General features: G+C 37.9%; 1 protein-coding gene across 1 annotated transcript; it reads left to right on the top strand.

Annotated features, from left to right (window-relative positions):
• The first annotated feature begins 51,556 nt into the window (after positions 1-51,556).
• On the top strand, positions 51,557-142,887 carry LOC149776044 (calpain-7-like). The gene is made up of 21 exons (XM_089942175.1): positions 51,557-51,694; positions 56,654-56,801; positions 57,869-57,977; positions 62,035-62,087; positions 65,039-65,155; positions 68,022-68,089; positions 70,007-70,240; positions 73,446-73,532; positions 79,945-80,071; positions 83,773-83,858; positions 86,979-87,072; positions 89,369-89,515; positions 91,892-92,134; positions 93,411-93,555; positions 95,819-95,918; positions 98,463-98,595; positions 99,763-99,838; positions 108,181-108,392; positions 117,083-117,222; positions 128,988-129,080; positions 132,795-142,887. Exons 2-21 carry the CDS (start codon positions 56,670-56,672, stop codon positions 132,937-132,939), a joined length of 2,541 nt encoding a protein of 846 aa, XP_089798301.1. The 5' UTR covers positions 51,557-51,694; positions 56,654-56,669; the 3' UTR covers positions 132,940-142,887.
• Positions 142,888-144,179: the final 1,292 nt, after the last annotated feature.

Raw genomic sequence — 144,179 nt, 5'->3', positions numbered from 1 at the left:
CAACAATTATTGTGAAGTTAGATAAAGAAATACTTATCCCAGAACAAGCTTTGAATGCGATACGAGGACTAGGACTGAATATCGCATCAGGATGGAGCATTCGAGCCCAAGCAAGAAGAACGACATTCCTGCTAATTTGGGAGGAAAGTACAAGTTACAATAACTGGAGAAGTGGCCCACTGAGACGACCATCTAACATCCCACAAAGAAGACAAACAAGAGATTCTCATAATCGATCTACGCACAGAACAGACATCATTAGAACCCCTACTAGAGCTACTACAACATCAAGTGAGAAACCAAATACAAAGGGAAAGCATAATGGAGGCCCACCTTAACCTGTCAACTACAACAAATACTAACCTAGTGAGCACTACTCAATCAGCGGAACATCAAAGCGACAAGGAGGTCAACAACAAAACTGTAGAGGCAACCAAAGGGGTAGAGGCAATAGAGGCTGTTCGGATACAAGGAAAAATAACGAAGAAAATAGAAGAGTCACAGGAAAACAAAAAGGAAGAAACAATGAAAATACCAATAGTAATCTCGGCAGACCCACCAATTAGAAAGATCGTTCCTCCTACATTAACATCGAAGATATCAACATCAACATCGACACCATCAACAGAAGTTAACAAAATCATCATTATGGCACGAAGAAACCTACAAGAAAAAAATAACACCGCCTTTGCGACACCAGCACCACTATTGAAAAACCTATAACTATAACAACATCAGTCACAACCGTGGCTCCAAAAGAAATGACTACACCACAAATCCAACCTGAAACAACAATAACAAGTCAGACATTGCATTGTCGGAAGTCACTTCTAAAAATACCAGGAGAAGTGAGCAAAGGAAAAACACCCTGAAGGATTACCTAATCCAGACATACCAGAACATGTGCAACCAAGCAAACAACAACAACAACAAGCACCAAAATGAAAAACTCGACTCACAGTTAAACAAAGCGCAGAAGTGGTCAACTATATATTTGACCAAGCTGAAAAAATAGGAATCGGTTTTATGATGACTGGCCAAATTGTGGCTCTAAATTACATAAAGGATTTAAGAAGAGTGATGGATATTTAAGAAAAGACAAAGTGCCAAGGGAAATTTAAACTACCACGTGACAACCAATTCCTGCGTGCGGCGCTCAATCTACACAAAATCGAAGACGAATTCCACCTGACTCCAATGCCACTTGTGTTCCTTATATCCAATGAGCTGATCAAAATACATAACATAGAAATAACCAAGTTCTACATCCACCGGAATACGAAAACATGGCCCTCGGAGACATCATCTGCCTGATTATAATTGAAACAGATGTCAGATGGAAATTCATGCCACCCAAACGTCTAAAGGAGATACTGTTTGCTGACGAGGATTAACCTCAGCCCTTTCTAGGGCTACCAAATAAATTGCCTCTGATGAAGAGATTTCAATTTGGTTTGAAATCCCGACTTGATAATACTACTGCAAACCTAATTTGATCCTTTGGCCAACGTTCAAAATTAAAACCATATTTCCTAACTGGGCATTCAAACATTGACAAGAGTCTCTCAGACCTATTTCTCTGATTTAATTTTTTAATGCACACTATATGCTTTTGGAATTAATTAAGACAGGAAAATTTGAAACTTAAATCCGAGACTCTACGTTTGTGGCTAACACAGAACTGGTGAAAGGGAATACCCAATATATAATTAACTGAGTTGAATTTGGCAATATTAACTTTGGCGTTTCAGGTACGTTCCGGTCCTCCCTTCCGATTTCATTCCCCCTCCCTGCTCGGACAATAAAAGACGAGAGTGTGGGCCGATTCCCACTCGTCTATAAATCAGGTGCCCCGATGAGCGTGTATGCACGGAACCAGCATGACCTCATAAGATCAGTGCCCAATCCTGCGAGACGTCTTATCCTTCAGTAACACAGACACACAGACATTTATTTACCTTGAGTGCGTGTTTGGTCCAATCCCACTCGAGATAGCCTTTCATACAGATCGAAAGGGACATGTTGTCAAACAGCACTCTATGAGTGCATTAATAAGTTGGGGAAAGTGGCACCATTCCTTCCCCTCGAAAAAATCAGTCAACCCCAAATGGGGCATAAACCAGTCGTGCATACCCGTATGGGCGAATACGACTATAATTAAAACGACCGACCGATCGTTCACGCCATTCAACATTGAATAAATGAAGATGGCAATGGATTTGTTTAACAACTTAAGAGACAGCTGGTACTGGATAGTTGATGCCGCCTATGTGGCGGAAAGGCTTGAACATGAATAGAGGTATCCAGTTATCAAAGACATTGTGACAAGTCACGTGACCAGTATGAAAGTAGCCAGGGATCTGGTACAAAGCATGATAGAGGAGAAAGTAGAAAAGTTAAGGGTTTTATTCAACCAAAATATGTGAGTGGAAACCTTAAATGAGGCACTTGATAATGTGATGAAAGTTAGGTGTTTTTAGAAGACATTGAATTTGACAGAGTGGTCTTTTGTAAAGTGGGGGCTAGACCAACTAAAGAAAGCTGAAGAAATTATGAGAAAGGTAATGAAAGAGGAGGTGAAGAAGATTAAAGATAACAGGGCAAAGGAGAGAAAGGAAAAAGACAACAGAAAGAAAAGAGAGGAGTTTGAAAAAATAAATGAAAACTGGATGAAGGTACAAGAGAAATTTAGATCTATGGGACATACTGACTGGATGCCAGAAAAGGAAAAGATGAAACAGAAAGGATATATTGAGAAAGTGAGGAAATGGTGGAAGAACTGGAGAAAATAGAAGAAGAACCCAAAGGCCCTTTTCACGGCCACTCATATGCCTCAAAAAGATTTGCTTTCTTGCCTAAAGTTTTTTTAGTTGTATAATTGTTTGTGTGATAGATTAATGTTCATCTATCTATGTCTGTATGTTGCATGTTGTATGTGTTATATATATCTATGTCCCGCCAAGCGTTCTGTTTTTCTCCCCGCTCTTTGGTCCGATTGAGGTACGCCACCTTGCTGCATTGTTACCAGTCTCCAGTACTGTGACGTCACCTTGCCTGTACCATTCCTATTTTCTCACCCATGCGACAGAGAAATCTGCTTGTTTTGCTAACCTTACTTTTCCTGTCTCAATCTAGTCATCTCAGACCGATCGTCTCAGTCAAGGTGTCCACGTGCTCAGAACTACTTTTAAAAAAGAAACCCTTCTTGTTTTCTGCTGTGCCTGACGTAGTTGTACTAAAATCAAACAACAACAACAGCAACAAATATATAACAAAAATATAGTAACTTAAGTTAAATCCATGTTAGTAGTTAATGGGGATCTTATAGGGTCTATGGGATTTATCATTACAAACACCCTTGGGAACATATAGGGTCTATGTAAATTTAACATGGAGAAAAATCGTGGGAACATATAGGGTCTATGGGAATTAACATGGCCAAAAACCCTGGGACAATATAGGGTCTATGTAAATTTAACATGGAGAAAAATCGTGGGAACATATAGGGTCTATGGGAATTAACATGGCCAAAAACCCTGGGACAATATAGGGTCTATGTAAATTTAACATGGACATAAACCCTTGGGACTGTATAGGGTCTATGTAAAATTGAAACAGGGAGGGTCTCTATTTTTTTTTTAAAAAAAAAATAAAATAAAAAAAGGGGTAGGCAATTCAAAGACTATCTCTTTTCGAGAAATATGGCTGGCCCTGAAAAGGGCCTTTGGTTTATGTTAATATGCCCTTAACATAAAGGGCATTTGCGACATCTTCTTGTCCTCAAACTTCGTCTTACAGCAGGGCCATACATCAGAGTCCTCTTGAGGCAACCTTGTCTCTCTATATAGACTCTTCTTATCCACAGGCTGCTGCTGGTCCTGTGGACAACGGTCCACTTGGATCGGACATACATGAGCATGTCCGTCCTGAACATCATTGTTGACACAAGGGTTGAAGATTCAACGTCGGTCCACATGTTGAGGCTCCGAGAATAGGTGAATCAATGCACTGAACTGCGCTTATTTATAGGGACAGGTAGGATTGAAACGGATTGAGTTCATTCACCAATCCGAACACGCGTTACAAAATTCAGTCAGCTGCATCCAATCCGAAGAGAGCAGTCTGTGACGTCACGTAGTCAATATAGATCTGCTAGCGCTTGTGTGAAGTCAATCTATGCGACAGTCATTCAACATGACGGAAACTCAGAAAACGATCCAATGGGGTGCACCAGCAGCGGAGACCGCCCAAGGGAACCCGGACTTACTTTCAGAAGAGGTGAATTGGGATTTTGTGGATTTTCTCTCCTCGCAAGAATTTGTTCCGGAACCTTCGTTACCTTCTTCATTACCGCAAGTGGAGAATTTTAGACAGAGACAGAAAGAAGAATTGGAGAAATTTATGCAACGACAAAAAGAAGCGGAACAGGCTTTTCTCCTACAGCAACAGCAACAAGAAGAAGAGGTAAGAAAAAAACAACAGCAAGAAGAAGTAGCAGCAAAGAAACAAGAGGGTGAGAATCAAACGGTCACGGTACTGTTGGATATTTTAGCGGAGTTAAGAAGTCTGAAACAAATGTATCAGACTTCTTTATCACGACCGAAGAGAATACGACCTTCCCGAGCTAAACACGTCAACCCTGTGACTAAGCCCACCGTACCACCCTTAGTGATTTCAACCCAATCATTATCATCATCATCAACATTACGCAGTCCAGAAGTAGGCCTTGGCCGTGGCAAAGGCATAAGGCAGTTAAAGTTGATTGCTTAAACTCACCCCTACATCGTAAAGAAAAAAGGCCCTTTTCAGGGCCACCCACATATCTCGAAAAGAAATACAATTTCAATTTGCCAATAACTCAAAAAAAAAATAAACCCCACCCATTTTTACCCTTATAGTACGTGCCTGTGTATGAGTGCGTGAGTGTAGCTTCTTATTTTAAAATCAAAACTCAAAGACTCTTACCTTATATCATTCATTTATTCTTTTCTCCATTTTTTACAATCCAATTCACAATTCACAACACAACACTTTAATAAAAAGTTCATTGATTTCTTCTTTTCTCCTTGTTTAGTCTCTCTGTTTTTTTAATTTCTTCACCGTCACACTCTTTTCCTCTTCTTCCTCCTCGCTTTCTTCCCTTCTTTTTTTCGTCTCCTGTTTCTTTTTCTTCACCTGTCTGCTTTCTTCCTCTGAAGAATCCCTCTCTTCTTCTGAAGAATCCTTCTTTTCTTCTGACTCCTCTTGTTTCTTTTTTGGGCAATCTGGAGACCAATGTCCTTTTTCTTTACAATAATAACAGGTATCTTTACTTTTGTCTTTTTTAGCTCCTGTTTTTTGACGGTCTGGACACTCTGAAGACCAATGCCCTTTCTTCTGACAGATATAGCAAGTATCTTGACTTTTATCTCGAAAGGAAGGAGAGTAGTCCGTAGGATGGTCTGAAGAGAATTTTCTAATGACCCCTCGCAAAGCTCTGACGAAACGTTCCATCTGGTTAGTCTCTTCCATCGTTGTGCTCGGCTTGAGAGTGAAATGAATAGTGAAAGGACAAGACACACACCCTTTTATATACGCTGGTCTGCTATGACTATAAAGTAGTTCATGGTGTTTGAACTTGAGTCATTTGACTTTTTGCTTTCAAGATGAAACGATCCCATTCATTCGAGAAGAAAGAAGAAGAAAGTAAGAGGCAGAAACGTGATCTATCGCCTCGTACCAGGGCTGAAATATTGACACAAATTCATGCCAGTGATTTTGAAGAGGACATGAGTGAACCAGAATCCGAACCCTCTAAACCAAGTCCACCACCCTTTGTCAACCCTGAAAAGTACTATTCCATTCGAGAGACGGAAAAGCGCTCCTCTAGAAAATTTAGAACCACGGCTTACAAATACACGGTGAAGTTTAAAGATTTCAACTCCGAAGTACCGTTAGAGAAAGCAGAAGGGTTCATCACCGGAGTGTGGGATTCTCTGCTCACTGCACTCAAGCGACAATGTCAACCCAAAGAAGACGATCGCTTGAGACTTTCCATACAACACGACGGTTTGAAATCCCCTGTTTGGATCGAGTTTAGCACCCCTGCAGAATTGACCGCTTCCAAAGTCATGGACAAGATTCAACACGTGCAACAATCTAATGACCAGTTTGACATCACCGATGGAAAAGCCACATTGGACATGACCCACGTCTCTCCTCCTCAAGGGACCGGACGCAAAAAGATGTTATTGGTGAACGACCTTCGCAGCATTAAGCGTAGCCTTGTCCAAATTTACAATCCTCATGACCAGATGTGTTTAGCCCGTGCCATCGTGGTGGGACGAACCTATGTCAACAAGAACGACACGGCAGAATGGAAAAGAGACTGGGAGAACATTCGACAATCGGACCGAGCCAAACAACGAAGTGAAGCAGAACTCCTGTTACGACAAGCTGGCATGTCCAAAGACACACCCTGTGGAATTCCTGAGATGCAAAAATTGCAAGATGCCCTAGCTCCACGATACACTTTGAAAGTGCACCCTCAAGAAGTGCGCGGGTCTCTGTTGTTTCGAGGGCAAGATTTTAAGGACGGAAAATACATTCACGTTTATCATCACGATGACCATTTCGATACCATTACCAGTATCACCGGATTCCTGGGATACGGTTATTACTGTGAGAAATGTGACCATGGTTATAATAATCGAGAGCAACACAAGCATTGTGGATCGAAATGCTCAGGATGTTTGGCCTCTTCACCCTGTCTGAGCGAAGAACCAGTGCTTTGTTCAACTTGTCTGCGCACGTTTGTCAGCCCTACCTGTTACCAACAACATCTGAAAACGCAAGGTTCACAGAAAAAATGTGCTTGTCAACTCCTGAGATTGTGCCCTACGTGTGAACAAGTCATACGTACCAATAGTACCAAGGCACACGTATGTCGAGGAAAGAAAAAATGTCACATTTGTCACCACATCGTGGACTTGGAACACCAATGCTACGTGCAAAAATACCAACCCCCACCAGAGAAAGAGGATGGTCACAAGAAGAAAGGCAATTTCATCTTTTTCGATTTTGAATGCATGCAAGAGACTGGCATTCACATTCCTAATTTCTGCGTGGCTCATCGAGCGTGCGAGAAGTGCATTCAAGAACCTATCTTCAGTCATTGCCCTCACTGCAGCAAGATTCCTGGAGGGCGTGAAAAAATCTTTCGGGGGCCAAACACGTTAGCCGATTTTGCCCAATGGGTCTTAGACCCCATCGACAAGACGTGGAGCCAAGAGGACATCGGACTTTACGGAGATTGTCATCGTCATGCCACGGTGATGGCTCACAATTTCTCCGGATACGATGGACAGTTTCTTCTCAGATACTATACGGAACATGGCACCGAACGTCCTAAAGTGACTTTGAACGGAGCCAAAATCATTTTCATGCAAGTGGGACAAGTACAGTTTAAAGATTCGATGAGCTATTTGGCCATGCCTTTGAGTCGAATGCCTAAAACGTTTGGAATGACAGAAATGGCTAAAGGGTACTTTCCACACTTTTTCAATACGGAAGCCAATCAACACGCCGTTCTACCCCATTTACCTGAGGCTCACTATTACGACCCCGACAACATGCGTACCGAACAACGAGAAGCTTTCTACGCTTGGTACCAGGCTCATGCCTCTGACCCCTTCGACTTTCAGGAAGAAATGCTAAAGTATTGTCGTTCCGACGTGGACATTTTACGGCGTTGCTGTGGAAAATTTCGAGAACTGTTCATGGAACACGGAGGGGTCGATCCTTTGAAAGAAGCTTGCACCATTGCCAAAGCGTGTTCCTTAGTGTATCGACAACGATTCATGCCTGAAAACACCGTGGCTGTCATCAGTCCTCAAACGACCCACTATGTCAAGCGTCAATACTCGGTCAAAGCCCTACGTTGGTTACATTACTTGTGCGACAAGGAAGACAAGTGGATTCAGCATGCCCGCAACGGAGGGGGCGAAAAGACCATCGGAACGTATTCGGTCGATGGCTGGGACTTAGAAAACCCCAAGATCGTGTACGAGTTTAACGGTTGCTTATTTCACGGATGTCCCGTTTGTTATCCTGACCGTGGCACTAAAAATCAGTTTTTGCAACGAACCATGGAAGACTTGTACCAGGACACTTGTCAGCGTCGCCTAAAGTTAGAACAGCAAGGATACCAAGTGGTGGAAATGTGGGAACACGAGTACGATCACCGTATGAAAACCGATCCCGAGTTTAAACGCCTCGTGGAAAGTTACCAGTTCATGGACCCGCTGAACCCGAGGGATAGTTTGTACGGAGGAAGGACCAATGCCACCTGTTTGCTGTACCAAGCCGACGAAGAGAACGGAGAAGAAATCAAATACTTGGACGTGTGTTCGCTGTATCCCTACGTGTGCAAATATTGTCGCTTTCCTGTAGGGCACCCGCAATTGTTCACGGAACACATCGACCTGGTCAACATTCGACAATACGAAGGCTTGATCAAGTGTAAAGTTTTGCCTCCCACGAACCTATACCATCCCGTCTTACCTCACCATTGTCAAGGCAAACTGATGTTTCCTTTGTGCCGTACTTGTGCCGAAACGTGCAACCAAGACCAGCCTTGTCATCACAGCCAGGAAGAACGGGCCTTGACGGGAACCTGGGTCAGCGTAGAATTGTTCAAAGCTATGGACATGGGATACCAACTGTTAGAAGTGTACGAAATTTGCCACTTTCCCAAGACACAACAATACCACAAGGGTGACCCTACTCAGAAAAGCATTTTCGCAGACTACGTGGATGCCTTTTTGAAACTGAAGCAAGAAGCCAGCGGCTATCCTTCCTGGTGTCACACTCCCGAAGACCAAATACAATTCAAAGAGAAATACTACGAACAAGAAGGCATCACTTTAGACCACATCGAGAAAAACGAAGGCAGGCGATCGTTTGCCAAAGTGATGTTAAATTGCTTGTGGGGTAAAATGGCACAACGCCCGTGTTTACCCAAGACGGAATATTTGACAGAACCTTCCCGCTACTTTCAGATGATTCACGACAAAACCAAATTCATGAAACACGTGGACGTCGTTCGCGAGGATTTGATCTTAGTCAATTACGAAGAAGATCTGGACTTTGTACAAGACGACCCCTTTGGAAATGTCATCATTGCGGCTTACGTGACAGCCCATGCTCGCTTAAAATTGTACGAAGCTTTAGAACTGTTAGAAGAACGCGTCCTGTACTTTGACACGGACAGTTGCATTTACATCCATCACCCGATTCAACATCACCCTGACATCGAAGGAGACCGTTTAGGAGCCTGGACAGACGAGCATCCCGACGACAAGATTCTAAGTTTCGTCAGTGGCGGTCCCAAAAATTACGGCTACGAATACCGGGACAAACAAGGAGAAGTGCACACGACGTGCAAAGTGAAAGGACTGACTCTGAATCATCGTACCAGTCGTGTGGTCAACTTTGGGGTATTGAAAGAAGCCTTACAATCGGAAGAGGATGGAAACTTTAAAGTGACCACTTACCAACCGAACAAGATTGTACGTTTACCCACTCACCACATCGTCAGTCGACCTTTGGAAAAAGTTTATCAAATCGTGTACCAGAAGCGAGTTCGACTTCCCAATCATTTCACCCTACCGTACGGTCACGTCGGTATTGGTCTGTATATAAAAAGGAACCCTAGGCAAGATCGATAGTTCATTGTGACTACCAAGACCGAGCAAACAAGATGAATACTTTGAAAGAGACATCGTTCCAGTTTGGGGATTGTAAAAAAGTTGTATCTTCCTCTAGTGTGACTAATATTGGATGGATAAGACCCAGGCATTGCGACGGAAAATGTCCGGAAGGAAACTGCGATTGTCCATGTGGTTACCATTGTAATTGCGTCACGGAGTTTGCAGACGAGTGCGATTGTGAGCCTTGCGATGGATACGATGCTGTACGTTGTGACCTGAGCGATGCCGTAAAGCATCATGGGAACTTTAGTGCCCCTACCCCTATCATGGAAAGTGATGCTGTGCGTGTCAAACCTGTCGGATGCGAAAGTGATGCCGCTCGTCCTCTTGGACATTTTACTGGGTTTCGTTTTAAAGGGGAATGTTCACCTTCACGTCTACCCCCCTACGGATGTCATCCAGCCTTGAGCAAACTCCTACCCATGTCACTCAACCCTCATCGAAACGAACCTGTGAAAAACGAATATTCGTTTCCTGTGCGTTTGTCGGAATACTGCGACTTTGAAAATCGTCTTCAATCGTTCAAAGGAAAATGGCCAAAGTATCTGGGAGGACCGACCCCCGAAGAATTAGCCAGAGCCGGATTTTTCTACTTGGGCGAAGGAGATAAAGTCAGGTGCTTCAGTTGCGATGTGACACTTCACCACTGGGAACCGCAAGATTCGGCCTACGTAGAACATGCTCGATGGTCACCGAATTGTCATTACTTACCCTTAGTGGGACCGAGACATTGAAGTAACTTCTTACCATAATAATCTGTTCATGGATACTTTACAAGAGAACATTCGTGCTTTGCCTGTGGAGTTGAGAGAACGCATTTACCGAGAGCTGGTCAAAATACAAGTGAAACGTAAAGAACAATTGCATCCGTTACGTCACCGGTGTTTGAACCACTGGTACCTGAAGGCTATACAAGGATTGATTCAATTGAAAGTGTTCCATCGGACAGACATTGATCAACGATCCTCTAGTTTTAAAAAGGATTGGTTTGGTATGGACGATTCTACCTACATCATTGTAAACGTACTGCATCGAATTCCAGAGGAAGAGTTAACGAATTACCAACATCTTGAACACAATGTCAACTTAGTGAAAGAGGAAACTTCTGAACGAATTGTAATGTGTAGATTAGTGACTCAACGATTTAAATTTGACACTGAAGTGAAACCATGTTTGTGCAAAGAGTACATTTCTTGTGTCAGACCAAAGAGGATTTAGTATGACCTATTCATGGATACTTTGCTAGAGAACATTCGTGCTTTGCCTGTGGAGTTGAGAGAACGCATTTACCGAGAGCTGGTGAAAATACAAGTCAAACGTAAAGAACAATTGCATCCGTTACGTCACCAGATCTTTAACCACTGGTACCTGAATGGTATAAGAGAACTGATTCGTCAGAAATTGTTTCAGTGGTCAGACCTTGTTCAACACTTTGAGTTAGTGAATGATCGAAATGTTCATTATTTTGGTTACTTCGAGATTCACCTACAGCAATACATTGAGGAAGACAAGTTAAAGGATTATCAACATATTTTACGTGGAATCTACTTAGAGGAAGAGGAAACTTCTAAACGAACTCTGAAGTTTCGGTTACAGTATGCAAGATTTAGATTCCCTACTGGAGAACGAAGATCTCTGGCTAGAAAGTACGTGTATTGTTTCCGAAACAAAGAGACTATAAAAACAGGCTGCCATGCCACGACTTATGTCACATGTCATCCAACAGATTCCGTGGAAGGAACTCAATGACCATATTCAAACCGTGGATCATTACCATCGATTATTACAAGAACTGTATCCATTCAATTTGGGACGACAAGTGGTGTGTGTCTTAGTGACTTGTTTTTTGGGATTTCGTTTACCAGCCGATTCTTTGTGGACTCTTTACGATCAGTACTTACCACCTCCATGGCCTTAAATGGTCACGAAAAACTCCTTTTGCTCAAAGCCTTGCGTTTTCATCTGGATACTTCTCGACCTCTACGGGAAAAAAAGATTCGTCAACTTTTAGCTACCCAAGACGTGTATGACGATGTGTGTGTAGCTTGTGACTTACACCCTCATTGGACAGATGTTCGTGACTGGAAAAAGGGGGGTTTTGAGGCTTGGACCCAAGAAGTGGCCCAGTATGCACAAGAGTTGTTCAAGGAAAAAAGTTACTTTTCAACCTGTGTTAGTGACGGTGCCAGAAGAACCCGTCACCGAGAACAACCACTCGCTTCAGGACAGGACTGTCATGGACATTCCTGAAAGGTCATTCCGGGAGGACACTTGTGTGACAATACCTCATGTAGAGACTGTAAGAACATTACACACTGTCCCTAGGACATCTTGGTTACCCAAAACATGTTGTACAGACACTTGTTTATATTCCACTTTGATCGCTTTGCTGTGTTTTATATTCCTGTACATCACTATTTGGGTTGTATGTATTTTTGTCTTTCGTGTTCATATTTGAAGCATTCAATAAACGTGTTCTGAAAAAGTATATAAACTCTTGTCTTGTTTGTTTTTCGTGTCACAAGTGACATTCCTCACACCATGGCTACCTCTGCTGTCTCTGCTCCCTTTTCCTCTACTGTCAAAGTCATCGACGAACACTTAGATCGTGCCAGTTGGGAGGCTTTGTATCTTCGCCATCCCTTTAACATGCTCATTGCTGGACCTAGCGGTTCAGGCAAAACCGAATTCGTCAAACGTTTGATCGAACATAAACATCATTTGATCGATCGGCCCCCTCAACGGATCGTGTGGTGTTACAAAGAGTGGCAATCGGCGTACAGCCTCTTGCGAGAAAGTCAAGGCGATTCCATCGTGTTTGTGGAAGGCATTCCTAAAGAAGACGACGGCATCGTCTCTGACTCCCGTCAAACCCATTTGGTCATTTTCGACGACATGTTAGGAGAAGACGAAGAAGAAATTAAATTGTGGTTCACGCGCAAAGGGCATCACCGTAATGCCAGTGTCATTTACATCACCCAAAATTTGTTTCAACAAAGTAAAGCCCATCGCACCATCAGTCTCAATGCGCATTACGTGGTCTTGTTTAAAAGCCCTCGAGATAAATCGCAAGTGCAAGTCTTAGCCAAACAGTTAGGAACGCCTTGGCTGACTCAGGCGTACGACGATGCCACTCAAACGCCACACGCCTATTTACTCGTCGATTTGAAACCTACGACCCCCGAGGATTTGCGATTTCGTACCCACTTGTTTCACCACTGGTGCCAAGACGGAGGACCTGTCCTGTACACGTCTCCGTCCTCGACTTCATTTCACTCCCCATCAAAAAATCTATAAAAACCTCAGACCCTTTTTCGTCTGTCTCACACAGTGTGAACATGACGTCCCTTCAGTCGCATCTTCCCGTCAAATTGATTCGTGCCTTGTATGGCATCAGTCGAGAAAAAGATCCACAAACACGAGCCCGTGTCTTAGAAGCTAGTCTCAAAGAAGTCTTACGATGGTTCACGGTGACGGCACGTCAATTACTCCAAGGAATCATTCAGATTCCTCATCAAACCCAACGCTTTTTCGATCGAAACAAAGTCGCTTTGGTCCAACTGGCCGATCCCCGCATCGACACTCAAACCAAAAAACAAATCATTTTGAAACCTGGAGGGAGCGGTACTCTAGGAGGGGTCATCATTCGCTCACTCTTAAGATGGGATCCTAATGCCCCCAAAGTTATCCCCAAGACAAAAGTCCAACGAAGCCCCAAGAAGAAAAAGAAAAAGACCAGGTCCCCAAGAAGAATAACTTCTCCAGTGGCAGGACCCTCCTCTTACCAGACACCACCACCCCGGAAAAAGAAAAGAAGCCCCCAGAAAAAGAAACAGAGAAAAAGTCCTCAAAAAAAGAAAAGTCCACAGAAGAAAACTAGTCGCAAGAGAGGCACTGCGGCCAGGACGCAGCCTTACACTCGCAAACCACGACCTGCCACAGCGTCTCCGACAGCCTCACGTTTGTCCACTTCTCCGTTGATGTCACCAGGAACTGAAGAGTACTTGGAGACGTTGATTACACCAAGAACTTCTCCGTTGATGACCCCCAAAAGAACTTCCCCAGTGGCAGGACCTTCCAATTTAGCGGCAGTGGCTGCTGCTCACAAAGTACCTTCTCCCAAAATCAAAGTTCAAGAAAGATCGGGCATGTTACAAAGTTTACTGGATTTGTCCAAGCAAGAACTGGCTCGATTTAGTCCGTTACGTACCCCTGCACGACGTGTCATGCCTGTCCTCAAACTGATAAAACGTAAAGACAATCAGTGGCGACGCGTTCCAGTATAAAAAAGACCTGTGACCGAGTACGGTATCAGTGTTTTTAGGTGCTCCTAAAGACTCAAAGATGTCACCCTCCAGAAAACCCCAAGGAAAGAAAAGGAAAGGACTACCACCACGTTTAGCCAAACATGGGGACCTGTTATCTGTCCTGTCCAAAGCTTCTCCACCCCTACGAAAAAAACTCATTCAAACGGCCTCCAAAGAGGTCATCGATACCGTGTGCGAATGTTGTTTGAACGTTTTGAAAGGCACGATCCCTTTGTCCAAACACCAGAAACAATGCTTAGGCAAACATCGTCACGTTCTTCGCCAAATGGTTCAAAAGAAAATTCCCATTCGTCAAAAAAAGAAGATGTTGGTCCAACGTGGAGACATTTTACCTCTCTTGTTAGGCCCCATACTGAAAGGAGTCTTGGGAACCATGTTGGGAGGACTGATGGGAGCAAGATAAAAAGGCCTTCGAAAGTCCCAAGATCTCAGAATCGACCCCTGACAACCCCATGGAAGGACGAAAACTAGCTTTAGTGCCTTACAAACGATGGATGGAATACCATCGGTGGCAAGAACAACGCACCCCGCATTTACCTCCCAATCCCAATTTGAGCGAGATGTCCCAGTTACAACACGAATTGCAGTCCTTGATGGATCGCCAAGATTTTTCCGAAACAGAAAAATCGCAAAAGTACGGTCAACTTTTGCAACGACTGCAACTCTTTCACCAGAAAGCTTTAGACGAAACAGCTTTACCCACTCTAAAAGATTTTAAGACCTTGATGAAAAGTCCAGCACCATCATCATCATTACCATCACCACTACCATCCCCAAGGGTCACTAGAGATGCTACCCCACAAAGACCTGAGGAAGAAGAGATGCGCGAAGTGTTTCAAACACCGTCATCAGCTCCCATTTCGAGTAAGATTGCAGCATCCTTGTTGACCCCGTCCCCTACACCCCAACGAGAAGAAATGAAAGCTTGGGTTAAAAAGATGATGTCCACGCCTCCTTCGACAGAAGTGAAAAAGAAAGAAGGGAAACCAGAAGCGAAAAAAGAAAAGAAGACCAAAGCCATTCCATTGCCACCACCACCACCACCACTACCTTCGACTTCTACTCCCGTAGCCCATCGGACACGTAAATCGGTTTCCAAACCACCCTTTCGACCCACCCAAAGTAGCATCACCGAAGAGTGGGTGACTTATTAACACGCCAACACAAAATAAAAAATGGAAAAAGTCTTAGCCAGCATTTCCTACGATTCCTCACATCCTGCAGGTTACGCAGGAGTTCAAAAATTGTATCGTGCTGCCAAAACTCGACTGAAAAGTCTCCGTTTACCTCAAGTGCAACGATGGTTACAAGAACAAGCTACCTACACTTTGCACAAACCCATTCGACGCAAGTTTGCCAGAAGTCGCACCCAAGTGGAAGGCATCGATCATCAATGGCAAGCCGATTTAGCCGATGTCTCTCATTTGGCCAGCTACAATCGTGGCTACAAATATCTGTTTTGTGTCATCGACGTCTTTTCCAAATTTGCCTGGGTCGTGCCCTTGACTTCCAAATCCAGCAGCGAGTTAGTGCGAGCCCTGCAACGAGTGTTGAAACAAAGTGGCCGTCACCCTCTTCGATGGCAAACGGACAAAGGCACCGAATTTCTGAACCAAGCTTTCCAAAAAGAATTAAAGAAACGTGACATTCATTTTTTTACCACCGAGAATCCCGAAACCAAAGCCAGCATCGTGGAACGTTTTCAACGCACTTTGAAAGAACGCATGTGGAAATATTTTACGCATCACCACACTCTGAAGTACATCGACATCTTACCGCACCTGGTGCAAGCGTACAACCAATCTTACCATCGAAGCATCGGACGTGCCCCGCAAGACGTGACTCCCGACAACGAAGTGCTGGTGTTTGAGCGCCTGTTCGGTACGTCCCCGACGAGGGCTGTCCCCAAGAAAAGTGGAGAGTTGGTCGTAGGAGATTGGGTGCGCATTGGCAAAACCAAACGCACTTTCGACAAAGGTTACTTACCTAACTGGACGACCGAACTGTTTCGCGTCACTGGACGAGTGCATGGCCGTCATCCTGCCGTCTATAAATTGGAAGACATGAACGGAGAAGTACTCAAAGGAACGTTTTATTTGCCCGAGTTACAACGTGTCACCAAAAAAGAAGACGACGTGTACGACATCGAAAGCATTCTCGAACGCAGAACCCGTAAAGTGGGCAAACGACGTGTCAAAGAAGTCAAAGTATGTTGGAAAGGATATCCACCCAGTTTCGATTCTTGGATCGACGCTTCGCAAGTCATCGACTATAAAAAGAAGAAGTGACCATCATGCCCTTTCACACAGCAGACGCAGCTACGTCGACCACTCCTTCTTCCCCTAGTTCTTCTGTGCAAGATTTACAAAAACAACCCTTGTGGGTGTGGTGTGGAGAACGTGTGCCTAAAACGCAAATCGTCTTTTTCTGCCAAATCTTCGTGGTGTATTGTGTCATCGGGGCAGCCATTGCCAATTTGAGTTTGCAACAAGGAGACAAACAATTGTGGACCATTTTATTGAGCAGTTGCATCGGTTACCTGCTTCCCAATCCCTCCCTGAAATTCTCCTCGAACGGAAACGTTGTGTCCAGTGCCAGTGTCAGTCACCACTCCAACAACCACAACCAGAACCCCATTTTGGGCGGAGACACGCCTCTGACATCCAGTAATATCCCCTCGGACAGCCACAGAACTCTGGAATTATGAGTCACGAAAACCAATTTTACTTAACCTTACCCAGTGACAGTTCCATGGAGGTGTTTCCCAACAACACGTTGTGCTGTTACACGGCCAAATTACCTCAAGCCATCCCCTTAGATCACGAAGCCCATTGGGAAGTGGCTTTAGTGGAAATGATTCACCCTACACAAATCAAAAACATCACTGAAACGCAAAACACTTTTGAGGTCGAAATCCTAAACCAACAATTACAAGACACCATGAATGAAATCAGCGGGTTTTCAGGGATCACAACAACATCCACCATCAATTCGAACTTCAAAATCTACACCTTGAAATTTCCGGCAGGGTTTTATTTTAGTGGCCAACATTTGGTGGACACCATTGCGGAGAGGTTCGAGTTAGTCTTTGGCAAAGCCCTGAACAGAATCAAAAAAAGTGTCACCCTGGAGTACCATAAAGTGGCTCGTCGCTTACTGATGAAATTTCAGGACACCCAAACGTTGTCCATCAGTTTTAATCGTGACTTGTTTGATATTTTAGGTGGAGACACAAACATGACTCCAAATTTTAAACCGAAGATCAACAGCAATACGGAATTTTACAAGTTCTTTCGATTCCCTGTAGAACTGAACCAAGGACTGAATTTGATGTTCGTGTACTCCGATGTGGTGGAGTATAACGTGGTGGGACACACCTCCGTGCCATTACTGCGTGTCATTCCTTTCAAAGTGGATAGTACCACGATCAATGACCAGGAAGGTGGAAACACTTACCACGTCCACCGGGAATTTGTCCATCCTCACTATTTGCCTGTCAGCAAGTCGTATTTGGACACGGTCAACATTGCTATAAAAGGAGATTTGGGACAAAATATTCCATTCACCAAAGGAAAAGTCACGGTGAAACTCCATTTTCGAAAACGGTTCTCTCACGACTCGTAAGTAAGTCATGTATCCAGTGTACCGAGGGGTGGCTCGACAGCGAGGACACGGTTTAGGAGATATGTTAAAATCGGCCTTTCGTTCGGTGGCCCCAGTGTTGAAACCGATGGTGACACGCGGATTGCACGCCTTGAAAGATGCGGCACTGACACAAGGCAAAGAATTTCTCCAAAATGTCATCATCGACAAACAAAACCCTAAAGAAGCCTTCATGAGGGCAGGCAAAAATGTCTTGCTGCAAACGGGTAAAGACATTTTGGGCCGACGAGACACACCTATAAATGCCCTGCACGCTACCGAATCAGCCATTCAACAAGGACAAGGCAGAAAGAGACGACAAAGAAGAAAACACCCTTTCACCAGACTTCAAGCGAGAAAGGCCAAGAAAAGAAGAACCGTTCGAGACTTAGACGTTTTCGATTATTGAAACACAGAAAAAAATGATGCACCGAGAGTCTTGCGCTTGTTCCAAGACGGAACTGGATCTGTTTGCCATGCCCCCCACCATGATGACCATGCAAGAATCCCAATGGGTGGAATTTCACCCCGTCTCCTCGCTGACCGATTCTGCTCCCATCGAGTTTGAAATCAAAGGACAGCCCGAAGATTACATCGATCTGAATAGCAGTTACTTGTACTTGAAAGTCCAAGTTCTAGATAAGGATAATGGTGCAGTAGAAGACACTGAGAATATAGCTCCCGTCAACAATTTCATGCATTCCTTGTTCAGCTCAGTGGACTTGTACTTGAACAACAAACTGGTCAGCAGCAGCATGGATACTTACCCTTAACGTGCCTACCTGGAAAATCTCTTGACGTACGGAATAGATGCCAAGGATACGCATCTCAATGCTTGTGTGCTGTGGGAACCTGACGAAGCGAAGGAGTTTAACACATTTAAAAAAGACAATGACGGTTTTGAGGAAAGACGAAAGAAAATCCTAGGTGGAAAGAGTTTAGAACTGATGGATCGTTTGCATTTGGACATGTGGTTGCAAGAGAAATATTTGCTGAACGGGGTCAATGTCCGCTTGAGACTGAATCGCAGCAGTACCGCTTTCCATTTGTTGGCTGATAATGATGCTACTACTGGTGGCATTCCTAAAAGCAAAATCCTAGAAGCCAAACTCTACGTACGACGCGTAGAAGTGCTACCCAAAGTAGGTAACGACATCAGTCAAACGTTGAGCAGAACGACCGCCAAGTATCCCATACGACGCGTGGAAGTGAAAACGTTCACCATTCCCCGTAACAATCAATCCATAATCGAAGATCATCTGTTCCAAGGACAGTTGCCCAAACGTTTGATCCTTGGTATGGTCTCGAATTCAGCCTTCAACGGAGCCTACCACGAAAATCCTTTCAACTTTAAACACTTTGACGTGACCAAGATCGAAGTCAGTCGCGATGGCAAGACCTTGTGTACCCGACCTTTCGAGCCTAAATTTGACCCCGAGAAGAATTACTTGAGATCGTACTTGTCCCTGTACGAAGCCACTGGACAGTTAGGAACCAACACCAGTCACGGCATTACGTACGACGATTATGCAGGAGGCTACGCTTTGTGGGCTTTCGATTTCACTCCAGACCAAGGCAGCGACGAGGGACATTTCCACCCTATAAAATCTGGCCAGATTCGTGTGGAACTTCAGTTTGCAAAGTCACTGGACGAGACAGTGAACGTCATCCTGTATGCAGAATTCGATAATACCATAGAAATCAACAGTTTGAGAGAAGTCATTCTAGATTATTAGAAGCCATGGAAGACTGTTATCCCTCTTTACCTAGTGGAGAAACTTTGGACATGAAATGTAAGGAGACTGTGGAAGAAGAAGTGATCATGATGAAGTCAAGATGGCCAGAACAAGAAGCCCATTTAGTCTCCTGTTTTGCCAAACACTTGGTTGACAAAATGACGGAATTGATCAAGAAAAATTGTTATGGATGTCAAAACGATCATCCCAGTCAAATTCAACACGATAAATGCCTGATGTTAAGTCAAGAAGAAAAATTGGACGAGTATCTGGACGAAGCTTGGAGTCTCATCTCGAACAAAGACGTGTTGCACCAGTGGTATAAAGACTTGCGTGAACATTCTTGTCCACCATTAACCACTCAAGAGATCCATCGTATCGAAGTTCTCCTGAATCAGAGTGAGGAAACAGAACGAATAACCGTTTATTCGTCAGACATTTTCAAGCAAAAAGTCAGGATCGAATTGATGACTTATTATTACCTGTGAAGAAAAAACACACACAAATGGATACCTGGGAACTTTATTACCTTTTGAACCACAGTTCGTATACGGCTTCTTGGAATCCTGTCGTCTGTGCTAAAGATGACCTCCCTCATCGCAAACCTAAAGACCATCAAGCTTACGTGATCAACACGGACGACAGTCATCTCCCAGGAACCCACTGGGTAGCCGTCTACTTTCCTCAAGAAGGATGTGTGGAATATTTCGATTCGTACGGATTGCCCCCTTTGGAAGACGATATCATCGACTTTATGAGAAGAAATGCTCAAACCACCCGATTCAATAACGTGAAATTACAAGGCACAGATTCCTTGGTGTGTGGACAGTACTGTGTGTATTTTCTGCATCATCGCAGCCTGGGCTATTCCTTAGAACATTTAGTGACTCATTTCGATCCTCGTTCTTCTGCTAGAAACGATGTGAAAGTAGATCGATGGTTTTGTGACCATTATGCTTATCTTTTGTCTCAAGCTAGGAAACGTAGTGTCCATCAATGGCCTAATGATTTCCAACAGTGGAAATCACAATTTCATTCACAACGTTGTCAGCCCTGTTTAAAGTAGATTGAGAAAAAATGTTTGTGATTTGAAAAAATTGTTTGATGTTATAGTGTTGGATTATTGTTAAAAATGTTAGAGTTGTTGTTTAGTGTTAAGTGATTTTTGAATAAAAAATGTTGTGTTTTGAAAAAATGCTTTTGTCTTTTGTTTAGCTATAAGAATGTTGAATTGATGCTCTTTCATTTCTTACTATCCCTCTCATGACAATCACTGAACGTTGCGAATCGAAAATCGTGTGGGGGATGTTTTCCTTCACGTCCGCGCTTTCACTATAATAACCGGGGTTGTTTCCAGTCTAGCCATCCATTGTCGACTCATCCTCCTAAGAAGATGTGCTCCAAACTAGCTAAGCTCAACGAAGCCTACGTGAATTTGCATAGGGTCAGACACAGTCTGATACCGAAGCCAGAAGAAATAGAGAATGTGAGAATGTTAAAAATCACTGAAGACCTGATAGAAGAGCTCTTCAGAGAAGAAGTGAACAGGGAAAAAGAAGAATGGACGGAGAAGTACAGACTTCAGAGACAGCAGCAACAGCAGCAACAACAGCAACAGCAGCAACAACCTGAAGCTGACAGAGGCTTTGTCGATTGTCGTATCGACACCAAAGAGTTCTTCTTCTCTTTCCGAAGAAGCAGACCTATCGCCAGAAAGTCTATCCTCAGAGGACATCGCATTCTTAGAAACTAAAAAAGAATGCCATAGCAAACAAAAAAACAGCCCTTTTCAGGGCTACCCCAATACTCTAGAAAAGAAGTAACGATAGATTTGCCAATGTGTGTGTAGGTAGAGTAGTGTGAAAATAAACACTAACTCTTTTTAAAAATGTGAGGGTATGTGTTGGTGTGTTTGTGTTTGTAAGAGCTCAAGTAAGTTGGTGTGGATAGTAGATTAAAATGATATCTTTTCTTAGTGTTTGAGGTGTAAATTTGGAGTTAGATTGAATTGCTTTGCGTATGTGGATAGTCTATTGAAGTGATTTATAAAAAATTTTAAAATAGTGATGGGTAGCATAAAAAGTGAGTGAGTGTTTCTTTTAGGTCCGCGCGTTGTTGTTTTTTTTGGTCATGATCTAGGTAAGATGAATTTTATGTTATTAGGGGGATGTTTTCCTTCACGTCCGCGCTTTCAGTATAAATTGAAACTCGTTCGGCAGTCCAGCTACCCTTGTTGATTGATCAACACCCAAAAAATGAACACGAGACTTGAGAAACTGTTGGAGCTTCATGTGCATCTGGAATATGCCAGGCACATATTAAATGAACTGGCCGCGGAAGCCATTGTCGAGGAGGAAAGGATAAGAGAGGAGGAAAGAAGAAAAAAAGAAGAGGAGGAGAGAAGATATAAAGAAGAAGAAGAAAGAAGATATAAAGAGGAAAGAAGAAACAAAGAAGAGGAGGAGGAAAAGGAGAGAAGAAATTTCAAAATCCCAGAGAGCGAAAATTGGGATTCTGAAGCGACATATCCTGTCTCTGCTCTCTCCCCCCAAAAGGTAAAAAGTAACTGGGGGATAAGATGTGTATGTGGCGCCAGGCCTGGAAGGTGCCACCATTAACCAGGTGTCCATGAAGTTCCAAACAAAACAGCCCTTTTCAGGGCTACCCAATACTCTAGAAAAGAAATAACGATCGATTTGCCAATGTGTGTAGGTAGAGTAGTGTGAAAATAAACACTAACTCTTTATTGATAGTGGGAGTGTATGTGATTGTGTGTTTGTGTTAGTAACTAATAAAGTAAGTTTGTGTGAATAGTAGATTATGGGTTTCTTTATTGTTTCTTAGCGTATGTGGAGAGTATAGTTTGGGTTATATTATATGAAATGAGAAAAGTGGGGATGTTTTCCTTCACGTTCGCGCGTTGTTGGGTCATGATCTAGGTAAGATAGATTTTATGTTTTTTAGGGGGATGTTTTCCATCACGTCCGCGCTTTCACTATAATAACCCACAGTGTTCGTTGTTCAAACCATTCTGCAAAGAATAAAAAGAAGATGGCGTCAAACCAAATCGACAAAATTCAAACCTTGCAAGACGTTTTAGACAACTTAGGAATAATGGAACAGATGCTATTAAGACTGGTTGAAGACCATTATTCCTATAGTCCCCATCGTGTGAAGATGGAAATTAATAACTTAAGGAAAGCAAAGGACAAGATTAGTGGTGTCATGAAAGAGATCAAGGAGGAGAAGGAGGATGAAGAGGAAAGAATAAGAATAAGCAAATGGAACGAAAAGATCGAAAAAGAAGAAGAAAATGAAAAGAGGAAGAAAGAAGAGGAGGAAGAGAAGAAGAAAGAAGAGGAGGAGAAGAAAAAAAAGAAAGAGAAGAAGAGTGTAGGAGATAAAATAAGAACTTGGTGGAGGAAAAGAAGAAATTAGAAGAAGAAGAAGAAAACCCAAAGGCCCTTTTCAGGGCCAGCCATATTTCTCGAAAAGAGATAGTCTTTGAATTGCCTACATCTTTTTTTATTTTATTTTTTTTTTTTTTAAAAAATAGAGACCCTCCCTGTTTCAATTTTACATAGACCCTATACAGTCCCAAGGGTTTATGTCCATGTTAATTTACATAGACCCTATATTGTCCCAGGGTTTTTGGCCATGTTAATTCCCATAGACCCTATATGTTCCCACGATTTTTCTCCATGTTAAATTTACATAGACCCTATATTGTCCCAGGGTTTTTGGCCATGTTAATTCCCATAGACCCTATATGTTCCCACGATTTTTCTCCATGTTAAATTTACATAGACCCTATATGTTCCCAAGGGTGTTTGTAATGATAAATCCCATAGACCCTATAAGATCCCCATTAACTACTCATGTTTGAGAACACACTTTACAAAAACATTTAGAGAGAGACAAAGACTAACGCATATGATGTCGAGCTTTTTGGTATTATGCTGGTTCGTTCCACACAGCATGGTCAATTCTATCCTATATGCAGTCCTAGCTCAGTACAGTTTTAAATCAGCGTCATTAAATGTAACTAAAGCTACCTAACTAATTTTAAATACTTCGTGTGAAACAAAGTATATACTGTTAGCTACATTTAATGACGCTGACCGGAAAATAACTGTGCTACAGATAGGATAAAATTCTCAGTGCTGTGTGAAATGAACAATATAATAGGAAACACTGCTCCATGCACATAGACTATAGACCTATACACTTCATAGCCTCCCAACTCTCATAACTACGGAAAACTTAGTAGCAGCCAGAAAAGTGTTCTATAAAACATGCTTTTTTTCTGATTTTATTAAGCATCTCCATTGTGCCCGGTTGAATCAAAAAGATACCTACAATATTTAATGACAAATAATACACTTACCAGCCAGAAGGAATAATTTATCCGTCAGCACATAATCCCATAAGCAAATTTCACTGTAGCACTTGCCTTATTTCCAGGACAGAAAAATAAATTTTCAAAGAATCCGTGAACTTGAAAGTTTAGCACATGGTTATCCGCTAGAGCCCGTTTTTGGAGGGTCTATTATTATACACAAAGGTAATTTTACAATATAACTTTTCAAAATTGGAACTGATGAAAATAAAACAGTTTCTTGTAAAAATTATTAATTATTTATTGTCAATTTCATATAACATCCATATATTAAATGTGATAATACGTCATTATTATGCGACGTTTTATTGTTTTCATTTTTCTTTGCTCACGCGTATAAACTGTGTACTTCGGACGCAACGGTCACACATTACAGCCCTCTATAACATATTTATATTAATGCGCCGCATGTAAACATTGGACGTGAACACTAGTGCAGAATTCTTTTTACTTTAAAGGAAAATATTGGGTGAGAAAAATAATCTACGTTGAGGTTTGGACCCAGACAAGGAAATCTCAGTCGCGGGTTTATATTATATGTCTCCCCACTCGGGCAAGCATCGTGGGGAGACAAATAATACAAACCCTTGACTGAGATTTCCTTGTCTCGGCCCAAACCCCAACATAGATTATATATGTCCCTATACAACAACCACACTTTCCCTTGTCCCAGTATTCTCCATGTTAAATTTCCTTTGAGGCCATAGTGTCCCACGCCCTTTTTGACTGGGATTTCCATTGAGGCTATAGGATCCCACTATACTACTAACGTATATGGAACGAACTATTTTACACATCAGCATGCTCTCAAATACATCGAAATCTTACTTCAATCAATTGCTCGGACGAGAAAAGAAAGATGTGTTAAACACCTTAGATTTGGTTCGCACTGTGAAAAAAAAACATTTCTGACAAAGGTTATTTATGCAAATGGACGAGATAATAAATCACAGGTCAAGTGCATGGACCTGTTTCCCCACCCACCCGTCTACTAATGGAAAGAAATGAATGGAGAGGTGTTTAAAAGGAATTTTATGTTTGCCCGAGTTACAACCAACGGCCAAGGTAGACGATTACGTGCACGACATCGAAATCATTTGGATCGAAGAACACGTGAAACGGTAAAACATAGTATCAAAACACTTAAAATCCACTGGAAACGATACACACCCAGCTTTAATTATTTGATTGCAACGTCACAAGTCATATACTATAAAAAAAACAAGCAGATGTAGTTAAATACAGCACCCGCTTCTCAGGGTTCATCCCTGCCGTGTACCTAAAAATGAAATAGTCTTTTGCTACTAAATAGCTGTGGTGTATTGCATAACCGGAGCAAATATTGGAAATCGGAGTCTGCAACAAGATATACAACCCTGAAGTACGTAACTCAGCAGTTTTATTAGCTATCTTATTCTCAATCCTTCGTCACAACGCAAGTCACAACTCTTCCAGACGAATCAGTCCTCTGGTACCTTTCGGAAATTACTCTCTTTTGACATAGAGTTATTCCTCAGAGACAAACAAAATATCGAAATATGAATATACAATTTTGTTCAACATTACCTAGTCACAGTTGTATAGTAGACCAACAAATATATATCCGCTCTTTTTGTCCTGACATTAAACATAGTGGAGAACAACCTAGTCGTGCCGTATTTCATAATAAGATTTTCACCCTCCAATCAGTTCTGACTATTGGACGCTTTCTAGTAATCAATAAATTTATTTCAACTGACCTTGGTATGTAGATGGTTAGTAAAATAACTCTTTTTTATGCATGGCATTAAATCCTTCATTTTCTTAGTATTATTCCTTGTCATAACAGAACACCTTTGTATGCATGTATTATTGACCCTTGTTCATTGCTGACGCATGCGTTGAATAAACGTGTATTGCTTCGAGTACCATCCGCATTCTCATCCCCCCAGACAGGATTTTTACGACGCCAAAACCCTGTCTATTATCTTTTCTCCCAGTTTGTTTGCTATTCTGAGTGGAAAAGCTGATCTCACTTCCAACAAAGACACCACCATCAACACCAATAACAACCGCTTTTCACGTGTTTTCGATCTCCTATTGAACAAGGGAATGAATCTGATATTTGCATAGTCTAATATTGTCAATTACTTCGTCGCGGTAAACGAGGCCGTTTCTTTGCCGAGGGCCATTCCTTTCAAACTGAATTCTGCCGTAGCTTCTTAAAGGAGGAGGAAACAAGTATAACAAGAATCGAGACAGTGTGGATGTCATTATGAAAGAAGATCTTGGACAAAATAAAAGAAAAGTCACTGTTAAGCTGTGTTTTCGAAAACGATTCTCCAATGAATTGTAACTGATATATTATGTTCACCGAGGAGCAGCTCGATGATTATATATATATATATATATATATATATATATATATATATATATATATATATATATATATATATATATATATATATATATATATATATATATATATATATATATATATATATATATGGGGTGTGGGGGGGGTGTGGTGTGGCTGTGGGTGTGTTAAACTCGGCTTTCTGTACGATGGCCCTCATCGTAAAACCTAGTCATCTGAGTTCTGCATTTTTGTTTTACAGATACGTCCTTGACACAAGGGAAAGAATTTCTTCAAAACTTGTTCATCGAGCAACTAAGTCGTAGACAAGCCTTCACAAATGCAGGAAATGCATGTGCTGAATCAGACAAAAACGAATTCCTTTGTCAGCAAGGCACCCTAAAAATTCACTTCACACTCCTGGCAAAGGCATTATTTCTTCATCTACGCCACAGAAAGAACATGGCAGAAAGAGAAGTCGAAAACCCAGAAAATGAATAAGAGAAAAGAAAAACAAAAGACCAAAAGAAGTTGACGTTTTTAATTGCTGAAAATGATACACTGAGATATTTGCAAATGTTCCAAGAGAGATATCGAGTTCCTTGACATGCCACCGACAGTGACAATCCAGGTAATAAATGCTACCGTTTTTCCTGTCCAGCGTTTCATACACTCGTTGTACAGAATAGTGGATTTGTACTTTAATAAGAAACTGGTGAGCTGCAGCATGTCCAAGTACCTTTACCGCTCTTACCTAGAAAATCGGGGCCCCGAGTGGCCGAGTAGTCTAAAGCGCTCTTCGTTACGGATCACTGCCATCTCACCTCTGTCTGCGGCGGTTCGAGTCTAAGATTCAGCCAATGTGGGCATGTGAGAAAGCTTGCCAGTAGCTTCTCGTGGGTCGGTGGTTCTTTCCGGGGTTTTCCGGGTTCTTCCTCCACCATTAATACTGGCCGCCATGTATAGCCTATCGTGCTGAAAAATGGCGTTAAACCCCACAACAACAACAACAACCTAGAAAATCTCTTGTATGAAGAAGAAGCCAGAATGTACATATGGATGCATCATGGGTATGAAATCCTAACACTCTTGATGTCTACAACGACGATGATCAGCACAATGTTGGATTAAACGATCGCCAAAAGAAAATCAAACAAGGACATAATTGATAACAAATGTTCATGGTTGCACGATAAGTATTGTTGAATGACGTGGGTATACCTCTGGGACTGAATCGAAGTAATATTGTTTTTCATTTGATGACAACTGCTAACGAGCACAAAACTATATCTGGAGAAGCCAGACTTTAACGTGTCTTGTGGAATCTTAACCTAAAATGGGAAACAACATCAGCCAATCTCTGACTAACTCTACAGTCAAGAATTCTCTGCGTTGAATGGAAGTCAAAACTTTCATAATTTCTTCTGGTCTCAGATCCAAGATCAAAGATTGTGTTTTCCAAAGTCAACTGCCTAAACGTATCGTATATTTATTGGCATCATCAGCAATGCTGTCCTCAAGGAACTATTGCTCAAAATCCTTTTGATTTCCAAGTTTTCAACAGATGCGAGATAGAATTCATCAAAGGCAACATGATTTTGTGTAGTATATCATTTTAACCAAACTCTGAGTTGAAATATTATTGAAATCTTATTTAAATATTTTTGAAGCCTCGTGACAAGTAGGAACCAATATTACCCACAGCATCTCGTACGAGGATATGCAAGAAGATATGTTTTGTAGTGGTTTGATTTCACTCTAGACAAAGAGCGACCACTAATATTACTCACCCTATAAAATCAGGCCGACTCCATGTGCAACTTCAGTTTACACTTTCCCTCGCGAACAATGAATGTGATATTAGTAGTAAGGTGGGGCACTTTACGTACAATGGGAATTAGCATTACAGAGACCCCTGGGTCAGATTACCGACAATGGAAATTTAACATGGCGAAAAATCGTGGGTCAGATTACCGACAAGGGGAATTAACATGGGAATAAATCGTGGGTCATTTTACCGACAAGGGGAATTTAACATGGAACTATAGTGTGGGTCTGTCTAGCGACAAGGGAAATTAACATGGGGGAATAGAGTTTGGGCTTGTCTAGGGACAAGGGGAATTGAACATGGGATTTTTTTTTTTTAAAAATTTTTTTTTTAAATTTAAATTTAAATTTAAATTTAAAAAAGGGGTAGGCAATTGAAAAGTCATTCTCTTTTCGAGAAATATGCGTGGCCCTGAAAAGGCCTTTTTTATTCTTCTTCTTCTTCTTCTGCTTCTAATTTCTTCTTTTTCTCCACCAACTTCTTATTTTCTCACCTACACTCTTTCTCTTCTTTTTTTTCTCCTCCTCTTCTTTCTTCTCTTCCTCTTCTTTCTTCCTCTTCTCATTTTCTTCTTCTTTTTCAATTTTTTCATTCCATTTTCTTATTCTTATCCTTGTCACGGAATGGTGTAAATGTTGTTAATTAAATACATGTACTCGGGTTTCGTTTCTTCTTCTCTGTACAACGATACCCGAGGGTGATTATAATATGGTCTATGTATTTCGAAATCGTGAGTACGATTCGTCCTGTGCCACACGTGCAAGGTGCCTTTGATAAAGAATAACGAAAATTCTAAAGGTATAAATACGTTACTACATGTAAAGGACCTTTACAATACTAATGGTTTTGTCAGCAAGCGGCCTGCTTAAAGGATTCGCACAACTCCAGCTGTAGGGGTAGGTAATGTTTGGGTTTTAAGTGATAACTAGTGTATTACCATATTTGCCTTTGCATGTTTGTTATAGTTTTCTTTACATACCATAATGCGTGCATTTTTTATTCTTGTTGCGACGTAGTGCAGGACTTATATTGGTAATGTAAAGCTACATTTTTTAAAAGAATTGTTTACTATTGTCTTATCAAGCAGGGTTAGGTTTACTATTGAACCTGTTTTGTAATTGCCATTATAATATAATCTTTTTAACTTACCATGTATAACGTCCTTACGTTATGTCTGTATCAAGTTTAGTACACTGTATCGGGTATATTTTCAGCTGAGTTTTGATGGTAGGAATATCCGGGGTGTCCGGTGTTGTCAGAGTGTAGAAACGTCCGTGTGTCCGGAGCGTTTAAGGTGCCGGAGCGTCTAATGTCTAGCGTCCGGAATGTCAAGAGTGACTAAGGTGACCCAGCTGTAGAGCCGTCAAAGGACCAGGGGGTCCAGAGGGTCTAATATTTCAAGTGTCCGGAGGGTCTAATATTTCAAGTGATCATAGTATTCCGAGGGTCCGGAGTCTATATTGGTTGTGGAATTGATTCGGAGGAGCTGTGGAGCGGATATGGTGCACGGGTGACGGAGTGCATCTCCACACATGTATTTTTAGCTGTATGCTAATTTTGGGTTAGTAAGACCCAGTATATTATTCAGGACTGGAAGGATAGATTGTATATCCGTTCTTGTTTAGTGACATAATTTCGCTACCTGAGCGAATACATTTTTTTACTATGTGTAAAGACTTACATCGTTTACTATCTGAGTGAACTATATTCATCTTTCCATTATTGAATCATTTGTGAAATCGTTTATCCTGTGTTTTAGGGTTACTGACCTAAATTTATTTGTACATTTTTTCCATCTTTGAAACTGTGCGTTTTTTGTTAAATAGATCCAATATTTGGATTATAAATACGCACACATCTTCATCATCCACTACTCATATAAATCGCCACATTAAACCACATATGTGTCGTCAAAACGTGTTCTGTTGTTAATCCGAAATATCCCACCCGGTTATCTTGTTACAATCCTTTCCTCTTCATCCTCCTTCTCCTCCTTTATTTCCTTCATCACACCACTTATCATGTCCTTTGCTTTTCTTAAGTTGTTAATCTCCATTTTTACTCTATGCGGACTATAACAATAGTGGTCTTCATTGAGTCGTACTAGCATTTGTTCTATCATGACCAAATTGTCAAGGACGTCTTGCAATGTTTGAAATTTATCCAGGTGGTTCGAAGCCATCTTCTATGTAGAATGGTTTGAACAAAGAATACTGTGGGTTCTTATACTTAAAGCGCGTACGTGAAGGAAAACATCCCCCTAAAACATAAAATTGATCTTACCTAGATCATGACCAAACAACGCGCGGACGTGAAGGAAAACATCCCCCACTTTTCTCATTTCATATAATAAAACCCAAACTATACTCTCCACATACGCTAAGAAACAATAAAGAAACTACTATTCACACAAACTTTACTTGAGCAGTTACAAACACAAACACTCTCACTATTAATAAAGAGTTAGTGTTTATATTCACACTACTCTACCTACAAACATTGGCAAATTGATAGTTATTTCTTTTCTTGAGTATTGTGTAGCCCTGAAAAGGGCTGTTTTTTTGGAACTTCATGGACACCTGGTTAATGGTGGCACCTTCCAGGCCTGGCGCCACATACACATCTTGTTCCCCAGTTACTTTTTACTTTTTATGGGGAGAGAGCACAGGCAGGATATGTGGCTTCAGAATCCCAATTTTCGGTTTCTGGGATTCTGAAATTTCTTCTTCTCTCCTTTTCCTCCTCCTCTTCTTTGTTTCTTCTCTCCTCCTCCTCTTATTTGTATCTTTTCTCCGCCTCTTCTTTGTATCTTCTCTCCTCCACTTCTTTGTTTCTTCTTTCCTCCTCCTCTCTTATCCTTCCCTCTTCCACAATGGCTTCCGCGGCCAGTTCATTTAGTATGCGCCTGGCATATTCCAGATGCACATGAAGTTCCAACAGTTTCGCCAGTCTCGTGTTCATTTTTGGTGTTGATCAATCAACAAGGGTAGCTAGACTGCCGAACGAGTTTCAATTTATAGTGAAAGCGCGGACGTGAAGGAAAACATCCCCTAAAAAACGTAAAATTGATCTTACCTAGATCATGACCAAAAAACAACGCGCGGACCTAAAAGAAACACTCACTCACTTTTTTATGCTACCCATCACTATTTTAAATTTTTTTATAAATCACTTCAATAGACTATTTACATACGCAAAGCAATCCAATCTAACCCCAAATCTTCACCTCAAACACCAAAAAAAACATTATTTTAATCTACTATCCTCACCAACTTACGTGAGCACTTACAAACACACAATCCTATACACAAACACATACCCTCACATTTTTTAAAAAGAGAGTGTTTATTTTCACACTACTCTACCTACACATTGGCAAATTGATGGTTATTTCTTTTCTAGAGTATTGGGTAGCCCTGAAAAGGGCTGGTTTTTTTTTTTTGAACTTCATGGACACCTGGTTAATGGTGGCAACTTCCAGGCCTGGCGCCACATACACATCTTGTTCCCCAGTTGCTTTTTTTTTTTTTTGTTTGCTATGGCAATCTTTTTTTAGTTTCTAAGAATGCGATGTCCTCTGGGGATAGACTTTCTGGCGATAGGTCTGCTTCTTCGGAAAGAGAAGAACTCTTTGGTGTCGATACGACAATCGACAAAGCCTCTGTCAGCTTCAGGTTGCTGCTGCTGCTGCTGTTGTTGTTGCTGCTGCTGCTGTCTCTGAAGTCTGTACTTCTCTGTCCATTCTTCTTTCTCCCTGTTCACTTCTTCTCTGAAGAGCTCTTCTATCAGGTCTTCAGTGACTTTTAGCATTCTCACATTCTCTATTTCCTCTGGCTTCGGTATCAGACTGTGTCTGACCCTATGCAAATTCACGTAGGCTTCGTTTAGCTTAGCTAGTTTGGAGCACATCTTCGTAGGAGGAAGAGTTGACAATGGATGGTTAGACTGGAAACAACCCCGGTTCTTAAAGTCAAAGCGCGGACGTGAAGGAAAACATCCCCCACACGGTTTTCGAGCCGCAACGTTCAGTGAGTGTCATGAGAGGGATAGTAAGAAATTAAAGAGCATCAATCAAACATTCTTATAGCTAAACAAAAGACAAAGGCATTTTTTTCAAAACACAACATTTTTTATTAAAAAATCACTTAACACTAACAAATAACTCTAACATTTTTAACAATAATCCAACAATATAACAATAAACATTTTTTTCAATTCACACTCTACTTTAAACAGGGCTGACAACGTTGTGAATGAAATTGTGATTTCCACTGTTGGAAATCAATAGGCCATTGATGGACACTACGTTTCCTAGCTTGAGAAAAAAGATAAGCATAATGGTCACAAAACCATCTATCTACTTTCACATCATTTCTTGAAGAAGAACGAGGATCAAAATGAGTCACTAAATGTTCTAAGGAATAGCCCAGGCTGCGATGATGCAGAAAATACACACAGTACTGTCCACACACCAAGGAATCTGTGCCTTGTAATTTCACATTATTGAATCGGGTGGTCTGAGCATTTCTTCTCATAAAGTCGATGATATCGTCTTCCAAAGGGGGCAATCCGTACGAATCGAAATATTCCACACATCCTTCTTGAAGAAAGTAAACGGCTACCCAGTGGGTTCCTGGGAGATGACTGTCGTCCGTGTTGATCACGTAAGCTTGATGGTCTTGAGGTTTGCGATGGGGGAATTCATCTTTAGCACAGACGACAGGATTCCAAGAAGCTGTATACGAACTGTGGTTCAAAAGGTAATAAAGTTCCCAGGTATCCATTTGTGTGGTTCTTTTTTCTTCACAGGTAATAATAAGTCGTCAATTCGATCCTGACTTTTTGCTTGAAAATGTCTGACAAATAACCGTTTCTTCGTTTCGTCTCCTCACTCTGATTCAGGAGAGCTTCAATACGATGGATCTCTTGAGTGGTTAATGGTGGACAAGAATGTTCACGCAAGTCTTTATACCACTGATGCAACACGTCTTCATCCGAGATGAGACTCCAAGCCTCCTCTAGATACTCGTCCAATTTTTTTTCTTGACTCAACATCAGGCATTTATCGTGTTGAATTTGACTGGGATGATCGTTTTGACATCCATAGCAATTTTTCTTGATCAATTCCGTCATTTTTTCGACCAAGTGTTTGGCAAAACAGCAGACTAAATGGGCTTCTTGTTCTGGCCATCTCGACTTCATCATGATAACTTCTTCGTCTTTGTCTTGGGATTCTTCTTCCACGGTTTCCTCACATTTCATCTTCAAAGTTTCTCCACTAGGTAAAGAGGAATAACAGTCTTCCATGGTTTCTAGTAATCTAGAATGACTTCTCTCAAGCTGTTGATTTCTATCGTATTATCGAATTCTGCATACAGGATGACGTTCACTGTGTTCCCTGCATCCAGAGGACTAGCAAACTGAATTTCCACACGAATCTGGCCGGATTTTATAGGGTAGAAATGTCCCTCGTCGCTGCCTTGGTCTGGAGTGAAATCGAAAGCCCACAAAGCGTAGCCTCCCTCATAATCGTCGTACGTAATACCGTGACTGGTGTTGGTTCCTAACTGTCCGGTAGCTTCGTACAGGGACAAGTACGATCTCAAGTAATTCTTCGCGGCACCAAAGTTAGGCTCGAAAGGTCGGGTACACAAGGTCTTGCCGTCGCGACTGACTTCAATCTTGGACACATTGTAATGATGAAAGTTGAAAGGATTTTCATGGTCGGTTCCGTTGAAGGCTGAATTCTTGACGATACCAACAATCAAACGTTTGGGTAACTGTCCTTGGAACAGATGATCTTCGATCATGGATCGCTGTCCAGCAGGACTGGTGAACGTTTTCACTTCCACGCGACGTATCGGATACTTGGCGGTCGTTCTGCTCAACGTCTGACTGACGTCGTTTCCCACTTTAGGTAACACTTCTACGCGACGCAGGTAGAGTCTGGCTACTTCGATTTTGGTTTTGTAAGTGGAATTTTCTGCAGCCATCAAATGGAAAGCGGCACTGCTGCGATTCAGTCTCAGGCGGATATCCACCCCGTTCAACAAATACTTTTCTTGTAACCACATGTCCAAATGCAAGTGATCCATCAGTTCTAAACTACGATTATTTTCTTTCGTCGTTCTACAAATCCCGATAAATTTTGAGCATCCCCAGCAACTGTAATTCCGTTGAACCTATTCGCTTAGTCAGGTTTCCATACCACGCAGGCATCCAGATGAGTGTTCTTGGTTTCTTTTCCGTACGTCAAGAGATTTTCCAGGTAGGCTCGATAAGGGTAAGTATCCATGCTGCTGCTAACCAGTTTGTTATTCAAGTACAAGTCCACTTCGCTAAACAAGGAATGCATGAAATTATTGACGGGAGCTACTACATCATCATTGTCTATGGGAAGGTTGTTCGCTTCGGTTACTTTGACTTTCAAGTACAGGTAACTGCTATTCAGATCGATGTAATCTTCGGGTTGTCCTTTGATTTCGAACTCGATGGGAGCGGAATCGGTCAATGAGGAGACGGGATGAAATTCCACCCACTGGGATTCTTGCATCGTCATCATGGTGGGGGGGGGGGGCATGGTAAACATATCCAGTTCCGTCTTGGAACAAGCGCAAGACTCTCGGTGCATCATTTTTTTTTGTCTCTTTCTCAATAATCGAAAACGTCTAAGTCTCGAACGGTTCTTCTTTTCTTGGCCTTTCTAACTTGAAGTCTGGTGAAAGGGTGTTTTCTGCGTCGTCTCTTTCTGCCTTGTCCTTGCTGAATGCCTGACTCGGTAGCGTGCAGGGCATTTATAGGTGTGTCTCGTCGGCCTAAAATGTCTTTACCCGTTTGCAGCAAGACCTTTTTGCCTGCCCTCATGAAGGCTTCTTTAGGGTTTTGTTTGTCGATGATGACATTTTGGAGAAATTCTTTGCCTTGCGTCAGTGCCGCATCTTTCAAGGCGTGCAATCCGCGTGTCAAGAACGGTTTCAACACCGGAGCCACCGAACGAAAGGCGGATTTTAGCATATCTCCTAAACCGTGTCCTCGCTGTCGTGCAACCCCTCGGTACACTGGATACATGACTTACGAGTCGTGAGAGAACCGTTTTCGAAAATGGAGTTTCACCGTGACTTTTCCTTTGGTGAATGAAATATTTTGTCCCAAATCTCCTTTTATAGTAATGTTGACCGTGTCCAAATACGACTTGCTTACCGGCAAATAGTGAGGATGGACAAATTCGCGGTGAACGTGGTAAGTGTTTCCACCTTCCTCGTCAGCGTTCGCGGCAGAATCCACTTTGAAAGGAATGACACGCAGTAACGGTACGGAGGTGTGTCCCACCACGTTGTATTCCACCACATCGGAATACACGAACATCAAATTCAGTCCTTGATTCAGTTCTACTGGGGTACGAAATAACTTGCTAAAAGACTCGTTGTCGGAAATCACTGCTTGCTCACCTTTTTGCTCAACTCTCTTTTTCATCTCCATGTCTCCGCCCAACATGTCAAACAATTCAGGACAAAAAAAGAAAGTCAGGGTTTTACGCCCCTCAGGAAATTTCATCAGGAAGCGACGAGCTGTTTTGTGGTATTCCAGGGTGACATTTTTATTGGCAGTTTCCAAAGCTTTCAGAAACACGCCATTAAACCTGGTGGCTATGGTGCTGACCAAATGTTGACCACTAAAATAATAGCCTGGGGGAATCAACAACTGGTAGGTCCACGTTTTAGTTTTGTCATTATAGGTTTTATTGTCATATTTGACTTTCTTATCCAACTCCTGTTGCAATTGCTTGTCATGAACTTCCACCTTAAAAAAATTTTGATTGGGAAGGACATTGAGGACTTGGGTCGGGTGAATCATTTCTACTAAAGCCACTTCCCAATGGGCTTCGTGATCTAAGGGGATGGCCTGAGGTAATTTGGCCGTGTAACAGCACAACGTGTTGTGGGGAAACACCTCCATGGAACTGTCACTGGGTAAGGTTAAGTAAAATTGGTTTTGGTGACTCATAATTCCAGAGTTCTGTGGCTGTCCGAGGGGTTACTGGACGTCAGAGGCGTGTCTCCGCCCAAAATGGAGTTCTGGTTGTGGTTGTTGTTGGAGTGGTGACTGGCACTGTCACTGGACACAAGGTTCCCGTGGTTCCCGTTGGAAGATAATTTCAGGGAGGAATTGGGAAGCAGGTAACCGATGCAACTGCTCAATAAAATGGTCCACAATTGTTTGTCTCCTTGTTGCAAACTCAAATTGGCAATGGCTGCCCCGATGACACAATACACCACGAAGATTTGGCAGAAAAAGACGATTTGCGTTTCAGGCACACGTTCTCCACACCACACCCACAAGGGGTGTTTTTGTAAATCTTGCACAGAAGAACTGGGTGAAGGAGGAGTGGTCGACGTAGCTGCGTCTGTGTGAAAGGGCATGATGGTTACTTCTTTTTATAGTCGATGACTTGCGAAGCGTCGATCCAAGAATCAAAACTGGGTGGATATCCTTTCCAACGTACTTTGACTTCTTTGACACGTCGTTTGCCCACTTTACGGGTTCTGCGTTCGAAAATGCTTTCGATGTCGTACACGTCGTCTTCTTTTTTGGTGACACGTTGTAACTCGGGTAAATAAAACGTTCCTTTGAGCACTTCTCCGTTCATGTCTTCCAATTTATAGACGGCAGGATGACGGCCATGCACTCGTCCAGTGACGCGAAACAATTCGGTCGTCCAGTTAGGTAAGTAACCTTTGTCGAAAGTGCGTTTGGTTTTACCAATGCGCACCCAATCTCCTACGGCCAACATTCCACTTTTCTTGGGGACAGCCCTCGTCGGGGATGTACCAAACAGGCGCTCAAACACCAAGACTTCGTTCTCGAGAGTCACGTCTTGCGGGGAACGTCCGATGCTTCGATGGTAAGATTGGTTGTACGCTTGCACCAGGTGCGGTAAGATGTCGATGTACTTCAGAGTGTGGTGATGCGTAAAATATTTCCACATGCGTTCTTTCAAAGTGCGTTGAAAACGTTCCACGATGCTGGCTTTGGTTTCGGGATTCTCGGTGGTAAAAAAATGAATGTCACGTTTCTTTAATTCTTTTTGGAAAGCTTGGTTCAGAAATTTGGTGCCTTTGTCCGTTTGCCATCGAAGAGGGTGACGACCGCTTTGTTTCAACACCTGTTGCAGGGCTCGCACTAACTCGCTGCTCGATTTGGAAGTCAAGGGCACGACCCAGGCAAATTTGGAAAAGACGTCGATGACACAAAACATATATTTGTAGCCACGATTGTAGCTGGCCAAATGAGAGACATCGGCTAAATCGGCTTGCCATTGATGATCGATGCCTTCCACTCGGGTGCGACTTCTGGCAAACTTGCGTCGAATGGGTTCGTGTAAAGTGTAGGTAGCTTGTTCTTGTAACCATCGTTGCACATGAGGTAAACGTAGACTTTTCAGTCGCGTTTTGGCAGCACGATACAATTTTTGAACTCCTGCGTAACCTGCAGGATGCGAGGGATCGTAGTAAATGCTGGCTAAGACTTTTTCCATTTTTTTTGTGTGTGTTAATAAGTCACCCACTCTTCGGTGATGCTACTTTGGGTGGGTCGAAAGGGTGGTTTAGAAACGGATTTACGTGTCCGATGGGCTACGGGAGTAGAAGTCGAAAGTAGTGGTGGTGGAGGTGGCAATGGAATGGCTTTGGTCTTCTTTTCTTTTTTCACTTCTGGTTTCCCTTCTTTCTTTTTCACTTCTGTCGAAGGAGTGGACATCATCTTTTTAACCCAAGCTTTCATTTCTTCTCGTTGGGGTGTGGGGGACGGGGTCAACAAGGATGCTGCAATCTTACTCGAAATGGGAGCTGCTGACGGTGTTTGAAACACTTCTCGCATCTCTTCTGCCTCAGGTCTTCGTGGGGTAGCATCTCTGGTGACCCCTGTTGATGGTAGTAGTGGTGGTGGTGGCGGTGGTGGTGGCGGTAGTGATGATGGTGCTGGACTTTTCATCAAGGTCTTAAAATCTTTCAAAGTGGGTAGAGCTGTTTCGTCTAAAGCTTTCTGGTGAAAGAGTTGCAGTCGTTGCAAGAGTTGACCGTACTTTTGCGATTTTTCTGTTTCGGACAAATCTTGGCGATCCATCAAGGACTGCAATTCGTGTTGTAACTGGGACATCTCGCTCAAATGGGGATTGGGAGGTAAATGTGGGGTGCGTTGTTCTTGCCACCGATGGTATTCCAGACATCGTTTGTAAGGCACTAAAGCTAGTTTTCGTCCTTCTATGAGGATGTCAGGGGTCGATTCTGAGATCTTGGGACTTCCGAGGGCCTTTTTATCTTGCTCCCACCAGTCCTCCCAACATGGTTCCCAAGACTCCTTTCAGTATGGGGCCTAACAAGAGGGGTAAAATGCCTCCACGTTGGACCAACATCTTCTTTTTTTGACGAATGGGAATTTTCTTTTGAACCATTTGGCGAAGAACGTGACGATGTTTGCTCAAGCATTGTTTCTGGTGTTTGGACAAAGGGATCGTGCCTTTCAAAACGTTCAAACAACATTCGCACACGGTATCGATGACCTCTTTGGGGGCCGATTGAATGAGTTTTTTTTCGTAGAGGTGGAGAAGCTTTGGACAGGACAGATAACATGTCCCCATGTTTGACTAAACGTGGTGGTAGTCCTTTCCTTTTCTTTCCTTGGGGTTTTCTGGAGGGTGACATCTTTGAGTCTTCAGGAGCACCAAAAAACACTGATACCCCGACTTGGTCACAGGCCTTTTTTATACTGGAACGCGTCGCCACTGATTGTCTTTACGTCGTATTAGTTTGAGGACAGGCATGACACGTCGTGCAGGGGTACGTAACGGACTAAATCGATCCAGTTCTTGCTTGGACAAATCCAGTAAACTTTGTAACATGCCCGATCTTTCTTGAACTTTGATTTTGGGAGAAGGTACTTTGTGAGCAGCAGCCACTGCTACTAAATTAGAGGGTCCTGCCACTGGGGAAGTTCTTTTTGGGGTCATCAACGGAGAAGTTCTTGGTGTGATCAACGTCTCCAAGTACTCTTCAGTTCCTGGTGTCATTAACGGAGAAGTGGATGAACGTGAGGCTGCCGGAGACGCAGTCACCGCAGTGGCCGGTCGTGGTTTGCGAATGTAAGGTTGCATCCTGGCCGAAGAAGAAGTGCCTCTCTTGCGACTAGTTTTCTTCTGTGGACTTTTCTTTTTCTGCGGACTTTTTCTCTGTTTCTTTTTCTGGGGGCTTCTTTTCTTTTTCCGGGGTGGTGTCTGGTCAGAGGAGGGTCCCGCCACTGGAGAAGTTCTTCTTGGGGACCTGGTCTTTTTCTTCTTCTTGGAGCTTAGTTGGACTTTTTTCTTGGGTATAACTTTGGGGGCATTAGGATCCCATCTTAAGAGTGAGCGAATGATGACCCCTCCTAGAGTACCGCTCCCTCCAGGTTTCAAAATGATTTGTTTTTTGGTTTGAGTGTCGATGCGGGGATCGGCCAGTTGGACCAAAGCGACTTTGGTTCGATCGAAAAAGCGTTGGGTTTGATGAGGAATCTGAATGATTCCTTGGAGTATTTGACGTGCCGTCACCGTGAACCATCGTAAGACTTCTTTGAGACTAGCTTCTAAGACACGAGCTCGTATTTGTGGATTTTTTTCTCGACTGATGCCATACAAGGCACGAATCAGTTTGACGGGAAGATGCGACTGAAGGGACGTCATGTTCACACTGTGTGAGACAGACGAAAAAGGGTCTGAGGTTTTTATAGATTTTTTTATGTGGAGTAAAATAAAGTCGAGGACGGAGACGTGTACAGGACAGACCCTCCGTCTTGGCACCAGTGGTGAAACAAGTGGGTACGAAATCGCAAATCCTCGGGGGTCGTAGGTTTCAAATCGACGAGTAAATAGGCGTGTGGCGTTTGAGTGGCATCGTCGTACGCCTGAGTCAGCCAAGGCTTTCCTAACTGTTTGGATAAGACTTGTACTTGCGATTTATCTCGAGGGCTTTTAAACAAGACCACGTAATGCGCATTGAGACTGATGGTGCGATGGGCTTTACTTTGTTGAAACAAATTTTGGGTGATGTAAACGACACTGACATTACGGTGATGCCCTTTGCGCGTGAACCACAGTTTAATTTCTTCTTCGTCTTCTCCTAACATATCGTCGAAAATGACCAAATGGGTTTGACGGGAGTCAGAGACGATTCCGTCGTCTTCTTTAGGAATGCCTTCCACAAACACGATGGAATCGCCTTGACTTTCTCGCAAGAGGCTGTACGCCGATTGACACTCTTTGTAACACCACACGATCCGCTGAGGGGGCCGATGGATCAAATGATGTTTATGTTCGATCAAACGTTTGACGAATTCGGTTTTGCCAGAACCGCTAGGTCCAGCAATGAGCATGTTAAAGGGATGGCGAAGATACAAAGCCTCCCAACTGGCACGATCTAAGTGTTCGTCGATGACTTTGACAGTAGAGGAAGAGGGAGCAGAGACAGCAGAGGTAGCCATAGTGTGAGAAATGTCACTTGTGACACGAAAACAAACAAGACAAGAGTTTATATACTTTTTTCAGAACACGTTTATTGAATGTTTCAAACATGAATACGAAAGACAAAAATACATAAAAGCCAAAGGCTTAAGTACAAGAATAAAAGGCACATGATAACCATTAACGTGGAATAAAAACAAGTGTCTGTACAACATGTTTTGGGTAAAGTTCTGACCAGTTCTATAGGGGGTAAGGTCACACAAGTGTCCTCCCGAAAGGGTCTTTGAGGTCTGTCCACAACAGTCCTGTCCTGGGTGACGGGTTCTACTGGCACCGTCACTAACACAGGTTGAAAAGTAACTTTTTTCCTTGGACAACTCTCGTGCATACTGGGCCACTTCTTGGGTCCAAGCCTCAAAATCCCATTCTTTCCAGGCACGGACATCTGTCCAGTGGGGGTGTAAGTCACAAGCTGCACACACATCGTTATACACGTCTTGGGTAGCTAAAAGTTGACGAATCTTTTTTTCCCGTAGAGGTCGAGAAGTATCCAGATGAAACCGCAAAAGGAGTTTTTCGTGACCATTTAAGGCCATTGAGGTGGTAAGTACTGATCGTAAAGAGTCCACAAAGAATCGGCTGGTAAACGAAATCCCAGAAAACAAGTCACTAAGACACACACCACTTGTCGACCCAAATTGAATGGATACAGTTCTTGTAATAATCGATGGTAATGATCCACGGTTTGAATCTGGTCATTGAGTTCCTTCCACGGAATCTGTTCAATAATATGTGAATAATCCGTGGCATGGCAACTTGATTTTATAGTGTCTTTGTTTCGGAAGCAATAAAGGTAATTTCTAACTAGACATGTTCGTTCTCCAGTAGGGAATTTAAATGTTACATACTGTAACTGAAACGTCAGAGTTTGTCTAGATGTTTCGTCTTTCTCTAAGCAGATTCCATGTAACAAATGTTGGTAATCCTTTAACTCGTCTTCCTCAATACGTTGCAGTAAGTGAATCTCGAAGTAACCAAAATTACGAACGTCTAGTTCATCATCATTCACAAACTGAAAGTGTTCAACAAGGTCTGACCACTGAAAAAATTTCTGACGACTCAGTCCTCTTATACCATTCAGGTACCAATGGTTAAAGATCTGATGACGTAACGGATGCAATTGTTCTTTACGTTTGACTTGTATTTTGACCAGCTCTCGGTAAATCCTTTCTCTCAACTCCTCAGGCAAGCCCAAAATGTTCTCTTGTAAAGTATCCATAAGTATATACACTGTTTTTGGAATCGTTGGGTGGTGGCCAGTAGCCTCGATTAACTTTGTGCCTAATGTAATATCCACTCATAATCAGTCTTCTTGTACTTTGGAACAGAGCATAATTTAAAAACGGTTGAATAACTTTGCGTTTGCGTTTCACTTGTATTTTGATCAGTTCTCGGTAAATGCGTTCTCTCAACTCCACAGGCAAAGCACGAATGTTCTCTAGCAAAGTATCCATGAATAGGTCATACTAAATCCTCTTTGGTCTGACACAAGAAATGTACTCTTTGCACAAACATGGTTTTACTTCAGTGTCAAATTTAAATCGTTTAGTCACTAATCTACACATTACAATTCGTTCAGAAGTTTCCTCTTTCACTAAGTTGACATTGCGTTCAAGATGTTGGTAATTCGTTAACTCTTCCTCTGGAATTCGATGCAGTAAGTTTACAATGATGTAGTAGATAGAATCGTCCATAACAAACCAATCCTTTTTAAAACCAGGGGATCGTTGATCAATGTCTGTCCAATGGAACACTTTCAATTGAATCAGTCCTTGTATAGCCTTCAGGTACCAGTGGTTCAAACACCGGTGACGTAACGGATGCAATTGTTCTTTACGTTTCACTTGTATTTTGACAAGCTCTCGGTAAATGCGTTCTCTCAACTCCACAGGCAAAGCACGAATGTTCTCTTGTAAAGTATCCATGAACAGATTATGGTAAGTTACTTCAATGTCTCGGTCCCACTAAGGGTAAGTAATGACAATTCGGTGACCATCGAGCATGTTCTACGTAGGCTGAATCTTGCGGTTCCCAGTGGTGAAGTGACACACCGCAACTGAAGCACTTGACTTTATTTCCTTCGCCCAAGTAGAAAAATCCGGCTCTGGCTAATTCTTCGGGGGTCGGTCCTCCAAGATACTTAGGCCATTTTCCTTTGAACGATTGAAGACGATTTTCAAAGTCGCAGTATTCCGACAAACGCACAGGGAACGAATATTCGTCTTTCACAGGTTCGTTTCGATGAGGGTTGGGTGACGTGAACAGGAGTTTGCTCAGGGCTGGATGACATCCGTAGGGGGGTAGACGTGAATGTGAACATTCCTCTTTAAAACGAAACCTAGTAAAATGTCCAAGAGGACGAGCGGCATCACTTTCGCATCCCTCAGGTTTGACACGCACAGCATCACTTTCCATGATAGGGGTAGTGAGAACAAAGTTCCCATGATGCTTTACGGCATCGCTAAGGTCACAGCGTACAGCATCGTACCCATCGCAAGGTTCACAATCACATTTAACTTCAGAAGCCTCACACTTGAATTGTGCCTTTCTGAACAACTTGTTTTGTGTTTCTCTGAAAGTATTCATCTTGTTCGCTTGGTCTTGGTAGTCACAATGAACTATCGGTGTTGCCTAGGGTTCCTTTTTATATGCAGACCAATACCGACGTGTCCATACGGTAAGTTGAAATGATTGGGAAGTCGAACTCGCTTCTGGTACACGATTTGATAGACTTTTTCCAAGGGCCGACTGACGATGTGGTGAGTGGGTAAACGTACAATCTTGTTCGGTTGATAGATGGTCATTTTAAAGTGTTCATCCTCTCCCGATTGCAAGGCTTCTTTCAATACCCCAAAGTTGACCACACGACTGGTACAATAATTCAGAGTCAGTCCTTTCACTTTGCACGTCGTGTGCACTTGTCCTTGTTTGTCCCGGTATTCGTAGCCGTAATTTTTGGGACCGCCACTGACGAAACTTAGAATCTTGTCGTCGGGATGCTCGTCTGTCCAGGCTCCTAAACGGTCTCCTTCGATGTCAGGGTGCTGTTGACTCGGGTGATGGATGTAAATGCAACTGTCCGTGTCAAAGTACAGGACGCGTTCTCCTAACAGTTCTAAAGCTTCGTACAATTTTAAGCGAGCATGACCTGTCACGTAAGCCGCAATGATGACATTTCCAAAAGGGTCGTCTTGTACAAAGTCCAGATCTTCTTCGTAATTGACCAAGATCAAATCCTCTCGAACGACGTCCACGTGTTTCATGAATTTGGTTTTGTCGTGAATCATCTGGAAGTAGCGGGAAGGTTCTGTCAAATATTCCGTCTTGGGTAAACACGGTCGTTGTGCCATTTTACCCCACAAGCAATTTAACATCACTTTGGCAAACGATCGCCTGCCTTCGTTTTTCTCGATGTGGTCTAAAGAGATGCCTTCTTGTTCATAGTATTTCTCTTTGAATTGTATTTGATCTTCGGGAGTGTGACACCAGGACGGATAGCCGCTGGCTTCTTGCTTCAGTTTCAAAAAGGCATCCATGTAGTCGGCGAAAATGCCTTTCTGACTGGGGTCACCCTTGTGGTATTGTTGTGTCTTAGGAAAGTGGCAAATTTCGTACACTTCTAACAGTTGGTATCCCATGTCCAGAGCTTTGAACAATTCTACGCTGACCCAGGTTCCCGTCAAGGCACGTTCTTCCTGGCTGTGATGGCAAGGCTGGTCTTGGTTGCACGTTTCGCCACAAGTACGGCACAAGGGAAACATCAGTTTGCCTTGACAATGGTGAGGTAAGACGGGATGGTATAGGTTCGTGGGAGGCAAAACTTTACACTTGATCAAGCCTTCGTATTGTCGAATGTTTTTCAGGTCGATGTGTTCCGTCAGCAATTGCGGGTGCCCTACAGGAAAGCGACAATATTTGCACACGTAGGGATACAGCGAACACACGTCCAAGTATTTGATTTCTTCTCCTTTCTCTTCGTCGGCTTAGTACAGCAAACAGGTGGCATTGGTCCTTCCTCCGTACAAACTATCCCTCGGGTTCAGCGGGTCCATGAACTGGTAACTTTCCACGAGGCGTTTAAACTCGGGATCGGTTTTCATACGGTGATCGTACTCGTGTTCCAACATTTCCACCACTTGGTATCCTTGCTGTTCCAACTTTAGGCGTCGCTGACAAGTGTCCTGGTACAAGTCCTCCATGGTTCGTTGTAAAAACTGATTTTTAGTGCTACGGTCAGGGTAACAGACGGGACATCCGTGAAATAAACTACCGTTAAACTCGTACACGATCTTGGGGTTTTCTAAGTCCCAGCCATCGACCGAATACGTTCCGATGGTCTTTTCGCCCCCTCAGTTGCGGGCATGCTGAATCCACTTGTCTTCCTTGTCGCACAAGTAATGTAACCAACGTAGGGCTTTGACCGAGTATTGACGTTTGACAAAGTGGGTCGTTTGAGGGCTGATGACAGCCACGGTGTTTTCAGGCATGAATCGTTGTCGATACACTAAGGAACACGCTTTGGCAATGGTGCAAGCTTCTTTCAAAGGATCGACCCCTCCGTGTTCCATGAACAGTTCTCGAAATTTTCCACAGCAACGCCGTAAAATGTCCACGTCGGAACGACATTACTTTAGCATTTCTTCCTGAAAGTCGAAAGGGTCCGAGACGTGAGCCTGGTACCAAGCGTAGAAAGCTTCTCGTTGTTCGGTACGCATGTTGTAGGGGTCGTAATAGTGAGCCTCTGGTAAATGGGGTAGAACGGCGTGTTGATTGGCTTCCGTATTGAAAAAGTGTGGAAAGTACCCTTTAGGCATTTCTGTCATTCCAAACGTTTTAAGCATTCGACTCAAAGGCATGGCCAAATAGCTCATCGAATCTTTAAACTGTACTTGTCCCACTTGCATGAAAATGATTTTGGCTCCGTTCAAAGTCACTTTAGGACGCTCGGTGCCTTGTTCCGTATAGTATCTGAGAAGAAACTGTCCATCGTATCCGGAGAAATTGTGAGCAATCACCGTGGCATGACGATGACAATCTCCATAACGTTCGATGTCCTCTTGGCTCCACGTCTTGTCGATGGGGTCTAAGACCCATTGGGCAAAATCGGCTAACGTGTTCGGTCCCCGAAAGATTTTTTCACGCCCTCCGGGAATCTTGCTGCAGTGAGGGCAATGACTGAAAATAGGTTCTTGAATGCACTTCTCGCTCGCTCGATGAGCCACGCAAAAATTAGAAATGTGAATGCCGGTCTCTTGCATGCATTCGAAATCGAAAAAGATGAAATTGCCTTTCTTCTTGTGACCATCCTCTTTCTCTGGTGGGGGTTGGTATTTTTGCACGTAGCATTGGTGTTCCAAGTCCACGATGTGGTGAGAAATGTGACATTTTTTCTTTCCTCGACATACGTGTGCCTTGGCATTATTGGTAAGTAGGCCTTGTCCACAGGTGGGGCACAATCTCAGGAGTTGACAAGCACATTTCTTCTGTGAACCTTGTGTTTTCAAATGTTGTTGGTAACAGGTAGGGCTGACAAACGTGCGCAGACAAGTTGAACAAGGCACTGGTTCTTCGCTCAGACAGGGTGGAGAGGCCAAACATCCTGGGCATTTCATTCCACAATGCTTGTGCTGCTCTCGATTGGTATAACCATAATCACATTTCTCACAATAATAAGCATATCCCAGGAATCCGGTGATGGTGGTAATGGTATCGAAATGGTCATCGTGATAATAAACATGAATGTATTTTCCGTCCTTAAAATCTTGGCCTCGAAACAACAGAGGTCCGCGCATTTCTTGAGGGTGCACTTTCAAGGTGTAGAGTGGAGCTAGGACATCTTGCAATTTTTGCATCTCAGGAATGCCACAGGGTGTGTCTTTGGACAGGTCAGCTTGTTGCAACAGGAGTTCTGCTTCCTTTCGTTGTTGGCTCGATCGGAACGTTGAATAGTGTTCCAGGTTCTTTTCCATTCTACCGTGTCGTTCTTGTTGGCATAGGTTCGTCCCACCACGATGGCACGGGCTAAACACATCTGGTCATGAGTGTTGTTAATTCGGACGAGACTCTTTTTGGTGTTGCGAAGGTCGTCCACCAATAACATCTTTTTGCGTCCAGTCCCTTGAGGAGGAGAGACGTGGGTCATGTCCAGTGTGGCTTTACCATCGGTGATGTCAAACTGATCATTAGATTGTTGTACGTGTTGAATCTTGTCCATGACTTTGGAAGCGGTCAATTCTGCAGGGCTGCTAAACTCGATCCAAACAGGGGATTTCAAACCGTCATGTTGTATGGAAAGTCTCAAGCGATCGTCTTCTTTGGGTTGACATTGTCGCTTGAGTGCAGTGAGCAGAGAATCCCACATCCCAGTGATAAACACTTCTGTTTTCTCTAACGGTACTTCAGCCTTGAAATCTTTAAACTTCACCGTGTATTTGTAAGCCGTGGTTCTAAATTTTCTAGAGGAGCGCTTTTCCGTCTCTCGAATGGAATAGTATTTTTCAGGGTTGACTAAGGGTGGTGAACTTGGTTTAGAGGGTTCGGATTCTGGTTCACTCATGTCCTCTTCAAAATCACTGGCATGAATTTGTGCCAAGACTTCAGCTCTGGTACGAGGCGATAAATCACTTTTCTGCCTCTTACTTTCTTCTTCTTCTTCTTTCTTCTCGAATGAATAGGATCGTTTCATCTTGAGTGAAAAACGTCAAATGACTCAAGTGTAAACACCATAGACTAATTTATAGTCATTGCAGACCAGCGTATATAAAAGGGTGTGTGTCTTGTCCTTTCACTATTCATTTCACTCTCAAGCCGACCACAACGATGGAAGAGACTAACCAAATCGAACGTTTCGTCAGAGCTTTGCGAGGGGTCATTAGAAAATTCTCTTCAGACCAGCCCACGGACTACTCTCCTTCCTTTCGAGATAAAAGTCAAGATACTTGCTATATCTGTCAGAAGAAAGGGCATTGGTCTTCAGAGTGTCCAGACCGTCAAAAAAGAAAAAAAACAGGGACTAAAAAAGACAAAAGTAAAGATACCTGTTATTATTGTCAAGAAAAAGGACATTGGTCTCCAGATTGCCCAAAAAAGAAACAAGAGGAGTCAGAAGAAAAGAGGAATTCTTCAGAAGAAGAGAGGGATTCTTCGGAAGAAGAGAGGGATTCTTCAGAGGAAGAAAGCAGACAGGTGAAGAAAAATAAACAGGAGAAGAAAAGAAGAAGGGAAGAAAGTGAGGAGGAAGAAGAGGAAAAGAGTGTGACGGTGAAGAAATTCAAAAAATAGAGAGACTAAACAAGGAGAAAAAAGAAGTCAATGAACTTTTTATTAAAGTGTTGTGTTGTGAATTGTGAATTGGATTGTAACAATGGATAAAAGAATAAATTAATGATACAAGGTAAGTGTCTTTGAGTTTTGATTTTAAAATAAGAAGCTACACTCACGCACTCATACAAAGACACGTACTATAGGGGGTAAAATGGGTTGGTTTTTTTTTTTTTTTTTTTTTGTTATTGACAAATTGAAGGGCTATTTCTTTTCGAGAAATGTGGGTGGCCCTGAAAAGGGCCTTTTTATTTTGGTGTAAGGGTGAGTTTAAGCAATCAAGTTTAACTGCCTTAAGCCTTTGCCACGGCCAAGGCCTACTTCTGGACTGCGTAACGTTGATGATGATGATTGGGTTGAAATTACTAAGGGTGGTACGGTAGGCTTAGTCACAGGGTTGACGTGTTTAGCTCGGAAAGGTCGTATTCTCTTCGGTCGTAATAAAGAAGTCTGATACATTTGTTTCAGACTTCTTAACTCCGCTAAAATGTCCAACAGTACCGTAACCGTTTGATTTTCACCCTCTTGTTTCTTTGCTGCTACTTCTTCTTGCTGTTGTTGCTGTTGTTTTTTTCTTACCTCTTCTTCTTGCTGCTGTTTCTGTAGGAGAAAAGCTTGTTCCGCTTCCTTTTGTCTTTGTATAAATTTCTCCAATTCTTCTTTCTGTCTCTGTCTAAAATTCTCCACTTGCGGTAATGAAGAAGGTAACGAAGGTTCCGGAACAAATTCTTGCGAGGAGAGAAAATCCACAAAATCCCAATTCACCTCTTCTGAAAGTAAGTCCGGGTTCCCTTGGGCAGTCTCCCCTGTTGGTGCGCCCCAATGGATCGTTTTCTGAATTTCCGTCATGTTGAATCACTGTCGTATAGATTGACTGCACACAAGCGCTAGCGAATCTATATAGACCAACTGACGTCACAGACTGCTCTCTTCGGATTGGATGCGGGCTGACTGAATTTTGTAACGCGTGTTTGGATTGGTGAATGAACTCAATCCGTTTCAATCCTACCTCTACCTATAAATAAGCGCAGTTCACTGCATTGATTCACCTGTTCTCGTCGCTTCAAGATGTGGACCACAGTCGAATCATCCACCCTTGTGTCTTCCATGATGTTTAGAACGGACATGCTCATGTATGTCCGATCCAAGTGGACCGTTGTCCACAGGACAAACACCAGTCTGTGGATACGTAGGATCTACGTAGAAAGACAAGGATGCCTCAAAAGAGTGCTGATTTACGGGCCAACAGTGAGACGCAGCCTAAGGACAAGAAGAAGACCAATGCGGTGCCCTTTATGTTAATGAATACATTAACATAAACCCAAAGGCCCTTTTCAGGGCCACGCATATTTCTCGAAAAGAGAATGACTTTTCAATTGCCTACCCCTTTTTTAAATTTAAATTTAAATTTAAATTTAAAAAAAAAATTAAAAAAAAAAGTCCCATGTTCAATTCCCCTTGTCCCTAGACAAGCCCAAACTCTATTCCCCCATGTTAATTTCCCTTGTCGCTAGACAGACCCACACTATAGTTCCATGTTAAATTCCCCTTGTCGGTAAAACGACCCACGATTTATTCCCATGTTAATTCCCCTTGTCGGTAATCTGACCCACGATTTATTCCCATGTTAATTCCCCTTGTCGGTAATCTGACCCACGATTTTTCGCCATGTTAAATTTCCATTGTCGGTAATCTGACCCAGGGGTCTCTGTAATGCTAATTCCCATTGTACGTAAAGTGCCCCACCTTACTACTGATATTGTATGCAGAATTTGATAATAATTTGGAAATCAGCAGTCTGAGAGAAGTGATCCTAGTCTATTAGAAACAAAAACATGGAACACGAATTCACGACATGACATGAACAGGAAGTAATGTCATGGGTAAATATGATCTTTTCTATGCAGAATTGCAATCACAAAGACTAAACGTAGAAGAAGAAAAACAACACATATTCATGATGTAACGATGGCCTGGGCAAAAACAACACATTTTCCTGTTTGGTTCATTAATTAGCTGAAATAATCACACTCGTGACCAGGGAACAGTGGTATGGTTGTCAAATCGATCATGCTAGTTAAAATCAACACAACAAATATTTGATGCCGAGTCAAGAAGTAAAGTTTGACGAATATCTTGAAGAAGCATTGGCACTCGTCCAGACGGGAAGATCTTGGAAGATTATTATAAAAAGTTATTCTCTACTTCTACTGACTTTTGCAAACAGGGTTATTATGAGAAACAAACTTACGTAGGACATATAAGCTTTTGTGATTTTTGTACGTGTACACTTGCCAGTTCGTGTGTTTACACTTGCCAGTTCGAGTGTTTTATTTTTGTTCATTTGTTTGTTTGTTTTTTCAAGTAAGCTAGCATTACAAGACGATGTACTTGGTTCAGATTCATTTGGATAAAGAAATAGCATTGGAAGGTGTAGGTTGTAACTTACGTGACCTAAACGATCGTGCGTAAGGAAAGGCACGAAAACAAAATCAATGGGGTAACTAGCTACGACGTCCTAAACTCAACTTGATTTGTTGTAGTTGAGGCTACGAACTGTTCCCATATCATGTAATTGAGCGAGAGAGAAAAAATAAATAATCACAAAAGTCAGAAAAACAAATAGTGTAGAAAATCTACTACGTAAGTATATTCATGTTGTGAAAGAAGTCTGGCTTATTTTGAATTTATTAAGCCCTTAGGCGATAAAATAAATTGGCATGTTTACACTAACCTCACCGTGTCCGCCATGACATATAACGCGAGACTCTCACCGTGACCCCATTTCTATGTAAGGCTTGCCAGACCATATTTGGATATTCTAAGTTATGTTATTATTAATCAAGTGGCGAATAATGGCTTCTTGGTGGAATTTCAAAGTTGCCGATAAACCGTTTTTACTTTTAATGCGCAGAATTTCTGACTCAAACTGCGCCATACTTTTACTACGATTTGTTTACGTTTCCAAATAAGGCTTCAATGTCCTTATATGGTACATAAACAAACGAGGCTGAGAACGGAATGAATCATTATTTGAACTAATATGGTGGAGGATCTAAACGAAAATATCGGATAAAAAAGGTAAACGAGATTTTACAACCATTTCTACGATGATTTGAGATACTTCCAGTATCAAATAAGAGGGCTACTCAATTTATTGCATTTTATGCAAGGAATATGTTCAAATTGTTGATATTAGATTAAAAGAGCGCGGGGTGTGAATCACACCCGGATTGCTCCATTGACACGTATATGCTCATGTTAGTACCTCGTCCACGAGGTAGGAGTGGACGTACTGATATTAGTACTATGGGGTTACAATACATGCTGGCAGGTCTACGATGCACGTTTGACGTGATTTGGAATGACCACTTTCAGTGGAGAGCCTCCAAATGTATATCCTTCTCAGATGAATATTAGTCGATGAATGCTACTATCGTAAAACTTACCCTCACTGACATTTGCTATTCAATGAATCTGTAGACATTATAACCCCGGAAAATAGTCCAGCTATACAGGTTTTGTGCACGAAACACCACGACGGCGGCAGCGGAGACAAAAACGTTTATTATTATTATTATTATTATTTACGTTTGACCCCATAACACGTGCGAGAGACCGAGAATTTAGGCCACCTGCTTCGTGTTTGGGTTAATGCATTAGTGACGACCAGATTTGTCAGAGTGACCGGTTTATGTTAGCTTCACGAAAGTTGGGCTTGTGAAATTTGCAGTGGACGAAGGTCCATTAAAATAATTTACATCGTCATCAATTTCGTTGTAATTCTACAAAAGGCTATGTACAAAGGTAACATGGGAAACAATGTACAGTTTATAAGACATTTTAAATAGTAAACACTGTCTAACGACATTAAAATCAGTGTTATGTACTTTCGATGAGGGACAATTTACGATGACAGTTTTTAAGATTTCATTTCCCACACGTGCTTTCACCATGTAAAACTCTGTTGTTTCTTTTACTTACAATTCTTTAAAAATATAAATTAATATATTTTCGGATGACGGACAGTTAAACATTAAGAACTCGTACAAATCACAACATCAATGATGATAACTGCAATGTATCACATTTTATGCCCGTCATTCTTCTTAATACCTGCAGAATGACTTTATGAAATTTTGACACCACATGTGATAGTTTTACTGATATGGAGATTTCTGCATGTGTATTCATGCTGTATGATGACTCTATACTTTCAGTTTTAATATATTAAATTGACTTTCACTTGACTGCGCCATACTATTTCCTGCTGCATTGGAGCATTTCTTAGACCCGCTGAAGTATTTCAATAAAGCCGATACAAAGGTTGTCTGCCCCTGCATCAAGAAAATGTTTAATTCATTGAGTTACGAAATTTTTTATTGTTCAAGTGAGATTTTGGATAATGTTTGTAGACTTCCTTTAAGGTATTTTTTCAGAGTTGGGTTACTAGATACACTGAAATACACCCTAGAACCAAAATACACATACTTTTACCATAATACTTATGAAGATAAATGTATTATGTATATGTTTGAGCAAAGCAAAGTAAAATTGATTTAAGTGATTTTTATAGGCATTATTTACATTTTTCTATTTATTGCTTCATTTTTGTCATGATGTCACTCGGTCATACTTAATTTGACAGCTTCTACCTTGTTTTGTGTGTCAGATAGCATATAATTTTTATGTTAAAAGCAGACAAGTATATGATATTTCCACCAAAAATATACATTACATTCTGGATTCTCACAAACATGATCTTACTTTTATATATTAAGTTCTGACTAATTTGTGATTTATCATACTTATATAGTCAAGTAAAATCAAGTACAACTGAGTGATGTCATTACATGAATTGTGCAAGAAAATGGTAAAAAGTAAATAATTTGTAACAAAATCACTTAAAGTTTGTTTTGATTATTATTATTATTATTATTATTATTATTTTGATTCATTATTTATTATTTTGTTATTATTGTTAAAACGATTTCAGATCATACTATTGTTGTGTACACGAACCTAAAACATGTGTATTTCGGTTTTTGAGAGTATTTCAGTGTTTCTAGCAACCGGAGATACAAACTTAATATCATTCATTGTGTTTCATCCTCGTGGTTCCTGTGCTAACAGGAGATCATTAAAAAAAATTCAGGAGAAAGAAGTAGTTTGTTTCTGACTGAAAATCACTTTAATTTTGACAATATCAATCAATGTCTGGGAAAAACTGCAAAATACAGTTTAAAGTCATTACTGAACTGCCTGTAAGTTAAATGTATTGAGCTGTTACTAGATTTTTCAGAACTCTTAAGACAATTGAAGTATAATTGGTATATAGATTATATTTGTGTAGTAAATCCAGACAATCATGTTGGTCAATAGACTTGTTAGTGTGTCATGTCATGTCTGTGTCAGGTTCTATATAGAAGGTATAAAGACTAATGTAGTGTACATTATGTCAATATGTGAGATAGTTGTCTGCAATGTGTGATCTCTGGAAATTTAAGACTATACTAATAAAGCTCATTTTTTGCAGGTATCTTTAGGCACTTAAAGTTAAAAGAAATGTATCATGATATATCTTTGCTTATTATTTGGTAGTTAGCAACGGGAACAGAGTGTTAAACATTATCATCAGTATTAACCTTTGACCCCAATCCTATCCCCAACTTCCGTTTGAGATGAATTTTGCTATCAGACCTTATTAAATTCATAAAAATCTACCAAATGCTGGGGTAGTTTTTGATGCAGAATTCCATGCACTACAAGTACTTGACGTTGATTGCATTAGTTATACAGTCTATAGTATGATTAGGGGTCCCCAGATGGTCAAGTGATCACTTGCCTTTACTGTCTGCATGGGTTTGAGCCTCTGCTCAACCATTATGGTTATGTGAGAAAAACTTGACAATAAATTCCGACATGAAAGAAAGTGGCTACTGATTTTAAAAAATGAATGTTTTTAAGTCAATTTGATGTTGTTTACATTTGGACAGGGCCATAAGTAATCCTTGAAAATATGAATTTCATCCTGGAAAAGACCTGGAAACATTTGTTTATTAAGTTTGGGAAACCTGCACCCATACTCGGTTGCATTTTTTTAAAATGTCTGGACACAAATAAATAGATGTTACTTGGCACCCATAGTTTGATGTTAACAGCACTATGATCACAGTAAAGAATGCTTGAACTGCTATCTCAACAGCACTATGATCACACTGAAGAATGTTCCGATTGTTTTATTAACAAGTCTGTGATCACACTGAATAATGCTCAGACTGCTGTGATCACAGTAAAGAATGCTGAAACTGCTGTGTTAAGAGCACTATGATGACAATAAAGAATGCTCAAGTTGCTATGGTAACAGCACTATGATCAAGAAAAGAATGCTCAAATTGCTATGTTAACAGCACTGAAGAATGCTCAAGTTGCTATGGTAACAGCACTATGATCAAGTAAAGAATGCTCAAATTGCTATGTTAACAGCACTGAAGAATGCTCAAATTGCTATGGTAACAGCACTACTATGATCACAATAAAGATGCTAAAACTTAGGTTAATGACACTATGATCACACTGTAGAATTCTCAGAATGTTATGTTAACAGCACTTTGATCACACCAAAGAATGTTCAAACTCATATATTAATAGTACAGAGGAATACGTTGATAGACAGAATATGCTGCCAGGGGAATTATAGAATGATATTATGCTTTGTTATATTTTTGTGATCCTTTGTTCAGCTGAGAATAAAATGCCATCTTTATTCTTGAGGCAGTTATTCAAAATGGCCATGCTGTTATAGAAATGTATATCTTGATATTAAAGACACACTTTAAATAAAGGTGTAACAATTCACATATCGGCATTGCAGTATTTTCTGTGACAGTATAGTGCATTTGTGTATGTAAGTATCCTAGTATATATTGCATCATGAACATGACTACCTTCATATATTAGTGGTGATGTATCATAATATACATCAAGCCAAATAAAAATTATATATGGTTCTAGTTATTTAAGAAAATAATTTAGGGTACTTAGGTTGGTACAAACTAACTGTTTGGTTTTTTTTGGCTTGGTCCTGATGGATTTAAATGAAGCATAAGTGCCATTTGCATCCTGAATTTAACTATTTAATTTTTTTTTCTCCAAATTGTTTTCGTTTTTTTCTCCTTTAGTTTGTTAAATTTCAAATAAAAATTGTAGAGTAAGCAATTAAAAGCAGGCTTGGCCAGGTAACAAGAAGCACACATACTTTTTTATATAGCCTTAATAAACAGGAAAAAAGTGTCATTTGCATTATGAATTTAACTATAATCACAGTTACATCTCTTCCAAGCAGTGCTGACAAGGTGGGATTCTCTATCATGATATATATTTTATTTTAACCCCTGTATCACAATATGTATTGTATTGCCTGCTAACTGTATGATACACTATTACAGTATGTGGTATGTATTGTATTGCGTGCTAACTGTATGATACACTATTACAGTATGTGGTATGTATTGTATTGCCTGCTAACTGTATGATACACTATTACAATATGTGGTATGTATTGTATTGCCTGTTAACTGTATGATACACTATTACAGTATGTGGTATGTATTGTATTGCCTGCTAACTGTATGATACACTATTACAGTATGTGGTATGTATTGTATTGCCTGCTAACTGTATGATACACTATTACAGTATGTGGTATGTATTGTATCATCACCAAAGTATCAGGCAAAGTAAGCGACTAAGGTGCAAAAATATGTAAGTTTCGCCTTTTTTATTAGGAAAGCAAAAGTGACCACCCAGCTATTTTTAGATGTACAGTGAGTGACATTAGTTTATGGTTTATGAGATGCTCCCTTGACCCATTAGAGTAGTTGGTGTTTTGACTCCAGGTCAAATTTATTGCAGATTAAGCAGATGTTCATATCAATTACACTGACAAAACAAACTCTGATGTTCATATCAATTACACTGACAAAACAAACTCTTGATGTTCATATCAATTACACTGACAAAACAAACTCTTGATGTTCATATCAATTACACTGACAAAACAAACTCTTGATGTTCATATCAATTACACTGACAAAACAAACTCTTGATGTTCATATCAATTACACCAACAAAAGAAACTCTTGATGTTCATATAAATTATACTGACAAAACAAACTCTTGATGTTCATATCAATTACACTGACAAAACAAACTCTTGATGTTCATATCAATTACACTTACAAAACAAACTCTTACACATTCATAGGCAAATGTTTGAAATGGTTAATCCAGTAAGTGTCCAAAAATCTTTTAATTGGCTCATCAACTTCAGAGAAACAAGATTATTCTAATTGCTTGCTATCCTTTTGTAGGAAAAGCTATGACAAATTCTAAAAGACATTGAATATATCACATTGTGAACTTCCTATGGCTGGCTTTCTAGCATTTGAAAATAATGTGACGTTGAAACTTTCACTTTGGGATTTTGTATCTTATGATAAAATGTACATGTTTCTTTTGAATTTGCAGCGTTTAGTTGATATGAAATTAAAAATACATTGACCTGTATTATCTGCTTGCTTGTAATGTACAATGCTAGAGGTAGAAAACTGTATGTGATTTTTTTTTCTTCCAATGGGTAATGTATCAATACTTCTGGATATTTTGCTTGTCTGTACACAAATTAAAATGCCCCATGTAACTACAAATGGGATGTTTCTAGCACCTGTAGTGAACACTCAAAAATTGTTCATCTTTACCTTTCAGCTGCCCCAAGGAAGCCATGACTGACCTTGGGTACAGTAATCAAGGTGTTGACCCCACTGTTCTTGAGAGAGATGGGGCAACCTTTGCTCATCAGGCTGTACAGTATGACAAGGACGGGCAGTGCAACACGGCTATCTTTTATTACAATGTAAGTTATCTGAAGATTATGTTTTTCCCCTTTTGTACATTTTTAATCACTATGGAACACAGGAAACATAAACAGTTTTAATTAAGTGTTTTGAGTTTTGATTGAGAAACAAATATCTTTTCCTTCTTGAAGCAAATATAAAAAAATTATGAGATGTATCATTTACAATATTACCTTGGCTTACTTATATTTTTGTCAAGCCAGCCATGGCAAAAGCTTGCTGTTAACTTTGATGTCTGTGCGAGTTCATCCATACCCTGTTTTAACCTCCATTTTAAGACCTTTAATTAGATAAATAACAAACCACCTCAACAAAAAGGTGGCTCATGTTTGTTTGTTATTTGCTTTTCGAAGTAAAGCTATAGTCTGTGTCAATACATGGTTTCAAAATTTACTAGATGTGTCTGTCAAGGAGCATGTTTTCTGATCCAAGGGACATCTCGGTCAATGTCACAAAGCCGTGACAGTTGATGCAAGTAGACAATAAATTGCTAAATATTTGTTTTGGTTGTGATCAACATTCCCAAAAAGACAAGGTGAAGCTTTTCAAATCTGTATGTATCCAATAATCATGTTCCATTCAAGATTAATTTTTTTTGAAGAAAACAAAAGTTTTTTATTTCAGCATTTGTTTCCTCTGTATTTATGTCTCCAGTTTGCACTTGTGTTGAATAAGGTAAAACCCCAAACACTTATCACTTACTATCACATGACTTAAAAACATTTTTTCTTCCAAAGACTAGGTGAGAGTCACTCAGTGAAGTAGGGACAGGTTTCAAATCAATGGCCAATAACAGAGTTGAATGAATGGGTAAGGGCAGGGCACCATGCCCTTTTGGACCTGCCTGACCCTATTGATATGAAGACTATAATAATAATAATAATAATAATATGCATCATTCATGAAATTTTGTATGTTGTAAATATGCCATATTTAATTACTGTTTCTTAGAATGACAAGTTAATGGTATAGACGAATGTTCACTCTAAGGCAGACTATAAATCTAGGCTTTGGTACAGTAGGACATTCACCCTATGACAGACTATAAATTGTGGCTCATTTTCAGGAAGCAGCTCAGGCCTTGCTGTCTGCTGCCCTTGCTGGGTCCCAGATGCCAGGCATTATAGAAAAAGCCAATGAGTATCTTCTCAGGGCTGAAGAACTGAATAAATCAGGTGATTTATTTTTGTCATATATGACTTTACAGGTGGTCTCATTCAGTTTTCATATTTCAGTTTGCTATTTTCTGTTTTTCTTTGTCTTTTCAGAAGCAATGGCATTGAAATGTAATAAATGTCAGCAGTACAAGGTCACTGACAATGATCATGAGTGTTGCTTCACCTGTGTGTCTTGTAGACCATGTAACATTCGCCAGTCTTGGTCAGATGGGATGTTGTCTTAGTCCTCAGAAAAAAACCTTTAAGGCAAAAAATAAAAAGATAAAATTGAAGCATGATATGGAAAGTGATTCTCATAAGGACAGACAATTCTGTAGTGGTCACTTGCCTCCTTAAGGTTTCTTCAACATGCCAGGTTCTTGTCTGGTGAGCCTTGTGTAGAAAGGAGTTTCACCCTTCAGATATGGAGAGAATCTCACAAGTATGAAGGCTTTCCACTGTGAAAGCCTACAAGAGAAAGAGGCTGGTATTCAGAGACTGATGCTTAGATAATAACATTGTCCCATAGAATGCCTCAGTCTCCCAGGTGTCTAACTTATTTCTCTGGCTTTTAGAGGAGAAAAAGTTAGATTTAGTTACTGCCAGGGGATATCGCTTGATGATTTCGGACACATTCAGGCATCCTGGTAGAGTGAATGTAAGTAACAACAAGGATCTTTTAGACATGCTTGCCAGCTTTGACCTAAATAAATATAAATAACTCGCCTTGTTTCCTAAATGAAATCTTTCATGGGTTTTGACTTAGCTGAACACAGTTAAGTCTGAACCCTTGGCCAGAGCCTTTTTGAAGCTACCATCTTATGAAAGATACTTTGTGAGAGCACTTGCCTTGTTGTGCATGGTGAGTGAGTTGCATGTCCTTTCAGTGGACCAAAATGATCTCCAGTTCTAATTGGTTAATTCTTTGGTTTTAATAACATGGCTGGGTTTCATAGCTAAGAACCAGTTGCTGTCGGTGGACAGTCAAAAGCAGTCATTCAGGCTTTTTCAATCAACAGGTCAAGAGAGGTAGTTAAGCAAAACCTTTTCCATACTCAGAATCTTCATTTGAAAAGCAAGGAGAAGGGCTACAAGCCCCCAAAACATTAGGAAAGGATGATGTAACCCCTCAAGCCCTGTTCTCATGGCAGAAGTTGGTATTTTGCTCTGTATAGTCTGATCTATACACCTCATGTGAGTTCTACTCATTAGACTAGAGCTAACTTTGCAAGTCTCACATTTGAACACAACACGTTGATCCAAAATATAATAGAAACTGTTACCTTTCATATAAAGTCAACCTTCTGAAATATTTACCTCAGAGATCTAGCGTCACAGAGATGTGAATTGAGCCTGGTGGGTACAATAGCTGTGGCCCAGATGGTCACCAGATCCTTTTGTAGTTAGCGCAGTCTTCTTATAGGCATGTGTTTAGTGTTTCCAATGAAATCGACCAAGATTTTTTGCTTTACCCTTTATCCTTATCTTAGTGTCGTGGTCTTGGGTCATGTGACCATCAGTTTGCTACCATCATATTATGAGAGCAGTTTATACTTCTTGTTGAGAATTCAAACATTATTCCTGCAAAGAAGACTGATGGTCGAGGTTGGATGCTAATTTATTTCTTCATCTTCCTCCTATTGCATGTTCTCCAAACAATAATGTGATCAGGAATGTATTCAAAGAGAAAGCAGATTTATTTGTAGGTAAATTGTATTTCTCAGATGATTAGATTATTAGTAAAAAAATCCCGTACCTCCTGGCAAATGCGAGCATCTTCATTGATGTATCAGCTAGATATAGTGCACTTTGTGGGAAGAAAGGAGAGGTAATAAGTAAGAGTTCTTCCATATGAATAGTTTATAGATTTGAAAGACAATATTTTTCATCTTTTTGGAATTGCTGGAATCAGGCAGTCGTAAAGCTTATATGCTTAATGTAATATGATTGGGTGAGTATTCTGGGAGAAACAATTTTACTAGAAAATTTGTTTTCTTTCTGCATAAGTCTCCCTGCCCTATCTCTGCCCATAGGGATGAATAAAAAGTCTTGCCATTCAGACCAATCCCAATTATAACCCATGGTTAAAGTCCTATTTGAAATGGTGTATGGAGAGTTTTTCTGCATTATAAACAATATATGTGATGATTTATCAGTATTTTCATTTTATATATATGTTGTATATTTTTATGATGACACAGCTGACATCATTATGTTTTATAGGGTAACAGCTGAAGTTTCATGCATCCAGATTTATTGCACAACATTTTTTGCTGTTGTTATAATCACTGTTTTTCATCATGTGATATATAGAATCTTACCACTTGATATATAGACTCCTAACATGTGATATTTTGAATCTTACCATGTGATACAGAGACTCTTACCATGTAATTGTTGTTGTTGTTGCTGGGTTTAACGCCATTTTTCAGCACACGATAGGCTATACATGGTGGCCATTATTAATGGTGGAGGAACAACCTGGGAAAACCCCAGAAAGAACCACCGACCCACGAGAAGCTACTGGCAAGCTTTCTCACATACCCACATTGGTTGAATCTGAGACTTGAACTGGCGCAGACAGAGGTGAGATGTCATTGATCTGTAACGGGGAGCGCCTTAGACCACTCGGCCACTCAGGGCCCCCTTACCATGTAATAGATTCTCAACATGTGATAAATAGAATCATACCATGTGATACAGAGATACAGAGACTCATGCTGTGTAATAGATTCTTAACATGTGATAAATAGAATCTTACCATGTGATACAGAGACTCTTACCATGTGATAAATAGAATCTTACCATGTGATACAGAGACTCGTACCATGTGATACATAGATTCTTAACATGTGATAAATAGAATCTTACCATGTGATACAGAGACTCTTACCATGTGATAAATAGATTCTTAACATGTGATAAATAGAATCTTACCATGTGATCCAGATACTCTTACCATGTAATAGATTCTTAACATGTGATAAAATCTCACCTTGTGTATTCATTTTGTTTAAATTTATGAAACATTATGTAATATAAAGATTTGGCCATTGTCTGCTAAAGTTGTCAAATATTTGAATAATTTCTTAAACTTCCTGAACACTTATGTGAGGTTTTACATATATTTTTCTTTTGTAAACTAGTTTACCAGAAAGAAAAAAAAAAGTCAAATTAGATTATTCAAAACAATACATATACTATGGATGCTGCAGGTCATTACACCATGGAGATCATATTTGACACATGTGTCTGATTTAATTAATTTTCAGGTATGTTGTAAATGCTAAAATATCTTGATTGTGGACTCCAGTATCATGCGGACAGAGAGAGACTGTTTCAGTAAATTATTGGCATGATAATATTTTATCCTTCCTCCATAACTTAATATTGTGAAACTTGTCATTGTTCATATGGTACAATTTACTAAATGTTTGCAGGTCCATCCAAACTCTGTTGAAGAAAAGCCCCATCTGGCAGAACATCTTTTTTATTTACCTGTCCTTAATAAAGTTTTGACACCTCATGTTCAAGAGGATGAATGGATAATTGGTCTTGCACAGTTACTCTGTATTACGAAATGTTGGTGTCATGCTTTCCAGCAGTTCACTAGCATATACAGGAAGATCACTTTATATATTCATTTCATGAAAATTAAACAAACAGATTGGTTATATATGGCAAGGTTTCCATTGATTTTTCACATAATATAAAATGTGACTACATATGTATTTTTATTCCACAGAAAGTGTTATGAATGTTAACTTTTTGGTGGAGGTCCATTTCTGAAATGGTAGGAAAATTGCTGGTATGACACTTCTGATAAAAGATCCTTTATTAGAGGTGGAAATAGTAGGTCAGATGAATTGTCTGTTCTAAATTGTACACCTTCAAATCTTTCTTTCTTAAAAAACAGTTTGTGAATTTCTCAAAATTTAGGGAATGCTTAAGTCTTCTCTTAAACAAAATAGAAATCTCTTTAGAAGACTCAAGATATCTTGCTTTGTTTTAATATTTAAAGTGTGTTGAATGTTATTTTAATCTTTTTAATTAATTTTTATGTTTTTCTTTGCAGTATCCAGTAAACTGCAGTCCACTAATCTTGAACCTCATAAAACAGAACAACAGGTAAATAAAATATACCATGATTCATTTAGTTTTGTAAGTATAAATTTTTGTGGTTTTGCAAGCAGTTATATTTTCTTGGTCAAGGTCACAGTGACTGAAACCAAAAAAATGATTCCTGAAGTTTTTATCATCACTCTTCCTAAACTATTAGGAGGATTGCCATGAAACTTTACACACACACACACATTCATTTCAAGGTCTACTTTGTATCAAAATGAAAATAGCACTGCACAGCTATCCATCTTGAAAATCTTATCACCACTCTTCCTGAATAGATGGTCATATCAACATTGGTCACACCACCAATCATTTCATATGATTTTGTGGATGGTAGGTGCTTAGGATAATAAAAAAAATCCTTGGTCTGAAGGTCAAAGGTCATGGTAAGTTAAATAGGAAAATAATGATTTCTGCACAGAATATCATTGTTTAGTTCAAAACAAAATACATTGACCAAACATTGAGGTGACTGAGACCTGTTGGTCAGTAATCTCCAACAGTAAATTACCAACCATTGATGTGAATGAGACCTGTTGGTCAGTAATCTCCAGCAGTAAATTACCAACCATTGATGTGACTGAGACCTGTTGGTCAGTAATGTCCAGCAGTAAATTACCAACCATTGATGTGACTGAGACCTGTTGGTCAGTAATGTCCAGCAGTAAATTACCAACCATTGATGTGACTGAGACCTGTTGGTCAGTAATGTCCAGCAGTAAATTACCAACCATTGATGTGACTGAGACCTGTTGGTCAGTAATCTCCAGCAGTAAATTACCAACCATTGATGTGACTGAGACCTGTTGGTCAGTAATGTCCAGCAGTAAATTACCAACCATTGATGTGACTGAGACCTGTTGGTCAGTAATGTCCAGCAGTAAATTACCAACCATTGATGTGACTGAGACCTGTTGGTCAGTAATCTCCAGCAGTAAATTACCAACCATTGATGTGACTGAGACCTGTTGGTCGGTAATGTCCAGCAGTAAATTACCAACCATTGATGTGACTGAGACCTGTTGGTCGGTAATCTCCAGCAGTAAATTACCAACCATTGATGTGACTGAGACCTGTTGGTCGGTAATCTCCAGCAGTAAATTACCAATCATTGATGTGACTGAGACCTGTTGGTCGGTAATCTAAACCATTGATGTGACTGAGACCTGTTGGTCAATAATCTCCAGCAGTAAATTACCAACCATTGATGTGACTGAGACCTGTTGGTCGGTAATCTCCGGCAGTAAATTACCAACCATTGATGTGACTGAGACCTGTTGGTCGGTAATCTCCGGCAGTAAATTACCAACCATTGATGTGACTGAGACCTGTTGGTCAGTAATCTCCAGCAGTAAATTACCAACCATTGATGTGACTGAGACCTGTTGGTCAGTAATCTCCAGCAGTAAATTACCAACCATTGATGTGACTGAGACCTGTTGGTCAGTAATCTCCAGCAGTAAATTACCAACCATTGATGTGACTGAGACCTGTTGGTCAGTAATGTCCAGCAGTAAATTACCAACCACTGATGTGACTGAGACCTGTTGGTCAGTAATCTCCAGCAGTAAATTACCAACAATTGATGTGACTGAGACCTGTTGGTCAGTAATCTCCAGCAGTAAATTACCAACCATTGATGTGACTGAGACCTGTTGGTCAGTAATCTCCAGCAGTAAATTACCAACCATTGATGTGACTGAGACCCGTTGGTCAGTAATCTCCAGCAGTAAATTACCAACCATTGATGTGACTGAGACCCGTTGGTCAGTAATCTCCAGCAGTAAATTACCAACCATTGATGTGACTGAGACCCGTTGGTCAGTAATCTCCAGCAGTAAATTACCAACCATTGATGTGACTGAGACCCGTTGGTCAGTAATCTCCAGCAGTAAATTACCAACCATTGATGTGACTGAGACCCGTTGGTCAGTAATCTCCAGCAGTAAATTACCAACCATTGATGTGACTGAGACCTGTTGGTCGGTAATCTCCAGCAGTAAATTACCAACCATTGATGTGACTGAGACCTGTTGGTCAATAATCTCCAGCAGTAAATTACCAACCATTGATGTGACTAAGACCTGTTGGTCAGTAATGTCCAGCAGTAAATTACCAACCGTTGATGTGCAGCCAGTTGCATTCATTTGTACCAGAATGAGAAATTGATCCTGAGATCAAAGAGATCAGTGTGTTGTGATTGTACTGTCAATGCCATTATTGTCTCACATGGTGAGACAGAAGTATCACTGTTCTGGTGGCAACAGTGTCTGCAGCATTACCAGTGATTAAGTCCTGTAGTACACTTTTGAAAGTCATTCATCTTCTACATCAGATGCTTTGGTGTAAAAGTACTTACATAAGATTTGTACCTTGAAACGCTGTCTCACCAGTTTAAGTAGAAAAGTGATCATAACATTGTTCACTGATGACACACTGCATTCTGCTAGAACATTCTATATTATTACCATTTTATCATTCAATTAGAGCAGAACATGGCACAGATGAACATGTAGACAGACTATATGTATTAAAAATGCAAGGGTTATGATTTTGTATATGTAGGCAAAGTTGGAAAGTCTAATATATTATGGTACACACTTAAAGCATAGAGGATGTTTATTTTTCATTAATACTCCATTTATTTCATTGCTTGTTAAAAATATATATGCTATCTTGGCAAAGAAATAGCATCCTTGCTTATACAGTTTTGCTGTAGTTCACAAAATGCTCAATTTTCTTGACGCTTTTCAACTGTTATAGGAACATCTGTTTAAGCTTTGCAAGATGGGTAATCTTGTATTTTCACATGTTACCTATAAGGATATATTTTTAACATGTGAAAACTATAGGAATGACAAAATATGAAAATATATTGCTATGTTTTCTTTATATTTCATGCTTAAGTGTATAATGAAGAATAATTTTTAATATAATCTTTTGTCCCAATAAAGAAAGATTTGGAGAGGGCAAAGTTTCTAATCTCAAATGCATTTGAGGCAGATGAAGGTGGAAATGCCCAGGAAGCAATTGAGCTGTACTCTGAGGCAGTTGAACTCTGGATTAAAATTGTAAGTTGATATTGAGTTTCTTTTGCTTCTTCTTTCTGACAATAAATTGGCAAATGGAAATGTGAGTTTATAAAGTCAAGTTGTTTATTCATTTTTAATTGCACACTGGCCTTGTTACATTAAAATGTGTCCTATGAGTAAATGCTTATGTTACCGCACTTGCCTTCTACTCATTGGTGAGAAAATACAAGTCCAGTGTTTTGTTCAGTATTCAATTTATTGTGCATTATTGGGTTGATAGGTGGAGATTGAGACATTTCTCCTTGCTTTGTACATACACCCTACAAATACAATAAAAAAATACATTTACTACAATAATAAATAATATCGTCATCAGTGCATTATTGTTCTGCATGTTTACATTGATTCTCTTTACAGTACATTCAATACGAATAACTTACAACTCCATATATTTATTAATTATCCATCTAGAGATAGTGGATCAACTAAACCTAAACAAAGTCAGTGTTTAGAGCAAAAGTAGGGAACAGACAGACAGACAGACAGAACGATATGCTAATAATAAAATGCAGATTGATAACCTATTAAAATGTACTAAAATACATCAACATGCATTCCGAAGAAATATGCAGAGTACATATAAAATAAACTGTTACATTAATCATATTATAAATCTGTTTACCTTATCATATGGGACAAAGGCCAATTTACATCTTGCAAGCACAAGAATCATCAGGCACTATAATGCAATGCCATGACCAGCACCCTTCAGAAACTCTAATGGACTGACCACTAATATGCTGTTCATACTATGTTGTTTATACAGACAAGTAGCAAACTAACCAATCAGAAAGCTGTTTACCACTTGTCATACAATAGAACAACCCAGCATGACCAGCAATCAGGGTAGTTGCATTGCTCAGTGAACAAAACTCTTTAACAGGTAATCCTGGTTCAAGGTTACCTAAATGGCTAAATATGTGTAAAATGAGAATAACACAATAATTGCAACTGATGACTGTATTTCACTCAATAATAAACATTAACTACATAAAATAATAAAATACCTATTTCTGCCTAATTAAAACATGAATATAAAATTATAAAACATATGCTCCTGCTACACTTACATAATCAGATCTATTGTATAAAGTTTGTTTTAAAGAGAAAAGTGGTGATATATTATGTTCCACTGGTAATTTATTAAGGTTACACACAATAACATAGCTGCCAACCCTCCCGATTTTGGCTTGAATTTCACAACTTTTTCAGTGAATCACAGATTCATGCCGCAAGCAAAAAAAATTCATGAATTCTGCAATTCTCAATTATCTTGAATCTTTAATAAAACAACCGATTTCCCTTTAAGCACTAGTCGTGATATTGGCAGTTGCCGAAACGGTCCGGTGCTGCTGATTGCGATATTAGTAGAACTACAGCAGATTAGTACAGTTGGCCCGGTAGCAAGTATTTTAGCCTATTTTAATCTATATGTAGAAAAGTAGTTTTACAAATGGTTTTAAGAGCAACTGGGGCCTAACTGGAATTTTGCTTTGCGTATGCATCACCAACACTTGATTTGAATTACAATTCAGCATCACATGTAAGATCTTGAAAATGGCTTTACTACCAAGAAAAAAGAAATGTATTGCTTAAAAAGTGAAGTTTAATTTGGAATATACCAAAAATTGACCATGCATTCTGCCATTGAACATTGATATACGTCATGCTTTTTGCACACAGTGTGCCACAAATTTTAGCATTGAGCATGGTGGCAAAGACAGTGTGAGGAAGAACATCGGTTGCAAAAATCACATAGAAGTTGGGGAAAATTAAAAATTCACAGATTTCAGCTCTGGAATATTTTAAGCCATCGACAGAAGACCTGCAAGCTACCAACGCTGAAGCATTATTTGTGAGTTTTCTTGTTGAACACAATCTATCTTTATCAGCTGAAGACCATGCTAAACATTTGTTCCGACAAATGTTCCTGGACTCGAAGATCGCTTCTAAATTTTACTGTGGAAGAGCCTAAAGTGCTGCAGCTCCTGTGCATTCCTCACAGCAACAGAGAAAGTGAAAGAGTATTTTCTCTAGTGAGGAAAACTAAGACAGACTTTAGGGCCTCCTTAGTTGCAGAAAATTTGTCAGCAATTTTAATCACCAAGATCAACCAGCAGGCAAGAAGTCTGAACTGTTTTGAAAACAAATTTATGACCAAGCAGTTGAGGAAGTTCAAGTCTGCCACAGTATCATGTCTTGATAAATGACCACAAGAACAATTGAAGTTTATGAGTACCATAATAAATAGAAATGCAGATATATTTCTGCATATATGTAGTGTTTTAGTTTTATATTGTGATCTTGATATAGTGTAGTATTGATGGTTGGAGTGGATGGAGTTATTGTCATGGTATTTTTCACTAATTCATGTCCAAATTCACTAATTTTTATCCCTATTTTCACTAATTGCGAGTCTAGAAGGTTGGCAGCTATGCAATAAATGGGCTTTAAAACGTAAAATGTAGGGTTAAAGTTGTGACAATTTTACTTAAATTCTTGCCATATTTATGTTTACCAATGTTTTTTGATAATATCTTTATTTTTGACCTGATAGAAAAGTAGCAGAGTTTATCCAGGACAGCTACTACCAATTTTCAGAAAAGGTTTGATTTTTTTTTAATGGACTGTAAACTTAAGTTCCTATTTAGAGTAGAGCTGTTCCTTGTAAGCATACATGTCCACCAGGGAAGGCAGCTTTATATATTATCTTTATTTTAGGGCTAGATTCCGGAACTTAAAGATGTTAATTCCAAATGGTAATGTGAACAGGTAAATTCTCAGTGAAATGTAATTTATGACAAAAATTTCATTCTTGTTTTACTTTGTAAATTAATTTTTCCAGAAACAGTCTACAAGTGACAAAAGTCTTCAAGACAAAGTCACCAAACTGGCATCTCAGGCTTTAGATAGGTATGTACTCTCAAACACCATCCCACCATACCACCAATTGTTTCATTTCCTTATGTTATTACAGTAGGGATGAGTCAGTGGCTGAAGAAAGCCACAATGAAGACGGCATACAATACACACTGCACAAAAATGCCATTTAAAATAAAACAAATAAAGTGAAAAAGAATACATAATCATGTCATGGAGGAACAGAACCTCCAGATAATCACTATCTATATATATATATAAATAAATGGTACGAGCAAAGGCAAAATAAATAAATTACATAACGAAAGAAAAGATTACAGTATAAAACATATTATAGAGACTTACAATATTGATGAAGAAATGAAAGTGTACATAGAGGAAACATTAAATGCTACTATCACATAATAACTTGAATGAAATGTACACTGGGGTAGCAACAATAATAAAACTAAAGGGAAAAACACAAAATGGGAAACATTCAATGTAAGGGAATATTTTAAGGGTAGATGAACAACCAATAATTAATTCATATCTTAAGGTAAGTAATCAGATTATCTCTACCGTCAATACCTGTCTCCTGATGTCAGGTTTCCATTACTGAAAGAAGTGTTGGCTAAAGTACATGTAACACTTAGATTAATATTATATCATTATCTTTTAAAGCTGACGTTTACAGGAAATGGGCTCAGCATTGTTGTGATAGAGTTTTGGGCTTCACACGTCTGTCGAGTTCTTCTCTTTGATGATTACAGCCGGATTTAATTGTCAAGATCATAACATGGTCAGCATAGGCTAAAAATAGGTTTTGTGGATTAAAACACACAGAGAAATTAACCTTGGACAAAACAGGGTACCAGACAAAGACTGAAAAATCACGTGACAATACATCTATTACTTCCTTTATGAAGAAGGCATTTCATTCACTCTACAAAAGTTTCATCTGCATAATTAAATCACATACAGTTAGCGATATCCAATTAAATCATTACCAAACATTAACATCATCACGTAAACGGAGACATATTACTTTAGAATAAAGTCGGTTGTTCTACTCATTGACATCAGTGGGGTGTAGAGGGGGACTTGTAGAACAATTTTATGTAGAAAAGACTTGAATAAAACGATTTTATGCTGAAAAAACTTGAATAAACAGTGTTGTACCTGATGAGGAGATTATTCAGCAGCAGTGGGGAAATGGAGCAAATGGAAAGAGAAATATGTATGTACAAGATTTAAATGATGTTTTTGAATGGTTTTGCAATGTGCAGGACAACAATACCCCCTCACATGTCATGCTTACATCAAGAATAAAAACTATGAGTGTGTATTCAGTTGAAATTAGTCTATTCTTAAGGCACGAAAAACTTTTTAATAATTGATGTTACTTTTAAACGAAGATATTAAATGAAAAAATTAAATGCTTTGAAGTATGCTTTTTAGAACCTCCCTGGAAGGGTCACCTTTCTTATAAAGCCACTTTCCTGATGCAGAAGGGGTGGCCGTATAAGAGGGGGACCACTGTGTGTGTGTGTGTATATATATATATATATATATATATATATATATATATATATATATAACCTGAGAATAAACAGGTATGGTTTACTGTGAATCCACTATTTTTCTGTTGGGTACCAATTTTACATTAATTTGTTTGTGGTTGAAAGAAACCAGGAATTTAAGTTCCCCCCATATAATGATCTTTCAGTAAAGACAAATTTACATCCTTCCTGATCTACAAATGTATCTACTCTTGATTATGGTAATTATTAATTAATTCCCACAAAAATAAATCAATTTAATGTATTCATTACTTATTGTGCAATAGCAAAAATAAACATTACTCCTACAATAATTTTATCTCACTCACTATGTGGAAAAATCTTACCTACTTTACCTTGACAAAATGCAGCATGCAGAAAACATAGATTTATATTTCCAACATTGCAGAGCTGAAATACTAAAGTCTGCTGTAGATGGCCCCAAACTTCCATCTCCTCCATCTTCACCGAAGAAAAGAGACAGCAAACGTATGCCACCATTGGGATATGGTGCATTTCTTGATGATGAAGAGCAAAAGGGGCCAACAAACAGAGTGTCACGACCACAGCAGCAAAGAGTTTCCACTGGTCCCATCAGTGTAGGCCCAGATGGCTACACAAAAGAGGAGATTGATGTTCTCAGGTAAAAAAAAACCAATCTAACTCATTCCCCTCATATGTAAGACTTTTCCCAGTGTGGAATACCCATACAGGATTTCCATATTCTATCTTGTGTAACTATTATCTTACCTCATCGGATGTAAAAAATGCATTTTGTTTGGAATACTGCCACTCTGTGTCCATGATTAGTCATGTCTATTAGCACAAGTTTGTTATAATTACTTCTGCTAAATGACTGGAAAGGATTGCCATGTAACTTTGCACATACATTCATCCCAAGATATAATTGATCCTTAGTGAATATAATGCCACCTTGAACATCCATTATGACTTGGCATGACAGTCATCTTATAAATCTTGTTATCCTTTCTCTTCTTGAACAGTTGGTCATATGGTATTTTGAAAATGGTCATCTGATATCCAGTATGGCCAGCACACTGGCCATCTTGTATTACACTAGTCAAAGGTGTCGGCAATGGCGTACCATATAGATAAAGATACTGAAAATCTTTTTATTGCTACTCTTCCTGAAGAGATGGTCATATTGACACAAGATTTTCCCTGAAATTTCTTATAATGTATACTTCTGGCCTCAAGTGAAATGGTATTCATCTGACTGCCACAGTGCCCATGATCAAAATCTTGTTATTGTATACTTCTGGCCTCAAGTGAAATGGTATTCATCTGACTGCCACACTGCCCATGATCAAAATCTTGTTATTGTATACTTCTGGCCTCAAGTGAAATGGTATTCATCTGACTGCCACAGTGCCCATGATCAGAATCTTGTTATTGTATACTTCTGGCCTCAAGTGAAATGGTATTCATCTGACTGCCACAGTGCCCATGATCAGAATCTTGTTATTGTATACTTCTGCCCTCAAGTGAAATGGTATTCATCTGACTGCCACAGTGCCCATGATCAGAATCTTGTTATTGTATACTTCTGGCCTCAAGTGAAATGGTATTCATCTGACTGCCACAGTGCCCATGATCAGAATCTTGTTATTGTATACTTCTGGCCTCAAGTGAAATGGTATTCATCTGACTGCCACAGTGCCCATGATCAAAATCTTGTTATTGTTACTCCATCATAGGATATGGTTATATCAGCATTGAAAGACTAATTATGATGTATACTTGATTTAAAATAAAATGGTGCCCTGTCAAAAATCCAGCCTGACTTCCACAGTTGCCATCATGAAAATCGTGTTATCACTACCCCTGAACATATGGTTGTAATATGTTGGATTTGGACTTAATGACTTCTGATAATGTCTAGTTGGGCCTAAACGAAAATGGTGGTGATATGACATTGTAACACCATCTTTAAAATCTAGGTAACACTTCATTCCTGAATTGATGGTTGTTTCGACATAGGGATTTTCACTAAAAGACTTACTATGATGTATAGTTTGTCTAAAAGAAAATGGTACCAATCTGATATCCAATATGGTCACCATGGTTGCCACCTTGAAAATCTTCTGAACAGATGGCTTAATCTAACTGGAGGTTTCTCTAAAAGACTTCTTATGATGTCTGGTTTGGTTTAAATGAAACTTATGTTAGTGTAACAGTGTAACTAATAACATTGCCACCATTGTGGCATTCTTGAAAATTGTTGTATCACTTGTTCTTCTGATGAAATAGACATATTGATATGGGCTTTTCACAAATAGAATACTTATGATGTTAGTTCTTAAATGAAAATGGTGCTTCCAAACTTCCACTATGCTCACCATGGCAATTTTCTTGAAAATCTTGTTATCATGAACATAAGATCATATCAACATGAAGTTTTTTGCTAAGGACTTCTTATGATGTCTAGTTGGTCCTAAACAAAAATGGTACTGATCACACATCCAGTTTGATGGCCATTTGCTGTTCTCAAGCTTTTACTTCAAAGGTATTTCATCCCAAAGGGACTCAGTTTGACCTGTTGGGACCTATATTAGCTTCAAAACAGGCTACCTTCCCAGGTCACTGAGCAGCTAGGTAATGGTGTGGGTTAATCTATTTCTGCTGGATTTGCAGGAGTGAAATGGGTTTTTTTTCTTCTCCAAACTGTGTCTGTGTGTAGATTTTGTGCTAACCCTACCCCATTTCTCACAAAACTTGAAGCTACTTCACACTTGTTGGAGACTGGAGATATGGACAACTCTTGGGTAAGTGTATATAACTTTGACCCCCTCTTGTCCATTCTCTGAATATATTATGCTCAGGTAATGTATTTGAAGAAGAAAGCCATTTTTAGAGTAAAATATATATATATTTCTTTTATGATATTTACTGAATCATAATATGGCACACCTTCCCTGGTTATGATATGAGTACATCCTGCCAATCACATCACTCTACTACCAACTGATGATTGACAGGATTTGGCATTAATCCCTCAATCCAAGGAAAGACTACTCCAGTCCAACTGGTACCTAAGTGCTCAGATGATTTGTTATGACATTTTAGCTTGTGAGGGCTGGATTTGCAAGGTATTGGTTACTCTTTTAATGCATTGTAAAGGGGTAGCATATTTTCTTCCTTATAAGTCAGGTTCAGCTGCAGACAACTTATACCCTGATCTGGCTTTGCATACTATGCTGACAGATCAGAGTCTGTGTTATTTGTTCTACTGAATACTCTTAACATACTGCTAACACCCAGATTTGGATGTATGCAGTTTGCAATTGTGAGTGAGTATGTGTAGTATTTGTTTTCTTTGAACATATTTTTAGTTTTCTATTGCACTAGAATATAAAGTTTAAAAACATTGAAATATGTAGATGTTATTGTTTGCATTCAGATAGCAGTTAGGCTTAAAAGCATTGGAGTAGATTTTTGTTTGTTGAATTTGTCAGGAGTCCAAAAGTTACAGACAACACAATGTATTTGTCTCCTAATATCATATAAATTAAGCTTTCCTATTAACCAGGCATTCAATTTCTCAGATCACCAAGCTAAACAAGAAATGTATTCATGAAACACAGGTTTCCTATCAAAGTGTCCTAAATGCAAACTTTAATTAGACATCTCCAGGGACAGAAAAATTAACAGAGCAGTTCATTATCCACCCTTCACCATGTATGTACCCAGGCAGTACTTTAAAATGAGATCTGAACAATTCCCGTGTTTTCTTCCCATCATGAATGACAGAAAAATTGTTAAAACCTGTTTTCCTGAGAAACTGTAAAAATAAAGTAAGCTTGATTTGTTTCACTGTTCTTTTTCAGGAGAACCTCCATAATTAATGGTCGAGAATATGTGCCTTTCCTTGAAGTCGACAGAAAGGAGAAATTTGCCTTCCCAGTTACTTTCAGGTACGGTTTCAAGCATACAGGATCTGAGTTAAATTCAGATGCCACTTGTCAGATTAAAGACAATATTTTCAAACAGGGCAGTGGGGGTGGGGGGCTGTGCTATACCTGGCTATCAAAACAACCAGACACATTATGGATTAATCATTGATCAGGTGTCAATTCACTGGTCTCTTTGCTACCTCAACAATGGACAACTCAGTTAATCCTTTTTATGTATCAACCCTACCTTTAAGTTGCTCCTGTTAGGATTCTCCAAATCGTTGGAGGTATTATGAGTTTGTAGCATTTGCTGAAGAAAATACAATAGTCCCTCACTATAACACAGCCTATCATATAGTTATGGCCTACATGCATAGATCCCTCAGAATAACATTCCCATTAAGTGGGTGAAAAACTTGGTATTTTTACAAGCGATGAAGCCAGAAGTAAAAATACACAAATTTTTCACCCACACAACGAAATATATCTGTTCATCACTCAGAGCAAGCAAATTTTCTTTTTATTTATGCTCAGGCATATTCTCTAGCAATATGTATAATATATAATGAAGTTGCAGTTTTCTTACTGTATTCCTTGTGATAATGTCAGTGGTTTACTGTCTATATTCTACTGTGTTTGGTGTATATTCCCACAGAAAATATCAGTTGTAGTAACATAATTCTCCTACCTAATTCAAGCACATAAAAAACATGAAGAAAAAAATAAATATGCATTGTGGGATTGGGACCTGGATTGTTTGCATGTGAGATGGCCATGCTTACCACCAAGTGGTCATCTAAAATTAGCTAAAGTTTCTTGGTCATATTGTTGTCAGTGTCTATATATGGGGTAGTGAAAAAATATTACTGGAATTCCACTCCACTGAATTATCAAAATTATTCCTTTTGGAAATTCCAGTATTTCATGGCCTAACAAAGTACTCTATTTGCATATAATACAAGTCTGACTGCAAACTGCACAGTCCCAGATCTGTCATTGTAAAATGTGTGGGCAGATATGGGCCTGTGAAGTTTGTCAGGAGTAATCAGTAGAATAAACAACATAGACCCTAATATGCAGGTGCATTATACAATGACTGATCAGGATCTATGTTGTTTGCAGCTAGGCTCAACTTATAAGTGAGTATATATGGTAAATAACATTACAATTTGTTGCATGAATATCCATGAACTTAAAGTTGAACCCTACCAATCTTGAGACATTAGCTTCACTTCAAGGTTATGGTCAGTTCATAAAATAGATTTTGCCTTTTAATATTTTTCAGAATAATAACTGTATCACTTCACACACAATTTTTATGAAGTTTTGAAGAAAGAACCCAATTAATTTTGTTACATATGCTTCAAAATCAATGTATCAATAGCACTGCTAGTAAAAAATACAATCTGATTTTATTTTATATTTCTGGACCAAACCATACATTTCTTGAACCAATGTCAGCAAGTTTGTACACATGAGAAAGGGAGAGAGAGATATGTTGGTGGACTTAATGTGCCATATGCAGTACTCTTATTTTAATTAGAAATTATATAGATATTGTTCCAAGGCAAGTTTTCTTCTGTGACTGAACTTTGATATTTTTACCCTACAATCACTAGTGTCTTTCTTCTTCCAAATGCAAACCATTTAATTAATGCATACAGACCTTTTTTCCTCTTTCAGACTTGGTGACCATGATCATTGATCTTTTATGCCAGAAATAAATAGGATATTTCCTTACCCCCATTTCCAAGATTTATAAAATGAAAATGGTGCATTGCATTTAGCTGAACTTGTAATCAAGAGTTATGGTCCTACTTTAAATGTAGTCCATCGTCTTCATCACAAAAATAATATATCTGACCATATGAAGCTTGAAGATGAACAAAGAAAATAATACACACTATCATTTGAGTCCTTATACATGCACATCGTGCACTGCAGCTCATTTAAAATTGTCAAAATAAAAAATGAGACAGATCGTGATCTTTATGTATATTATGCACCAGTGTGTGAACAGTTTGCAGTAGTGTGTAAACAGTTTGCAGTAGTGTGTGAATAGTTTGCATTAGTGTGTGAACAGTTTGCACCAGTGTGTGAACAGTTTGTATTAGTGTGTGAACAGTTTGCAGTAGTATGAGCTCATTATACTCATGAAATATTGAAATGTGTATTCTTCATCCATTGGATTGTGGCAATTGACAGGCAGTCACACAGTGGAATAGGGTAGTTAAAAATATCAGTAATGTGTGAGGCTTTATTCAGTTCTCACCTAGGGAAATATTAACATTTGATATGGGAAGTAAATAGAAATCCATGTGATAATCAGCTAAGTTGGGAAAAACTTTAAAATCTTAATGCCAATATATTTACCGTGGTTTGATTTCTGCATTAATAAGATGCACAGTGAGAGCATATCATGCTTTCAAATCTCTGTAATTTGCACAGCATTTTATCAAATACATTTAATACTACTGCTGCTATCTAATCTTTAGAAGCTCTAAGCCCCTTACAATATTAGATAGGACATAAAAAGATATATACAATGACATGATTGCAAAACCAAACACCATAAAATTACAAAACAAACTTGTGCAGCAATGATTAAGGGAATGAACATTATCAAGTTTTTAAGTTTGTTCTTTTAGTCAGAACAGATGAATTTTAAGAGCATTCTTAAATGAAGACAGAGTGTCCTGTTGTCTAAGATATATGGGCAATTTGTTCCACATAGCTGGGCCTTGATAAGCAAGAGAACATTGTTTGTATGACTTTGTTTTAACAGTGAGAATGTGAGTGTCAGAAGAGGAGTGTAAAGTTTCTAGATGCATTGTACACATAGGTGAGGTCAAATAGGTTTATCGGACTGGGACCAGTCAGTGAAATGTAGCATAGTGAATAGATTTTGTGTTTGATTCTGGATCGAGTGGTTAGCCAGTGATGGTTACAGAGAAGAGGGAGTTTTGCTTAGTTTTTAACGCTCTAAGCAGCCATGTTTTGAACTTTTTGAAGTTGCTGTTGTAGATACTGAGATGAACCTGATAGAGGTGAATTGCAGTAGTCCAGTCTCAAAATGACTAATGAACACACAAGTGAAAGAAAATTGCAAATGGACCTTATGCATCTCAGCTCCAGATATGCAGCCTTGCATATGTTCATTCATGTTGGTGGAATGAGAGCATACTGTTGAGAGTGACACCTAGATTTTGTAATGACTAAATTTAATGTTGGCATTGCCGATATTTTTTCAGATAGGAAACTTTGGTATTCATTTCTGCTTAAATGAAAGCTATAAACCAGAACTAGTAAGGTTGTCTGGTCAGTTACAATCTGACCCAAGTGAATGACGTCCAATGGTAAAACCCAATTTTTTAAAAAGTTAATGACAATTAAGTATACACATACAACATTATTTTGTCTATTCTTGTGGCATGGTGATACGAAGTAATTACACAAACATCATTCTTTTGTCCATTCTTGAGGCATGGTGATATGATGTAATTACACATATATAATTCTTTTGTTTATTCTTGTGGTGTGGTGATATGAAGTAATTACACATACATCATTTTTTTGTCTATTCATGTGGCATGGTGATATGAAGTAATTACACATATATCATTCTTTTGTCTATTCTTGTGGCATGGTGATAATAAAGTAATTATCATTCCTAATGAATATCACAGATGGCTGAAGCAAGCTCATTGTTAAAACAAAAGCAATAGTCTGAATGAAAATAATCATACATAACAGTCTTAAATTCCCTGCCATTTTGCCAACCCCCAACCCACCGAACCCCAATCATATGGTTGTGTGTCATACCAATCAGATATCTACTTCCTTCATCAAAACTCACCTGTAGATTGAATAAAGCTAATAATCTCAAGTCACCATGTGTATTTTCTGGCTTAGTATGTAGCAGAAGTTGCCAAGAATCTCAAAACATCCAACACAACTTCACAGATTATGGTCACATCTATTAAAAACCCACCACTGTTCCATGCCACACTTGGGAAATTTCTTGTTGTTGCTATATGCCTATTTTGTCTGCAAGTCCCGGCATTACACTGATATTCAACACCTTAACTAATGTGAACCCAGCCATTATTTTAAAAACATACCAGTCAGTTTTTCTAGAAGCTAACTACAGGCATGCATCACACTCCAATGTGATATATGGATAGAATACTTGATTTCAGCAGACTGCACAGTGAATATACATCAAAACTGAAAAATATAACAATCCACTCATTATTGCAAAGAAACTTGGTTCTTAAACATGTTTCAACCTTATTTCTATCTCATTAATTAACACAAATTAGATAATACATTAACTGTAGTTTCTGCCTACACCTCTGGCAGCTTGTATTCCCTACCAATTTTAAACATGACAAGCATCAGGGATATAAAACATGCACAAAACTTATTCCTTTCATTCACTGACTATTGGAATTCAGTTGAAACATTCTATATTTTTGGACTTTGATGGGACATATAGGATTATTTGGACTTCTGATGGGACATTTAGGATTATTTGGACTTCTGATGGGACATTTAGGATTATTTGGACATCTGATGGGACATTTAGGATCATTTGGAATTTAATTCACAATATTGTTTCATTTGAATTTTCACTTTATATTGTTGGGAAATAAATTGCTTGTTGATTTTACTTAAATTGAAGGTTTTCACTTTTTTCTGTTACATATTTTAAACCTTAGTCATAACAAGTGACTACAAAATGGATTGTCTATAATCCATCCATCAATGTTTTGTAAGAATTTAAGTACATAGAGCCAGATGCAAAAGGATACATTTATATAATCCATCCATCAATGTTTTATAAGAATTTAAGTACATAGAGCCAGATGCAAAAGGATAAATTTGTATAATCCATCCATCAATGTTTTATAAGAATTTAAGTACATAGAGCCAGATGCAAAAGGATACATTTATATAATCCATCCATCGATGTTTTATAAGAATTTAAGTACATAGAGCCAGATGCAAAAGGATAAATTTGTATAATCCATCCATCACTGTTTTATAAGAATTTAAGTACATAGAGCCAGATTGCAAAAGGATAAATTTGTATAATCCATCCATCAATGTTTTATAAGAATTTAAGTACATAGAGCCAGATGCAAAAGGATACATTTATATAATCCATCCATCAATGTTTTATAAGAATTTAAGTACATAGAGCCAGATGCAAAAGGATACATTTATATAATCCATCCATCAATGTTTTATAAGAATTTAAGTACATAGAACCAGATGCAAAAGGATAGATTTGTATAATCCATCCATCAATGTTTTATAAGAATTTAAGTACATGGAGTCAGATGCAAAAGGATAAATTTGTATAATCCATCCATCAATGTTTTATAAGAATTTAAGTACATAGAGCCAGATGCAAAAGGAAAAATTTGTATAATCCATCCATCAATGTTTTATAAGAATTTAAGTACATAGAGCCAGATGCAAAAGGATAAATTTGTATAATCCATCCATCAATGTTTTATAAGAATTTAAGTACATAGAGCCAGATGCAAAAGGATAAATTTGTATAATCCATCCATCAATGTTTTATAAGAATTTAAGTACATAGAGCCAGATGCAAAAGGATACATTTGTATAATCCATCCATCAATGTTTTATAAAAATTTAAGTACATAGAGCCAGATGCAGAAGGATACATTTGTATAATCCATCCATCAATGTTTTATAAGAATTTAAGTACATAGAGCCAGATGCAAAAGGATAAATTTGTATAATCCATCCCTCAATGTTTTATAATAATTTAAGTACATGGAGCCAGATGCAAAAGGATAAATTTGTATAATCCATCCATCAATGTTTTATAAGAATTTAAGTACATAGAGCCAGATGCAAAAGGATACATTTATATAATCCATCCATCAATGTTTTATAAAAATTTAAGTACATAGAGCCAGATGCAAAAGGATACATTTATATAATCCATCCATCAATGTTTTATAAGAATTTAAGTACATAGAGCCAGATGCAAAAGGATACATTTATATAATCCATCCATCACTGTTTTATAAGAATTTAAGTACATAGAGCCAGATGCAAAAGGATAAATTTGTATAATCCATCCCTCAATGTTTTATAAGAATTTAAGTACATAGAGCCAGATGCAAAAGGATACATTTATAGCTACTGCTGTAAGTGATAAAAATTATCCTAAATATAAAGTTTTGATTAATTTGTTTTTGTTTTAAATGCTAAATTGCTTACACACAACTGAAACCAGTTAACTAATTGATTTATCCAAGTGTGCAAATGGTATATATTGAAATTTTATTTGATAAAAGTGTGGAAATAATTCTTAGGAAGTTGATGACACCAAAATATTTTCAATTAGCACAATATTATCCAAAAATGAATGTTTTTTTTTCCTTTCCAGTGACAGGGATGGTAAACTTGCCCTGTCTCCCAAACAAAAAGAGAGATTTGGGAAGTGGGACCGTCCTGAAAGTTTCTGTGATAATCCTCAGATGATCTATGCAATCTCTAGTTTCAGCATCCGACAGGTATAGTTGCGTGATTATCATATAAAGCATATCGATATCTGATATATCTTTTGCCCAAAGCCCAGGGGTTACTGTACATTAAATTCATTGGGCTACAATGGTATCGTAACTATTTCAAGATTGTTTCAAAACACATGTTAAAAGCATTTTCACGAAAGAGAATTCATATAATCTGCAACAAGGAAAGGCAGAAGTCTTCAGGCTGATGTCCTCATTTTTACCTTACATTTCTGTAAGGTTAAGTAAATTTTTGGTATGGCCTTGCTTCTTTCATTCTGTTTATCAAGCATTGCTTTTATCTAGTTTGGAGTCCATGATCTGATTTCAATCACTTTGGAAGATGGGTTTACATTATCAAAATCTTGGACAGTTTTGAAAGTGAGCTGATCTGTTCATTGTAATTAATGAAATGATCGTGCATTTAATTGGCTGAAATTTTCAACACTTTAGCAACTCTATTTTGATCATAATTTTATCAAACTTTTAAATAGGCTTTTATCATCAAGATATATCGTGTGTTTTTTATTATGAACAAGAATAATGCAGATGATTTATGAGTTGACATTGATATGACTGGCTATGCATCTTACCTCATTCTAACCTGATTTTAATCAGACTTTGTAAATAGGCTAAAAATCAGACTTGGTAAATAGGCTAAAAATCAGACTTTGTAAATAGGCTAAAAATCAGACTTGGTAAATAGGCTAAAAATCAGACTTTGTAAATAGGCTAAAAATCAGACTTTGTAAATAGGCTAAAAATCAGACTTGGTAAATAGGCTAAAAATCAGACTTTGTAAATAGGTTAAAAATCAGACTTTGTAAATAGGCTAAAAATCAGACTTGGTAAATAGGTTAAAAATCAGACTTTGTAAATAGGCTAAAAATCAGACTTTGTAAATAGGTTAAAAATCAGACTTTGTAAATAGGCTAAAAATCAGACTTGGTAAATAGGCTAAAAATCAGACTTGGTAAATAGGCTAAAAATCAGACTTTCTAAATAGGCTAACACCATTAAGATGTTGGATGATATTTGTTGTGACTGAGACCTATGCGTGTATTTTTGAGGTGGTCTTGTATCTAATATGGGGATTTTATGTACAGTTCTAAAGACTGAATTTTTGATAGGATTTTCATGAAACTTGGTAAATAGGTCTATGTCATCAACATTTTGTACAAGTTTGATTACAAGTTCAATTCTTGCATAATAATTATGTGACCTTGCATCTGACTGGTTGACCTTGTCGACAATCAAACGTCTTTCAAATTACATTTTGAGTAAGTTTGTTAAATAGTCTTATATTATTATGTTTCATGAGCTTGATTAGGATCAAGATATATGCATATTAATGAGCTTGATTAGGATCAAGATATATGCATATTAATGAGCTTGATTAGGATCAAGATATATGCATATTAATGAGCTTGATTAGGATCAAGATCTATGCATATTAATGAGCTTGATTAGGATCAAGATATATGCATAATAATGAGCTTGATTAGGATCAAGATATATGCATATTAATGAGCTTGATTAGGATCAAGATATATGCATATTAATGAGCTTGATTAGGATCAACATATATGCATATTAATGAGCTTGATTAGGATCAAGATCTGTGTATCTTAATGAGCTTAATTAGGATCAAGATCTATGCATATTAATAAGCTTGATTAGGATCAACATATTTGCATATTAATGAGCTTGATTAGGATCAAGATATATGCATATTAATGAGCTTGATTAAGATCAACATACATGCATATTAATGAGCTTGATTAGGATCAAGATCTGTGTATCTTAATGAGCTTAATTAGGATCAAGATCTATGCATATTAATGAGCTTGATTAGGATCAAGATATATGCATATTAATGAGCTTGATTAGAATCAAGATCTATGCATATTAATGAGGTAATTCTGTATCAGATTGGATTAGCTTGCTGTCATTCTGGAGATCAAAGTCCAATTGGATTTTACTCCAGCTTAAGCTGATATTATCCCAGACATGGACTGGTTCTATAATAAATGAGATTAATGCACATTAATGACATACCCTGTATCTGGTTGACTGAGCTTATTACCTCTCAAGATCTGAAGAGATCATAGATTACTTTGATAATTAGCAAGGGCATATTACTTAAGCCTTTATTTTTTAGAAAGAATTGTTTTCTTTAGGATACAGTGAAAATAGGTTTGTATCAATATAATGTAAAGTTTGGCAGATAAATTACCAAGGATGTACTATTACAATGCTACATAAATCTATTGAACTGGTGACCTGGTGAGTTTTATAAGACAGGTGAGTTTTATAAGACAGGTGAGTGATATTAGTTCCACTTTTAGGTTAGTTTTCCTGACAGTCCTACTATCTGATTTTTGAAATTTGTTTTACACTAATTTGCGTACGTCAAAATTCATAATTTGTTGTGTCTTTTTTAACAGATATTGCTGAAATCATAGTATAAGCTCTATGACCTTACCATTGACCTTTGTATGTCGCTATTCAAATGAATGTTCCATTTACATTTTTGTTTAAAAACTTTAAACAGTTTACATGGAAAGATTTGACTTTTTATTAATGACCTTTATTCCTGCTCTCCTTAATAATATTATACTTCTGTGAAAACTCTGATTAGAAACAATCCAAAAACACAAGTAACACCCAAAAACACATATAACATCCAAAAACACACGTAACATCCAAAAACACGCATAACATCCAAAAACACAAGTAACACCCAAAAACACAAGTAACATCCAGAAACACAAGTAACATCCAAAAACACAACACCCAAAAACACAAGTAACATCCAAAACACAAGTAACACACAAAAACACAAGTAACATCCAAAAACACACATAACATCCATAAACACAAGTAAAAAACACAAGTAACATCCAAAAACACAAGTAACACCCAAAAACACAACATCTAAATATTTTGATCAGTGAACTTCTGTTAACATTCCTTTTTTGACCTTGTGAGGTGACAAGTCAGACATGCTTCATAATACTAATAAAGGTCATCCATGTTACATTGTAAATATTTGTAAAAATTCCTAATGACAACTCATTTGTGGAATCAGGAAAAACAACCAGAACCAAAATCTTCAACCACTGATAACCTAGAATTGAAACAGTAACCTCCTTGTTCTTGACTGTTGATTTATTTTTCGTTGAGCCACTATGGATACAACTTGCCAACTGATGTAGTTGTGCACAAAGTCTCATGATGAATCATTGATGCAAATCCGAAGGTAATGCCTAAAATTGCAGTATGGATTCACAAAAGAAAATAATGACAGATTCCTGTCTTTTTCAACATTTGTCATGAGTAAAAAGATAACATTAAAATCTAAAAGTAAAATTGTTGTAGTGCTTAATTCTTTAAAGCCATCTCTTGCACAAAGTTGAATGTTTCCTTGAATACTTCATTCTAAAAACACCATCTAATGTTTGCTTCTAATGGCTCAACACTAGTATGGGTAAATAAGAAAAAACAGAAAACTTGTGTTTTAAAATTAACTCTAGTATTTATGTTTTAGTATCAAATTATGCATGACCAGTTGATTGAATAATTGTGCTTGAAGTCTAAATTTATGCAAATGAAGGCGTATTCTTTTTCATTTATGCCATAACATTTGGTTTGTTATAAAAGGAATATGTTTTCTAATTTATTCTCTTTTATGTTTTTTTCAGACAGTAGTTTCAGATTGCAGTTTTGTGGCTTCCCTAGCTATCAGTGCTCAATATGAAAGAAGGTTCAATAAGAAGTTAATAACAAGGTATTGCCCCCACCCTCCTGCATGCTAATGCAAGGAGTTTTTTGTTCATTGTAATATAGCCATGATGGCAAATGTATTTATGTGAGACATCTGTAACAGTAATATTTCTATTCATATTTGGAGACTTTTTTGAACATTTTGCTTATTAATTCATTTTAGAATAAAGATTGTAGATTTTTGACAAAAACAGTGCTCAAAGAATTATTGTTTGTAGATGGGCCTGGGCCATTGACTTTATAAAAATTATTCTATTTATTGATTAAGTTTATGTGTTTATATGCCTCTCAAAATAGTATACTTCAGAAATAAATTGTGTGTGGTTATGTTTTCTAAAACATGAGTAAGCCACAGCTTATTATTATTATTTATAAATGATGAGTGCCAGTTATACATAATCAGCAAAATAGGGGAACGGAATTGTTATTATTTTCCATTCATATAATACATGCTTTGCTTTGTACACAGAGTTTATAGCTTTAGATACAAGTAAGCAGATGATCTTTGTAAGATTGAGCGACCTACAGACAGAACCCCAGCAGCGGGCTGAATATTAAAAAAATTTCAGTCTTTCAGATTTCATTGACCTACTCAAGGTTTTGTCAGGCAAATTTGAGAACACATTTATTTGGAAGCCTGGCAGGCAACTCACATATATTACAGGAGGAGGTTTGATCTGCATTTAGAGGGGTCCTGAATTTTGTTCTATTTGATTCTTTGAGTACTGCAAGAAAGCAAAATAAGTGTTGTGATGTGATGTGATTTGGATTTTTAACGTAGCTTTAACAGTTTTTCAGTCATATCGCTACGATGTCTGCAATGTGGCAGTTTATAGTGATGTCTAGCACTGGGGCATCATGCCGCAGACATGTAGCATGGTGTCCCCAGTCACATTATCCTGACACTGTTCCGACCAGTCCTAACACTAACCTCTTAATGCTGAGTGCCAAGCGAGGCAGCTGTTAGTACCGTTTTTTTAAGTCTTTGGTATGACTCGGCCGGGGATCAAACCCATGACCTTCCGCATCCAAGGCGGACGCTCTAATCACTAGGCCACCGGAGCAGTTTAGCAAAATAAGATGTATTGCATACTTGTTTCTTTTGTGAGGATGGAATATTGACAGGGGATAGTAAGTAAAAGTTAGGAAAATTTATGAAAAGTGACTTTAGGAAGTTTTAAAATATAGACCCTTATCAGTAAGGACACTAGCAGGAAAAGTAACTTTAGGAAACTTTAAATAATAGACCCTAAAGGTAACTAGCTGGAAAAGTAACTTAGAAAGTGTTAAACAATAGACACTTACCAGTAAGGTCACTAGCAGGAAAAGTAACTTTAAGAAGCATCAAACAATAGACTCTTACCAGTAAGGTCACTAGCTGGAAAGGTAACTTTAGGAAGCGTTAAACAATAGACTCTTACCAGTAAGGTCACTAGCAGGAAAAGTAACTTTAAGAAGCATCAAACAATAGACTCTTACCAGTAAGGTCACTAGCTGGAAAAGTAACTTTAGGAAGCGTTAAACAATAGACTCTTACCAGTAAGGTCACTAGCTGGAAAAGTAACTTTAAGAAGCATCAAACAATAGACTCTTACCAGTAAGGTCACTAGCTGGAAAAGTAACTTTAGGAAGCGTTAAACAATAGACTCTTACCAGTAAGGTCACTAGCAGGAAAAGTAACTTTAAGAAGCATCAAACAATAGACTCTTACCAGTAAGGTCACTAGCTGGAAAAGTAACTTTAGGAAGCGTTAAACAATAGACTCTTACCAGTAAGGTCACTAGCAGGAAAAGTAACTTTAAGAAGCATCAAACAATAGACTCTTACCAGTAAGGTCACTAGCTGGAAAAGTAACTTTAGGAAGCGTTAAACAATAGACTCTTACCAGTAAGGTCACTAGCAGGAAAAGTAACTTTAAGAAGCATCAAACAATAGACTCTTACCAGTAAGGTCACTAGCTGGAAAAGTAACTTTAGGAAGCATTAAACAATAGACTCTTACCAGTAAGGTCACTAGCAGGAAAAGTAACTTTAAGAAGCATCAAACAATAGACTCTTACCAGTAAGGTCACTAGCTGGAAAAGTAACTTTAGGAAGCGTTAAACAATAGACTCTTACCAGTAAGGTCACTAGCTTGAAAAGTAACTTTAAGAAGCATCAAACAATAGACTCTTACCAGTAAGGTCACTAGCAGGGAAAGTCATTTAGGAAGCCTCAAACAATAGACTCTGACAGTAAGGTCATTAGCTGAATGATCCTGAGATCCATTGATAATAAATTTACCTTTGGAGTGGACAACCTGGCAGCTGGCCTTATATAAGCGTACATAAGAGAGTCAGTCATATTAAGATAATGTGGGACACAGATTGCTCATATAAACCCAAACTGAATGCCTGTTTTCTGTTCTTTTTTTTAATGTATAGTTTCTAATTTATTCTTGAGATTTAAGACACTTGTTTCATGTGTCATGTACATAATTAACAATAATGTCTGTTGGTCATCTTCCACTTGGCTGCTGCTGAAGTCAGTTGAATAGATTCTGTTATCTCTGCATTGCTTTACTTATTTTGTTAAAATATATATTTAGTTTCTATGAAGAACAAAGGTTAGTCCCACAAATACTCTTGAGGAAATGGATTTTGCACCGTAGTCTTCACATTATTGTGATTTTGACAGTTTACTCTAATATATCTACGTGATACAAAAAGATATTTCTTCCTTTATTTGAAGGCAATAAAATTATATATCTGTATTTTAGGTGAGTGACTAACATATTTATTATTAGGAGTATGTCATACACATACGAAAGAAAGGAAACAAAACTCATTTAAATAATATGTCTGAACATTAGAATGCATTTTTTTAAAGCAAATCTTTTCATAAAAGTAAGAAACTTTTACCTCATATGAAATTACATTTGTTAAGTAAGAATTCCTTTATATGTAAGCTTGAAAAGTTTTGTTTTTGTGGCAATCTTCATGCTAAATAATATCAAGAAGAAATGTACTGGTAAGTTTGATATTTATTTATTTTCAATACCAATGTAGATTTTAATCTTCGTGCTACAGTAATTTCCTGTGGAATGCGGTTTGGTCTGTGTTCTTCAAATTTTCTGTTCATTTCAGGATTATCTACCCACAGAATAAGCAGGGAGAACCTGTCTACAATCCTTGTGGAAAATATGTGGTGAAGCTCAATCTCAATGGAGTTCCAAGAAAGGTCTCAACTTTTTCAGTCATGGATTTGGGGCTTAAATTTTCACATTTTTTATTCTTTTTAAGGTCACTATTTGCCTTTGTTTTATCATTGGCCTTAGATAGCTATCACTTTTTCCTGTATTATAGTTGTCCTGTGGTTTATTATCTTTACACTTTGCTTTGAAAAACATATAGACACATACAAAAATTCATTGTTCATTTTTCTCTCACCTTTCATGAATATTGCATTATTATCTGGGGCCCTGAGTGGCCAAGTGGTCTAAAGCGCTCACCATTCTGGATCACTGCCATCTTACCTGTGTCTGTGTGGGTTAGAGTCTCAGGCTTGGCTAACGTGTGTACGTGAGAAAGCTTGCCAGTAGCTTCTACCCAGGGTTTTCCAGGCTTCTTCCTCCTTCATTTATAGCGGCCACCATGTATAGCCTATCCTGTGCTGATTGCAAATAGAATTTTCAATTGACAGAAAATATTCTCATGAAGTAATTGTCACATGCCTATAGTCACAGTTCACATTTGTTGTAGAGAAAATCAAAATACTTAAAAAGTCTAGTACTTTCACTTTTGCTTTCACTTGTCAATCCTCCACTCATCCCTTTCCCTTTCCTCCTTGCATGCATCCTCTGGGATGTAGACTAGGCATAAAAGGTAATAGTCTCATGTATATAGACACAGCTTACATTAATGCAGTACTTACACTTTACAATCCACCGACCGACTGCTCCGGTGGCCTAGTGGTTAGAGCACCCAGCTCAGATGCAGGAGGTTGCAGGTTCCAAAACCCGGACAAGCCATACCAAAGACTTTTAAAAATGGCACAAACAGTTGCCTTGCTAGGTGCTCAGCATTAAGAGGTTAGTGTTATGACTGGTCAGCTTGGTGTCAGGATAACATGACAGAGTGGTACATCATGCTACAGTGCTAGACATCACTATAAACTGACACACTGCAAACATCGTAGCAATATGACTGAAAAAAATTTGAAGCTGCATTAAACATCAAATCACACATACACACAAAAATATACACACAATCCTCCCACCTTGGACTTTTTAACGAGTGCAGTTTTTGTAGAAAATTTGATTTTGTTTTTTATGGATTATGTCCTTTTTGATCTTTATTGTTGTTTGGTATGCCTTATTTTGGAGATGTTAAATTTACTTAGTAGTTTATAACCAGGATTGGGCTAAAGTTCTGTTAAATCCTGTACATATCTGTAATATATTCAACTGTATAACACCATTCATTGGAGTCGTGTAAAAGACATATTAAGATCTTTATACTGACTCTTGAAAAAGGTATGTGTTACAATCTATTAAAAATAGATTATCTGTTAGGCCGTTATAGTTCAGTTGGCAGAGCATTAGACTTCTGGGATTATGGGTTTCATACTCATCCAGGCCAGCTTGGGTCAGCTGCCTTGGTGAATCCTGGGAAAAGTACTTAGCTCCCATTTGCTTTGCATAATATAGCCAATAATATATTAAGAGTGCTGCTTTAAACAAAATACAACTAAAATAAAGTGAAAAACATTTAAGCAGCAATGATAATATATTATTTTAACAATTTAATATGTATTATGATAACTACTTTTGATGTACCATGGCCTATGGTATAGGAAGGAGGTTGATGATTAAGACCTGTTGCTTGAGCACAAGCAAGGATTTGAACCCAATGATCCCTAGTCTTATTCAAGTACTGGATGAAATCATGTATGAATATTGGTCTTACATGAACAAGTAAAGAAGGAATAAATTATTTATGAATTACCTCAGTAATGGAAATTCATGAATAAAAATTATATTCATGTACATTTTTTTTGTTTGCTGACATCTTCTTTAAGAAAGAATATTAATTATCTTAAACCAGCCATACTAATCCTTATAATACAAGAATATGATTTTAGTTTCATTTCCTTTGTTCTGAGTGCAGTGTATTTTATCTTAACATTGACTTGATCATGTAAACTGTAACAGTTATCCCATTTGATTCATATATATATATATATATATATATATATATATATATATATAACTGGAATAGAGATCCTCTGTTCTAAATAAAAACCTTTGCAAATTCAAATTCCTTGGTGCATTTTACTTCAGGTCAGAACAGAGAAACAGTGTAATTAAATAAATAAAAACAAGATAAAAAATTAACATCAGAATGAATACAGAAGAGTATAAAACAATGATTCTTGTAATTTAAACCACAATGTATGAACCTAAGTTAATTGATTCATGTACATGGCTATTGTTCTGTTCCTATTGTTGACTTTTATTTATACAATGCTTTTTCAGGTGATAATCGATGATTATTTGCCCTTGAGTCAAGGCGGAGAACTTTTGTGTTCCTTTTCCAACAACAAGAGTGAATTATGGGTTTCACTTCTTGAGAAGGCATACATGAAGGTTATGGGTGGTTATGACTTCCCAGGCTCAAATTCTGTAAGTTGGAACAATATTTAAAGGCAATAAATATTTTTTTTCATTTGTGTTATCATCTGAAAAATTTAATTTTCTCCCAGGTCTAAAAGAAAAACAATTTAAATTTTACATGATTATATAGGTGTCAGTACATATTAATATATAAATATCTTAAGTGTGAAGACTGATTGCTCAAGACTTGACTATATTTAAGTCGATGCTGTCAACAAGAACATGTTCACTGACAGGGAATGAGCTCTGGTTGAGTTCCACCCGTCAGTAAATATTATAAGTCTGGCATGTGCCCTCTATGCAATCAGCACAATACGACAGTATCTCTCTGATTTTTTTCTATACAAATGGTGCCACTCTCTGATGATGGATTTGATGTTATGAAGCTTGCTTGTGGAGTTTTCATGTAGCCAATTTATTTATTTGAAGTCAGTATATGGAATATTCTGTTCAGAAATGGGCGACTGCATGGAGGCTCAGAATGTTGTGCTAGACTAGATCTAAAAGGAGTAATCTGTACATCTTATTAAGCTTGTAGGTCAGTGACCTATGCTACCAAATAAAAACAATTCACTTTTTCACTTTTGTTCATTTCTTCATACATAATTTAATTTTTTCAGCAGCACTAGATGATACTCACGGTCAACTTATGAAACACTTCGCTGACAGCTTTAAATAGGCTGCTAAATATTTTCAGTAACATTTGGGATATTGATAACTTGTCATAGACTTGGCCATAAGCAATGGTAATATCTGCACTTAAACCAGGAGAGGACCAAACTGAGCCTTCCAGCTATTGTCCTGAATCATTAACAAACAGTCGTTTCATGAAACAGATGATAAATGATAAACTACTCCTGTATCCAGACAAACTACCAGTAGAGACTCAGTGTGGATTTAGACGTCAAAGATGCAAAATAGACCATCCTGTTAAACATGAAGCTGTCTTTTTCAACATGGAGAAAGATTATTACACCACATGGAACCACAGCATAATAAATGACCCATTGAATCTAGGTCAAAAGGGCTGCCTACCTAACTTTTTCTCCAGTTTGAAACTGTCTGCAGGATGTGGGTATACCCCATGGCAACATATTGTCTCTCACCCTGTTCAATAGGAAAATTAACAGCACAGTGAAATCCCATATTCAATGAGCTAACCACTTGTTAAATGTAAACTTTCTGATCTGCTGCAGATCCAAGCATATACATACTATTGAAACTCAGCTTCAGGCTGCTACAGATCAAATCATATAAATACAGCTTCATTTCATCTTTTGGCATTGTCATATATCTCTCAATGCACACAGTTTAAAAAATTGAGAAAAACTTGGAACTTCTGTTGTAACAACCCATTAGACTATCTCAGGCTGATTACCAGATAAAGCTCAGGCTGATTAGCAGATAAAGCTCAGGCTGATTAGCAGATAAAGCTCAGGCTGATTACCAGATAAAGCCTTGGTTTTTAGAGCAGGTATTACAGCTAGGCTCAGAGCTACATTAAAACCTCTCAAAAACAAACATTTCATCATCTTTTTGATTTCCTTTCAATATTGAAAGCCATGCAAAACATTAAATCTGACAACCTGTTGACATACTAGATATTACAGAAACATAATGTTCTTGTACAGTATTGGAAAAGTATTCTGTACTGTGCTGCCTAGTTACATTGGTATAAAGGATAAATGAAAGGGCAGATAAAGCAGTCCAAATTTCCATATACTGACTTCAAATATAATATTAATCAGCATGTTCGTTATACTTGTCAAAATACGTGGAATGAAAATTCCACCAATAAACTTAAGAACATCAAACCCACTATTGGAAAGTGACATGTAATGTATAAGACAAATCAGAGTAGCATCCCTTGTTTAGGACAAATCAGAGTAGCATCCCTTGTTTAAAACAAATTGGAGAGATGATGTGGTATTGTTTTAATCATAAACCTTGATTTTGGAATGTATTTCATACCAGTATTCACCAACAGTTGAACTCATTTTTGTCGAATGTGTGGAGTTTTACCCTGGAAGACAGAAGTATTTTGATGTGAACTGCTTGAAGAAACTCCACAAGAATATACAACCCAAGAAAATAGACTTTTTAAGGGAAAGCACAAATTTTAATCATGTTTTAAGGATTTTGTATGTGTTAACTTTTAACTTGTTTCTTTATACTGTTTTGCAATATTTTAACATCTTTACATTTTTTATTTATTGTATCTAATGTTTATATTTATTTGGAAGAGTTTATCTTGTTAAGTTTTTGTGCAGTACATGTTTACATTTTTCTGACTTTAAATTTAGTTGACACTACATAGCCACATGTGTGCTGAGGTGCCTTCAAACACTGTTACATACATTAATATTTGATTTTTTGGGGTTTCAGAATATAGATCTTCATGCTCTGACTGGATGGATACCAGAAAGAGTCTCCATTATTGAAAAGCAAGGAACTAATGAGTCTGAAACATTTGACAAGGACAAAGAATTTAAAAGAATACTTGACCGCTTTCATCAGGGTCACTGCCTCGTTACCGTAGCAACAGGGAATCTGCCTGAGGTAGAAGCTGATAGAGCAGGTTTAGTGCCGACCCATGCTTATGCAATGCTTGATATTCGAGAGGTCAAGGTAATATAATTGGTTGCTATTGTGATACAACAGTTGTATGTGCTTAGATGATTTAATATGTTTCAGTTGTGCCATCAGACTCAGACAGGTTGACTTTTTGCTACCTGACTGTTTTCTGTCTTGGTGTTAGTAATTGTTAAATATGCCAAAGGCTATCACAGTTTTCAGATGGCAATTAAGTTAATTATGATCAACAGGAATGTAGCAGCTGGTGCAGAATTTGGTCTTTAAGTTGGACCACTGATGTCCACAAGTGTACTTTATTTTCATACCTGTATAAAAGTCAGGGATATATTCCATAACAACTGAACAAGCACAGATGCATAATTTAACAATAAATCAAACTTTTATGAGCTTGAAAAGTAAATTTCAGATAAAATGGGAATTATGAAAGTCAGTTCTAGTTAATAATTTGATAATGACTAAATTTGAATATGAGCAAGTTCCAGAAAGTACAGTCATGATATCCATTATATGATATATCAAATATTCAGACATGTCAGCATTTTTCTTGGCAAATTTTGGCAGCTGCTTAGCAAAGTCTATCAGGAAAAAGAAGGAAAAAAAACATTTGTGTCATAAATTGGCAAACAAGTTCTGACTTTTGTGTAAAATTAGTTATATTGAATGCAAAATGTAGTGAAGAGAAAATCAGTAACCATGGATTTATTAAGCTAAACCTTTTCGTATGTTGGCATTAAGGACTAAATAGATCGATTAATAATTTTGATGAAAGTACTTTACCAATGTAATACCTAATCTTTTTCTTTGTATACACTGCAAATTATATAATGTCTTGAATAATACTGATCTGAAAATTTTGAGTGCTCTAAACAATGTATGTTACATGTTTAATTCATGTATGATAGCGATTAAAAGAATTAATTTTCATGTTGGGTTTATACTATGTTTATATTTTCATGATGGGTTTATACTATGTTCATTTTTGTGATGTATTTATACTATGTTCATATTTTCATAATGTGTTTATATGATGTTCATTTTTTATGATGGGTTAATACTATGCTCATTTTTATGATGGGTTTATACTATGTTCATATTTTCATAATGTGTTTATACTATGGTCATAATTTTGTGATGGGTTTATACTATGTTCATATTTTCATGATGGGTTTATACTATGTTCATATTTATGATGGGTTTAGACTATGTTCATATTTTTATGATGGGTTTATACCATGGTCATATTTTTATCTATGCTGTGTTGAAGTGCTTTCTTGTTACTTTTTCATCATTCTTGTATATTGTTTGTTAGGGGAAGAAGTTATTCATGTTGAAGAACCCTTGGAATCACCTGAGATGGAAGGGTCGGTTTTCAGAGAATGACATGGAAAATTGGACCCCAGAAATGCAGAAGGCCTTGAATTATGACCCCAAAAGTGCTCAGATGGTGGATAATGGTGAGATCATTCAGTCATATCCCAATCAGAGCAATCTCATCTCTTTTATGTGAAGACACGTAAAGCCTCTGATGCATGAAGCAGATTGATTTCTTCTTTCTTGAGAAAACAAAAGAAAAATGAACATTAATTTCTTGTGCAGTCACACTCCTTAAATTCATAAAAATCTTAATTTGGTTTGTTATTACCATCTTAACAAAACAATGATCTCATTTTTAGCAGGGTATAAGTATTTTTATTTCCCCCCACGATATCTATGAATGGGGGCATCTTGCAGTACTCAACTATCCATCCCATAACCCCCTGTGGACTTATGGTGTAGACTAGGCCTAATGAACCCTTCCACACATCGTAATGAAAATGCTCTGCTGCAGTTAGCATGCCAAACTCATGACTGAAAGGGTGTAACTTCAGCCCCTGTCATAGGACCCTATCGTGTCGGCTAACATTTTGTGTTTCTGTGCCATAAAGGTCCCAACCAAACCAAACTAAAACCACCCATCACATCCTGTTGCATCCAGTCATGTTTATTGCAGATTTTATTTCAACTCGACAGATATTTCACTCTCCATTTGAATAAAAAGGGATAATTTTCTGAACAAAGGAGGGATTTAATAAAGAAATACAGGTGAACTTATAAATAGAATGCACAACTTTCATACATTTGAAATACAGGTAGAACTTGAAAATAGAATGCACAGCTTTCACACATTTGAAATGCAGGTGGAATGTGAAATACAATGCACAGCTTCTACACATTTCAAATACAGGTAGATCTTGAAAACATAATGCACAACTTGTACACATTTGAAATGCAGGTATAAATTGAAATTATAATGTACAACTTGTTCATAAATGATTAAATTTTCTATGTCATTTTTTAGAATTTAGCACAACTCCTGCTGTAACACAGCCCAGAATTGGCCCAGGAATAAGTTAAAGTTCCAGATCTCATGCCCTATGGGATAAACATGAGCTAAAACTTTGTCTAGCCCTGCATGCCATATGCACAAATATCAAGTTATATAACAAGTGGACTTAAGATGTGGTTCCTTATTATTACAATCAGTCTTTATTAGAAAATTCCTTACCTCGGCATTTTTCCGACTTGAGATTGTAGAGTTGTTAATTGAATGTGTTGCTACTATATCTGTGTCCAGTATTCATAAAATTCTTCAGGCTGCATACACCAAAACTAAAGATTTGAATGAGTGGCATAATGGAAGCTAATTTATAAGCTAAAGGTTAAAAAAAGTTTGTTTAAATTAAATGTCGGAAGTTACTTTTTTACAGATTGACATCATATTGGATTTGAATCACAGAAGCATTATTTGAGTTTTACTGTATTCCTTAGTTGAGTTTGAATATGTATCTAAGTTGAGTATGAATATATAGCTAAGTTGAGAATGGATGTGTATCTAAATAGAGTTTGAATGTGTATCTAAACAGAGTTTGAATGTGTATCTAAATTGAGTTTGAATGTGTATCTAAGTTGAGTATGGATGCATATCTAAGTTGAGTTTGAATGTGTATCGAAGTTGAGTATGAATGTATATCTAAATTGAGTTTGAATGTATATCTGAGTTGAGTATGAATGTGTGTCTGAGTTGAATTTGAATGTGTATCAAAGTTGAGTTTGAATTTGTATCTAAGTTGAGTTTGAATGTGTATCTAAGTTGAGTATGAACGCGTATCTAAGTTGAGTTTGAATGTGTGTCTACGTTGAGCTTGAATGTGTATCTAAGTTGAGTTTGAATGTGTATTTAAGTTGAGTTTGAATGTGTATCTAAGTTGAGTTTGAATATGTATCTAAGTTGAGTTTGAATGTGTACCTAAGTTGAGTTTGAATGTGTATCTAAATAGAGTTTGAATGTGTATCTAAATAGAGCTTGAATGTGTATCTAAATAGAGTTTGAATGTATATCTAAGTTGAGTATGAATGCGTATCTACGTTGAGCTTGAATGTGTATCTAAGTTGAGTTTGAATGTGTATTTAAGTTGAGTTTGAATGTGTATCTAAGTTGAGTTTGAATATGTATCTAAGTTGAGTTTGAATGTGTACCTAAGTTGAGTTTGAATGTGTATCTAAATAGAGTTTGAATGTATATCTAAGTTGAGTATGAATGCGTATCTAAGTTGAGTTTGAATGTGTATCTAAGTTGAGGCTCTTGATAAATATGGAATCAGGCTTCAGATAGTATTATTAGTTTGTTTGATATGTTTTTCAATACAATACCAGCAGTGCTTCTGTTTCTTTATGCAGGAGTGTTTTGGATAGATTATGAGTCCTTAATCCACTTCTTTGATGTGATTTACATTAACTGGAATCCAGAGCTTTTCAAGTATACTTCATGTATTCATCAGTAAGTAATTTCACCTAGATCTTAATTTGTCTGTCAAATGTTTAAAAAAATAATATTATTCTTTGGTATTATGCCAAGTAATATTCAGTAATATTCAAGCTGGTATATAGTCCATTTTTCTGGACAATATACTACACACAGCCAATAATAATAATAATAATAATAATCAACATCAGTAACAGTAGCACTTAATGATTTTAATCAGGAAATAAAATATTAATTTGTATTGAAAATATAAAGCAGTTGACAGGTAACTATGCAGAAATCCCTGACACATTTACACCATGTTTTGCAAGCAGTTATGTTACAGTTGTTACCTTGGTATCAAAGAGTAATTCTTAATTGAATTTATAAATCAAGCAAGACAGATGATAAATGGGTACTAATTATATATATATCTATTGGCTATGGCCAGGGTTAGTGATGTAACCTCTCACCTTTTATGCAAACCTGCTCTCCAAGATATAAATCTAGAGCTATCAACCTGTGTACATTAACAAACGTGTCAGAAAATGGAGAAATTGAATTAGAATAATAATTGACAAAACATAGCTGATCCATATATGATTACTTCCTTTGAATCACGCCAGCTCTTCAGCAATGTGAAATTCACTAAAACTCAATTTTCAGCCCCATTCCAAACCATTGCAGAATAAACCCCTTTATTGAACAAAACTACTGGAGACATTTCATGTATAGAACAGTGAGAATTACATCCCATTTCATGTATAGAACAGTGAGAATTACATCCCATTTCTTATATAGAACAGTGAGAATTACATCCCATTTCATGTATAGGACAGTGAGAATTACATCCCATTTCATGTATAGAACAGTGAGAATTACATCCCATATACTCATTGAATTCAGAAGAATGTGGACCATGAATGGACTGGTTTCCCACAAAATCATTTACTATAAAATTTCCATCAGTACATACAACATAGCGTGCAGAAAATGGGCAGTTGCTCGTGACATTATTGGCCAGAACTTAATTTCATACCCATTTGTGTTCTAAACTAAAATCATCCACTTGTACATACAACATGATATCATACATTTCTGACACTGTTGTCAATAATGAGGAAGAAAAATGGAAATAAGTATAGGTGTCTGGTCAATCAAACATTAACATATGGCTAATCATAAAAATCTGTTGAGCGCTACCTCACATAGGAACAAGTTATATTTTATTTGATATAATACCTTCACATGTCATGAAAAGATACAAGATCTGATGCAATACACGGATGTCATAATAAAGTACAGTATTTGATAAAATACCTTCACCTGTCATGAAAAAATACAGTATTTGATGTCAAACCTACACATACCAAAAAATGATACAAAATTTGATGTGATACATGGATGTTATAGTAAAAATAAAATATTGGATGTAATACCTGCATGTGTCAAAATAAAAATAGTGTTGAATGTAATACCAGCATATGTCAAAAAATAATACAATATTAGATGTAATACCTGCGTGTAAAAAAAATGATACATTATTGGATGTAATACCTGCATGTAAAAAATGATACATTATTGGATGTAATACCTGCCTGTAAAAAAATGATACATTATTGGATGTAATACCTGCATGTCAAAAACTGATACAATATTGGATGTAATACCTACATGTCAAAAAATAATACATTATTGGATGTAATACCTGCATGTCAAAAAATGATACATTATCGAATGTAATACCTGCATGTCAAAAAATGATACAATATTGGATGTAATATATGCATCTTAATAAGTACAAACAGCTCTCACATAAAATTATCCATTACAAAGTCAAAGTGTCTCAATCTAGGCGTGTCTCAAGAAAGGAAACTGTCTACTAAAATCTGTTTAGAAAATTGGATCCAATTACTCTGCCTGCCTGGTGTCTTTTTACGACATACATTTGTGGTTTAAATCAGTCTAATAAATCGATCTTGCCTATGCTTTATTAAAAATAAAAAGATGAATACCTGCATAACTGTGTCAGGATAAAGTACTAAAAAGGTTGTAAGTAATTGATTTTATGAAACAGCATGAAAATCTTTGATCTTGATGAAAATACATTATTGTCTTTAATTTTGATTGTCCAGAATAAACCCAAGATAAAAATTGCCATATTTCTAGCCAGTGGAAGAAACCACCTAGCACATGAACCATCCATGATAATTGGCAAAAATAAGTGGACATCAGTATCCAAAAATGTGGAAGGCAGCCATGAATATATGTGAATAAGCTGTAAAATATTTAATAAAATTAATTATAACGATATAATCTTTCCATATTTTCTTTCTTTCTCTGTCTATTATCACCTGTTACGTACAGTCTAATAACAACTGTACCTAAATACAAAAGAAGACTCGGTCATTATAATGGCAACTTGATTAAAGAAAGAAATTTTTGAAACCAAGTTGTTCGTTGTACTAAGAGTTTACTGTAATTTCGTTATTTTGCTTGCCACTGGTTTCATAAATTTACATGCACTTAACATTTAAGTAAGATCTGAATTTAAAAATGCATCATTAATAAATCTTGCAGCAGTTGGCATGCAAAAGAGGGACCAAAAAAAGACCGCTACAACATCAGTGATAATCCCCAGTACAGACTAGAGCTTAAATCTAGTCAGCCCTCAGCTGTATGGATCCTTCTAACCAGGCACATTACAGATAAGGTATGACTTTCTTACTCCTGTAGGGTGACTGTCTTTTATATGGAATACTCTGTGGAGAGGTTACAGAGTGCAAAACAAAATTAAGTCACCCACACAAGACAAAATGAGAGAAAGTTTTGTATTTCAAAATCTACTATTTAATGATCTATGCAGAAGTCAGGGGCAGTAAGGAATAAATGAATTGGTATCCCTCTCTCCAAACCAAATATGAATATACTCTACAGGGTCCAAAGTCAATTTCAACTAGAGATGTACAATTTTGGAGTGCTTCATTCCTGGGCTTATTGTACAACACTACCTAACAATTTGTGTGCTTGATGTCTTTGTTGTAATGAGGTGGTCTTTGACGGTGAAGGAACAGTAGAATTTGGGTATGACCACCTACTCTTGCATATACTGCCAGAATCTGGGATCATGTTACCAATGAATTTTCCAGTCCCATTCACAATAGTTAACATTTCCAACAAGAAACTCATCATGTCTTAGAGATAGATAAATTTATAGCCCAGATAGGGATTATCTTATGATCCGATAAGTGATGATTTTTGTAACATAAACAAAGAGAAGCAAAGTGTATCAATACTGGATACTATTAAAATGCAGACAGCTCATTTTAACTAATTGTTAAGTGTTAGTACTTATATGAAACTCATTGTTTTTCTTTGAGGTTTCCTGGATCTGTCCCCATGGAAAGATTTTTTATCACATAATTATGTCACACATGGCATCCCATAAGCCTGTAACAATGACCCTCCATTCTTATCCTGATTAGAGATGGCTGTGTATATAACAGTAGTTTCTTCCCCTCAAAATAGTAAGAAGCTAGGGTCCTATTATGGTCTTTGTACTACAGGGTGAGTATTAAAAAGTATTTGAGGCCTGGTTATTGTTTATACCGCACGATTTATAGTTTGTAAAGCTAGTAGCATCACAGTTTTTTTATTTTACCCATTTGACCCTATCAGAGTTCGATTCTTTTCAAAGGAAGGGCTGGTCGAGTTGATCATATTTCCACTCCTCCCACTAATTTTCCAGTTCAATAAGCAGAAAGCTAATTTACATAAAGAGATGATGTAGTTCCTTTGAAATTAAACTTGGAAACAATCTAGGCTTTCTTTACTGAAATGTACTATATGACTCATTAGATACTTTCGCCTTTTTGTTTAGGATGACTTTGCAGACAACCGCGAATTTATTGCTGTACTTGTGTACAACACAGACGGGAAGAAAGTCTTTTATCCATGTGAGTATAAATCTTCAAAAGTTTTGTTTTCAGAACTCCAGAACAGCTTGGATGATGTATGTAAATTTTAGGATGTTTCATTTCATATCAACTTTAAGAAATAAGTTGAATAATTGTTTTGTAATTTCAAGTTTTTGCAAGCATTTAGATTAATCCTTGAGTTTTGATAAATTTCACATCTAAAGGATGCAAATGTAAATTTGTGCCTGTCAGAATATACAGAATTCTCCACAGGATTTCAAAACTGGGGTGAAATGTCCTTGATGGTCACAGGCATCTAATTACTTTATGAATTACAGAATAAGACTGTGTGGTTACTGAATCAACCTGTGTGGTGGTATAGTAAATACCATATTTAAAAGAAAATAGGTACCTGATTGGCTGAAAAACTTCATATATTGTCAGAAGAGGCATGCATTCAGGTAAATTGTACACATTAGTAGCCTTGAGCCTGAATCCAATTTTATTTCATTGCTGTTACCACACAGGTAGTACTGGATGTAAACAGGGATATCTCACCAGGTTGGGGATTTATAACAGGCACCTACAAGGGAATTTTTGGTCAAAAACAAATCTTGCAACTTCCAATTTTCAATTGCAAATGTCACGACATAGATCATTCATAAGATGTAAGACTGATTTGCCAAACTTATTACAATATATAGTAATTTGTCAAAACAGTAACATTATAACCTATGAGAATTGAATTATTGTCTGTGCCCAATGTCAGAAACTATGTATGTATGTATGTATGTATGTATGTGATTATGTACAGAGATATGTATGTACAGAGGTATGTATGTACATTTGTACATATGTGTATTTAGGATAGAGCTTGAAAATTCTCTATCCAATAGAACTGTTATAAAACAAGCATTAAACAATATTTTTCCACAGAGCTACAGGCAAAATTACCTTGCCCCAGTGAATGTTGATGTTTGAAACTGGTATGTGTCTTGCCATTTAAAATATAAAATATTAGTGTCGTTATCTACTGAAGTATGACTTGACGTTATTGTCATATGAAAACAATTCATATTATGACATTTGATTTTGGGGAATGGTCTCAGTGATTGATTTGATTGTTGGGAATGGTCTCAAATGAGATTGCACAACTTGTCTTTCTCAGCTCAAGAGACTACCAAGATAGATATATATATATATATATATATATATATATATATCTTGGTAGTCTCTCAAGCCGAGGATGACAGGTTGTGCGATCTCATTGACGGTGGATGTGCATGTGGCTCCGGAGTCCAGATCCCGATGCAAAAAAGTGGTTGTAGGTGGAGCATGGGACACCGGTGGTTGGTGGTGGCTGGGATACATCTCTGTGTCATCTCTCTTGAGCTGCAGCAAGACGCTGGCAGCAGTCGACCTCGATGGTGGAACAGGCTTTTCTGGTCAGGGCTTGCCAGTGGCTTCTGTCTGAGACAGCGAGCTCGAGCTGGTTGGGTTAAAGATCTGTCCATTTGATGTGAGTCCTGAGATTGTCTTTGTACCTCTTGTGAGGGAGGCCTTGGTTTTGATTACCATGGGCTAGCTCGCCAAAGAACAGCTGCTTTGGGATTCTGTTTTGATCCATGCGGATGACATGGCCAGTCTAACAAAGCTTAGCCTGGATTAGTTTGGCTTCGATGCTTGTTGTGTTGGTTCTGTCAAGGACTTCCTGGTTGGTGATTCAGTCCTGCCACTTGATTTTCATGATGGATCTCAGGGAGTGCTGGTGGAATTGTTCCAACTGACTGATAAGCTTTTGGTAGACAGTCCACGTTTCACAGCCATACAAGAGATACATGAGGACAACTGCATTGTACACTTTCATCTTTGTTGACAGGCATATGTCCTTGTGCTTCAAGACCTTGGTTCGGAGTCGTATGAGTGCTTGACTGGCTTTTTGTATCCTCGCAGTGATCTTTTTGTCCAGGGAGCCATCACTTGATATTGTGCTGCCAAGGTATTTGAAACTGTCCACATTCTTCAACTGCGTGTCACCAATGGTGATGCAGGGTTGTGAAGGGACAGTGTTTGGGGGGGCTGGAAGAGGACTTCTGTCTTTCCTCAGCTAATTGTCAGCCAAAATAGGTTGGAGGCTTCAGAGAACCTGTCCACAATTGCCTGTTGGTGATTCACTTCATGGGCCATGAGGGCACAGTCATCTGCAAAGAGTGCTTCAGTGATGAGTCTTTATAGCATCTTGGTTTTTGCAGCTAGGCGATGGAGATCAAACACTGATCTGTCCGGGTGATATATAATGTAGATACTGAGGTCATGGTCATGGATGGCACGGAGCAGTACTTGTGTGAAGAAGAGGTTGAAAAGTACCGGATCAAGTACACATCCCTGTTTGACACCGTTAGATATGGGATATTTCTCAGAGGGTTCACCGTCTGAGAGAATCTCTCCAGCAGTGTCAAGCTAGAAGAACCAGATGAGGTTGGTAAACTTCTGAGAACAACCAAGCTTCTTGAGTACTACCCACAGTGTGTCTGTGTTGATTGTACCAAAAGCCTTTGTCAGGTCCATGAGGATGGCATACAGATTCATGTTCTGCTCAAGGCACTTCTCTTGGACTTGTCTCACTGCGAAGATCATGTCAATGGTGCTGCGGTCTGGGTAAAAACCACACTGAGACTTGGGGAGGTTATCTTCTGACACTGCCGCAATAAGCCTGTTGAGAATGATGCAAGCAAGTATTTTGCCAGCTATGGAGAGCAAGCAGATGCCCCTGTAGTTACTGCAGTATGCACATGTGTCTTTAATTTTATAGAGGGTCACAATTGATGCATCATGGAGGTCGTTTGACATATCCTCTTCCGTCCAGATGCTGATTAGCACATCGTGGAATGCCTCCAGAGTCTGTTCACTGAGAGCCTTGTACACCTTCGCTGGGATACCATCCTTTCCAGGTGCCCTGCCACAGTTAATTTGTTTAATGGCCATCCTCAACTCCTCTATCGTTGGCGGAACATCTAGTTGGTCGTACGTTGGCTGTTGGGGTATTTGGTCAAGAACAGATTGGTTGACTGATGAGGGCTGACAAAGTGTTCTTTCCATCTGTCCTTAATGCGAACCTTTCCTTTAATAGTGTACTGCCACCTGCAGCAAGCAAAAGAACAGAACCAGACTTTGAAGGGCTGAAGATTGACTTGATGGCAATGTGGAACTCTTTGGAGTTGTTAGTGTTGGCATAGTGTTGCACTTCATCAGCTTTCTTTTCCCACCAATGGTCATCCACTTGCGGATTTCTCTCTGAGCCTCAACTTGATAGGATTTGAAATGGTCTTTTGGGGCGATATAGTTTGTGTCATTCTGCCAGTCCATGAATGCTTTGTTCTTTCTGGCAAGCAGATCTTCAATAGCACCATTGCTCTTGTCAAACCAGTCTTGATGGGTTCGCTTCTTGGGGCCCAGAGTCACCATAGCTGTTTCTCTTATCATGTCCCTGAGCTTGTTCCATTTCTTGGAGGCATTTCCATGTATAGGTCAATTGGTGGACAGCTTGTCGTCTAGGCTTTTCTGGAAATTGAGCTGGGTGGAAGGCTGCTGCAGTTTGACAATGTTGAAGGCTGTGCGTACAGGCTTAGGACGCCTTGGTTGATTTGGGGCAATGTGCAGCTGTAGGGTAGTTCAGACAAGTCTGTGGTCTGTCCAGCATTCTGCTCCTCGCATGGCCTTATTGATGAGGACACTGGGCATCGAGCTAGCGGACTATTGCATAGTCGAATACTAATAAATTCTTGTGTTTGTTCGCCATTCTGAACATTGAGTTTGTGATTAGGAGGTCAACTTCTGCGCATTTGCTGAGTAGGAGCAGGCAGTTGTTGTTCATCTTGCCGACACTTCACTTGCCAAGCACACCTTTCCATCGACCATAATCAGTATATATGTGTATGTATGCCTGCACTTACAAGTGTGCCATATCGTCATTGTTGTGATCACTGCATTTACCAGATTTTCTTCTAAGCTAGAGTTTTTAACAATTGCTTTTATCTTACATAATGGCACTTCTCTTCTAATACCACTTCTTCAATGAAAAGATGGCTTTATAAAAGAGGAAACTGTAATGAGGGTCTACAAGATGGTAAAAATGTGCTACCTTGGTTTGGGATACCGGGGTTGATCTTTCTGTAGAGATGCATAACAGGATACCGTATATACTCACTTATCAGATCCAACTGGAAACTACATAGACCCAGATCAGACATCCAATAATGTGCCATTAGACCTGGGTATGTACAGTTTGTTAGGACCCAGATCAGACATCCAATAATGTGCCATTAGACCTGGGTATATACAGTTTGTTAGGACCCAGATCAGACATCCAATAATGTGCCATTAGACCTGGGTATATACAGTTTGTTAGGACCCAGATCTGACATCCAATAATGTGCCATTAGACCTGGGTATATACAGTTTGTTAGGACCCAGATCAGACATCCAATAATGTGCCATTAGACCAGGGTATATACAGTTTGTTAGGACCCAGATCAGACATCCAATAATGTGCCATTAGACCTGGGTATATACAGTTTGTTAGGACCCAGATATGACATCCAATAATGTGCCATTAGACCTGGGTATATACAGTTTGTTAGGACCCAGATCAGACATCCAATAATGTGCCATTAGACCTGGGTATATACAGTTTGTTAGGACCCAGATATGACATCCAATAATGTGCCATTAGACCTGGGTATATACAGTTTGTTAGGACCCAGATCAGACATCCAATAATGTGCCATTAGACCAGGGTATATACAGTTTGTTAGGACCCAGATCAGACATCCAATAATGTGCCATTAGACCTGGGTATATACAGTTTGTTAGGACCCAGATCAGACATCCAATAATGTGCCATTAGACCTGGGTATATACAGTTTGTTAGGACCCAGATCAGACATCCAATAATGTGCCATTAGACCAGGGTATATACAGTTTGTTAGGACCCAGATCAGACATCCAATAATGTGCCATTAGACCTGGGTATATACAGTTTGTTAGGACCAAGATCAGACATCCAATAATGTGCCATTAGACCTGGGTATATACAGTTTGTTAGGACCCAGATCAGACATCCAATAATGTGCCATTAGACCTGGGTATATACAGTTTGTTAGGACCCAGATCAGACATCCAATAATGTGCCATTAGACCAGGGTATATACAGCTTGTTAGGACCCAGATCAGACATCCAATAATGTGCCATTAGACCTGGGTATATACAGTTTGTTAGGACCCAGATCAGACATCCAATAATGTGCCATTAGACCAGGGTATATACAGTTTGTTAGGACCCAGATCAGACATCCAATAATGTGCCATCAGACCTGGGTATATACAGTTTGTTAGGACCCAGATCAGACATCCAATAATGTGCCATTAGACCTGGGTATATACAGTTTGTTAGGACCCAGATCAGACATCCAATAATGTGCCATTAGACCAGGGTATATACAGTTTGTTAGGACCCAGATCAGACATCCAATAATGTGCCATTAGACCAGGGTATATACAGTTTGTTAGGACCCAGATCTGACATCCAATAATGTGCCATTAGACCTGGGTATATACAGTTTGTTAGGACCCAGATCAGACATCCAATAATGTGCCATTAGACCTGGGTATATACAGTTTGTTAGGACCCAGATCAGACATCCAATAATGTGCCATTAGACCTGGGTATATACAGTTTGTTAGGACCCAGATCAGACATCCAATAATGTGCCATTAGACCAGGGTATATACAGTTTGTTAGGACCCAGATCAGACATCCAATAATGTGCCATTAGACCTGGGTATATACAGTTTGTTAGGACCCAGATCAGACATCCAATAATGTGCCATTAGACCTGGGTATATACAGTTTGTTAGGACCCAGATCAGACATCCAATAATGTGCCATTAGACCTGGGTATATACAGTTTGTTAGGACCCAGATCAGACATCCAATAATGTGCCATTAAACCAGGGTATATACAGTTTGTTAGGACCCAGATCAGACATCCAATAATGTGCCATTAGACCTGGGTATATACAGTTTGTTAGGACCCAGATCAGACATCCAATAATGTGCCATTAGACCTGGGTATATACAGTTTGTTAGGACCCAGATCAGACATCCAATAATGTGCCATTAGACCTGGGTATATACAGCTTGTTAGGACCCAGATCAGACATCCAATAATGTGCCATTAGACCTGGGTATATACAGCTTGTTAGGACCCAGATCATACATCCAATAATGTGCCATTAGACCAGGGTATATACAGTTTGTTAGGACCCAGATCAGACATCCAATAATGTGCCATTAGACCAGGGTATATACAGTTTGTTAGGACCCAGATCAGACATCCAATAATGTGCCATCAGACCTGGGTATATACAGTTTGTTAGGACCCAGATCAGACATCCAATAATGTGCCATTAGACCTGGGTATATACAGTTTGTTAGGACCCAGATCAGACATCCAATAATGTGCCATTAGACCAGGGTATATACAGTTTGTTAGGACCCAGATCAGACATCCAATAATGTGCCATTAGACCTGGTATATACAGTTTGTTAGGACCCAGATCAGACATCCAATAATGTGCCATTAGACCTGGGTATATACAGTTTGTTAGGACCCAGATCAGACATCCAATAACGTGCCATTAAACCAGGGTATATACAGTTTGTTAGGACCCAGATCAGACATCCAATAACGTGCCATTAAACCAGGGTATATACAGTTTGTTAGGACCCAGATCAGACATCCAATAATGTGCCATTAGACCTGGGTATATACAGTTTGTTAGGACCCAGATCAGACATCCAATAATGTGCCATTAGACCAGGGTATATACAGTTTGTTAGGACCCAGATCAGACATCCAATAATGTGCCATTAAACCAGGGTATATACAGTTTGTTAGGACCCAGATCAGACATCCAATAATGTGCCATTAGACCTGGGTATATACAGTTTGTTAGGACCCAGATCAGACATCCAATAATGTGCCATTAGACCTGGGTATATACAGTTTGTTAGGACCCAGATCAGACATCCAATAATGTGCCATTAGACCTGGGTATATACAGTTTGTTAGGACCCAGATCAGACATCCAATAATGTGCCATTAGACCTGGGTATATACAGTTTGTTAGGACCCAGATATGACATCCAATAATGTGCCATTAGACCTGGGGATATACAGTTTGTTAGGACCCAGATATGACATCCAATAATGTGCCATTAGACCTGGGTATGTACAGTTTGTTAGGACCCAGATCAGACATCCAATAATGTGCCATTAGACCTGGGTATATACAGTTTGTTAGGACCCAGATCAGACATCCAATAATGTGCCATTAGACCAGGGTATATACAGTTTGTTAGGACCCAGATCAGACATCCAATAATGTGCCATTAAACCAGGGTATATACAGTTTGTTAGGACCCAGATCAGACATCCAATAATGTGCCATTAGACCTGGGTATATACAGTTTGTTAGGACCCAGATCAGACATCCAATAATGTGCCATTAGACCTGGGTATATACAGTTTGTTAGGACCCAGATCAGACATCCAATAATGTGCCATTAGACCAGGGTATATACAGTTTGTTAGGACCCAGATCAGACATCCAATAATGTGCCATTAGACCTGGGTATATACAGTTTCTTAGGACCCAGATCAGACATCCAATAATGTGCCATTAAACCAGGGTATATACAGTTTGTTAGGACCCAGATCAGACATCCAATAATGTGCCATTAAACCAGGGTATATACAGTTTGTTAGGACCCAGATCAGACATCCAATAATGTGCCATTAGACCTGGGTATATACAGTTTGTTAGGACCCAGATCAGACATCCAATAATGTGCCATTAGACCTGGGTATATACAGTTTGTTAGGACCCAGATCAGACATCCAATAATGTGCCATTAGACCTGGGTATATACAGTTTGTTAGGACCCAGATCAGACATCCAATAATGTGCCATTAGACCTGGGTATATACAGTTTGTTAGGACCCAGATCTGACATCCAATAATGTGCCATTAGACCTGGGTATATACAGTTTGTTAGGACTAATCAGTAGAACAAACAATATAAACTCATATCTGTCAGTACATTTTGCAGAGGGAGATCTGGATCTATATATTTGGCAGTAGGACCTGAGTTATAAGTGAGTTTATACAGTACCACTGTGTTGAAAATTAGTTAGATTTGTCTTGATATATGCATATTGGTGGGAGTATCTGTGTTTTATGAAAAGATTTAAAATTGTTTTCTTTCATTTTAAGAAATTTACAAGATCGTTCTAATACTTATTTCCTTCCATTGTCAGATGACCCACCTCCCTATAAGGATGGTGTACGCATTAACAGTCCCCATTACCTTTGCAAACTGGTGGAAAATAAAGGAAATGCTGCTTACACTCTAGTCATCTCACAGTATGAGAAGAACAACACCATTCACTACACACTGAGAGTCTATGCAACATGTGAATTCTCGCTCACAAAGATAGCTGATCCTTACAATAAAAAGAATGAGAAGAGGGTTAGTATTTACTCATACTTTGTTGTATACAGTCCAGAAATAAAATATGTAGATAACCTGACAGAATTCTGCCACAAATAACCTAATAAAATTTTAGCCCCAAAAGAGGTCTTCCCATAAATCACATAAACAGTCTGATTCTAGTCAAATGATACTTTCAGACAACAGACATAACTCTTACCTGCATGTTTTTAGGCACTACAACAAGCAGTAAATATAAAGCCCATATAGCCAGTACCTATACATAATCACATCTGTAGAAAACTCAGTGACTTAAACATGAGGACAACTTCGTGGAATGTTATAATTCCAGCTGTAGAAAAGTCAGTGACTTAAACATGAGCACAGCTTCATCGCATACTACCTCAGAAGATGTTGTCCCTTTAAAGTCTGATTCTGTTAGAACTTTTTCTTGTCTAATGGCTCAGTGGTTAGCAAGCTAGACTGACAGTCATTGAGTGGCAGGTTCAAATCCTGTTCTGAAAAGCCTGGGTCAATTGCCTTATTATGTTTCTACGCAAGGAATCTTACTACATTGCATCAGCACTGAGTAGTCTTTCATTTGCTGATGTGCTGCTAACACCAACTGGTCAATCAATGAATCAGTCTTATACAGCAAGTCAATCAGTGGATCAGTCTACACCAACCAGTCAATAAAGGAACCACTCTACAACAGCCAGTCACTCATTGAATCAGTCTACACCAACCATCCAATCAGTGGATCAATTTACATGAACCATTCGATTATTGAATCAATATCCACCAACCAGTCAATCAATGAATCAGTCTATAACAACCAGTCACTTATCAGATCAGTCTACACCAACCAACCAATCAATGAATTGGTCTACAGTAACCATTCACTCACTGGATCAGTCTACACCAACCAACCAATCAATGAATTGGTCTACAGTAACCAGTAACTCATTGGATCAGTCTACACCAACCAACCAATCAATGAATTGGTCTGTAGTAACCAGTCACTCATTGGATCAGTCTACACCAACCATTTAATCAGTGGATCAGTCTCTTTGATACATGTACAATCAAAACTTATTAATTTGATGTGAAACATTCCAAAATGTTTGGTGCCTTCAACACAGTGTCTTGACTACTGAGATTGCAGAAAATGGTTTTTATAATTTTATTAAACATTTTTTACTCAGAAATTGTATGACTAGCATTTGACAATTTAAGGAAGGAAGTTAATAAAACTTGAAAAAGCCATTTTATTTTCATCTTTCAAAAACAGGGTCAGGCTGTTAGTAATTGATCATCGTGAGCAATGATATTAATTTTCTTGACGTTTTGTGTAATGCAGAGTAAAGAAACAATTGCAAGTTTCAGATTACTGATGGCTGATGATACTAAACATAACAAGATTGGACAAACTAAAATAACAGAAATGTGAATCACTTTAATGCTTATAAAGTTCTTTGTCTGAAAACCCAAAACTGCTGAAAACTCAGCCAAAGACATACATGCACATTGCACTTCAGGTCCTTTTCAATGTTCTTCTGCAGTTGATATATCCATCAATATTTCTTGGCATTTTGTATGGAAGTGCTGGGTTTTGAATTTGGATTAGAATCAGTCATTTTTTATATATTTTACTTTGGTACATCCAGTATTATGTCCAGTCAAATAGTATATAGCATTTTTCTCACTAAGCACTGTCCTGATAATTGGAACAAAGAGAAACGCCACTTCATAACTGAATGAAACTTCGTTGGCATGAAAATGGTAATATGTACTTTTTGTTTAAAAATTAAATGTGTGTGTGTATATGCAACAGCCACCCATGGGAAAAGGCCAAAGTGGTCCTTGTAGAATAAAATTAAGTGTGTGTGTGTAATATACAACATCCACCCATGGGAAAAGGCCAAAGTGGCCCTTGTAGAATAAAATTAAGTATGTGTGTGTGTGTGTATGTTTGTGTGTGTGTAATATACAGCAGCCACCCATGGGAACAGGCCAAATTGGCCCATGTAGAAAATTTATTATGAATTGACTAACGTTAGTATTTGCATTATTGTTAGTAGTATCATCATTGTTATTATTTCACACATATTATTATTAGCAGTAGTAGTATGTTACCAGTATACATGTATTTAGTTTTGCTATATAGCAACACTTAATAAAATATATTCCACACAAAAATACTGTATGCACACTTGAATTTTTAACTTGCCAATGGCAAGAGGCATCTATTATCTTCTGTAGAGAAATAACTGTGTTACCTGCACTTGACTCTGCTTGTCATATAATGTCTCACAAAAACAGTCTCATAATTTAGATACACCACCGTCAAATCAAGAAAAAAACAACTGTGTACATGCACTTGTTTCTCTCTCTCTCTCTCTCTCTCTTACACAACCGCCCAAGTGGCCTAGTGGTTAGAGCATCTGCCTCGGATGTGGGAGGTTGTGGGTTTGATCCCTGGCTGAGTCATACCAAAGACTTACAAAAATGGTACTAACAGCTGCCTCACTTGGCACTCAGCATTAAGAGTTCAGTGTTAGGACTGGTCAGTCTGGTGTCAGGATAATGTGACTAGGTGGGACATCATGCTACATGTCTGCGGCATGATGCCCCGGTGCTAGACATCACTATAAACTGCCACACTGCAGACATCATAGCAATGTGACTGATTTTTTTATAAAGCTACGTTAAAAATCCAAATCACACACACACACACTCTCTCTTACACATGCAAGCACTTTTTCTCATTATTATAGAAATAGCTCCTAAATAAAATTACTACTTGACAACTTACCTGTAAGTGTGAAGAACATGACAAACTTTTTGTCACGGCAATTTGTATAATTGAGCATGAAAACATGTATTCATTCTTTAAACAATTGATGGATTAAGCAGTGGCTGAGACTCACTGAGATTAAAAGATAGCTCTTGTTTGCGACCATTGATGATTAGGTAATGACAAGAAGCATCAACACCATTAGATCAAGTTTCCTCTGACCCTTCCCACCTCATTTGTGATTTTTTTATATTTATGCTGGTGTGTTCTGTCATAGTCAGATGCCTATCAAAAAGTTAGAATTTGGTGTCAGCATAGGATAGCTGCTTACAAGCAGGTTTAGACAAGTTAATGTTACATTGAGTCATATCTGCATGAAATTGGTAGGAAAATGATTTACTGTGATATTGGGAGTTTTATAATTGTTGTATAAGTAATCTTTTGACAGTCAAGACAAAACTACAGCTTTGAAGTTTAATTTGCATGTTTGGAATGGTCACTGCTGACACTCTTTAGTGATCGCAGAAGGTAGGGTGAAACCACTGCTTGGTTAAGAAACACCTGGTTGCCATGGAAGACAGATGACCACATATTACTTGACATTTATGTAGTAAATTTGTAGGGAAGGAAATAAGAATGGCCCTTTTGACTAGGTGACCATTAGGACAGGTTAGACTATATATATATATATATATATACATTCCTTGCCCTTTTCCATTTTCGAGTGTTCCTGTCTCTGTGGACATCTGCAGAGACCCATATAAAGCATATGTGCTGCTGCAGGGAATATAATGTCTCCTCAACAAAAATGGCAAAGATCTTTCACAGCACAGATTCAATGCAATTTTTCTCCAGACTTTTCCTTGTTTCCAAAGCCATCAATCTAAGCTCCTCAACCAACAAACACATCCAGGCACCCAAGATCTAAAGCTGAGACCTGATGATCAATCCTCAGCACAGAGAATTTATAGCCAGCTTAGACCTGTAAGAAGTCTGCCTTTTTAATCCCATTCACAGATCTTCATAAAAGTTCCTGAGATTCATTTTCAGTAATGCAGTGTACATGTTCATTTTTCTCCCCTAAAGTTTAATTCTTTGGACAAAGTGTGATCCTTAAAATAAAACAAATCACAGAGGTGACATGGTATTGTGCTGATCACATATAGGTCACACTTACCTGATTCATGTATACCAATTGAAGGGTGAACCTCAACCTCAGTGTATATCCCACCAGTGTCCAATGATGGTGAAACATATTCGTGTTGAGCGTTTTGGCTTTATCTGTTAGACAAACTTTTTTATGTGAACTCATTTACAGAATTTTACGATGATATACCACCAGAATCAATTGTGAACATTTTTAGGGAATGCTGTTTATATAATAAACATTTGGCTTAATGTTTTGAAGATTTTATATCTTTTGTTATCTTTTATTTTATAAGTATTGTACCAAATTTTGACACCTTTACCATTTATCTTATGTTTTGTGCTTCTTCATGTTTACCTGTTTACTTCTGGGAAGAAATAATCTTTCTAAAAGTTGTACGCAGTTCTTTAAAATAGGCATCATATGGCCTTTATTGTGCTGATGGTCAATTAAAGTCTAATATATACACACACTTTGGACAGAGTAAGCAGTATTTCCTTCCTTTAAGAACCAGTCTATTCACATCAGCCATCCAGAAAGATGTCATCTGGAATGGGTAAATGGAAACCAGATCCACATATCTATGTTATTTTGTTAGGTATTTTCTCAGGTAGCATTATCATCAACAAATCCACATCCAGGTTTTCTGTATCCAATTCAGACTTAGTGTCCAAGTGAGCCTGAAGTCCAGATGGATTTAGCCAGCAATATCTTAGAGCTGTGTCTCTTGCATGAAGTCCAGATGGATTTAGCCAGCAATATCTTAGAGCTGTGCCAGACTTAGTGTCCAAGTGAGCCTGAAGTCCAGATGGATTTAGCCAGCAATATCTTAGAGCTGTGCCTCTTGGGATCAACTCATTGTGGACCTCTTTGCAGTGAAATTAAACACCAAGCATCTCCTGAAAAAATGGGTAGTTATGCCCATTCACTGAACTGGAATGGTCTGAGTGCATTTGCTTTTCTTTATACCATGCAGAATCCAAGGTCATTCAGCAAGAGAATCTGGTACAATCTGTTCCTGATTACATCCCACAAGAAATCTTGGATGAATGAGCTCCTGAATCTGCTGAAACATCTGTGTATGGAAGGTTTTCAGAAATGCTGAACCTGCAGGTTTGGTTCATATAAAATAAGCCTTCTGAAAGAATTATGAATGAGAACAGATAGGAGACAGAAATGCTTGGTCAACAAAGCCCACTAGTTTGAAGTCTGTGCCTGAAAATCTCAAGTTTTCTACCAGTTTTATGAACAGGGAAATATCACTCCTTTACAAACTTAAGTATGACAAGTAGGTAATTTCCTCTTTTTTATTTTCAAGGAGAAGAAGTTTGCCCAGATTACAACAGAAGAGTACCATGCCAAAATTTCCAACACATTTCATTGTCGTGGAAGAAAGGATATGGGCCAGAACAAGAACCTCAGAGAGAAGTTAGTCCCATTTATGATCAAGGGCTACTGTGCCACAATTTACATGTTTTGCTATCGTTGAAGACAGGACTTTGGCCATTACAAAGATCACTTTGACATTTCAGGGAGAAGAAGTTAGCTTCAGTTATTGTCAAAGGCTGCCATGCTATTATCCAAAATGTTTCACAATCAAGGAAGAGATTACATGGGCCAGAACAAAGGCTAGTTTGTATTTGTCTTGACCAGACAGACTGAAAGCCTTGGCCCTTTGTCCAAATTGGAACCTGCTTTGACATGGTTGAACAAGGCATGCTTCAAACCATTCTCTCAATTATTGCTATCATACCTCTTGGATAAGACCTGCTTCTAGTCAGCACAGCTTTAAGTAGGCAGAAGGAGTAAAGATATGTCAACTGCTGGCCTGAAATACTGGTAGTTTGCCATGATGGTTCAGTGTCACTCATGATGACCCTATATTTCTTGCCAAGAACAGATTTCTGTTCATGGAAAATGAGCCTTTCATTTTAAGTTACTGTCTTCACTGGATCTTTCTTTCTCAGGGTATCTTCAGGACCTCCTCATGGCACAGACCTGAAACATACTCAGGTGATCGGAAGATGGAGATCTCATTTGTTCTTATTATTCAACAAAGGAAATAATGATATTTCTGCTCAGGCTTTTTCATCCAGTATTTGCAGGTTTATCTGCTCAGTCTTGCAGAAATTAACCCCAAACCATATAAATGTCTTACACATATACTCATGAGGTTAGGGTACTCACTTTTAGTCTTGCCTTTAAGCAGAAATGCAACCCAACTGACATTGAGCAAGCTCTGGGGATGGAGATCTGATAGACATTCTTGAGCTTCTATTTGAGAGACTTTCATCTCAGAAGACACAGCTTAGCGTGATGGAACCTAGATCAACTGTGCAGTGGGCTATTGTCCCAGGCACCTCAGAAGACACAGCTTAGCGTGATGGAACCTAAATCAACTGTGCAGTGGGCTATTGTCCCAGGCACCTCAGAAGACACAGCTTAGCATGGTAAAACCTAAATCAACTGTGCAGTGGGCTATTGTCCCAGGCACCTCAAAAGACACAGCTTAGCGTGGTAAAACCTAAATCAACTGTGCAGTGGTCTATTGTCCCAGGCACCTCAGAAGACACAGATTAGCATGGTGGAACCTAAATCAACTGTGCGGTGGGCTACTGTTCCAGGCACCTCAGAAGACTCAGCTTAGCGTGGTAAAACCTAAATCAACTGTGCAGTGGGCTATTGTCCCAGGCACCTCAGAAGACACAGCTTAGTGTGGTAAAACCTAAATCAACTGTGCAGTGGGCTATTGTACCAGGCATCTCAGAAGACACAGCTTAGCATGATGGAACCTAGATCAACTGTGCAGTGGGCTATTGTCCCAGGCACCTCAGAAGACACAGCTTAGCATGGTGGAACCTAAATCAACTGTGCAGTGGGCTGTTGTCCCAGGCACCTCAGAAGACACAGATTAGCATGGTGAAACCTAAATCAACTGTGCAGTGGGCTATTGTCCCAGGCACCTCAGCAGCTTCATAATGATACTACTTCATCTAGATTGTGGGAGAAAAATTTGTTTTCAATCTGTTTCTTTTACACATACCTCACATGAGAGTAGAAACGTCTTCCAATATGTTTGGTGATTGAACCTAGGACCGATGCCAGGGTAAAGGGATGTAACTCTTTCAACATTTTACCTATCATCCTTATGCAATATGATTGGATAATGTATTTGAAAGGTAAAATGTTTATTGGAGTGAAATAGGTTTCCAAGTCCTCACAACAGTTAACTCCATGGAAGAGTGCACATCTGTTTCTGTATGACTAATGATTGACAGAATTTTGCACCTTTCTCCATACAATGGCCTTGTCTAATTTCCATTTTTGTATAACTAATGATTGACAGGATTTTGACCATTCTCCATCCAATGGTCTTGTGTAACTTCCATTTCTGTAAGTAGAGAACATTTTAGAATTTTATTATTAAACAAGCCAAAAGAAATGGTTCTTGTTTATTTTTTTTGCTTGGGAGGGTTGGATTTGGAAGGCAGTGGAAAGGCTTCCTACTTAGTATTATTATGACTGTGGTCTTAAATTAAGTAATAAAAAAAAGTTTTGTCAAATTCAACAAATAATTTTTTTCCCTAAAATACAAAGTGTAAAGTTGAAAAGAATGTACAATATTGTGAATTGAATCCCAGATAGTTCATAAAGTTGTATCGCCAGTCCTAATAAATAAAGTTCTAATTAAATTCCTGTGGTGCTTGAAATAAGATCCAGTGCTGAAGTTCTTGATGTGCCTGTAATCTTGAATGTACTAATGTGCCAGTGGCCTGAAGTGTGATTATGTGCTTACAGTCTTCCAATTAATCACAATAATATAATCCAAGATGTCCTTGTCTTAATTCACTATAATTCCAAATTAATGTTGTCCAAGAATAATATTGAAGAGCACTTTGTATTTCCAATGAATAATAACTTGAATAAATAATTCCATGCCAAGTCAACTACTGAACACAACAATAATAATGATTCTGCTAAAGTTTTTAATGAAAGATTGAATAGTGTTTCAAGTAAACAAGATTATGTAAATAAACTAAGACACAAAAGAAGATCCAGGATGTAGGTCTGGATTTCATTTCTAGAAAATTATAAGTTGTAAATTGATAAAATCTGTTACTAAAATTATAATAAAGAATGTGGTAAACATGAGGTTCATAATGAGATAATTCCAGTAACCTAGACCCAGACCCAAATAACATGTATACCTCTATTGATAATAATCCTACTATTTAGCCCACTTTCAGTGAGCAATATTAACTTTTTATTATTTCTTTCCCAAAATCAAAACAACATCAGTATCCCTAATCAGGTAAACAGTGAACTTGATTTTGGACAAGGTTAGGTCAAAAATAAAATTATGCATAACATATAATCATGGAGGAAAAAAAACCTAGCAAACAATACAAGTTAAATATACTTAACAATATCAAAATCAGACATATTTGCTTTCAGCAATTCTGCAGTTATCAATTCCACAGAGCAACCTGTCTTAAGCAGTTACTGACAGGATGAATAGATGTTGGATTGGTAAGGCAGGTGGCTGCTAAATATAAATGAAGTGAAGTGAAAGGACAGTTAGACCCTGGTCAGGTATTAAAAGCTTTTGCTTAAGGGAGAAGACTTATCACCTGAGTTTTTATTTCTGCATATTATCTCCGTTTGAATTTTTAATGTATTTATTTTTGTGTATATTAAGTATTGTTAAGATGCAACATTTGAATATTTATCTATACATTATTTTAAAGTCTGTATTCGTTATTTAATTATGCCTCAAATTCTCAGATAACTGGTCAGTGGAAAGGAAGAACAGCTGGAGGGTGTGCAAATTTTCCAGAAACCCACAGACTGAATCCCATATATCAGATCAAGATTGATAACAACTCTACAGACAACTATGTCTTGGTGGAGCTGCTGGGACCCAAGTATGTATTTATTTCATGAAAATTTTGTTACTGTGTTGATCTGGTTACCGTTCCCTTTTGGACAGATACTTGAGGAGCCCAAATAAAGGAATAATACAGGAAATGTGTTCCAAGAAATGGTTGTATGAATACCAAAACATACAGGATGCATTCAATAATATGAGTACTATGCCCTGTTAGCATGGAAGGCAATCAATAATATGAGTGCTATGCCCTGTTAGCATGGAAGGCAATCAATAATATGAGTGCTATGCCCTGTTAGCATGGAAGGCAATCAATAATATGAGTGCTATGCCCTGTTAGCATGGAAGGCAATCAATAATATGAGTGCTATGCCCTGTTAGCATGGAAGGCAATCAATAATATGAGTGCTATGCCCTGTTAGCATGGAAGGCAATCAATAATATGAGTGCTATGCCCTGTTAGCATGGAAGGCAATCAATAATATGAGTGCTATGCCCTGTTAGCATGGAAGGCAATTTGCCTCAGCTGAACAGCCAGTGCTCTTTCGTGAGAACTTTCAGCATGGTGGACCAGTGCTCACATTGAGATGGCATGGCACTGAATTTTCAGATACTTACGATGTATTCTTCAGAGATCAGGAAATTAATCTCCATTAACTGTTGGTTTTCATTTTTGCTTGAAGTGCTTTTATTTGCTGATAATTGTGTAGTTATTTAAACAAAATGTACATGTTGAAAAATAGGACATGAAGACAACATTCCAATAAAAGAATTCTTTTTTAATACAACTTGCACAAGGTCAAAATGTGGGAATATTGTCTAGCACAGATTGTTTTAGGCTATAAGTCTGCATTATGTGAGAAGTATATCAGGGATCAGAGTGGTATGTATGACACTATCATTCCCAATGTAGGGCACTGTGACCTATATGTTATGCTTTATTTGCTTTTCTCACATTTCTTTGGGATCAGTGTAATGTATACTGTTGACTCAACTGGTACATGTATGTCTGATTATTAATCATGGTGAGAAGTAATGATGTCAATACAAAAATAGAGACTGCTTTGTTTGTATTCCCCACTTCACATGCTTCTATTATTAAATGAAATTCCAGTGACAAGTTAACTGTGAGTTATTGTTCATTTGGACTTGACTTTGTTTTGGCATTTTATGACACAGCAATACACATAGTTTATTTAGTGTTGAGGCAATTTAATCAAGTTCCTTGATGAAGGAAGGAATCACCATGGTAGCCAACCAGGCTGATCTAATGTTAGGCTTTTAACCTTCACCTTTCTATGATAAGACCTGAACCTGCATCCTTTAAGTCATGAGTACAGAACATGAAGTTCAAAGCCACTGTAGTTTACTACCTCCATTAGCCACCTGTTATGACATTGGGCCTATTGTACATCCTGTAGGTGGTAGGGCATTGGGCCTGTTCTTCATTCCCAAGCAGATAGAATATTGGGCCTGGTGTACATCCCTATGCTGGTACAACATTAGGCCTATTGTACATACCCAAGCTGGTTGTGTATTGGGCTTATACTTGATCCCCATGCTGGTAGGACATTGAACCTATGCTGCATGCCGAAGCTGGTAAGGCATTGGGCTTATTCTACAACACCAGGCTAGTAGGGCATCAGGCCTATTCTACAACACCAGGCTAGTAGAGCATCAAGCCATTTCTACAACACCAGGCTAGTAGGGCATTTGGCCTATTCTACAATACCAGGCTAGTAGGGCATTGGGCCTATGCTACATACCCAGACTGGTAGGGCACTGGGCCTATTCTACATCCCTGGGCTGGTAGGGCATTGGGCCTATTCTACAACACCAGGCTAGTAGGGCATTGGGCCTATGCTACATACCCAGACTGGTAGGGCACTGGGCCTATTCTACAACATCAGGCTAGTAGAGCATTGGGCCTATTCTACAACACCAGGCTAGTAGGGCATCAGGCCTATTCTACAACACCAGGCTAGTAGGGCATTTGGCCTATTCTACAATACCAGGCTAGTAGGGCATTGGGCCTATGCTACATACCCAGACTGGTAGGGCACTGGGCCTATTCTACATCCCTGGGCTGGTAGGGCATTGGGCCTATTATAAAAATAGCCAGGTTAGTAGGGCATTGGGCCTATTCTACAACACCAGGCTAGTAGGGCATCAGGCCTATTCTACATCCCTGGGCTGGTAGGGCATTGGGCCTATTCTACAACACCAGGCTAGTAGGGCATTGGGCCTATTCTACAACACCAGGCTAGTAGAGCATTGGGCCTATTCTACAACACCAGGCTAGTAGGGCATCAGGTCTATTCTACAACACCAGGCTAGTAGGGCATTGGGCCTATTCTACAACACCAGGCTAGTAGAGCATTGGGCCTATTCTACAACACCAGGCTAGTAGAGCATTGGGCCTATTCTACATCCCCGGGCTGGTAGGGCATCAGGCCTATTCTACAACACCAGGCTAGTAGAGCATTGGGCCTATTCTACATCCCCGGGCTAGTAGGGCATTGGGCTTATGCTATATACCGAAGCCGGTAGGACATTAAACCTATTCTACATGCCTAGTCAGGTAGGGCATTGGGTCTGTTTTACATCCTTAACCTTGTAGGGTATTGTGTCCATTGTACATCCTCAAGCTTGTTGGGCATTGGGTGTATTCCACATCCCTGAGCTGGTAGGGGGCCTTCTTAACTTAGAGCCTGATGTAGTGTACAAATGCCTTTTAAGAATGTATCTAATCCTGAGAGTTTTCATTGGAGCTCCATGAAACTTTGTATGGCTCTCATCTGAAGGTGAAAATGTTGAGAAATTACTGTGCTCTCACACCAGGCTAGTAGGGCATTTGGCCTATTCTACAATACCAGGCTAGTAGGGCATTGGGCCTATGCTACATACCCAGACTGGTAGGGCACTGGGCCTATTCTACATCCCTGGGCTGGTAGGGCATTGGGCCTATTCTACAACACCAGGTTAGTAGGGCATTGGGCCTATTCTACAACACCAGGCTAGTAGGGCATCAGGCCTATTCTACATCCCCGGGCTGGTAGGGCATTGGGCCTATTCTACAACACCAGGCTAGTAGGGCATTGGGCCTATTCTACAACACCAGGCTAGTAGAGCATTGGGCCTATTCTACAACACCGGGCTAGTAGGGCATCAGGCCTATTCTACAACACCAGGCTAGTAGGGCATTGGGCCTATTCTACAACACCAGGCTAGTAGAGCATTGGGCCTATTCTACAACACCAGGCTAGTAGAGCATTGGGCCTATTCTACATCCCCGGGCTGGTAGGGCATCAGGCCTATTCTACAACACCAGGCTAGTAGAGCATTGGGCCTATTCTACATCCCCGGGCTAGTAGGGCATTGGGCTTATGCTATATACCGAAGCCGGTAGGACATTAAACCTATTCTACATGCCTAGTCAGGTAGGGCATTGGGTCTGTTTTACATCCTTAACCTTGTAGGGTATTGTGTCCATTGTACATCCTCAAGCTGGTAGGGCATTGGGTGTATTCCACATCCCTGAGTTGGTAGGGGGCCTTCTTAACTTAGAGCCTGATGTAGTGTACAAATGCCTTTTAAGAATGTATCTAATCCTGAGAGTTTTCATTGGAGCTCCATGAAACTTTGTATGGCTCTCATCTGAAGGTGAAAATGTTGAGAAATTACTGTGCTCTCACAGTTTTTGTTGGAGTTATTAATCTTGTTGCCTTGCAGATGCATGTTAGACTGAATCTTATGAATGCCACTTGTCAGGCAGCTTTTATGGATAACTGTGAAACTTATTAGTATATATTATGATCATCATCTAAATATGAACTAATTAACAAATCTTTCTGTTCCTTGGAAATTTTATTTGGTTAAATGGTCAAAAGATAACTCAGCTGAGTGTTGTGTGGTCTGCAGCATACACTAACAAGACTTTAGCTAAAATAGAAACCTCATTGCTGCAATTAGTGAAATATCTTACAAAATTAACAACCCTTGTTTATAGGCTGAATTGGTATAAACTTTTATGCCTGTAACAATAACCTGATATACTGTATACAACAGCACTATTTACAGATGAGACTTGATATTCCATAGAACCATTTTTGTAGTTGTACTAGTCATAGACCAGAAGAGCTAATGGAATGGTCTGTCATCCATTGTCCATTCATCCATTAGCATAAATTTATTATTGCTACCCCTTCTAAACTACTTAGAGGATTGCCTTGAAACTTACACACGTATTAATCAAATGAACTAGTTGTAGGATTGCCTTGAAACTTACACACACATTAATCAAATGAACTAGTTGTAGGATTGCCTTGAAACTTACACACACACATTAATCAAATGAACTAGTTGTAGGATTGCCTTGAAACTTACACACACACATTAATCAAATGAACTAGTTGTAGGATTGCCTTGAAACTTACACACATATTAATCAAATGAACTAGTTGTAGGATTGCCTTGAAACTTACACACACATTAATCAAATGAACTAGTTGTAGGATTGCCTTGAAACTTACACACTCATTAATCAAATGAACTAGTTGTAGGATTGCCTTGAAACTTACACACACATTGATCAAATGAACTAGTTGTAGGATTGCCTTGAAACTTACACACTCATTAATCAAATGAACTAGTTGTAGGATTGCCTTGAAACTTACACACTCATTAATCAAATGAACTAGTTGTAGGATTGCCTTGAAACTTACACACACATTAATCAAATGAACTAGTTGTAGGATTGCCTTGAAACTTACACACTCATTAATCAAATGAACTAGTTGTAGGATTGCCTTGAAACTTACACACTCATTAATCAAATGAACTAGTTGTAGGATTGCCTTGAAACTTACACACACATTGATCAAATGAACTAGTTGTAGGATTGCCTTGAAACTTACACACACATTGATCAAATGAACTAGTTGTAGGATTGCCTTGAAACTTACACACACATTAATCAAATGAACTAGTTGTAGGATTGCCTTGAAACTTACACACACATTAATCAAATGAACTAGTTGTAGGATTGCCTTGAAACTTACACACACATTAATCAAATGAACTAGTTGTAGGATTGCCTTGAAACTTACACACGTATTAATCAAATGAACTAGTTGTAGGATTGCCTTGAAACTTACACACACATTAATCAAATGAACTAGTTGTAGGATTGCCTTGAAACTTACACACACACATTAATCAAATGAACTAGTTGTAGGATTGCCTTGAAACTTACACACACACATTAATCAAATGAACTAGTTGTAGGATTGCCTTGAAACTTACACACGGATTAATCAAATGAACTAGTTGTAGGATTGCCTTGAAACTTACACACACACATTAATCAAATGAACTAGTTGTAGGATTGCCTTGAAACTTACACACACATTAATCAAATGAACTAGTTGTAGGATTGCCTTGAAACTTACACACACATTGATCAAATGAACTAGTTGTAGGATTGCCTTGAAACTTACACACACACATTAATCAAATGAACTAGTTGTAGGATTGCCTTGAAACTTACACACACATTGATCAAATGAACTAGTTGTAGGATTGCCTTGAAACTTACACACATTGATCAAATGAACTAGTTGTAGGATTGCCTTGAAACTTACACACACATTGATCAAATGAACTAGTTGTAGGATTGCCTTGAAACTTACACACACATTGATCAAATGAACTAGTTGTAGGATTGCCTTGAAACTTACACACACATTGATCAAATGAACTAGTTGTAGGATTGCCTTGAAACTTACACACACATTGATCAAATGAACTAGTTGTAGGATTGCCTTGAAACTTACACACACATTGATCAAATGAACTAGTTGTAGGATTGCCTTGAAACTTACACACACATTGATCAAATGAACTAGTTGTAGGATTGCCTTGAAACTTACACACACATTAATCAAATGAACTAGTTGTAGGATTGCCTTGAAACTTACACACACATTGATCAAATGAACTAGTTGTAGGATTGCCTTGAAACTTACACACACATTAATCAAATGAACTAGTTGTACTAGTTGTAGGATTGCCTTGAAACTTACACACACACATTAATCAAATGAACTAGTTGTAGGATTGCCTTGAAACTTACACACGTATTAATCAAATGAACTAGTTGTAGGATTGCCTTGAAACTTACACACACACATTAATCAAATGAACTAGTTGTAGGATTGCCTTGAAACTTACACACACATTAATCAAATGAACTAGTTGTAGGATTGCCTTGAAACTTACACACACATTAATCAAATGAACTAGTTGTAGGATTGCCTTGAAACTTACACACACACATTAATCAAATGAACTAGTTGTAGGATTGCCTTGAAACTTACACACACATTGATCAAATGAACTAGTTGTAGGATTGCCTTGAAACTTACACACACATTGATCAAATGAACTAGTTGTAGGATTGCCTTGAAACTTACACACGTATTAATCAAATGAACTAGTTGTAGGATTGCCTTGAAACTTACACACACATTGATCAAATGAACTAGTTGTAGGATTGCCTTGAAACTTACACACACATTGATCAAATGAACTAGTTGTAGGATTGCCTTGAAACTTACACACACATTGATCAAATGAACTAGTTGTAGGATTGCCTTGAAACTTACACACGTATTAATCAAATGAACTAGTTGTAGGATTGCCTTGAAACTTACACACACATTAATCAAATGAACTAGTTGTAGGATTGCCTTGAAACTTACACACACACATTAATCAAATGAACTAGTTGTAGGATTGCCTTGAAACTTACACACACACATTAATCAAATGAACTAGTTGTAGGATTGCCTTGAAACTTACACACGTATTAATCAAATGAACTAGTTGTAGGATTGCCTTGAAACTTACACACACACATTAATCAAATGAACTAGTTGTAGGATTGCCTTGAAACTTACACACACATTAATCAAATGAACTAGTTGTAGGATTGCCTTGAAACTTACACACACATTAATCAAATGAACTAGTTGTAGGATTGCCTTGAAACTTACACACACACATTAATCAAATGAACTAGTTGTAGGATTGCCTTGAAACTTACACACACATTGATCAAATGAACTAGTTGTAGGATTGCCTTGAAACTTACACACACATTGATCAAATGAACTAGTTGTAGGATTGCCTTGAAACTTACACACACATTGATCAAATGAACTAGTTGTAGGATTGCCTTGAAACTTACACACACATTGATCAAATGAACTAGTTGTAGGATTGCCTTGAAACTTACACACACATTGATCAAATGAACTAGTTGTAGGATTGCCTTGAAACTTACACACACATTGATCAAATGAACTAGTTGTAGGATTGCCTTGAAACTTACACACACATTGATCAAATGAACTAGTTGTAGGATTGCCTTGAAACTTACACACACATTGATCAAATGAACTAGTTGTAGGATTGCCTTGAAACTTACACACACATTAATCAAATGAACTAGTTGTAGGATTGCCTTGAAACTTACACACACATTGATCAAATGAACTAGTTGTAGGATTGCCTTGAAACTTACACACACATTAATCAAATGAACTAGTTGTAGGATTGCCTTGAAACTTACACACACATTAATCAAATGAACTAGTTGTAGGATTGCCTTGAAACTTACACACGTATTAATCAAATGAACTAGTTGTAGGATTGCCTTGAAACTTACACACACATTAATCAAATGAACTAGTTGTAGGATTGCCTTGAAACTTACACACACACATTAATCAAATGAACTAGTTGTAGGATTGCCTTGAAACTTACACACACACATTAATCAAATGAACTAGTTGTAGGATTGCCTTGAAACTTACACACGTATTAATCAAATGAACTAGTTGTAGGATTGCCTTGAAACTTACACACACACATTAATCAAATGAACTAGTTGTAGGATTGCCTTGAAACTTACACACACATTAATCAAATGAACTAGTTGTAGGATTGCCTTGAAACTTACACACACACATTAATCAAATGAACTAGTTGTAGGATTGCCTTGAAACTTACACACACATTGATCAAATGAACTAGTTGTAGGATTGCCTTGAAACTTACACACACATTGATCAAATGAACTAGTTGTAGGATTGCCTTGAAACTTACACACATATTAATCAAATGAACTAGTTGTAGGATTGCCTTGAAACTTACACACACATTGATCAAATGAACTAGTTGTAGGATTGCCTTGAAACTTACACACACATTGATCAAATGAACTAGTTGTAGGATTGCCTTGAAACTTACACACACATTGATCAAATGAACTAGTTGTAGGATTGCCTTGAAACTTACACACACATTGATCAAATGAACTAGTTGTAGGATTGCCTTGAAACTTACACACACATTAATCAAATGAACTAGTTGTAGGATTGCCTTGAAACTTACACACACATTAATCAAATGAACTAGTTGTAGGATTGCCTTGAAACTTACACACACATTGATCAAATGAACTAGTTGTAGGATTGCCTTGAAACTTACACCCACATTGATCAAATGAACTAGTTGTAGGATTGCCTTGAAACTTACACACACATTAATCAAATGAACTAGTTGTAGGATTGCCTTCAAACTTACACACACACATTAATCAAATGAACTAGTTGTAGGATTGCCTTGAAACTTACACATTAATCAAATGATCTAGTTGGTCCTAAATGTAGGTGATACTGCTCAGACCTCCAACATGGCCCTCATAGCAGTCATCTTGAAAATCGTGTTATTGCTACATCTCATGAATTGGTGGTCATATCAAAATGGAGCTTTCACTAAAATAACTCCTCTCTAGTTCATCCTGACTGAAAATGGTTTTGCTCTCACCTGAAATATGGCCATCAGGACAGACAGCTTGAATGTTTTGTTATAACTACTCCTGAACAGAATGTCATACTGATATGTGGTTTTCACTAGAAGACTTCTTATGATGCCTAGTTGGTCCTAAATGTAATTGGTGTGTGTGATTTGGATTTTTAACATAGCTTGTACAGTGTTTCAGTCATATCATCATGATGTCTGCATTGTGTCAGTTTATAGTAATGTCTAGCACTGGGGCATCATGACATAGACATGTAGTATGATGTCCCACCCAGTCACATTATCCTGACACCAGACTGACCAGTCCTAACACTAACCTCTTAATGTTGAGCACCTAGTGAGGAAGTTGTTAGTACCATTTTTGTAAGTCTTTGATAGTAAATTTAATTGGTCCTAATGATGTCTTAGTCCTAGATGAAAATTGTGCCAGTCTGACATCCACGGCAGCTAATTTTATTATCTTGTTATTGCTGAAAATATTGGAGACAGTTTCAACAGTCATTAGTTGAAAGGAAGATATGGTTTATTTAGAAATCATGGAAATCCTTTTCAGCCCAAAGAGCATAAATCCTCTTGTGGACTTTGGTTTTATTTAGTCTGCAATTGTTTATACATAGGTAAGATGTGGTGTTCAAAATGTTTTTTGGGATTTGTCATTGGGTTATTATCCTTAGGATGAAATCTTCTAAAATGGTAATATTTTTTTCTTTATGATAGATGTAGAACAGAGAGATCAAAAGGTCAATAGTGGTCACTGAGTAAGTAGGTCATGGTCCATCTAAGACTTAAATTCAGCATGTACCTGTCAGCTGAGTTGATATTGCAGCAGTCAAGGACAATATTGGCGAAATTCACCATACATATGGCACACAACAGATCATGTGGTACATTGGCATGTAGGACGAACTAGAGCACACCATGTGGTACATTGGCATGTAGGACAAACTAGAACAGATCATGTGGTACATTGGCATGTAGGACAAACTAAAACAGACCATGTGGTACATTGGCAGTTAGGATGAACTAGAACAGACCATGTGGTACATTGGCATGTAGGATGAACTAGAGCACACCATGTGGTACATTGGCATGTAGGACAAACTAGAACAGACCATGTGGTACATTGGCATGTTGGACAAACTAAAGCAGATCATGTGGTACATTGGCATGTATGATAAACTAAAACAAATGTAGTAAATTGGCATGTAATACAAACTAAAGCAGATCATGTGACATGTAGGATATACTGAAGCTACCAAGAGCTTATTGCACAACTTATTCTAAAGTGAAATTTAAAATTATTTCTTGCATTTATGATAAAAACAGCAGAGCTTTTATTGGTTACAAATATGTACTGGTCCAAAATGAGAATGTTTGGTAATTATTTTAATTTTATTTTCCAATTCTTTTTTATGGCAGACTTTTTATAACTAAGTCATCTGATGTAGTAACTTTATCAGCTTACATTGTAGTAACTTTATCAGCTTACATTATAGTAACTTTATCAGCCTACATTGTAGTAACTTTATCAGCTTACACTGTAGTAACTTTATCAGCTTACATTGCAGTAACTTTATCAGATTACATTGCAGTAACTTTATCAGCTTACATTGTAGTAACTTTATCAGCTTACACTGTAGTAACTTTATCAGGTTACATTGTAGTAACTTTATCAGCTTACACTGTAGTAACTTTATCAGCTTAAACTGTAGTAACTTTATCAGCTTACATTGCAGTAACTTTATCAGCTTACATTGTAGTAACTTTATCAGCTTACATTGCAGTAACTTTATCAGCTTACATTGTAGTAACTTTATCAGCTTATACTGGTGTAACTTTATCAGCTTACATTGCAGTAACTTTATCAGCTTACATTGTAGTAACTTTATCAGCTTACATTGCAGTAACTTTATCAGTTTACATTGTAGTAACTTTATCAGCTTACATTGTAGTAACTTTATCAGCTTACACTGTAGTAACTTTATCAGCTTACACTGTAGTAACTTTATCAGCTTACATTAAAGTAACTTTATCAGCTTACATTGTAGTAACTTTATCAGCTTACACTGTAGTAACTTTATCAGCTTACACTGTAGTAACTTTATCAGCTTACACTGTAGTAACTTTATCAGCTTACATTAAAGTAACTTTATCAGCTTACATTGTAGTAACTTTATCAGCTTACACTGTAGTAACTTTATCAGCTTACACTGTAGTAACTTTATCAGCTTACATTGTAGTAACTTTATCAGCTTACACTGTAGTAACTTTATCAGCTTACACTGTAGTAACTTTATCAGCTTACATTAAAGTAACTTTATCAGCTTACATTGTAGTAACTTTATCAGCTTACACTGTAGTAACTTTATCAGCTTACGCTGTAGTAACTTTATCAGCTTACATTGTAGTAACTTTATCAGCTTACACTGTGCATCTTTTCATATTTTTATACTCATTTTGTATATTTAAAACATGTATGATATAACAAATGATATTCTTTATATATTTTTTGTAAGTTTTGTTAATATTATGTAAATAGAGGTATAATGTATAGTCACTTATATGAGGCCTTTCTAGCCCTCTTTCTGTGTGTGTGTGTGTGTGTGTGTGTGTGTGTTCAGCTGTCAGGAAAAGCAAAACCAGCCTTTTTTTTTACAGATGTCCTGTATGCAGGTTCATCTTTCAAAATTGGTTTTTGAACAAATGTCATATACTGATTATTATTTTATTATTATATTTAATTTATAGACTACTGCCTTTGGTAATTCATAAATTACACATCATTTTGAAGCATTTGTTACGCACCTGAATTCCAACAGTGCATCTGTTTACATTTCCTACTGATTAACTAATTCTGTTTATTTACATTACCAATGCGAATCTTAAAAGTGTTACCAATTTTCTGACTTGTAATAGGGAGTACAGTGTGGGAGTGGAGGCCGTTACCGTTAGCGAGACAGTGCCAAATGCGCCAGGTTCATTCTCCAAAAAGCCCTCAGGAGATTTCAGGTAATAATAATAGTAGATATACTGTGAATGCATTACTTTGGCAAGGGTACCAGTTTTAATGGCTGTGGAGATTGCTACACACCACAAATTAAAGACCACGACAAACAATAATCCATTTTTGGAATTAGTTAAATTATTTCACCAATCACCTGTGTTGACAGGTAAACCATAAATAGAGCAGATGCCTGTTGATGATCAGATAGTGATCTGAATTTGATCTGATTTAAACTCTTGTGATCTTGTGATTTGCTAATGATCTGATATTGTAAGATGCAGCAGCAGATCTAAGTTCTGACTTTCACACATGAATAAACACAGCAGAAAGCAGCACTGGGGAACTTCAGCCCTTGATTGCAGGATACCAGAGAAAGCAACAAAGAACAGTGAACTGACTAGAGAACTTAGATCTGGAAAAGAAATCAAACTGATCACAGAAGGAGTACTAGGATTAGTACCTTACATATGCAGAGACATGATAAAAATAAAGATGGTGATTATTATGAAGGTTTGCAGTTGTTGTTGTTGTGGATCATAACACCATTTTTCAGCACACGATAGGCTATACATGGCGGCCAGTATTAATGGTGGAGGAAGAACCCGGGAAAACCCCAGAAAGAACCACCAACCCACGAGAAGCTACTGGCAAGCTTTCTCACATACCCACATTGGCTTAATCCGAGACTTGAACCACCGCAGACAGAGGTTTGCAGTTGTAGATGTTTGAAATTCCCCAAAATGAATTTGATGAATGAATTCTGTGTAATAAAAAATATAATCCTTACCTCATTTCTCTCTGAACTTGGTGATCCATTCATTTAACTAGAGTACATGCCTAATTCGTGAAGGTAGAGATGCATTGAAGGATATTATGTAGGCCATTTTTTGTAAAAGCCACCAAGATGACACTGACAGCATTGATGAGGTCTCCTGTAAGCCTGTGTTAAAGATGCCAAAAATACACTGACAGCATTAATGAGGTCTTGTGTGGGAGTATTAACTTTCTCCATTAGTTGTCTATAGTCATATGCAATTTAGAAGAAATCCAGCCATCTTACAAATCCAATTGTTGTCCAATTAGTTGTCTATAGTCATTTGCAATTTAGAAGAAATCCAGCCCTCCTACAAATCCAGTTGTTGTCCAATTAGTTGTCTATAGTCATATCCAATTTGAAGAAATCCAGCCCTCCTACAAATCCAGTTGTTGTCCAATTAGTTGTCTATAGTTATATGCAATTTAGAAGAAATCCAGCCATCCTACAAATCCAATTGTTGTCCAGTTAGTTGTCTATAGTCACATGCAATTTAGAAGAAATCCAGCCCTCCTACAAATCCAATTGTTGTTCAATTAGTTGCCTATAGTCATATGCAATTTGAAGAAATCCAGCCCTCCTACAAATCCAATTGTTGTCCAATTAGTTATCTATAGTCATATGCAATTTGAAGAAATCCAGCCCTGCTACAAATCCAATTGTTGTCCAATTAGTTATCTATAGTCATATGCAATTTAGAAGAAATCCAGCCCTCCTACAAATCCAGTTGTTGTCCAATTAGTTATCTATAGACACATGCAATTTAGAAGAAATCCAGCCCTCCTACAAATCCAGTTGTTGTCCAATTAGTTATCTATAGTCATATGCAATTTGAAGAAATCCAGCCCTCCTACAAATCCAATTGTTGTCCAATTAGTTGTCTATAGTCACAAGCAGTTTAGAAGAAATCCAGCCCTCCTACAAATCCAGTTGTCCAATTAGTTGTCTATAGTCACATGCAATTTAGAAGAAATCCAGCCCTCCTACAAATTCAATTGGTGTCCAATTAGTTGCCTATAGTCATAAGCAATTTGAAGAAATCCAGCCCTCCTACAAATCCAATTGATGTCCAGTTAGTTGTCTATAGTCATTTGCGATTTAGAAGAAATCCAGCCCTCCTACAAATCCAGTTGTTGTCCAATTAGTTGTCTATAGTCATATGCAATTTAGAAGAAATCCAGGCCTCCTACAAATCCAATTGTTGTCCAATTAGTTGTCTATAGTTATATGCAATTTAGAAGAAATCCAGCCCTCCTACAAATCCATTTGTTGTCCAATTAGTTGTCTATAGACACATGCAATTTAGAAGAAATCCAGCTGTCCTACAAATCCAATTGTTGTCCAATTAGTTGTCTATAGTCGTATGCAATTTAGAAGAAATCCAGCCCTCCTACAAATCCAGTTGTTGTCCAATTAGTTGCCTATAGTCATATGCAATTTAGAAGAAATCCATCCCTCCTACAAATCCAGCTGTTTTGGAGCATTGTATTCTGTTGTGAACACTAAAAATAAAATAACTGCAATCAAGAGTACCAAATATTTCCACAGAATGGCTGCCATCGTTGATGCCTTCAGATACTGCACACTTTCTGTGGGCAGTAAAAGTAATGAAAATACGTGGAATATTATTTTGTATTGCAGACATGGCAAGTAGTCCCAATAAGCAGCATGGGAACCATCCCAGATAATACTAATTTTTGAATACAAATGTGGTGGTGCTGTGTGATTCTGGCTGAATAAAGCAAGGTCCCCATTCAAGAGGGAGACCACTGTACTTCCCTTTTGTTTACATGTAATCTGGAAATGAATTGGGTACAGATGGCGAAAGGAAATGAGAATAAAGCAAAAAGTGATGGTTCATTTATCCATAGAGAGTTTTAGTATTCAAAGAATTCCAGAAATATTACAAATAAGTTAGCTTACAGGACAGAAATTTTAAAATGGGTGTAAAATTACTAGTTTAAAAGAAAAGTGCATGTCCTTGGAAAATTATGCAAGGATTGACAACCAGCTGTTATGTGTTGTTAAAAACATCCTCAGAAAATCTTTGAAGGTTTTACAAATACTTTTATAACAGGATATCATTGAAATTATCAAAATCACCTTTGAATAGATGTTTCAGATTACATGGATATAAGAAGAAAATTGTGGTATCAAATTGTTGATTAGTAAGTGCTTGGATTATTGTGATAACAAACTTGGGATTATTTTAAGTTGATCATAAGGTATGTATCACAACATGTGTTGTATTGAAAGCATTCTACCATTGTACATATCACAACGTGTGTTGTATTGAAAGCACTCTACCATTGTACATATCACAACATGTGTTGTATTGAAAGCATTCTACCATTGTACATATCACAACATGTGTTGTATTGAAAGCACTCTACCATTGTACATATCACAACATGTGTTGTATTGAAAGCATTCTACCATTGTACATATCACAACATGTGTTATATTGAAAGCACTCTACCATTATGCATATCACAACATGTGTTGTATTGAAAGCACTCTACCATTGTACATACCACAACATGTGTTGTATTGAAAGCACTCTACCATTATGCATATCACAACATGTGTTGTATTGAAAGCACTCTACCATTATGCATATCACAACATGTGTTGTATTGAAAGCACTCTTCCATTATACATATCACAACATGTGTTGTACTGAAAACACTCTACCATTATGCATATCACAACATGTGTTGTACTGAAACCACTCTACCATTATACATATCACAACATGTGTTGTATTGAAAGCACTCTACCATTATGCATATCACAACATGTGTTGTATTGAAAGCACTCTACCATTATACATATCACATTGTGATGTAAGCAGTGATACATAACAGTTTCCTAACAATATGCTTTATCTCTTTTTTTTTTTCAGGCGTGGTTACTGTGTATTGCAGCTGGACAGAATCTCAGGAGGGGTGTACAATTTGACACCCTGTACATTCCAAGCTGGTCAGGAAGGTCATTTCTTTCTGGATATCAGTTCATCTGCACCATTTACACTATCACAGTTGCAGTGATCAATGCAGGCAAATCAGAGAATTGCATGACTTGAAATCCAGAGGAACGAGACTAAGAAGACATTTACTAACTTCAGGGATCATGCAGGTTTTTTTCTGGTATCAGTGATCCGCAAACCCCAAAGGGGCATTGAAGCCCAAGCCTAAAGGGTTGGGGTTTCAGCACATTCATGGGATTTGGCAAACACTGATACCAGAAAAAACATGTATGATCACTGTCGTTGTAAAAGAAGGAAGAAAAAACTCTGAAATTATCAGATGCAGTTTAAAGTTTTCCTGGTGAAGGTGCTGATTTAGTACATAGGTTTTTTACTTATTCTCTTTCCGGGGCAGTGCATGCTCTTGATTTAGTACATAGGCTTTTTACTTATTCCCTTTCCGGATTAGTGCATGCTCTTGATCAGCCATTGTAAAATAGTTGATGTTTATGAGGATCTCACAAGAGAGTCAGCTTGACAGTTTGCAAAGTAATCACTTTTGTGAGTTTTTGGGCATAATATGTCATATCTGAGGAATGAAGCAACTGCTGTATGTACTTGGCAAGTGAATATGTGAAACTGAAGATTCTGATTCATCTTTTGATTGAGACATACAAACCTGTTATTGATACATACACACCTATTACTTTGGAGCAGGTTTATTTGTAAATCTAGTTTGCATGCTTTGTTTTTCTATTGCTTTGTTTTCAGCTAATACACTTAATGTTAAATGCAGAGTCATTTGTTTTGGGTGATGCCTGGAAAACAAATGGGTATCACAGCATACAAGGACGTCAGAGCCATGTGAAAAATGATACTGACACATGGATGCTGCCAAATTGGTAAACCTTGCCCAACAATGCATTAGTTGTATAACATATATTGTTGTTTTTTGTATGTCTTTTTTAATGTTAAATATTTTCTCATCATCATCAAATGAAATATTTTATAAACTCTTTAGGGGCATTTCATTTTTCTGATGAGTCAGGTGTTTAGTAGAGTACACTACTAAAACAGACTGTATATCACAAATGTTTACACTAGCAACAATTATAACTGACTTATGAAGTCTTAAATCAAATCTGCTTTGCATGCTTTGTTTTTTCTATTGCTTGGAATGAACATAATTTATCTCGCCAATAGAACAAATCTAATTACCGTACTCAGAAAAAACCAGTTCTATGTGACTACAGAATTTAACTGGATTGCATGTTTTCAGCTAATACACTTAATGTTAAATGCAGAGTCATTTGTTTTGGGCGATGCCTGGAAAAAAGATGGGAATCACAGTATACAAGGACATCAGAGACATGTGAAATATGATACTGACACATGGATGCTGCCAAATTGGTAAACCCTGCCCAATAATGCATCAGTTATATAAAATTTATTTTATGCTAAGCAGTGAATTACGTAATTTTCTAATTAAAATAATATTGATATTTCACTGTAGTGAAAAAGTAACAATACTTTTTCACTACAGGAACTACTTTTTGGGGTCAGAAAAATACTTACCTCCCTTTGATTTTCTGTCAGTGAGCTACTTTTTCCTTATGTACATGTCATTGTCATCGCTGTGGCATCTGCAACCAAAATTACTTGTGGTTGTTTTCTTATTAATAATCCCTGTCTGTTATCCTTAAAACTTGTAGTTTGTTATTCTGGAAATATCAGTTAATTTTTATCAATCTGATATGGAACTAATTTTGTGCACAGGTACACGTAACACAGCAGAACATGTACGGTAAACAGCTGACATTACCATAAGAAATCTGCTAACTCACTGTGTCACAAACTTTAGGTAGCCAACGTATGTGAGCATAAAATAAAAAGAATATTTGCTTGAAACGAGTTAACAACGGATACATTTCATCTTGTGGGTGAAAAACTCTAGTATTTTCACTCGTGGATTCGCCACTGTTGAAAATACTCAGTTTTTCAGCCACTCGATGAATGATATCTGTTATTCACTCGTTTCAAGCAAATATCCTCTATATATTGTTGGGTTTTTGGGGTCTTTTTTTAATGTTAAATATTTTCTCATCATCATCAAATGAAATATTTTTGTTTCATCAGCTATCAATAATTTGTTCTGATAAACTCTTTAGGGGCATTCAGTTTTTCTGATGAGTCAGGTGTTTAGTAGATTACACTACTAAAACAGACTATAGCTCAAAAATGTTTACACTAGCAACAATTATAACTGATTATGAAGAACTTATTCCTTTTAGGATCAAATTTATTAAAAGAATTTCAATCTACTAGGCATATTTTTTATGAATCCAGATTTTCTGGCCGCCATTTTAATAAACATCTCAAAATTTCGCTCTCAGATTGAAATTGTTGATTATCTATCTTGTAACTTGATTATTAACATTGATTTTCTTTGTGATTGAAGTACATTCATAAAATCGGGAAATTTCTATAAAGGTGTCTTACCATAACTATAGAAATGTTATGGTTTGTCTCAGACTATTAGGAATCCACAACAATATTTTACAAGAATAAAAGTGTTTCCATGTGATAAATTTAATACTAAAATGAAAACTTGCATCCTTTCCATTATATCTTCCCCGGACAAAAGTTATATTGTCTTAAGTTTCCTAAACCACATAATACAAAATCTCAAAGTTTCGAAATTTAATGCAACCAGGGGCCTGGATTCACAAGATCTGGTTTCTGTGACTGGATCCAGATACTTACGTTTTCCAATTTACAAACTGTAGGCATTATTTAAAAACTGAACATCAAGTACCTCATCCATGCTGATATCTACTAACAATAATGAACTTTGCTATTATGGATTCTCCAATTAAAAAAATGTCCACTTTAGATATCCAAAGACACAATTGTGTTCCTTTATTTATGTAATACACAGCCTTAATCAACACTTTATTATTACTAACACTTTGTAAGGACTCTAACATTGTTCATTATAGCAAGAGACCATTAAACAAATTATTTCAAATGAAAATTTATCGAAATATCCCTGTTCTGTGGATCTGTGCCAGATGGAGTTTTGGGATGTTTCCTGACATAATGGATTGCAGTGATTAGTTACACTGTATGATCCATCTACTTTTGGGTTTGGAAGGATTTCAGCCCTTTCATGCATATGGCATAATGTCAGTTTCCTTTTGACAAATATAGATATAGCATGTGTTACTAATAACAGTAACAAGCTATATTGTGTTGTTAAAAATTAACCATTGGTCTTTCAAAGTCAATATTTTACATCAAAGGATGCAAATCAAATGGAGGTAAATCCAAGCATAGTTATGACTGCTTCGTCTCGACTTTTGAATTGCTATAGCTCAGACAAAGCATTCATAGTGATATCCTCCTTTCTATTTAATTTCTATTTTTGATCATGCTGTAAATGCATGTGTATATTAGTTTTAGCTTTGCTGGTCATAGACCAGAAAAGCTTACTGGCTAACCTGTTGCCCATTATCCATACATCCACTAGAAAAAGATTGTTATTGCTTCTTCTCCTAAAGTAGACATCTTCTAACAGTAATGAACTTGCGATTATGGATTCTCCAATAAAAAGAATGACCATTTTAGATACCCAAAGACACAGTTGGGTTCCTGCTTGGACATTGTGCTCATTTTAGATATCCAAAGATACCATTGTGTTCCTGCTTGGACATCTAGTAAGGCCATCACAGTGGCCAGGGGCCCCGAGTGGCCGAGTGGTCTAAAGCGCTCTCCGTTACGGATCACTACCATCTCACCTCTGTCTGCGTGGGTTCGAGTCTCGGATTCGGTCAATGTGGGTATGTGAGAAAGCTTGCCAGTAGCTTCTCGTGGGTCGGTGGTTCTTTCCGGGTTCTTCCTCCACCATTAATACTGGCCGCCATGTATAGCCTATTGTGTGCTGAAAAATGGTGTTAAACCGTACAACAACAACAACACAGTGGCCATCTTGAAAATCTTGTCAATTCTCCTAAATGGATAGTCATAATATCATCATGGGGTTTTCACTAAAAGACTTTTTATGATGTCTGTTTTGTCCATAATGAGAATGGTACCAAAGTAAAATCCATTATGGCTACCACAGCAGCCATCTTGAAAATCTTGTTATTGCTACTATACAAGAATTAAATATCATATCAACATGAGGTTCTCATTATAAGACTTCTTGTCATGTTAATCCTATATGTAAATGTTGTAAATGTGCCATCCATCTACCACTGTAGCCATCTTGAAAGTTTAGTTATGACTATTTCTCCTGAATGGAAAGTCTTATAAACAGGGGCTTTCACCAGAAGACTAATTATGATATCTAGTTGCTTCCACGTGAAAATAGTCCAGAGAGGTCAAGCTAGACCTGAATTTTAGAGAGAAGTGACTTCTCCTTATGGACAGAAAAGAAAGAGAGAAGTGAGAGCAAAGCAAGAAATGTAATATATATATATAGTATGTGTGTGTGGTGTGGCTATCATATTTAAATTATGTCCTCTGTTTCTCAATATGCATATTATTTTTATTTCAAAAAGAATTTTTTTGTGTTGTATGCATATTTTAAACAAAAAGTATACAAATGTATCATGTTTATATGCAGTGTCTTTTTAACCATATCACTTTAAAGGAACACAGTAAAAGTATACACTGTAATTAATTTTTACTTTTAGGAGTACATTGCAGTATTGTAATTGCAAGTTGTTAAAAATGCCTAATCAACAACCACTTCAACAAGAAATTTATTTTACTTTCTAAAACTTCAGTATACAGTAGTAGTTGACAATATTTCTGAACTATAGTTTGAAACAGCCCTTACAGCATGTACATGAGACCACATGCATAACTGTCTTCACACCAGTGTTTGTCTTAATTTCATTGTTGCTGATAAAACATTACCATAACTATTCATCAATGGCAAACTAAAGCGTAAAAGTTAAATAAACTTGACCCTTGTTTTTCAACTAAATTGACACAGCCAAGAACAAATATGGCACTACGCATGACGTGGATACATGTTTTTAGAAAGAGGGACTTTCTTAATATAACCACTGACTTTCTAGCTTTGGTACAACAATCCATTGATAGGATTGCAAATTTATGGTTTTAGTAATTCTGTACATACTTTTAATTACATCATGTATTTGATAATATTTGCTTTACTGTTTTTATCGTATCGACTTAACAGCCAAACATGTTTCTGACCTACATAATTATATTTTAGGCTGAATCTTCTGTGAGATAATATTTAGACAGTTGCTTTCTATGAATTGCATCTTTTCCTTAATTTATTTGCCCATTGATTAAAAAAAAAACCCGATTATCTAATGAAGAAATACTTTGTAGACACAGTGACGTCTGCCATTATTGCCCCATGACAGGTTCATGACTTTGTTAACGGAAAATCTGAAAAGTCTTAAACTACAGTCACTCAACGTAAGTTGAAAAATCAGAGAATAAAGTTGTTTTTGCTTTTCTAACAGAACAAGGCAAAGTATAACTTTTTTAAGGGGATTTTATCGTCCACTTTGTCAGGTAGCATGACACCTGTGAGCTCAAATATGGTTTCCATGGCAGCCATCTTGCATATCTTGTTGCGACTCCTCCAACTAAATGGAAAGCCATATTAACTATTTTTTCACCAGAAGACTTGTGGTATCTAGTTGAAAATGGTGCCAATCTTACATCCAGTATGGCTGTCACAGCAGTAATTTTAAAATCTTATCACTCAAGAGTATTGGAGATCGTCTCAATATTTAGCAGTTAAAAATGTGTGATTTTGAATTACTGAAAATTTATTTCAGACTGCAGAGTATTAGTCCCTTGAAGGGATACTCATTGATTTCATGGCACGCATAAGTAGAAGAAAATCAAACTGGGATCTTCATGTTGAGACAGTATAAATGCTTTCCTCCTTTCCATAAATTTCAGTATGAACAAAAATGTAATAAATAAAAATAAAAAAAACACAAAAACTGAAACCCACAAAGATATATAACTGTACAGTTGTTCTTTAAATGCTTATAGCACCTGTTTCTGGTGTAAAGGGAAAAGAGTAAGCATGAAAACTACAGCTGAGGATGAAATTCAGGACACTAAATTCAAACAATGATTGAATCTCCTGTTTGCATTACTGTATTTTGCCATATTGTGTTATACAACTCAATTACATCCTGGCAAATTGAGTCAGTCAAGACCATTAGAATTTTCACCTCAAAGGACAAATTAATGATAAGTTAGCTTTTTAAGAATTTTATCAAATGCAAGATATTTCATTATTGAAGCTTTGAATCAGTAAAACTTCCTGCCAGTCATTTCAACCAAAGACCCATCCAATTTCTCATACATATGTAGATGATTTGCATTCATCAGCCATATTTTCTCCATTTTTTTTAGGTGAGGTAGAAATTAGTTGAAGCATATTTGCGACATAAAATTGTTACTTATAAAATGCATACATTGAATAGTAGTTTTTAGTGGAAAAGATTGTGCAAACAGGATTCATCTTTAATTAACTCAAATTTTGTGTTCATTTAAATTTTAATATTTATATGCATTAGGCACTTGTATGCATCTCAAGGGTCTGTTTTAGAGAAAATGTTCAGTTTTAATTATCATGCTTCGTGTTGAACATTATGTACAGATTAAATGATTTCAAGAAAAGATTGACCTTTTGGTACATTCCTGAAAATTGACATTAAAATTAATGAAGAGTTACATTTGCAAACTTAACTGCATCACTAAGGCTTGGCGTGCTGTTATGTGTGAGGGTATTCTAGTTACATTTGCAAACTTAACTGCATCACTAAGGCTTGGCGTGCTGTTATGTGCGAGGGTATTCTAGTTACATTTGCAAACTTAACTGCATCACTAAGGCTTGGCGTGCTGTTATGTGCGAGGGTATTCTAGAATGATCTGCCCTTTCCTTAATGTAGAAGCATACGATTGGTCATTTCTGACAGCACTGATTGATTACATATATAGCATATGATCACAAATTGTGATCGAAAACAGAAAAAGGGCTATTAGTTTCATTAATTTTAATTTCTAAGTGAAGAAAGATACAGAAAAAGGGAATCTACCGATATGTAATGGTTTCTTTGTTTGTTTTTGCTTTTTGCAAGGTGACTGCAAGGAATCAGATTGAGAATTCTTTTAAATATGGAAAAAACAGTTTAGACGCCATTTAAGCAACCATCAGAGGAAAATGGGAGAGAGAAAATAATATTGAAATGACTTATTCATCCCTTTACAGAGGGTACCGAAATATAAACTGCAAAGACGTACTGTTGTTAGACCTTTGATTTATAGTTTTACGATGGAGAAATAAGAGCAGCAAATATTAAGCAGAACCTGATGAAATATTACCTTAAGAAATAAAAGGTTACATTTTAAGGGACAGATATCCCCATGTACCATTGAAAGGAACCACAGTTTATTTTAAGAGCTGCTGTCACTTTTAAGGGACAGATATCCCCATGTACCATTGAAAGGAACCACAGTTTATTTAAGAGCTGCTGTCAGTAGAATGGTGATTTAATGACTTTATATTTTAAACATGGCTGATTTAAAATGATACAAGTTACAAAATATGCTGAGATCATGTTTCGATTTGAAAAATGTGTTCTTTATTCCACTGATATGTCACTTCCACATACATATTGGGCAGGAAATATCTGAACCAAAATCTGTGAGGATCATACTTTTATATGTAGTTACTGTATTTCTAAAGTGTTATAGAAATGAATATGTGGTTTTATGGGATTTTAGATTCATAAACAAGTTTAAATAGAGACCTCCATATTTGGCCCTTAAAGTTTAGTACGTATAATAGATAAGTTCTTTTGGTTATGGTAGATACATTCCAGTGACCCACCATAACATTTTACCAACATAATGTTATTTGATATAATGCAGAATAAAGTGAGATGGGTCTGTACTATGATCATCAACCAGTCAGGAGTAAGTTTTCACAAGTGCAAACATAAAGTAAATACTGTACATCTTTTATGATAAACCCAAGGATCGTTCCTGTTGTCTGCCTCTGGTCTATTATTAAGCATACCACACCAACTGTATTCAAACCAAACCCTGTTCTCTCAGCACAAACATTTGTGATTTGGGGTGGTAATCAGTCAGTTAGGGGCCATAACTCCAGAAAGTATTTCTGGAAAAGCTCCCATTAGGTCTTCTTAACAAAGTCTCCTGCATAATTTTAATGCAGACTATCAAGTCCTTCAAAAAGATCTTGAGTGGAAAGGACATTTAAGGGCAAAGTTCTTTGTCTGCCAAGGACTATTACTCCATGAAGTTTCACTGGTAAATGTTGAAAATTGAATAAACCGCATACTTGATTTTAACCCATGAAGTCCTTCAAAAGTTCTTGAGTGAAATGGAAATTTTACTGTAATGTTCTAAGTAAAACAGAGGCCACAGTTTCATTAAAACTTGCCAGAAAATGGTGACAAACACACCCAGAATTTCTTAACTCGAAGCATAGTACCAAATTTAATTTTAATCCATGAGGTCCTTTAACAGCTGTGATGGAGATGACGTCATATGAGTTAGATATGCAAATCATTCCCAAGGTTTTGCAGAATTATTTCAAGTTTTAAGTGAAAATTCTGCATTCTGAGTTATATCAACAAAATTCCAAAAGATCTTGACTTTCAGGGTATAAAGTTTTCAAGATTTTCTGTGGACACGGGGGGGGGGGAAGAAAAGCACACAAGTGCCAGCACAAAAGACTAGTACATAGCATATAACTTCTCAGTGCAGAACCATGTTAGTATCAAGAAACAAGTCAGTTAGACTAAGTGGTTGAAAAACGGCAACAGAGATGAAGTGAAAGAAAATATGTATATAATTTTCAAATTAAACTAATGTTTATAATTATTGTTTCAACCATAAACTTTGATGGAACTCAGAGCCTTAGAATTAGACAAATGGATATGCCATTTATTCTCTTTTGGACCATAATTGTTATTGACTTCAGCAGGTTAATATAGGCTGATTGGTAAACACTACATGGACATTTGTGCGGGCTCAATGCTACATGATGGCTAGTCTAGTCTCATTGGTATATGCTACATGATGGCTTGTCTAGACTCTGGTATATACTACATGATGGCTTGTCTAGACTCAATGGTATATGCTACATGATGGCTTGTCTAGACTCTGGTATATACTACATGATGGCTTGTCTAGACTCTGGTATATGCTACATGATGGCTTGTCTAGACTCTGGTATATACTACATGATGGCTTGTCTAGACTCAATGGTATATGCTACATGATGGCTTGTCTAGACTCAATGGTATATGCTACATGATGGCTTATCTAGAGTCATCATTGGTACATCCTGCATGAAGATTTGTATAGGCACATTGGTAGTTGTTACATGAATATTTTTTATAGGCTTATTGGTTTATACTATATAATGGTTTGTACAGGTTTATTGGTATATACTACATTAAGGTATGTATAGGCTCATTGGTGGATGTTCCATAAATTTTTGTATAGGCTCATTGGCAGATGTTACCCATCCCTTGGCCTGTATAGATTATGAAAAACTATTGCTAGGACTCCTCATTAGCAAGCATGAGTTTGGATATTTGCATAATGAAAACAACCACATGTGTAAAACAGTATGCTTCCTACCAAAGCTATGGTGGGTGTAAGGACAATACCATAAATTTGAAGGAAAAAAAAAGGGATTTTGAAAAGCAGACCTGACTACTTTCTCATAATTGAAAGGTTTTATGCCAGTTTAGTTTGTTCAGTGGATAAATAAGAATTCTTGTTGCTGTCATATTACACACAAGTGTATAGTATTTTGTTACTATATTTTACCTTGCAAGAATATCATGTATAGTACATGTTTGACAATGCATTGTTTTGAGGGATAAATGTGTGAATATATCAACACAAGTCATGATGACAGTATCTATAATATTTCTCTTGTCTGTGATAAACTGTCTCTTTGAATAAATTTATTTAACTTGCATATACCTTTAGCTTTTTGTTTTGGCAAGTCAAACTATACTCATCTCAGTTCTGAATAAAAAATTTTTTAATAATGTACAACTTTCATTTAGAAAACAGTTGCAGTGGATAGGTTTCAATAAAACAGCCATTCATTTGTCTTTTAAAAGCTGGTAGGTGTGTACTGAATATTGTAGACTGATTCTCTGTTATAATGAAGTCTTTGTTTTTAGAGGACATTTCTGCAACAATATATAAGACCATAAGTGGGCTCAACATGGTTCAACTGTCTTTCATAATACAACAGCTGACCAGATCACTATGCAGGTGTATGTGGTATTGTATTACCAAAGTCCTATGTAAACTACCATATTCAGTGCAACACCCACATTGTACACTTGAATAAATATTTGGGTAAAATTCTTGAGGTTTAAACTCATATATAGTGTTTTTACAAAGAAACCTTGTCAATGAAACTCTTCCATCAGACTATAAATAAATAAGTTATTGCATAAAAACCTGTGCAACAACATCTGGATAGAGCTTACCTTATACTAAAATGAGTGAATGTTCTAGATAAGAATAAATAATTGTATATAGCCTAGAACTAGTTAGCTTATTAATGATTAAAACAAGTCTTAGATTACTGCAAATCTCACAATTTTAGAAAGCAAAAAACTATGTAATCTAATTTTGGCTAAAACAGTTTGCTGAAGAGATTTGTATGATTTAAAATTCTAATGAACAAATCTTTTCTTGCAAAAATCAAAACAATCCCCTCGAATTTGATGAACAGAACCTTTTATGAATTTACTGTGGTAACCATGCACACTGTTGATACTGTGGCCAATTAGTGCTAATGAGACTGGTACCTCCATATTAGTGAAGCTGTTGTCCATCTTCACAAGAATTTGTTGCTTTCATACATGTACATCACTACCAAATCAGAGAGCAAATCATACCTTAAAACTATCAGTCTTTGGTGACATAATTAACCCATGGTTGATGCAAACACACTTTTTGTTTGGTTTTCCACCATTATCTGAATACTCAGAATTCCCCTGGACTTGAACTCTTAGTTTCTTATTTGTTAACTAATGGTACTGATAATTGTGAAAGAACTAATTGATTCAAGTCAAAAGAATGTGAATGTCACATCATTTCCACTACTAACCAAAAATGTTGCCCACATTACATTTCAGGTTAAGCAAATTCATGTGCAAAATGGAAACACTATCTTCAAAAACCATAAAATTACCCCGTGTGCAGCTAACCCAATGTGGGCCTGACTACAAAGATCAGAGATTGGTGTCA

The sequence above is a fragment of the Sinohyriopsis cumingii genome, chromosome 18 (assembly GCF_028554795.1).
Source record: "Sinohyriopsis cumingii isolate HCF-2022 chromosome 18, ASM2855479v2, whole genome shotgun sequence".
Taxonomy (NCBI): Eukaryota; Metazoa; Mollusca; class Bivalvia; order Unionida; family Unionidae; genus Sinohyriopsis; species Sinohyriopsis cumingii.
Note: the sequence above shows the minus strand (reverse complement) of the source record. Positions and strands in the feature narration are given on the sequence as shown.

Coding starts and splice junctions, on each gene's coding strand:
- LOC149776044 (XM_089942175.1), top strand. CDS start 56,670: ATGACTGACCTTGGGTACAGTAATCAAGGTGTTGACCCCACTGTTCTT. Junction 56,802..57,868: donor CGGCTATCTTTTATTACAAT/GTAAGTTATCTG, acceptor GCTCATTTTCAG/GAAGCAGCTCAGGCCTTGCT. Junction 108,393..117,082: donor ATAAAAAGAATGAGAAGAGG/GTTAGTATTTAC, acceptor TCAAATTCTCAG/ATAACTGGTCAGTGGAAAGG.